Raw genomic sequence first — 125,247 nt, forward strand, 5'->3', positions numbered from 1 at the left:
AACTGCACTAATTGTTTTTGTTTTTGTCCTGTAGCAAACCAGGATAGGGAAATGTGTGTGTGTGTGTGTGTGTGTCAGGGGGTTGTTCTCTTTGATCTGTTTGCAGCTTTTGATTCCATCAAAATCAAAATCTGGAGTTCTAGACAAGATATCCGGACTTCAAGAGTCACTCCATACATTTTTCTCTCACCCAAAAGTTTTTCTCCCGAAAAAAGAAAGATATCAAATCTCTCTTCAGCCCTCTTTTAGAATATTTGTCTGTCTTTTGCAGGAAGGCATTGTGCATCTACAAAGAGCATCAAAGGAAGATCCACATCCTACTTGGCCATGGAGTTCACTGGATGATTTTTGGCCAGATGCTTTTTTCAGTGCAATGTACCTGATAAGGATAAAATGAAGGGAGGCTATTTTGAACTTTTGAGACAAAAGACAGGGTATAAATGCAATAAGGCATGAATGGATGAGCCAATGAGAAGATCTATCAACCTAATTGACTTACAGTCCTCTGCTTTATATGACATCTTAGAGCCTCCACAATGAGACGATCAGATGCAGCTTGGAATTATTTCCAGAGTAGTGTTATGTTCAGTCAGTGAAGAGAAAGAGAGTTTACTGGGATCTTCCTTCCATCAAGCAATAAAAGTGAATCATCAATCAGGATATGAGCTGTGCTGTTTTTTCCTTAATGTGTCCCAGGCAAAAATAAAGCAAAACAAAACTGGAGAGCTAAATGTCTATGGAGATTCTCAGTCATCCAGGTCATAGTTGTCCCAAAGGTGCTTTTTTCAAGACGCAACAGAACTTTCTTGTTTTTCTTTGAAGACGTTTTGCTTCTCATCCAAGAAGCTTCTTCAGCTTCTTTAAAACTGGGGAGGCTAACTAGCATGTCCTTAGACTTCTGGAACCTCATAATAATTAAATCCCTTACAACTGAATGCCTATTAGCTTTATTTCTCTTGGTGCCATAAAATAACAAAACAGCAGTGTACATATCATTCCGAGCTTCTGATGTGATGCACGGTCTGATGTGCATGATTTAAGCTGCAAAGAAGCAGCCATACAAAAAGCTGGAGATGTGCAGCATTGCCCACACAATTATTCCCACTGAGCCTGCCGTGTATTCCCACTGTTATATAGGCCCTGGGATTGAGTCTCCTGCTATTCTGAAGAGTCTTTCAAATCTCTGGAGCAGATATTAAAGAGGGTGTAGGGGACTGCAAGAGGAGAGGGATTTGATGAAGTTTACCTTCCCTAACAGGATTCTCTGGCTGTCTTCGAAGTGTCTTATTACACAGTAGAAATACATTTACCTGCAGGGGACAGATAATGACAGAATGCCATAAGAAAACACTACTGTACCTTTTCCAGTTGAATGCCCTCCAGAAGTTTCAGCCTTCATAAACTCAAACCTTTGAGGTAAAATTCCCACACATCTGGAGATTTACCTGGATGGGAAAATTCAACTAACTATTTCTCATGCGAAAGACCATTTCAAGAGGAAAATACTGTTTGTACTTTGTTACTAGACTTGCAAAGGAATTAGCAAAGGATTTGCTTTAGAAGCTGTGTTGTAGATTCAAAAGATGGAGTGCAATGCTGAGAGAAAAGATTGCACTTTATTACAAGTAACTCATCAGTTCATAAAAGAAAGAGGAACAAGAACAAAAGAAGAAGAAGGACGTTTATAGGAGTGGGACATTCTCAGGCTCCGGTTTCTATGGCCACAGAGTGTGGGTCAAATTATATTTATTTCACACCTTTTCAAAGGAGAGAGCAGTGTTTGGAAATACTCTTTGTTTCCCATGCTAACAAATGGTGGGAGATTAGATGTGTGGCTAGATTGCATCTTAAACTAGAACAAGAAAATCTGTGATTTTCCACCTAGCACATTGTTCCAATTTCCTTAGTTGGTGCTGTTACTGGGTGACTGCAGAGGCTGACTCTTCACTGTCTTTCCTTTGTTTTGTCCTGGTGAGTGATATAGGTAGTCCTCATTTACGGGCTGCTTGTTTGACCTACATTCAAAGTAATAACAGCACTGAAAAAGGAGATTTATAACCAGTCTCTGAACTTATGGCTGTCATAGCATCTGCACAGTCATGTGACCGCAATTCGGCCACTTGGCACCTGGTGCGCATTTACGACAGTCATGGCATCCCATGATCAGGTAATCACTATTTGTGACCTTCACAGCTGATAAGCAAAGTCAATGGGGAAGCTGGCAGGAAGTCACAAGTTGTGGTCACATGGTATTGTGCATAATAACCATGATGATTCTGTCAGAACTGGAAGCCATCTTTTACAGTTGGGCCTTCTGGCCTGTCACATTTTTCTACTTTGGGAAAATGGGAGGGGAGATTGCATGGAGTATAGGTGATATGTAGCCAAAATAACATTCCTTTCTCAGAGAGTCAAGGACACATTGCCCTAGTATCTGGAGTTGGATGACTGGGAGGTGTCTCCAGTTTGGACGGTGGATGATTGGACCATGTGATGAACATGTGGGTGCTGGGTAGGGACTTGAACTTTCACTTGGGTGGGGAAAACCTGGAAACTTTCAGATTCGGGTTTTTCCAGATATGCCAATATGACAACTTGAATAAACCGTAATTTTGAGGAAATTCAGGCCTTGGAGTTTTCTTTGGTTGGGGGGGTGTTACTTGGAACCCTGACAGCTTTGCTTAATGACTGCGATCAATAAGTGGGGACTACCTGTGCTTCTTTTCTCGTTTGACAGCTTTGTTTTAGGACAGAAATAGCGTCTTCAGTTCTGATGGGATTATGCAAAGCTAGGGATTGAACCTGATTTTATTTCTGAGGTTTTAGAGTTTGGCCCTGATCTTGTTTCTGAGATCCTGGGATGGATTCTCTGTTTCTGATTTGCCACAAGAGCTCTTTTGCTGCATTTAATACAAGCAAGCAGTAATCAACCTCAAAAGAATAACAATGTTTTTCTGAAACACAGTGTGACCTACAGACTTTAAAATTTGCTGTTCCCTGTCTACCTGCATTCTATATGATAAAGTGATGTCATTTTTTTAAATGGGTGGATGTATTTCTCAACTTTACCTTTCATTTGAAATGTGTGTAATTAAAGCCATGCTCTTAAGGTTGGGACTAGACTTTCTGGATCTTCTTCTGAATACACTTGGTTGTTGGTATTTTTGCTCTAGGGTAATTAGAACTATAACTTGCTCAGGAGAATGTATGTAGGACTGGAATCTTAATTAAGTACAACCAGTCAAATTGGCAGAAGAAGCTAACTACAGCTTAGCTACTGTAAATGAAGCAGAGTCAGGCAAGGTACAAGAAGCAGCTACAAGAAAATCAATTTAAGGGTTTTTCCTCCCCTTATCATTCCCATTTTCTTTTGCAATTAGAATTGAGTAACTGGAAACATTTGACAACTTACAAGGAATAAAGCATCAGCACAAAAGGAGAATAGCCATAATTGGAATTGCATTCTTAGTTGCCAATGTCTTTTTTATGCCACTAGAAGAACTGTGCTCTCTCTCTGATTTGACATCATGGTAACGACATAAAATGTCACCCAAAGCCTATTAAGCCTATTGCTTAACGCATTGTAAGCCGCCCTGAGTCTCCGGAGAAGGGCGGCATATAAATCAAATAAAAAAAAAAAAAAAAAAAGCCGCATCAGAGTTGGGCAATATTGGAGTACATTTTTTGAGAAAAACATAGGGGGCCACCCAGAGGTATCATGAGTTAGTCTAGTGAACATAGTTTGGTTTAATGGTTAAGGCACCAGGCTAGAAACCAGACGACTGTGCGTTCTAGTCCTGTCTTAGGCACGAAGAAGTTGGCTGGGAAACTTTGGACCAGTCATTCTCTCTCAGCCCATCTCACTTCACTGGGTTGTTGTGGGTGAAATTAGAGGAGGAAGGAATATTAGGTATGGTCATCTCCTTGAGTTATTTATAAATAATAATAATAATAATAATAATAATAATAATAATAATAATGATGATGATGATGATGATGATGATGATGATGATGATGATGGGATAAAAACTTGGAACTGGTTGAGATCAGGAGTACTGAAAAAAGAAACAGAAGGCTTTATTTTGGTAGCTCAAGAACAAGCCCTAGCCACAAACTGCATGAAGGCAAAAATTCAACATGTTACCACCAACAGCAAATGCCGCCTCTGTAATGAGAAAGATGAGACAGGTGACCACCTGATCAATGGGTGCAGCAAAATTTCACAAACTGACTACCTACAACGCCATGACCGCGTTGCTAAGATCATTCACTGGAAATTGTGCCAGAAGTTTGGATCTGAGTACAGCAAAAACCACTGGGAACATCAGGTTGAGAAAGTTTTAGAGAATGAGAAACTCAAGATCTTGTGGGACTTTAGGATTCAGACTGACAGGCACTTGGTCCACAACACACCTGACATAACAATAGTTGAAAAGAAAAAAGTATAGTTCATTGACATTGCAATACCTGGTGATGCACGGATTGAAGATAAGCAGCAAGAAAAAAATCACAAAGTACCATGACTTGCAAATTGAAGTTGAGTGACTGTGGAAAAAGAAATCGTGTGTTGTCCCGATTGTAATTGGAGCCCTTGGAGCAATACCCAAAGGGCTACCCCACTATTTAGAAATTCTAAATTTACCGGACTTGAATATTTTGACTCTACAAAAAACAACCCTACTCGGAACAGCTTACATCCTCCAACGATACCTTAACAGTTTCTAGGTCCTTGGTTACGACTCGAGCTGCTGAGCTATTAACCAGCCTCAAAGGTTGTGAATCTCATTAAAGATTAAATAATAATAATAATAATAATAATAATAATAATAATAATAATAATGGGATAAAAATAAATGAATGAAAATTGTCATCAATGGTACCAAAAGTCATAATGCTTTTATAAAGATTGCAGTTATAAAGATTGCAGTTATACATAATCAACACTGGAACTAGAGGTTGATTAAAAGCACATCAGCCCTTTTGAAAATGTGGAATAACTTTGTTTTCATACTTTAGCGAACATATTCTGATCTGCTTAAAATATAGCACAGTTGGGATATAATTTAATAATTAAACTTTGAAATCCCCATATTAATTGTAAGGGGAATTCTATAGGACCACTTTCCTTTATGAATTTGTGTGTGTATGTGATTATTTTTAGTTTCCATCTGCCTGTCCATTTCATCAAGTTAATACTATATTTCATTGAACTATTTTTCATCCTAGCCTTCTTGTTTTTCTTTATCTTCATTAGAAACCGATGTAGTTCTTCCCCTTATTACCAGTCAGAACCTAATTAATTAGATCTCAGCACCCAATGTATGTATCAAGATGCAGATTGTCAGGGTCTAAAATGCTTTCAGCAAGAACCATGGGGCAACTGAACTACGAGACAAACCTTGGTAGAGTAGATGTTAGTTGTGGTGCATGGCTGTATGTCAGTCTGGAGCATGTGAGGGCAAGTAAGTGCAACAAGCAAATAAGTATCCAAAGGAACCCAGATTGTAGCAATGCTTCCAAATTCTACTTTTATTTTTCTAAAAATGATGTATATATCATCATCACCAGGAGCTGTGGTGGTGTAGTGATTAGAATGACGCATTGCAGGCTAATTCTGCTGACTGCCGGCTGCCAGCAGTTTGGTAGTTCGCGTCTCACCAGGTCAAGGTTGACTCAGCCTTCTATCCTTCCGAGGTCGGTAAAAGGAGGACCCAGATTGTTGGGGGCAATATGTTGACTCTGCAAACTGCTTAGAGAGGGCTGTAAAGCACTGTGAAGCAGTATATAAGTCTAAGTCCTATTGTTATTGCTGTCACCACTATCATCACCATGACTGTGGTGAACTAGTGGGTGAACAAATAAATACGTAAATAAACTGAACTAATAAATGAATAAGGCAGTGGAAAGGATAGAGTTTTATAAATAATGTATTCATGTAGGTCTCAAGTGAGACTACACATTTGGTGACATGAAGTAACATTTTAAAATTTTGCCTGAAATTCAGAGTCAACAGCTCCATCCAAATACTTGCCCCGGGTGAAATGTAATACAAGCCTGCTCCTCCGTCCCTTCAGGATTGAAGTGAATATACTGACTGTCTGCACCTGTTTCTGCCAATACATTAGGTAGAGGGGGGAGGAGAGTAGTAGTAAGGAGAGTAGTAAGGATGTCTAACCTTGGGTCTGAATTTGAACACTGGGTTGCTTCTGCAGGGTTGAAATCCAACGTTTCTGTTCCCATCCTCTGGTCCTTTAGTTACTGGGAAATGACAAAATGTCATTCTATAATAAAATGAAAGTCAGTGTGACTGTACATAGGATCAGTTCTGGTCACCTGAAAGCAAAATAAAAATGGAAAGAAATCTCCTGAGAAATAGGGGAAAAAAAATCCCTTAGAGTGAGTGAGTTAGGAGTTAAGCATACCAGAAGTTCCTGGTGATGTATTTGAGTTGGGTTATAAATTTTAGTGGATGAATGAAGCAGGGAAAAGGCAAACCTAACCCATTTTGTCTATGGAGATTCTCAGTCATCCAAGTTATGGTTGTCCCAAAGGTGCTTTTTCAAGAGACAACTGGATTTTCTGGTTTTTCTTTGAAGACATTTCACTTCTCATCCAAGAAGCTTCTTCAGGCAGGCAAAAGCTGAAGAAGCTTCTGGGATCAGAAGCGAAACGTCTTCAAAGAAAAACCAGAAAGTCCAGTTGTCTCTTGAAAAAGCATCTTTGGGCTAACGAACCCATTCTGTTCGCATATTTCCCTTGGAAACCAATATAAAGACTCGTATCTTCTCTCTAAGTAGAAAATCTGATGGACGTGAGAAGGGTTGAGAAGGGTCAAACAAGCCAACTTCCTCCAATCTAGTGACTTCCAGCCATGTTGCCATGTGGGGTTACTGCTCCTTTAATTTGCAGCCAATACAGTCCTTGGTTGCAGTGTCTAGTAACCAGGTCCCACCACCCCCGCATCTGGAATACAAATTGGGCAAGCTGGGTTATGCAGGCTTCTACTGTTCCCCCATGTGTCCTTGGGGGACTCTGTGGCACTCTTGTCTGCCAGGCAACCTCCTAAGAACAAGACTGAACAAAGAAATGAGACATAAAGATACAAAAGTAATATTCAAATAGTTATATTGCAGTTTGCAAAGCATGCACATAAAAACAACTTAAACTAACAATCAAGACAAAAGATAAAGAGTAAAAAGAAAATAGGGATAGAAGTACGAAAAAGTATAAAGAAAAAGAAAGGAAAACAAAAATATATACAAAGAATGATGTTTATAACATTACTTAGCAGGGAAGAATACAATTTATACCATGAACACACTATTCAGTTTAGAAACAAGTGCCTCTTTGAGAAACATAATTTTTTTAAAAAAGAAAGGGGCAAAATTCATATATCTTGTGAAGCTTTTAGTTGATTAATGAAGATATCTAGAATAATATACTGGCACAGGATTTCATGACCATAGGCAACTAAGCAGGGATTGACGGGCACCTGTCTTTATAATCTGCATAGCAGACTGACTTGCCTCTAAAGATGCCAGCCACAGTTGCCAGCCCAAACACCAGGAGATCTGTTGTATAGACCACAGTCATTAAATCCTGAAGCTCACACTGCCCATTTGTAGAACAAGTTCACCTATTGGGCTGAGTCATAAGCATATATTATCCCTTAGGGTGTTGGGCTAACTAGGGAAATGTCTATATTATCTATGATTCTTGCATGTAACTGACCTTCATACTGATGTAGATTCCATCTGAATTGAGTGAAGGTGTACTGGGCACATCTGAACCTGCTCTGCAAAGACACTGAAATCTTATGAAAGCAAACCAGGCTAAAGAAAAAACCTTACCAACACTTGTGCCTTTTCAACTTGCTATTAATGTTCCAAATTGTTTCATCCCAAAGTGGACCAAGGACACAGAATAATAAATTATTTTAAATACAGGATATTTTATGTTAATTGACCTGTCTAGTATGATTCTGTGATTTTTGAACGTAAGGAAGGTGAGGTAATCATACACTCACCGAATGTATGAAATGGAATGTGTCTTTACACCTCGGGCAGGATTTTATTAAATCATCCCAAACACCTGTCATCTGAAAAACTCTACCGTTGCACTAGCCAGATGGCTTCACTGCTTAAAACTTTTTACCTACCACACCGTCTCCAGTTCACCTTCTCCATCTCTGTTGCTACATCCTGATGCTAACTACCAAACAGCTGAGGTGCATACCAGCTGCAGCAATCCAAGTCCACACCCACCATTGACCGTCTGGATAGTCTCCTCAGACATCTGTTACTACCTGCATCCAGGCAGGATGGACACTTCTACCCCTCCAATTTGCAGAACCCTTTGGAGGTGCTTGCTCAACCAGTTGCAAAACCATCTGGATGGATGTTTATTTATTTTGTCCCATAATCTTCCCAGTGTTCCTGTCAGATGCTTCCCTAAGAACAACATGCACATCATCTGCAGCATTTCATTGGTCTACTTAGTCAGTTAGTCCTTCTGTCATAAAAAAAGGATCCGGTTAGTTTGACACAACATGCTCTTGAAAGCCAGGCTGGCACCTAATAATGATAGCATTCTTTATGAAAGGCTTGCAAACGTGCTCCTTGACAATCTGTTCCTGTGCCTTGCCAAATATAGACTTTTAGCCGGCCTGCCGTTTCACTGATCCTCCTCCTTCCCCTTTTTGAATGTAGGTTGGATGTAGGATTCTGTTTTTCTTCTCCAGGCTTCCAGCACCTCACCATCTCTGCTGACATAAACTTTTATCAAGGAACAAAAAAAAACAGCTCTCAGATTGACAGAATCTTCCAAACGGTTGTGAGCATTCACCTAACAATCATTTGTATGTTTAGCCCACGATGCAAATAAGTGCCGAGAACGTGGAGTTTAGCTCTTGATGGTCAAGGATACCTCACCCTCCCAGTCTTTCCAGTTCCTGCTAGTCGGATGCGCCATGTGGGGACTCTGACAACCAGAATTGTAAAGGTAATCACAGGAGAAGCAAAGGGTACGTACATTCTCACTGAAAGGCGAACGAAGAGGAGGACACAAGCGCTTTGATTGCCTGCCTCTGCTTTCGTATATGTGGCAGCCGGTGCTTTTGGCTGGGAGCCCAGGCAGGGCTTTTGTAATCAAAACATGATCCTGTATGCTGTGCAACCAGTACTGAGAAAGGCCGACGGATGGCTCTCCTCTTTTAGCCCTGCTGTGGAATCTGCCGAGCTTCACCTCTGATGTCCAAAATGCACCATTCTGTGAGTGCCGCCTTTGTTGTAACCGGGAGGGATGTGGGGAGCCATTCTTGCGTTCGGAAAAGCCAAGGAGTGACTATATTTTCTCTGCTTTTTTTCTTTTAAAAATCGCATTGTTGTCTCAGAGTCTTTTGTTTTCAGCCAGCAGATTGTTAGCTGGATGACTGGGGAGGGCAAAAAAGGTGGTTTTCCTGCAGTAGATTGTTATGGGACTCTCCTTCCAGGCAGGCAAGTTAGATTCCCTACTCCCCCTCCCCATGGAGAGGGAAGACTGTATTTTTAGCAGAAATCAAAACAAACCAGAATTCTGGGTAACGAAAGACGCTTCCCACCCAAAGACTAGGAGGCTGGAGAGGATGCACCCATCTGTGCAAAGACTGGCAGTGTGTTACCTGAACCTGTGAAGTGCTGGGCTGAGGTCCTATCCTGTCACTTCCCATCCCCTAGCGGTCCCCCCCCCAACATCTCTCTTTCCTCCTCATACCACAAGCAGCTGATTTGGGAAGCACACCGGGAAAAACCTAGTCAGAGCCATAATATGAGAAAAACATCAGCGACTTTCGATAGTATAGAGTCAGTGGATAGGGCAAAATTTCTGTGAAACTTTCCTTTCCTACTTCATGCTTGATTTTGACTCCCTTCCAATCCCCACCAACATTGTCTGATATTAATAAAGATATCTCTGACTGATAGGTTCTCTCCCCCTCCTCATCTTCCAGTGGCCTCTAGGTTTTTGTTTATTTCCCCCAGCGAGCCAGCAAATAAGCTTTCTCATTCACAGCCACTGCACGTTTGTTCTCCTAGAGCCATTTATAACTCCCTGCCTGAATCACTGTACCATACGGCTTTCTGCCAGCGAGGGCAAAGGGGGTGTCACCTTCCATTTCCAATGCCCACCAAGCCAATGTTCTTTCCAGTAGCTTGGCAGCAAGAATATCCCCTGACTGCAACACAGCAACAAACAGCCAGAAAGAAAAAAATGCTGACTGTGTGGCAATGCCTGGATCAGTGTGCACCAATCAACGAGTAGCTGGGTTTAATACAGGGCCTCAAATTCTGGGGCATTTCATTTGAGTCCTTGTTCTCATTGTTTTGGCTCCTGCTGCTGCTATCTCTCTGTGAATCTCCATTCATTGGCCCAAGTGAATAAATAAATAAATAAATAAATAAATAAATAAATAAATGGTGGGACATGCGATCTCAGGCTGAAATACTATATATCCTTCTTTCCTGAATAGAAATACTCCTGTTCAGTGTTACAGTAATAATCAGCTAGTTATAAATGTGGCATTATATTACATATATATCCTAGCTGGTTAGATGCAAGAACAGTACTTTGCTTGCAAGGTAGTCTCTGGATTGTAGAGTCTAGTTTGGGCAGAAAACTGAGAATCCTTGAGGTAAATCTGGTTTTTAGTTGCACTTGTGGTACACTGGCTACAATAGACCAAAAGTAGCTAGTGCCGTCATCGTTATTAGTAGGAAATGTTGTCTGTGGTAGAGGTACCAATTTATCAGGTAAGGCTCATAAGCTGGGCTGCATCTTCTCCATCTTATTAAAAAGTTTTATCTGAAAGCCTCAGTTGACCAATACGATGAGCAATGGAGTCAATATCTAAAAGGCCCATTTAACTATTACCATGATATTAAAAAGTTTGGAATGCAAGAGGGATATAAATCCCTGGAATGCAAGAGGGATATAAAATATAAATCTGAATTCACCAATGAATGAAAAAATATGTTTTGTGTGTGTGTGTGTGTGTGTGTGTGTGTGTGTGTGAGAGAGAGAGAGAAAAAGCATATAAAAAACCTTGAATGTGTGTTGTCTCATCTTGAAGCGAAGGTGTAGGTTTATTTGTGAATGAAAAGGCTAATATGTGTGTCAGAAAAAATGAATTTGTTTACTCCAGGTTGTTGTGGGTGTGTATGAAAGTAGAAATCCGTAGGTTAATTATAGCTGAGTGTTACGCTTCAGTGAATAACAATAAAGGAAAAGCCAGATATGTTTTTTTGTAAATATTCTGCAATAGTCTGAATTAATGCAACCCAGAGAGAACAAGTGATTTGCAAGGGTGACATAAATAGGTAGGTGGGAGTGAGACAAAAATATGAAGAATGAGCTATTATGAGACTCAAGAATACATGAAAAAGGTGGCTGGTGAATATCTGCTTAGAAAAATGTCTAGAAAGGTAATGGGTAGGACAGTGATGGCGAACCTTTTTGGCACCAAGTGCCGAAAAGGTCGCTTGAAAACTTTGCGCATGCATGCACCAGTGCTCATTGGGGCCATGTTCTAAAAAAGCCAAACTTCCAGGTTCTAGCATCCATGCGCGCCTGACAATCAGCTGGCCGGCGTGAACGCGCAGGCTGGTTTTTGGCATTGCTGCGCGCGTGAAGCAATCATGCTCCGGAAAAGCCAAACTTCTGGGTTCTGGAGTGCAACAATCAGCTGGCCGGCATGCATGCGCACACCGGTTTTTAGCACTGCCCCGCGCGTGAAGGACAGCTGATCATCCCGGAAGACAAACAGTCGAGCCCGCGCATGCCGGGCGACACGGCTTCACGTGCCGCTTTGGGCACGCGTGTCATAGGTTCGCCATCACGGGGGTAGGAGATACAGTAGTTTGTTATGGGGAATGAATGTTGAAAGAAGTAAAAATAGTATATACTAAAGTATCCTTCGCCAATCCTGATACATAGAATGAGAGTTGGGTATCTTGGAACAACATAAGGTAAATGCAATGGGGAATGGGGTGCAGGTAATCCTCGACTTACAACCACAATTGAGCCCCAAATTTCTGTTGCTATGCAACAGAGTTAAGTGAGTTTTGCCCCATTTTATGACCTGTTTTTTTGTCAAAGTCATTAAGTGAATCGCTGCAGTTGTTAAGTGAGTAAAACAGTTGTTAAGTGAATCTGGCTTCCCCATGGACTTTGCTTGTCAGAAGGTTGCAAAAATTGATCGCATGACCCTGGGACACTGCAACCATCATACATATGAGTCAGTTGCCAAGCATCTGAATTTTGATCACGTGACTGTGGGGATGCTGCAATGATTGTCGGTGTGAAAAACAGTCTTAAATCAGTTTTTTCCATGTCGTCGTAACTTCAAACAGCCACTGAATGAACTGTTGTAAGTTGAGGACTACCTGTGCTTAAGAACTGTATGGTGAACCAAGAAGAGAGGGTCACGCACAGTGGTGGGTTTCAAATTTTTTTACTACCGGTTCTGTGGGTGTGGCTTGGTGGGTTTCAAAGATTTTTACAACCGGTTCTGTGAGTGTGGCTTGATGGGCATGGCATGGCTTGGTGGGAGTGGCTTGGTGGGCATGGCAGGGGAAGGATACTGTAAAATCTCCATTCCTTCCCCACTCCAGGAGAAGAATACTGCAAAATCCCCATTTCCTCCCAATCAGCTGGGACTCGGTAGGCAGAGAATAGATGGGGGTGGGGCCAGTCAGAGGTGCTATTTACCAGTTCTCCGAACTACTCAAAATTTCCACTCTTGGTTCTCTAGAACTGGTCAGAACCTGCTGAAACCCACCTCTGGTCACTCATGAATGAGTACTGAGTGATTATGGATAGGCTATTAAAGTAAATAATCAGTGTAGCGATGTGGCTTGACCATACAGGGAGGAAGATGGAAGATCAAATTGCAAAACAAAACCACAAAGGAAGAGCGAACAAATTTAGAGAAAAGAAAAGTCTGAGAAAATTGTCATTCAGTGGAATCAATTGTAAAACTCCTTCCGTGGCAAAATGTTATTGTTTTGATTTTTTTTTTTTAAATCTTGTTAGGATGGAAATTTGAAAGTTGGACACTAGAGGGAAACAGAAGGAACTAAAGATTACAATTAAAAGAGAAGTACACTTAAATTTGACTTACTAGAATGGAGCAAAATATATTAACATTCAACATATTGAAGTATATTTTTTGAACAGTGGATCCAGAAATTAATTTTAAAAATGTCTGGCTCTATGGATGCAGTGAATTTAAATAATGCTATGGAAGAGGAAGAAGACTGAGACAGGCTACAAGAATAATAGGGAAAAAGATGCTACACTGGATATACAAATGAAACTGGTTGATGTCTTAATAATTAAAAGGGATATATAGATAACAAACCTAAAAAGTGACCTGGATAACTTTCCTATATTAAATTAACAAAAACTACTTGTTAACATTTTGAAGAATTTTGTGAGAAGAGCCATGAAACAATGAAAATAAATCAAGTACTAGGATATTATTTGAAGGGATTAAATATCAAGATAGTTAAAAGTAAAAGGAAGGAATAAAAAGTAGATTTATTTGCTTCCAGAAGTTCTGGGTGCTCCAACACTGGAGGTTTTTAAGAAGAGATTGGACAGCCCAATCTTCTTCTCTTTTCTACATTTTCTACATTTTCTTTTATTTTTTAGTTTGCATTAATTTTTTATCTTTTCATTGTAGCCTTTAATAAAAATACTATAAAAATATTTATGAATCATTTTTATAGACCTCCAGTGCTTCCATTTCTTCTACAGTAGTGATTTCCTTGATATCTACTCTGTCCCTGAACATATCCAGCGAAGATGACCTGCTCTTTCTGGTAGTTAGTTTGTGTGTTGTATAGTCTCAAAGACCAGCAGGAATCCTATGAACAGGATTTAAGAATATAACCCAAACCAAAGCATAAGCATAGCAGCAGCCTTTTTCTTACCTTCTTCAACAAATAATATTAAAAAATATATGGTCTCCAGTACTGGAAGTAATATATATGACTTTCATAGCTAAGAATGTAAAAGAATTATGAATTCCTACACTGATCAAAGGGGTGGATTTACTAGATAAAGATAATCCCATCGATTCTATGACATTCCATGAATTTTACCATGACTTCTGCTGGAAACAAATTTGGGTATTTCCCATAGTCCAGGGGTGAAATGCTCCTGGTTTGGACCAGATCCCCCGATCCAGTAGTGATGGAGGTGAGTGGTTCGGAGAACCGGTAGCAAAATCCCTGCCCCCCTTCATGCCCAGCTGAGCCGCACAATCATCAGAGGCTTTTTTTTTAACTTTTAAAAGCATTTTTTCTACAATCTCTTTGGCCGAAAAAATGCTTTTAAAAGTTAAAAAAAAAGCCTCTGATGATTGCGCAGCTGAGCTGGGATCATCAAAGGCTTTTAAAAGGAAAAAAAAACTCTTTTTTCTTTTAAATGCCTCTGACGATCCAAGCTGAGTTGTCTGATCAGCAGAGACTTTTTTTTCTTTTAAATGCCTCTGATGATCAGGCAACTCAGCTTGGATCGTCAGAGGCATTTAAAAGAAAAAACCCCTTTTTTTCTTTTAAATGCCTCTGACGATCCAAACTGATTATACCCTGATCCAAGCTGAAAAACCCTGATCATTAGAGCCTTTTGAAGGAATTTTTTTACAACCTCTTTACCGAAGAGGTTGTAGAAAAAATGGTTTTAAAAGTTAAAAAAAAAAATTGGCCACGCCCACCCAGTCACATTACCCCCCCCACCAAGCCACGCCCACAGAACCAGTAGTAACAAATTTTAAATTTCACCACTGCCATAGTCCCATTCAGGGGGGGTTCTGCTTACCTTTACTACCAGTTCGCATCGCACCCGTGCTTCTGTGCATGCACAGATCACCTATGATGACATCCGGGTCACCGCCCTGAGCCTCCTGCCAGTTTTACTACCAGTTCTTGTGAACCGGTCCGAACTGAGGGCAATCCACCACTGATCCCATTCCCATAGTCACTTGAATGTTAGTAGGAACAAAGTTTGACTAGCATTTAAGTTTCCCCTAACAACAAAAAAAAAAGCCTAATGACTTTTGAAAAGCCTGACTCTTGGCTTTTTCTTCCTTTTTGCAGTCTAAATAACCCACACGTTCACAGCAAGGTAGATCAGGGCTGTCTATGGAGATTCTTTGTGGCATTTCCTATTGGAATGACTACTGTATAGAGACCACACAGGACCTTGCCGGTTATCTTTGCAAGGTCTAAGAGACCAAGTTCAATCACCATCCTTTCAAGTCAGGACTCAACCCCAAAGAGCCATTACTAGTCCTCATTGGTTTTTTGATAGTGGGGAGGTGGGCACCTTCAATTAGACAAATCCCCGAAGATTAGACACACAACTTCCTTGGGTGTCTAATCACACCTGGCCAATACAGTATTCTATTCAATTCAATTGTCCTCTGGCAAGATTTCAGAAATGGCTTGCTCTTGCTTTTTTCCTACGACTGAGGGGGAGTAAATGGCTTAAGATCATCCAGCTGGCTTTGTGCCTAAAGTGGAATTAGAACTCCCAACCTCCCAATTTCTAGCCAGATGCTTTTACCACCACAACTGGTTCTCAGTCATCATTAGAGATAAGGAAATCTCAGAGGTTTAATTTGCTCAATTTCTCATTTCTTGTTACATCCCATATGATCCCTAAAAAAAAAAGACCTTTTTAATTTTTTTTTTTTTTAGATTTCTATACCGCCCTTCTCCCGAAGGACTCAGGGCGGCGTACAGCCATATTAAAACACATAGATTTATAAAATTTAAAACCAATTAAAATCGAATATAAAAATTTGCCCCGCGAATTAAAACACACATACACCCATTTTAAAAATCCATACTAGGCCAGTCTTCATATTTTATGGCAATTCATGTAGATTTTCATATAAATGTCTCCTAAAAGGTGCGTTTTTCTAACATACGCATCTTTTGTAAATGATTTCCCTTAATTTAATGAATTTCATACACATTTTCTTTACAATCTTTGTTATATTTGGTCCTTATATGGTGTATACATTTCATGTAGATTTCTAATTATGAAATTGCTTTGCAAAACTTAAGGGGAAATGTTGATTTCAGGTTTTAGCTTCATCTAGGGTTGTGAATAGATTTCAAAAATTCAAATAAGGTAAGTCTGCATTAGCATGCAAATTGAACATCCTATCTACTGTAGACAAATACCAAGACCTTCCTATATATGTAAAGTTTTCTATATAACTTTAATAACTACCTCTGCGCAGAGTCACAATATTTTTCACTCTTATGGAATGTGGTTGGGCCACCCTACATTTTTGCATTATGTGGCATTAAAAAAGCATCCTTCACAATGAACATTGCTTCAGTTCCATTCTGCATATATACATTCCTAATACTTCCCATTTTATGATACATTGCCTGGAGCTTATCCACATAATGAATATACAATAGATTTTAAAAATATCTGACCAAGTAGTATTCAAATCATGTTTAAAGCAGTTGCAGAAAAATGGTCATGAAAATTCATCAGCTTGCAGAAGTGACCAATTCACTCTTCTTGCAAGCTTGATGGAAGATAATAAAGAACCTTGTATTTCATTCTCCTGCAGGGAAAATTATTCAGCAGAAATAAAATTTGCATATTAAGCTGAAACTCTGTCACCATCAATTTAGGCATCTTTTTATTAAGAGCCAGGCTTAGAATTAAATGAAAAATATGGATGTGAAATTTTCAGAACTGACCAATCATGTTCCCACAATTCTGTAAATCAGAAAGGGTCTCATTGCAGCCCCTAAGACTACCTGGCTGTAACCTATTTGGCTTCATAAATCTCCTGGCCATCTCTTATGCTTGTTTATTTCTTCACTCTAACATTTCTTTAAGGTGACTACCAGACAATGACTCTGAGATAAGATGGATTTAATAAGCAGCTTTAGAAATACAGGTGCATTTCATAGTAGGGGCTTAGCAGTTTGATGCACATTCTTTGGGCAGGTTTAAATTTTTTTTTATTCCAAACAATCCTTTACACTATTCCTTTTCTGCTAATCACTCATATTTTTAATCAGAGATTTTCTTTTTAGCAATTTTTAAGTCAACAGTACATTATGTTTCCTACCTGGTGACCACCTGATGTACGAGGAACACAAGTTCCAGATTATTTGTTTGTTTGTTTACATTTATTATAGCCACTGAACGCCAATATGTAACCTGTATAGGGTTTGGGGAACTTTTCCTTGCCCTGTTTTAGTTTTTTGGTTTTAATATGACCCTTCTCCTCCTCAATTTTTTCACCTCTCCCTATTCCCTTTTCCACCAGTGCAACTGAATTTATATTTAGATATCTTTTTTCAGATGTGGGTACCATCATGTAAATTTACATGGTGGAATAAGGGCTCAAAAATGAATAAACAAATCAGTCATTTAAAAATTGATTCACTTTTATGAGATTGCCAGAACTTGCAAGATTTCAGTCTTCTCATCCAAAATCCCCCAAAGCTTTAGTATTATTGCCCTGAAATCTTCCAAGACATTTGCCTAGAACCCCATCTCACTTGTACTTTAGCAGTTTGTAAAACTGTTGGATGAAGTCTGTTTTAATGGCCTTACTAAACATCAGGAGGGAAAGGCACATCTGGATGGCACCAGCACCATTGCTTGTGTTGTCCTGTAAGACTTTTGTGTCAGGGCTCACAGTTTTTAAGTAACCCCCAAGAAGAACCTATAACATCTCCATAATACCATTTGGCCACTGATAACATCTTCAGCAGCTAACAACTTATTCAGGTCTGTCAAAGAATTATATCTGTTGGAGTCAGGGGTGGGTTCCTACTGGTTTAACAACTGGTTTGCTGAACGGGCGCTGAGCGCATGTGCACAATTTTCAGAAAATTGAACTTCCGCGTTGCTGAGAGCAAGGAAAACAGCTGAGGAGTGGCAATCCACTCTGCTGCCGCTTTGGAAGCAGAAATATAGGTAAGTAAAACGCAGGGACAGGCGGGCCCACTTCAAAGAATGAGAGAACCGGTTCGCTCACGGCTGAAGATCAGAACTAATGGTTTACCCGAACTGGTCCGAACTGGTAGAAACCCACTACTGGTTGGAGTTAACCCTATCATTACAGGTAGTCCTCAACTTACAACAGTTTATTTAGTGTCCGTTCAAAATTACAATGGCACTGAAAAAAAAGTGACATGACCGTTTTTCAATTACAACCTTTGAAGCATCCCCAGGATCATGTGATCAAAATTCAGATGCTTTGCAACCGATTCATATTTATTACTTGTGTCCCAAGGTCATGTGATCATTTCTTGTGACCTTTTGACAAACAAAATCAATGGGGAAGCCAGATCCACCTAACTTATCAACTGCAGTGATTTACTTACCTTTAAGCCTTAAAGGTAGTAAAATGGGGCAAAATAAATGTCTCACTTAACAACAGAAATTTGGGGCTCAATTGTGGCTGTAAGTCGAGGATTACTTGTAGTTACAATGCTGCTGGGGGACAGCAATGGAAGTTTTCTTCTATAATGGTACTTTTATACATGATTTTTTTTAAAAAAAAAAACAAGGTTTAATTTTGTTTAGAATGAATTACTGAAGTACTAACACATACTTGTTATTGACATGGCCTCAGTAGAATGAAAGATATCACACTGGTCATATAATGGCAAACAGAATAAATAATATTCTGTGTTATTGGCCATTGGTGGAATGCCACTAAAGATTCTCTTTGTATTTTAGGATGTTGCTATGGATGATGCAGTGTTGCAGAAAAAAGAAGAAAAAGATGTTGAACTGGATAAAAAAATTCTGGCTCTGAGGAAGAAGAATGAAGCTCTTATGAGAAGATATCAAGTATGTATGAACTCTAGCTTCTCCTTTCTAATGGTGTTGCTTAATATACTGTAGCACTAAGCACTTAGACTTATATACCACTTCACAGTGCTTTACAGTCCTCTCTAAGCAGTTTACAAAGTCAGATTATTGCCTGCAACAATCTGGGTCCTCATTTTACCCACCTTGGAAGGATGAAAGGCTGAGTCAACCTTGAGCCAGTCAGGATCGAACTCCTAGCATTCAGCAGAATTAGCCTGCAATACTGCAGTCTAACCACTGCGCTCATAATGTGGTTTCAAATCCTTTAGTTAAACCTTTGATTCAATTTATAACAGGTTGATTTGAAAGCTGTATCTGTTTAATTACCACGAATACTTTACAGCTCAGTTGGTGGCAGCATAGTTACTACTGGGATTGGAATTTCAAATTACCTGTTTAAAACAACAGTTCTTTACAATAGAACTGAAAAAATATTAAAAGTATATAAGGATCACATTTTAAAGAACCAAAGCAAACAGATTCACAGGTTCCACTGCTACTGCCTTATCCTTCTTAACGTCAACTCTTAATTGCTGTAAAGTTATCTTCAGGAAATAGAACAATTTAGAACAATTTATCAGTGGAATAACATGCCTCCAGAAGCTGTAAATGCTCCAACACTGGAAGTTTTAAAGAAGAGATTGGATAACCATTTGCTTGAAGTGGTGTAGGATTGGTTTGTCCTGATTGGTTAGCTCTGTAGCCAATGTTCTTAAGAGGGAGCTTGAAACATGGTTAGTTTCTCTTTGCTGACCATTATTGTTTCTCTTTGCTGATCATTATTGCCCTTTGCTGAACATTACTGCTCGTTACTGCTTTTTGCTGTGTTTGCTACTGTTTGCAACTGTTTATTGTGTATGACTACGACGACTGGTAAGAAGACTTTGTTATTGGTTTATCCCTGGACTATTGTTTTACTATCTACTGCTTTATCTGTGTATGACCTGGACTGTTTATTGGACTGTGCCTTATTACTATTTCCTGAAAAGTAAACACAACTCAGTGTATCTCTGTGTTGGCTTTGTTTATTCGCAACTGCTCTCAATCGCTTTCATGTGCACACCCTTGCTGCTCAAGGGTTGCTCTGTGAATTCCTTAAAATTGGCTGTATATGGATAGCATACTTATCCATTGATATTTGGACTATGGTTTATTCATTAAGCCCTTTTTCTAGATTCAGGCAATATACTGATCCATGAACAAAAAACATGAAGTATGTCTGCACAACATGCTGATTAACTGTGATTGGCTAGGTTGTGCCATGTTGAGAAGTGAATAGTGCCGGTTTATTAATGTGGAAGGCAGAGTCTAAAAATTGGGGTAGAGAGCGGTCCTGAAGATCCAGGATATTCAACCAATGACAATATGGGGGAAATGAAACTAAATTAATGTGAGTTTTGCTGGAATCTATAAACAGTTGTGTAAAAGCAAAGCTAACAATAGTCTACTGGCCTAATCCCATTAGAAGAATATCCGGAATATATAGCTGTAAGTCTATTGTTTCAGGGCCAAGGTAGATGTTCCACTAGCCACACAAATTATGCAAATGCCATGTTATAGAGATAATAGCATGCCCAGGGCCCACAACTACAGATCACCAATACACTGAACTACAAAGTAGCTAACCACGTTTTAGCTGAGCATGGTTTTGCAAATACAGATTTTTGTGATTTTTACATCCAAGCACATGAGATAATACAGTAGCAAAGCCTTGGTGTGTATGTATATTTAATGACAGCAATAACTCTTTGTGGGGAACGTATAATTTCTTAAAGCTTCTTTATGTTTCTCCCTTGACAACGCTGTTTCTAATGTTCACTTGTTTTACTGTTGGCAGCTGACCTGGTAAAATATTTAAATGTCACTTTTTCAGGAAATAGAAGAAGACAAGAAACAAGCAGAACGAGAAGGAATGGCTGTCACTTCAAGGAAGGCTAGGCCAGATGGCCTTACCATCACCATCACCAAACCACATCATGTAAACATACTCTCCCTTTTCTGCTGAAAAAGAAATGTTGGAATAGTATAGGAGATTCTAGCTATATTAGATTATTTTAGTAACAGGCAGCCTTTGCCTTTTTCCAAACATTCTTGCACTGTTGGGATGTGGTGCTGTTTCAGAGTAGTTGCTCCTTTCCTAGTTACTGCTGGGCTCCAAGCTAGACTCCCACTAGCCTGTGATCCTGGTTGTTGAATGCAAGACTTCTTGCCAGCTTGTAAATAGCTGCCAATCTACATATGTCTCCTCCACTTCTTCATCTGTAGGTTGTTTGTTTTTACCTTTCCTGCTACACACACCCCTTTTTCTATTTTGTCTTAGCATTTGCTTTTGTAAAGTCAAAAGACTGGATGGGGTGAGGCTGCCTCTGGACATCAGTACATCCTTGAAAACATCAGGGTGTGGCTCAATTAGCCAGACAGCTGGAATACTCCTGAGAAAATGTAGGAGTGAACATCTGGATGAATGTGGGAAGTGCAAAGAATGTATTTGTGGTGGCTGCAGCTGCTTTTCCAAAGCATAGTAAACAATCCCAACTTTACTTTCTCACATTTCCCAATCTAGTGCCTGCTATGTGTGATGGATTACTATTTCTATCATACTTCATCAGTTTCCATATACTGTATGTAAAGATGGAAGAAACTGGCCTGAGAAGGTGGGAAAACCTGAATAACCATGTTGCTCTTGGGAGAGAAACAGGGTAGAAAGTAGGAAAAACATTACAGAATCAGACAATGGAAAGTTTCTCTTGTAATGCTGCCAAGAAAACTATATCGATGTGTATATGAAGCTATCAGTAGTTGAGGATGACTTGATATTTCTTTTAAATAGAGATGGAAGAATTTGTAGAACAACAGAGCACCAGGTTGTGGGCAGTTTATATTGTAGTAAGAAACATATAAAGCAGCAAGTTTTAGGTCAGTCTCTTAGGATTTTTTTTTTAATATAATAGCAATAGGAGCACATAATTCTCCTTTCTCATCTTCTGCATAAGATCATGGACCAGTATGGAGGAAAGAAGATAACTGGATATGCTTAATCTGAAGACAGATGACTGAGAAGGTCTATGATGGCACATTACAAATATCTGAAGGGGCATCATACAGATGGACATGTCTGAATTCCATAGCCCCAGAGTAACATTTTTTGTAACCTTAAATTACAAAAAGGGGGGGTGACCTATCAAAATGACCTATCAATAACAGCAGGTTGATAGGAGAATGAAATATTTAATGAGGTGGTGAGATCTTCTTTTCCAGATGTGTTCAAGCAGGAGTAGGGCCCCCATCTCTCAGGACTCTTTCAATTGGGTTCCTGCCTAACAGGAGATTGAGCTCCAAGCCTAAGTGGCTCCTTCTAACTCTGGAACTGTGATTCTAAACTATCTCCAGAACTACTGCAGTCCTGATAATTATTTATACCTTCTTCCCTAGGCTAATAGAATGTTACAGTATAAGAAAACCTGCAAAGTAAATGCAAAGACATACATATTGTCTCCACTAATTATACTTTAGACTTGTCCCCACTAGGGAAAGGCTTTCAAATTACACAGCACATTTAAATAGCAGTAGCACTTAAACTTCATAGTGCTTTACAACCCTCTCTAAGCCGTTTACAGTGTCAGCATATTGCCCCTAACAATCTGGGTCCTCATTTTACTGACTTGAAAGGATGGAAGGCTGAGTCAACCTTGAACCAGTCGGGGTCAAATTCCTAGCAGTCGGTAGAATTAGCCTGCAATACTGCATTCTAACCACTGCTCTCTTAATATGGTTTCAAATCCTCTAGTTAAACTTTATAAAACTCTATCCTTTCTACTGCCTTATTTATTTCTTCAGTTTATTTATGTATTTATTTATTCACTCACTTGCCTGGTAGTTCACCACAGTCATGGTGATGATAGCAATAGCACTTAGACTTATATACCGCTTCACAGAGCTTTAGAGCCCTCTCTAAGTGGTTTCCAGAGTCATCATATTGCCCCCAACAATCTGAGTTCTTATTTTACTGATTTCGGAAAGATGAAAGTTTGAGTCAACCTTGAGCCGGTGAGGATCGAACCCCTGGCAGTCAGCAGAATTAGCCTGCAATACTACATTCTAGCCACTGCGTTACCAAGGCTCATGGTTTTCTGAAACAACTCAATAGGCTATACAATCCATTCCACGCAATTGAATGGCCACAATTCAATTTATTTCCTCATCACACTAACACATTTAGCATCATCAGCCTTTGACTTTGCATTGATACACATGTGGTATCATTTGTAATTTGCATTGGTAAACATGTGGTATCATTTTGTTATTTCTTTTTTCAGATTTGGGGCTGTTCTTCAATCTAAACCCAACCCCACTCCCCCCACCCCAGTGTTTATATTACTGGCAAAGAGAATGTTGGGGCAGAATTTTCTTAGATAAGTTCATATTTCGGTAAAAAAAATTAAAAAAGGTGAAAAATAGTAGCGCTCCTAATTTTTGTAATCACCTCCCTTCCATTTACAGGAGAAAAGGATTGTGAATGAGAAGTGGGGAAGCAGTTGCTCTTCTGCCTCAAGCTTTGGGGTTGGTAGTGAGGAAGACGATGAAGAAAGTGATCACGTCTTCACATTCAGGATGGGGAAACGGGTTCAGTTGGCCGTGACCATGGACAACAAAGGCAAGGTGGGTCTAAAAATAAATAAATAAATAACTGTTGAATCTTTAGAGATGGCATTGCAATAAAGTAGTTGGGAAAAAATCTCTTGCTTGCTTTCCTACAAACAAAACTCTGCCCACTTGCCTTTAGTATTTTTCCCTGATTTTTCAGTTCTCTCGGATTTTGTGTTAATTTTAAAGATCTTATGTATTCAGTAAAAAAAATAGCTATTACAGATTTCTTTGTATGTGTTTCAGCAGCATCACAAATTCAAGAATAGATATTAACACATTAGATTATGCTATAAATACTTTAGCAATGCCTGCTTTTCTTTAGTAGCTATCACCTGGGAATTAATTTCCATTCATAGATATACTGTATCTGTACTTACCTCCTCAACTTTATTTAATTATTACAGTGCTTGTGACTCTGGGAATTATACAATAAAAATAAAAAATGAAAATAATAATCAACAACATGATTCCTAAACACATTGGTTATCCGTTAGCTAAATCAGTACTAAAGGCATACTGGAATACATACTTCTTTATCTACTTAATCCCCAGATCACCTCATTCATATCCACCTCCCAGTTCATGCCTCTATTTGGCCAACTCTTGGCAGCATATTGTATGGTAACCAGGACTGAGGGGAAAAGGTATGGATCTAGGCCAGTAGTGGGTTTCAATTTCGGCCACTACCAGTTTGCTCGTGGGTGTGCTTGTGCTCGTGCACGACGCTTCTGCACATGTGCAGAGATGTCCGAGTGGGTGGGCGGAACCTCTCGTCACCGCTACCGGTTCGCTCGATCCGGGGCAAACTGGTAGCAACCCACCACTGTTCTGGGCACTGTGAATCACGTGAAATATAACTGCAAATCTCATCAAACTTAGAAAAAAGGCTTTCCATCCCTGCATGACCTTTGATTAATACATTATACTTTGTTTAAACAATAGTGGTTGAGGAGGACTACACCAAGAAGACTATATTCAAGTCCTCACTCAACTATGGAGCTTATTGGGTGACTTTTAATCCACCATTATTTCTCTGCTCAACATCCTTTACTTGGGATAAAATGAAGGGAGACTCCTTGTAAATTCCATTGTACCACAAGAACGGATAAAAAGGTTCTAGGACTTGTAGTAGAGAGTCAGACTAAACCAATTCCAGTCCTGCCTTAGCACAAAACCAGCTGGCTAACCTTGTGCCATTCAGTCTGTCTCTCTCAGTCCTAGGAAGCAGGTAATGTCAAACCACTCTCAAAATCTTGCCAATCATTGACATTAACTAAAAGCCACCAAATAAAAGCAGCTGTAGTATTTTTATATTGCTCATATCCAAGTATTAATCACATATAGCACAAAATCACTTTGTTTTATTATATTTAAAATGGTTTACCCAGGTCAGCAGAGACTCCGGGTGACCTTTATAAATCTAAATTATAGATAATTTAGCTTTCTGGAAGTACATTCTGCTGCTCATAGAAAGACCTGCTTCTAAGGAAATATGCACAGGATTATGGTGGAAATATATTACCCAGTGTCAGCCTTCAGGTAAATCAGACCTGGAAATCAATTTGACAGGAAGGGTAAGACTACTTTTACTGAGATTAGTTACAATAACAGAATCTTGCAAGTTTGATTGATTGTACCAGTGGTGGGTTTCAATTTTTTTTACTACCGGTTCTGTGGGTGTGGCTTGGTGGGCATGGCATGGCTTGGTGGGCGTGGCTTGGTGGGCATGGCAGGGGAAGGATACTGTAAAATCTCCATTCCCACTCCACTCCCGGGGAAGGTCACTGCAAAATCCCCAATCAGCTGGGACTCGGGAGGCAGTGAATAAATGGGGGCGGGGCCAGTCAGAATTTTTTCTACCAGTTCTCCGAACTACTCAAAATTTCCGCTACCAGTTCTCCAGAACTGGTCAGAACCTGCTGAAACCCACCTCTGGACTGTACCTCCTCTCCCTTGTTTTGCTCCAATGAATTAAGGAGGGTGCTTCCAAATGTTATCTCATTGTTCTAACCTCACCTAATCTAACCTAGTCTAGGTAATGTTTCTTGCATAAAGTATTTCTGTCAAGATCACATTCCTTACTTTCTACATCTAAGACCTCCAATGAGTTTGATATCTAAGCAGATTTAGCATCCTTCTGTATACTTTCATTTAGTTTTTCAGCATTTCTGCTAAGAAAGATTCACCCAAGCTTCTTATTTCAACAAGTTTTAAATCTGATTTCCCAACACAATTTAGAACATGACCCAACAAACTTTATAACAATGAAATTGAGTCATAATGTATACACGATTTATTCAAATGCTTTTAATGGAATCTATATAATTATTAAGGATACTATAATTATTATTGATAATAACCTATTGGTGGTGACCTTTATGTGAGAATATTCCACTTATTCAGTGGAGGAAGGTATACTGTAGAATGAGGTGGCTGGATGGAGTCACTGAAGTAGTAGGCATCAGCTTAAATGGACTCCAGAGAATAGTAGAGGACAGGAAGGCCTGGAGGAACGTTGTCCATGGGGTCGCGATGGGTTGGACACAACTTCTCAACTAACAACAACAACAACAAAATACTGTAAATTAGGATCTATTAGTAATTTTTTCATTAGAACAAATAGGATCCAATTTGGGTAGGTCACTAGGTTCAGAGGTTTAGTCTTCTGAGCTTTCGGACTCATGCTGGAGCCCATCCTGAGGGAACTTATCTCTCACCTGAATGTAAACTTCTCTCATGCATATTCTGGTGAGACAGAAGTTCCCTCAGGATGGGCTCCAACACAAGTCCAAAAGCTCGGAAGATTAAAGCTCTTATCCTGGTGACCACTTAGATTGGATCCTGCAACATTATCCCTGGACAGTGGTGGGTTCCTCCCGGTTCAGCCCAGTTCTGCCGAGCCGGTAGCGGTGATGATATTACGTCACCAAACCGGTTCTGCCTCCCCTACCCACCCCCACCCCCAATGCATTATTCTTACCGTTTATTTGGCCCCACCCCCAATCTATTGCTGCCTCCTGAGTCCCAGCTATTGGCTAGTGGGAAAAAAACTGTTTAAACTCCTGCTGCGGGGCTTCAAGGGGCCGCCCTACAGCTGAACAGTGTTAAAAGAAAACAAATGAGTAGACCGGCGCCTGCAAAAATAAATGGGTAGACCAGTGCCTGCAAAAAATAAATGGGTAGACCAGTGCCTGCAAAAATAAATGGGTAGACTGGTGCCTGCAAAAATAAATGGGTAGACCAATGCCTGCAAAAATACCAGTGCTTGCAAAAATAAATGGGTAGACTGGTGCCTGCAAAAATAAATGGGTAGACCAATCCCTCCAAAAACAAATGAGTAGTCTGGTACAGCTCTGCAAGCAGTTAAAAGCCTGTTAGACCAGTACCTCTGCTAAATCCTAAAGAATTGTCATATGATCATCAAGTCACGCCCACAAAATAAGCCATGCCCACAGAACCGGTAGTAAAAAAATTTAGAACCCACCCCTGTCCCTGGACATGTATATTTAACTTCATTTGTGAGATCAAAAAGGGTTTCTAGCTTCTTGACTTAACAGCAAAAATGAAAGATCTGCCCTAGGCTGATTAGAGAGAATAGATTTCTGTGGAGAATTAGTTGTGGCAAACTGTGATACAGAAATCAGATTCCTGGCTTTAGCATTCTATTTTATTTTACAGCCTCATATCCATTTTCCTAAGTTATTCTTTGGCACCCAGCAGAAGTTCATAAACCTCAGAATTTTAGTAAAACAAAGTAGATGACAAACTCCCAAATCTGCCTTTCCATCTGTGCAATATACAATTTTAGCCTATTAGAGAATATTGTAACAAATATTAAATCCAAGCTACTCAATTTATTGCTGATAGGCAGCTGCCCAAAACAAAGTACCCTTAATAAAAAGTGGACCTCCCAAAATGACAATGTCCTAACACCACCACGTGTTTGTTATAGATTTATAGATAAACCTCTTGAGTTTATCAGGGATTTTTTCCCTCTCCTTGTTTATTGTGACTGAGCTTTCGATCAGAACCTCTCCAAGTGGAAAGAAAGGGTGATACTTCTACTTATGCTTGGCACCAAAGTCAAGCTCATTTTCTAAGCCACCACACTTCACATGGATTACAAGCGATGTGAATCGGAGTGCAGATTTGTCTGTCGGGAAGAATATGTAATTCTCATTCGTCCCTTTGTAGGGAAAGCGGGTTGTCCGAGAAAAATGGGGATCTGAGGATCCTGGGAATCCAGCAGAGGCCCCAGATATCAGCGAAGAAGAGAAGGATGAGCGGCTTGCTTTCTGTAGAGGAAGAATGCAGATTGCAATTACAATGGAAAACAAAGGAAGGGTGAGCACTTTCTAAATGCCTCCCAAGAGTTTCGGTTCTTGTCTAGAATTATTGTGCTAATTTTAATATATGTTGACAGGGATGCCAGTTTCTGATGCAGAGAGACAGCGGCTGTTCTCTTAACAGCTTCTGGGAAGGGAAACCTTTGGAACAGATTCTGCATCTAAACTGCAATAATCCACTTCTCCCCTGTATGGTAGGACAAAATTGATGTCCAGCTTTATAGCAGCTGTACAAGGAGAAAAGAGAGAAAGTGTTTTGCTGCCAGGGACACTTGGTGATCATTTTTAATGATGGCAACTGGTTAAATTTACAGCAATTCTCTTTGGAGTAAGAAAAACAAGGGCGCTACTAAAAACACCAGGCCATAGAGACTCCTTGCTTTTTTTCCTGGGACATTTTTGTCACTGCGTTTTTGTATTTACCAGATGAGCTCTTATTTTTGAACTCTAAGACTTACCGTAGCTTGCCAAGTTCTTATCAGTAAGCTAACTGCGCATGTCTACATTCTTTCACTTTCTTAATCTTTCTTTGTTCTCCTGCCAAGAGGTCCGGCCAGGAGAGCTGGCCGGGGAAAACGTTGCCAAGATGTAACTAATTAGCTAGTGAGATGTTTTATTTTCTTTATAACAAATAAATGAGTTTTTCTTAGAAAATATATCTTCGGGTTTTTTTTCTTAAAGTATGCTTCAAGGGAAAAGCCTCGATCCACTTCTCTAAATCAAGGTGCAATTACCCAAAAGCAGAATGGGATTAATTAGCACCCTGACAATTTTAGCAGACCTAACTTTATTCCTCTTGTTGCTGTGCTACACAATTTTGTCCCTCATTGGTTGCAATGGCTCATGCTACTTAGCCTAAAAGATCCCAGGATAAAAAAGGACAATTCATTCATCAGCCAGCTTTTATCTCTCAAGTCCTGTTGGATGAAGCTTTGTGGCTGTTCCTGGCCACTCCAGTTCTTTTCCACACCCAGTTTTCCTGAGATGGGAAATGGGCAAGATGACATGGGCTCAGCTCGTTGAAAAACTGGTCCTTCCCAATGACAATGATAATGAAAGAGATTCATTATAATCTACAGTGGCAGAAAACCAGGAGTTTGGTAGCATCTTTTATGACTAGCAAATTGTAATAAAAGGCATAAACTTTCATGAGTTGCATCTGATGAAGTCAGTTTTAATTTCAACTTTTGATAAAATATTTTAGGTGGAAAAAGGGCTACTAGATTCCTGCTTTTTTGCCCAAAACAGAATGATAGGATTAAAATCCCCAGTACAGAAATGGCAAAAAAAAAAGACATTCAATATTTATAAGCCATACAGTAATTGTGCTTTATATAATTTTAATTTTTCAATTTTATGTGAATTGAAACATTTAAATTATTTTTATAGTTTAGCATATTATATGAACTCAACTGACTGTTGATTGTTCAATAAATCACAGCTAAAACAGACCATAACTTAATATATGAAACCAATCAAGCCTACTGATTGTATTGTCTTGAAATAATAATTGCAGAATTTTTTTAGCTCCAAAGTTTCAAGCTCTTGCAGAGTTTGAGGATGGAAGACATCAAATTTGGTGCTGCAAAAAATACATACAAAGGATAAAGCCCCTTAAGAACAAATAAAAAGCTGCTAAACATTTTAATTGCTGAATTTTATAGTTTTTAGGTGATCTTGGAAAATAACAGAATTGGAAGGCACCTTGGAAATCTTCAAGTCCAACTTCCTGCTTAAGCAGGAAACCCTATAACATTTTAGACAAATGGTTGCCCAGTCTTTTCTTAAAACCTCCAGTGTTGGAGCACACACAACTTCTGGAAGCAAGTAACTCCATTGATTAATTGTTCTAGCTGTCAGGAAATTTCTCCTTAAGTTCTAGGTTGGTTTTGTCCTTGACAAGTTTCCATTCATTGCTTCTTGTCCTGCCTTCAGGTGCTTTGGAGAATAAGTTGACCCCCCTTTTCTTTGAGACAGATATTGGGAAAACTGCTATCATATCACCCGTAGGCCTTCTTTTCATTAAACTAGACATACACAATTCCTGCAACCATTCTTCATGTTTCAGCCTCCAGTCCCTAATCATCCTTGTGCTCTTCTCTGCACTCTTTCTAAAATCCCAGTCTTTTTTATATTGTGGTGACCAAAACTGGATGCAATATTCCAAGTGTGATCTTATCAAGACACTATAAAGTGGTATTAATACTTCATGCGATCTTGATTTTATCCCTCTATTAATGCAGCCTAGGACTGTGTTGGCTTATTTTTGGCAGCTGCAGCACACTACTGGCTCATATTTAAGTGATTATCCACTAGGACTTCAAGATCAGCCTCCAGTCTCCTCATCATCTTTGTTGTTGTTCTCTGCACTCTTTTTAGAATATCGTCATCTTTTTTTCTATTGTGGCAAGCAAACTGGATGCAATATTCCAAGTGTGATCTTATTTTTCATTGCCTGCAAGTGTCTACAATAAGCTGAGAACATGTTATCCTATATGAGGGAGGACCTGATTCAGAGTTGTTGTTTTTGCCATTACTTGTATGAGATGTATATGTTGTCATACTTAAAAGGCATATCACTACTGGATTGTGAGCAAGTAGACAGAATGAGTTTCTTTATACATATGTAGCTTGTGCATCTATATAGAAATGCTTCTGAGCACTTGTGATAAGAGAGAATAATATGGAACAGCAGATTTGATGTTTTTCATTACCTCCATCCTCAAGTTTGAAAACCTAAGAGCTAGAAAATATGATAATTATTTCAAAAGGAGGCAATCAGCAGGTTTGATTCCATTTTCTGAGGCTTATTATACCTAATCTCAGCAGGTAGCAGCACCTGCCTATTGAATGGGCTCAGAACCTAAACTGGGTTATATCAGGCCATGGTTTTGATCTGACATCATTGGGAAATGGGATTGCTGGCTAGCCTGGGAAATGACAACAGCAACAATAAAAACCCAGGACAAGGTACTGAACAATTATTTTGAAATTGCTCCCAAGAAAAGTGTAGAAGTGAAACTTGCATTATGGAAGATTTTACTTTACTAAGTGGTTGCTGCTACCTTTTGGTCAGCTGGAGTTTTGCATCCCAGAAATAGCTTGCATAACCAAGCAATAGGTAAACGTTCAAAAATTCTTCAAGCAGAGTTGTTCTAAATGACATTTTGTGGTTATTATCAGGAGACACAGTTCTAGTCTTATAATGATCGACTTGACTGTTTGTTACCAAATCAGTGCCGATTCTTATTGATCATATAGATAGATTTTCTCCACAACGTTTTGTGTCCGGAATTGTCCTTCAGATCAGAGTCATGATTCTAACAGTATCCCCAAATCATGGAGCTGCTTTTCAGAGTTGCTTTCCTTTCTGGAGCTGCTTTCCTTTCTGGAGTCATCACTGGAGCAACCAACCAACCAGATCTCTTCTTACAGGGATTCAGTTTTCCAACAGTGCATCCATTGCTGTTAAAATGGAATCCATGCACTTTAATCTGGTGGACCGCTTCCTCTCTTTCCTTTTACTTTTTCTGGTATTGTAGATTTCTCTAGAGAGCTTCTGTAGCTCTTTACATAATGTATCCATAGTAGGATAGTTTGAGTGTGGTCAATAGTGTCTCTGGGCTGATTTATTTGGTTATTCTTTTCATTCTTTTCTTGACCTTTGTGTTTGTTTCTTTTCATGATATTACCATGGTATCCCCAAAAGCATCAATACCCTTTTTTATCCCACTTCTTCAAATTTCAAATTTTACTTTCACTTCCATGGAAAGTCAACTTTGCAGTAGTAACAGCAACAGTCAATTTACTGTCTCAAACCGTAGTAGGTTACAACATCAGGTTCTACGCTGGAAGGTCTCCCTCTGACAGTACACGTCTTAAGAATGCTGCTTTATAAAGAGTGCATTACTTTATGCTTCCTGGGCCAAGATTTCCAAACACATTTATGACCGCCTGAAACTGATGAAGTGTAAATGATGTGCTGCTGACAGAGAAGATTAACCCAAGAACAGCACAGTTTGTGTGTGTCCTTTATGCTTCGCAGGGTGCAACGCAATGGCAGCAGGGAAGTGCCCTGGCCTCACTTTTGTCTAAAAAGGGAGAAAAAATGTTCCATGCTGGATGGGGAGGCCTGCAGAGCTGTGCAACCCTAGATGGATCCAGACTATTTTTTTTTCAGGCGAGAAGTCTGATGGACCTGCTGGGAATCAAATGGACACACTGAATCAAAGAGTGTAAATCATGCTGGGAGAGACAGATAACAGAGCTGTCTCAGGGTTCTCCGTAACGACCAGCATTTTCCCAGCAACCATGCACCATTGTCCCTGAGCCCAGGGCTCCTGGAGGGAAGAATACAAACATTTGATCCTGGTATTTAAAAGGGATATAAACAGTACATTTGGCAGCAACTGCCTTTTTATGTAAGGCTATGTGTAACCTAGTGCTGCACAGACTCTGCCAGACGATTGCAATATGTTAGATAAACAAAACAAAGCTGGCAGAGAGAAAAGTGAAGAGGCACAGAAGGCCAGGAATCCTACTCTGTTTCTAATTGGGTTTGCTGTGTCTACGGTTTACACACTAAAAGACACTTCACAAAAACTGCTATTCTCGATACCATCTAGGCCAGAATGGGACGCAGCCAACTCTCCACAGCTGACTCGCCATGGGACAACTTGCTACAGGACAACTCACTGCAGGACAATTCAATTTAATTATTTAAAATAATTTTTAAAATATTTTAATTTTTGTCATTCACATTTTATTTTGTCCCTCCTTTGTATCCTTTCTTTAAAGATTCTATTGGACTATTTCTTCAATATTAGTGTAACACTTGTCCCATGGCAAGTTGGCTGTGGCGAGTTGGTTGTTTGAATTGTTGGAACAACGTGGAACTTTTCTGATGGAATACTCTATAAGACAGAGTTAGCCAGAGGCAATAGCAATATGTCCCTGACCTGCAAGGGGAACATTGTCTTCAGAACCTGACTCTCAGACTTTTGAGATTTTGTGCCTGCATGATGCAGTGTGATTTTGCTTAAAGTAAACAGCTGTTAACTACAGCTGTTGATTAATTAGTGCCAATTTATTTATTGAATATTTTTACTGCAGTTTTCCTTAAGTGCTGAAAACATTTTATTTATCAAAATCAGAACAGTCCGACTTGTAAGATTCTGTTATAATTACCATGCTCAATAAAATCTGCTTTAGTCATCCTATGAAGTTGATTACATGGTCTAATCTATCCAATGAGATCGACATCCTCCTTTTACAACTGCTATCACTTATTCAGGAAGGAAAGAAACCACTGTAAAACAGTGTCCTTAATTTCTAATTCTCATAGGCATTCTAAAGGACACCATATTTGGTGATATGAAAGCCAAAAAAGGACCAGGAGAGGTACATTGTCCCATCAAGTTCCTGACAGAGATCATCCATAGGGTGACCATTGCAATTCTAGTTGAATATCCAGGTCTGACTGAAAGGGGTTTAAATAATTTGTTTTCTCGTCATCAGGATTCTGTAGTTATACTTCTACAATTAATTAATTAATTAAATTCTGGGCCAGCTTGCCAGAGGGCAATTCTTTCCCCTTTTTTCCAAAAAGCTTTTTCTAAATGGGGAAGGTTAAAGACTGGGCAACAGTTGCCTAATTAATTGGATACAGGAGGAAGTTCTCATTTAGAAGAGATATTCAACCATCTTCTGCAAGGTTTCTCCTATCCTGAGATGGTGTAGACCATCTCACAGATTGAGACATTCATCCCCAATTCTTGTGTTTTCCAACGGAGCCAGGTGAGACATGGATTTAGCCTACATGAGATAGACATCATTGCATTATCTTCTTCCTTGGAACCAACAAGTCAAAATGAAATCCAGATAACATTGAGGAATGTTAACCACTCATCTCCCGTAACACCATTTATACAGAATCCAAGCCATCTCATTCATATCTTCTCACTCACCCATTTTCAGCAAAAGACCATGAGATGTTTCCAACCTTTATAAAAATATTTGTTGCCTTCCGACTGATTAAACGGTTCAGTTTCACCATTTCAAAAGTTCTGCCATCTTTATAATCCCAAACTTGGTAGCTTAACAAGATTGGTTTCTTTATGGTCAAAAACTTCAGCTGATGATTCCATACTTGTTATTAAAAGAACATGACATTTCTAGTGAATTCACAACCCATTCTTCTAATCCAAAATCATGGTACTCTAAGGGAACCCCAGAATCTAGCAAACTCTGATTTTAGCACAACCATTTAGCATCTGATGCTATTACTGTGGAGAAAAAAAAAAGAAGAACTAGGTTAAAAACTAAAAACATCCTGGATGGAAACAAGCAGGGGTGAAATGCTCCCGGTTCAGACCGGATCGCCCGATCTGGCAGTGATGGCGGCAGGTGGTTCAGAGAACTGGTAGCAAAACTCCCTGTAGAAAAAATGGTTTTAAAAGTAAAAAAAAAAAGTTTTTTTTTAAAAAAGTAAAAAATTGGCCACACCCACTCAGTCACATTAACCCCCCCACCACCACCAAGTCACACCCACAGAACTGGTAGTAACAAATTTTACATTTCATCACTGAAACAAGGAGCACTTTCTCTAAACCAGAACTAATAACAATCTGAACAAGGGACTCAATTGGCATATTGGTCGCTGGAATCAGCGAAAAATATCAGCATATGCAAATCAGTGTCATCTTCTGTCTTTCTTCTTTCAAAGTTCAAAGTTGCCCTTCTAACATTATGGATATTGTAATGTAGAAAATGTAAGAAAATTGTACAATGAAAATCAAACATTATGTAAACCCATACTTTATGAAAGAGAGAGGTTGGATGTAAACCTGAAATGGAATTTCCATTGTGCAATTGCTCTGTGTGTCTATGTATGTAAGAATTTTGATATTCAGATAAAAGGTTCCCAGGCAATTAGCAGGAATAAAACTCATTCGTTCCAGCTTGCTCATCTTCTCAGTATCCTGTCTTTTTTTTTAAAAAAAACCACCCTCCAGGGAATTGAGGGTTGGGTTTTTTTTTGTATTTTAGTTTTCAAATATAAAGCTGGAGGACGGATTGATTTTGCACACATACAGCTTTCAACCAGGGTGTAAAAATTATAAGAAAGATGTAAAATTAGAAAGACTTTTATATAGGGGGCTTTGAACCAGCTTAAGATATTGATTTATTAATTTGAGGGTAGGAAGGGTGCTGATTCTTTTTGTCTCTTGCATGGCACAAAATGTACTCTCTGCTCAGCAGCTCAGCCAGTCAGGAACAGAAATTACAATCATATTGCAGCTCCATATTGTGCTGCATGTGAAATTACATGTCTTCACCAGCAGCTGACTATACAGAAACTAGATTTTACCTTGGCAAATACATACTCCCACCCTTGCCAGAGAAATCTGAGGATGGTGCAGCGGTGCAGCGAGATGTAAGGACATCCTGAGTCCACAAACCCCTTTTCCTGGCTGTTATTGTCCCACCCTGCATGTTCAACCTGTTTTTCTGGCTCAGCATCTGTAAATAAAATTGCTGCTGCCCTTTTTTCACTGCTGTTATTGCCTGCTAGCCAGTCAGTTAACACACAGAAAAAACCTTCCTTTCCTGCCATTCAGATCTCTGAAGGTGCAGCTGCAGGGGTGGGCTGCTGGGGGTTTGCAGGGGTTTGGGAGAACCTGTAGCTAAGATTATGTGCAGTTCGGAGAACCCCCAAATCCCACTCCTGGCTGGCCCCACCCAACCCGCCCCTCTCCTCCCAGGAGTCCCCACATGGCCCGTTTTGGATGCAGGTAAGTGCAGGGCGCGTACAGAGGCTCGGGGAGGGTGAAAAATGGGCCTACCAGACGTTTGGGCCTGTTTCTGGCCTCCAGAGGGCCTCCGGAGTCTGGGGAGGCCATTTTCGTCCTCCCGGAGGTTTGAGGAAAGCCTCTGGAGCCTGGGGAGGGCAAAAACGCCCCCCCCGTGGTGTAGGTGGCCAACTTGGCCACACCCATCATGGCCATGCCCACCCAGCAACTGGGCAGAGACCTCCTTGTTAAAAAAATTTAAGCCCACCCCTGTTCATCTGTGTATCCCTTTAAAATCGGTGTTTTTCTCTAGCCTAGCAATAAGATGAACTAATTAAGCATTGTGTTGGAAGGATATAGCCAATGAAGGCATTTTAACTTTCTTATTGGCTGCACAGCCTCCAAGTAGCAGTTGATTTGTTCAACTGTTTTATCAAAGAGATAAAATATTTATCTAATATTTATATTTATATAGCTGCCCGCCTCAGCACATGAATCAGGACAATGGCCATCATCAATAGCAATAATAGTTAACAAGGAATAAACAACAATATTATAACAGACTCTGAAATGGCATATGTATGTCTACAGTTTCAATTGACAAAGATAGCACAGTGCTATGATACTGTGGCCATCATTGACTATCTGGGATATATTGGGAATCTTCCAAATCCTAGAATTCCTCATTTGGCCCTGTGGTCCATACCTGGACACACCATTTGGCTTTGTGAAGAATGTAGAGAGTTACTATGTCCAGGATTTTAAAAGTGTCTTTCAATTAGTGAATCAAATCAAATGGAAATGTCTTAATGCCATGCGGAAGCTGGTTCTCTCTATGCATTTTTGAATGAACGTGCTGATACAGATAATGGCCAAGCTTTTAGTTACAGCCCTGCTCTTCCTTTGCCAGCAGACTTGAACAGAAGGGATTTGCAGGAACCTTGCTCGTTTTCTTCTTATATGATTTTCTTCTCCGTTGGATAAGTTCATGAAACAATCTGCATGGTCCCTTTTGTTCTATCCATTCCTAATTTAAAAAAAAATGCTTGTTTTTTCTTGTAAACTCTGTGGGCTTTTCCCACGTCTACGGAAGCCTCTTTGTTTCTGAAAAAATAAATGAGACCTTCCTTCTTTATTTCTTTAGACAGATGAAAGGAAAACCTCAGAGAGGAAGTGGTCTGGTGAAGACAACCATCCGAAGACTGCACACCTCAGAAAGGTGAGGGTTGAGCCCCACATTCGGTTTTGTTTACTCTCATACACATATGCATTATAAACAGGATCTTATTTTGGGTTCTTTTGCTTCCCAGCTACATAACCATGAATTTAACCAAAATGTGTCTGTTTTGATGTACTGGTGGAAGGTGAATTGAAGGTGACAATATTTCTTTTCTACACCTGAACACCTGAAAGTGAAAGTGTTCACTTGTTTTTCAGTTTGCCCATTTTATTTTACTTCTGTTGTTGTGCCACTGCATTTTTCACGTTATAGATCATGTGTAAGTGTGGCCAGTAACAGATCAGACAGTGAATAGATAAACCAGTATTTCTCAAGCTGACTTCAATTTCCAGAATTCCCTAGTCAACATATTGCCTACTGGCTGGGGAATTCTGGAAGTTGAGTTCTAAGCATCTTAAAGTTACCAAGAAACACTGAGATAGTCCATCCATTAGTTTACATCCATTTAGATTTGATTATGAGATATTGTTTTTGATGGGCAAATGCCAATTTACAGAATTCTAGAAAAATCATCATCATCATCATCATCATTCTTTGCTCAAGCATGGGATATTGTATCATTTTATCCCAACAAAACTACACTGTGAGACAGATTGGGCTGAGAATGGCTGTCCCAAAGTTACGTGATGAACTGTTATTATTGAAGGTAGACTTGAATCTGAATCTCCCCTGTCCTATTCCATTAAATTTCTTTACCCTGACAGCTTAATTGACAGGTAGTCAAGTAATGAGCTAGACAGTACTACACAGCTAGTCAAACCTAATCGATGTCAATAAGGTGAATACATTTGTCAATCTAAAGTGCTTGTGCTATGCATTACCATTTTACATGTTTAAAAAAACACCTCTTTTGAAACTCATTAGTCTAGTGATTAAGGCATTGGGCTAGAAACTGGGAGAGTTTGAATTCTAGCTCTGCTGGGTGACCTTGGGCCAGTCACTTTCTCTCAGCCCTAAGAAGGAGGCAATGGCAAACTACTTCTGAAAAATCTTGCCAAAACCCCCCGGACTTAATCAGCCAGTTTCCAAGAATTGGAACAAATGAATGGGAGGGGGGGGAGCATTTATATACTGTACATATACATACACATCCAACAAATGAAATAACCCAACAAATGATGTGTTCATTTTAGTCATATAAATATATACATGCTTGGATTAACAAAACAAATTTCTATTTTACCGTATATAAAATGCTCATCTGAACCACCTTTGTGTGTTCTATTTTCTACAAAAAAGGCACAAATAAAGCCTGTGTGTCACTAGTAGTTACCCATAATAATTATGCTAGTGAGAAATGGATGAGAAGAAAAAGCTACAGTCTAAGTGATTGTGACAGAATTCAGCCCAGACTGAGATGCTTTCTGAGCATATTTCAGGTCTGCTCGTGGTCTCTTTCACCACATCAGTCCTCAGCCCTGAGTAGCTGTTAGCTCAGGCTGTCACAATGCCATTCAGTACAAGTCCACCAGAGGGTGCAAAATGTACGGTATGGCCATTGATAAGGTATCCTTAGCTGAGTGTCACAGTTCAACTCTCATGCTTGCCAAATCAGCTCTTTAACTTAACCACGCTGCAGCTAAGATGTGCCAGGAAGGGAAGGATCCACTTCATTTGATCCATTTGCCTGAGATTTGAAATGTTTGATTCACCTTGAAGGACGATAAAAGTCTTATCTGTGAGATTTTGTACAGGCTGAGACTCTCTGTACAATCTGTACAATTTATTTATTTTATTTATTTGATCAAATTTGTATACAATCAGCAGAACAGCTTTCCTATGCCATCAAACCATGCAAACCAGGGGTGTCAAACTAGATTTCACTGAGGGCCACATCAGGGTTGTGTTTGACTTTGAGGGCTGGGGTGAGCGTGACCAGGGTGGGCGTGGCCAGCTTCACGTCACTCGTGTCAGCGCCTGTGGTGGCCCGAGGGCTCTGCCAGCGAAAATGAGCTCTCGAGCTCCATTTTCATTGCCAGAGGCACTGTGAGCTGGTCCTTCACTGTTTCCAGAGTGGCCCCGCAGGCCAGATCTAAGCACCCCATGGGCCAGATCTGGCCCATGGGCCTTGAGCTTCACACCCCGATGCAAACCATTCCTTCTCACAGCTATGATAAGTTGCTTTCTTGGATCTGAGATGCTGGGGTCGACTCAACAAAGAAAAAACTAAGCTGGATTCAGCATGCAAGGACTACGGCCTATGAACGCAGAGGGAGAGCCTGACTCCTTTGAGCCAAGCAATGCTCTTAATTAACTGAGCAGAAATTGAATCAGCCTCCCTTTCGTAGAGATGGTGACTCATTAAGACAGCACAGATGAGCTCCTTTGCCTGTCCCAGCAGAAGACAAAGGAGTACAATGAAGCCGGCTAATTTCACTCCCTTATGGCCTAGCAGGCACAGCTGTGGCCAAGCTGAGCTTGAAAGGTAAACAACTCCTTTCCTGACAGTGATACTCTCCTGTTCCCATCATTGTCAGAGACCTCTTTCCAGTAAAGTTGGAGTGCTCCTTCTCTCTCATCCAGCCATGTGTGTTCAGCTGAAAATGCGTATGCAAAAATATTTGTTTCCTATTCTAAACACCTTGAAAGTTAATGCTATGTTCTGTAAATAAATATTGTTTCACCCAATAACAACTTATTTTTCCTATCCCTTTTATACTTGGCCTTGGTAATATGCTTGCACACAGAGATGCCTCCACTTCAGTCCCTGGGGCACAGCTCTTCATTTTTCAATAGGGGGAAAAATATTACTGCAAGAGAAGGTTACAGCAATGCAGTTCAAATACAAATGCAAAGAAGGTGGAAGCCATCAGAAATGGTTGCTATTGTCACAATTTAAAGGAAACATCTCCCAATCCTTGGCTTATTCTGGGAAGGGAGCACTTTATTCTATTATCCCCAGTTCTTAGAGCAGGGGTGTCAAATTTGCGTCGTCACGGCAATATCACGTGACATATTGGGACTTTCCCCCCTTTCACTAAACCGGGCGTGGGCATGGCCAGCTCGTGACGCATCTGGCCCACAGAACATGAGTTTGACAGTCCTGACTAAGAGTGAAGTAGGAGGGTTGAGTCAGTGGTGGGTTGCCCCTGGTTCAGACTGGTTCGCAAGAACCGGTAGTAAAACCGATGGGAAGCTCCGCCCACTGACCCGGACGTTATCATAAGTGATCTGTGCACCCTTAGAAGCTTCTGCGCATGCACGTGTGAGCACGTGTGGGCACAATGTGAACCGCTAGTAAAGGTAAGTAGAACCCACCCCTGGACTGAGTGTCTTTTGTATTATTTTATTACATATTTTTATCTTGCCTTTTTAAATATGTAATTCAAGGTGACAAACGTATCTAATGTTTGCCTGCCTCCTCTCAAAGGTGCTTTTTCAAAAGGCAACTGGATTTTGTTTTTTTCCTTGAGGAAGACATTTCGCTTCTCATCCAAGCAGCTTCTTCCATTCTGAACTTTCAGAGATAAACATTCAGTCAGAATGGAAGGAGCTTTTTGAGTCTTCCTCAAGGAAGAAAAACAAAGCAAAACTAAGTCCAATTGCCTTTTGAAAAAGCACATTTGAGATAACCATGACCGGGCTGACTGAGAATCTCCAGACACTCCTGTTTTCCCCTCCTTTTGTTGGGAATCCAAAAGGGAATAACATGTGCCAAGAAATATTACCAAAGCATAAGTATAGTTCAACTATGGATTTCCCATGAAAATACCATAGTGATGGCTAGCAACGTGGTCAGTTTTTTTCTTGAAGAATGGCCATGGGTGCCTACAAAATGAACTATTTTAATCTAGCTTGATCAAGTTACCGTCTGGGTTTGTAACCATTAAGTCAGAGATGGCCCTTGGGCTGCTTCATGGTTTATTTTCAGACTTGGAATGTCCGAACTGACTCTTCCCAGGGGGGTTTTTATACAGAAAATATTCCTCTGGAACAAAAGTTTCATCCTATGCTATAAATACACCTCTTATTTCTCATGCTGCTTGCTTACACCCTAAACTCCCAGTTCTGGTAGGTAGTGTCAGCCTCCTCTGGAACCGCCTGTGCTTCGCCGGACAAACACCACACACGCACACTCAAAAGGTGAGGGTATCTGGTTTAATCATAGCTTACACGGTGGTCATACAGTAAGCGCTGAAGTTCTTCGATGAGAATTAAAGTCGGAGACGGCCGGTTCTGCCGTTTATCTGGTTTTATAGAACGCTATTCAAGCGCCCCACCTTCGCTCTATTACAGATTTAAAGTAACTGCGCTACCTATCCCATTCTGGTTCGGTGCAGGTCGCCATCTACTTCCGGATTTTCACTGTCTTCTTTCCGTCGAGATATCTATCGGCCCCCCTGTTCCCCTATACCGTCCACTACCTAATATCACCATGCCATCTTAATTGCTACAACACCCCCCTTCACCGTGTCTTTGTTCTTCTGGTCCATCTTGCTCTGGATCTATACAGTTGCTCATGTTCAGACGGTTCATATTCCCCAGGATCTTGTGTCGAGGAGTTGTCTGACACTTGACAAGTAGGGCATTGTAGATTATGAGAAACAATTAGGAAGCAGACAGAAATCAAGATGCCAGAGGGATCTTATTATAAACTTATCTTGGGGCTTGTAAAGCCAGCAGGGTTTTTCCAATAGTTCAAAAGGAGCTCTTAAACTTCTTCCTTCCCCACCTTCATCTGACTCAGTTTGTCAGGCACTGCTCTGTCTTTTGGTAGTGAAGTGAAGCCTTCTTGTTCCTTTCCCCTTGGCCCACCCACACAGGTGAGTCTCCTTGGAAACAGGTTTCCTGGTCTTTAATTTTCTTCCCATCTATTTTGATCTGCAATAAAATAGAAGGAGATTAATTCTTGTTTGGAGGAAAAGTGGGGGTGGCAAGGGGAAGGGGAAAGAGATGGGATATTGAATTACCCACAGGAAAATAATGTTGTAGGACAAGCTGTATATTTGGCTCTCTACTGGATATTCTTGACTTGATAGAGCAGAAAATTGCTGGTTGGCCCCAACCTCAAATGGATTACAGGAAACTCTTGCTGTGTTGATGGTTTTTCCTTCAGATACATTTTTTTTTTGTTTTGAGTTGCCTTTTTCACCCTTTGTGAAATGTTTAAGGTCTTTAAACATTTCAGCAAGACTAGCATTCGGCTGCTACAACAATAAATCACAAGGCTATTGGAGGCTGGCAAATAATTATCTCCTCAAGGAACATTGCCTTGGCTTGTGTACTTGTGTATTTGATGGTGTTTAGTACACAGTGTCATCTGAGATCCCTACAGTGGAAGAAGTTGGCTATGTACATTTAAGTGCAATAGAATAGTTAAAGGTGTGTGAAGTTCCTGGTTCAAATCCCACTTGCAGCCAGAATCACTGAAACTATCCGGCTGAAAGTATTTTTTCTGAAAAGTTTGGGAAATCCACTTTAATTACACCTGTCCTTGGATGTGTCATATGCAAGATCTGAAACATTTCCAAAGTAGGCCCAGCCATGTAGACTTTAAATTTACCATTTTGATATCATAAGAAGTGTTCCTAGTTTTGTACATGTCCATTTTGGAAGTGCAAGTTAACTCCCACTTATATAAGTATGAATGGTTTGAATAGTTCATGACAGATAACTCAGGCAATAAAAACCTTTTCTCATTACTTTAGGATAGGGTTTCCCAATGTGAAAATTTTCAAATATGGTGGACTACAATTCCCATCTTTACCAGCTCTTACGAGACATGGGGATTGTAATGCAATATAATTTAATGTCACCAGGATAGGAAAGGTATGCTAGGCTCCTAATTTTGAAAAATCATGACATATATTTCTCTACCTCAGAGCCTCCCTAGGCTGAATTCTCAGTGAGTTAAATAACTATTACTATTCAGTGATCCAATTTGAGAATTAAAAAGCTTTTATTTAATTCATCTAAACAGTGAATTTAATTGGGACCAGAAACTATAAAAGGGAAACTCTGTGTGTGTGTGTCTTAAAATTAATTTTTAAAATGCTTGCTTTTTAACTACTCTGTTCTTGAAGAAAGACTAGAGAATCATATAGAAAGAGGTTTCTATAGACCATCTATATTTATGGCCTTTTTGGTTTTTACCATCCTCTCACAATTATCTGGGATATAGAATCATAGATTTTCAAAGTACTACAGAGGTCATCTAATCCAACCTTCTGCTAAGTTTGTTAATAAGTTGACTACATACCTAACAAAACCCAATTGATGTATGAATATTACGGTATATGTCAATCTGAAATGATCATGCTATGTATTTTAGCACTACCATTTTGTATGTTTAAAAGGTATCTCTTTTGAAACTCATTTTTTATGTAGTGGTTAGAAACCAGGAGACTGTGGTGCTAGCCTTGCCTTTGGCATTAAAGCTGGCTGGGTGACTTTGGGCACTCTCTTTTAATCCAACTTTCCTCAAAGGGAAGAAGGAAGGAAGGCATATGAGATACACTCACCGCCTTGAATTATTTGTAAACATAATAAAGGTGAGATAAAAGTAAGTAAGTAAGTAAGTAAGTAAGTAAGTAAGTAAGTAAGTAAGTAAGTAAGTGCTGGATCTACTAGAGCATTTCCTGACAGATGAGTATCCAGCCTCAGTTTGTGAAGGACAACTCAACAAATTATGTGGCGATCTATTTCATTGGCTGAGAGCTTATGTAGTCAGGCAGTTTCTCCTGATGACCATCTTATCATCTACATCCTTGAAATTTGAACTCATTGGCTCTAATATGGATTCTCGGAGGTAGTAGAGAATAAATTCACTCTTTATTCTAGTGAAAACCTTTCAAATATTTTAAGACTGCTATATTCTGAGTTAAGGGATTACAGAGTCAAAGAAAGGGAATTATTATATCTCCTTTAGTTGTCCTTTAGTTGTAGCCTAAACACACCTGGATCCTTTAACAATTCTTCATAGAGCTTCATTTTCAGATAGTATCTTGGAAGTCCTCCTCTGAATTGTGGAGATTTTGAATTTTGAACTATGGAAATAGGTGACACATTATAATATATTAGGAAGTTTTGATACTCAGAGTCTATAAATACTGGGTTGCATGAAGCCTATGGATAGATGGATGGATAGATAGACAGGTAGGATAAAATTGCATTATTTCATATATCAAAATTTTCTACCTGTTTGTGTATTTTATAACAGCAGCAGTTCCTGAATTATATTGCCTTGGCATGTCTATGATGTATGTTTCATATTGCAATGATCTTTTTATAAAACCATTACTATTTATTTGCTGAGCACTCACTGTTCCACATTTTAAGAACTGTGTCATATTTTGAAATGGCCATGTCCTATAAAATTGAAGATAAAGGAGGAAAAGATCAGCAGAAGACAAATGAAGTGCCAGATCAGCAAACTGACTTATTTGATTAGAGAAAGGACAATGTTTACTTTTATTGGTTACTGGAAAACCCTGAGAGACTTCTTTGCATAAAAATGAACAAAATGAACTTTGAGTTGTGGTTCTGATGATTAAAGGGGTTAAATTTTAGAAAGAAGAGAGTCATGATGTAACTTTAGAGAAAGAGGTTCAAATATAATTGTAATTATAACTGCTGTGAAGACTATAACAATCTGCTTCTTTGTATCTTTCTCTTTTTGTCTACTACTACTTTTTTCCTTATTGCACTTTTAGATTTTTCTTTTCTTTCTTTTATTTTTCATTCCTTTTCTCTGTTCTGTTTTAGTTTCTATTAGTACTTATTATTGCTGTAAAAACTTTTAATATAAACTGGAATGCATTAAAGTCCACACAAGATTGGTAAGGTTGAGAAACACTGGAATATAGAAAGTCTGACTGGGGAAGACCATTCTAAATTGATATGAAATGGATCCAAATCTAGCATTGCCTATTTGTTGGCAAGCATGCCTTTTCTTTTCTTTTCTTTTCTTTTCTTTTCTTTTCTTTTCTTTTCTTTTCTTTTCTTTTCTTTTCTTTTCTTTTCTTTTCTTTTCTTTTCCTTTCCTTTCCTTTCACTTTGTATAGCTAGATTGCTATATAAATGAGTGAGTGAGTGGGTGGGTAAGTGAGGAAGGAAGGAAGGAAGGAAGGAAGGAAGGAAGGAAGGAAGGAAGGAAGGAATTACATTTCAGTCAGGGAAACTTAGTCTATGTAACATGGTGGTTAAAGGGTTGGAGTTACAGTGAGGAAGCTCAGGTTCAAGTCCTTATTCAACTATGGAGTTCATTGTGTAATGATTTCTATTTTCTCTTACCTCAGCCTATCCACAGGGCTTCTGTGATGATAAAACTAGGAAAAAATTTCCACATGCCACCTGGATGTCTCAATAGAAAGGCGTATAAATGCAATAATAAAATCAAGTAAAAGCTAAAAATGATTCTAATAAACCACTCTTAACGCGTTGTATTTGGCATACCCAGGGAATGCTTTCATATTAATTGGTCATTCTTTTTTTCTATTAGGAAAGAGAGAATTCTCTGCAGGAGAGCCCAGTAGAGAAAAACTGCACCCTGGCTGGGAGAGAACGGTCAGAGTACATGCAATGGAAGAAAGAACGGGATCAGATTGATCTTGAGCGGCTCACCCGCCACAAGAATGCAAGGGGCGAATGGCGACGGGCTTGGGATGTAGAGAAAACCAAGGGCATGTAGGTTATCTTCATGTTATCTCCCTTTATGGCATAGGACCTGGAGATCTGAGGGACCACCTATCTCCAACTGTTTCTGCCCATCTAGGATGTTCTGGCAGAGTGGGTGTGCTCCAGCTCTCCGCTATTAAGTGTTGTCATTTTATAGGACCAAGAAAGCATACCTTCTCTGTCATGGCACCAGTCCTCTGGAACAGTATACCCAGATAGAGGGACTGTGCCCCCTTTCTTGGGTTCCAAAAAGCTCTGTTTGGTTGGATGTATTATGATTTGATTGTTTTAGTACAAGCTGCCTATTTTTATTGTTTTGTATTTTTAAGTCACCCAGAATCTATGGGGGTGGGTAGCTATAATAAATTTAAAATAATAATAAAGCAGGTAACAATAAGACCTGGCAATGGCTAAGAGTAAGAAAGTTGAAGAAAGAGACAGAGAAGCTGAGTTTGGCTACATAAAACTAAGCTTTAAGAACATTCTGCGTACAGTACAAAACCAGAATTGAGAAAACAGCAACAGATAGCAATTGCAACTGAAGAGCCTAGTCAGCTGCTGCAAGAAGATCACACAGACTGACCTCAAACAAATAGCAACAATGGTGCATTGGAATATCCTCAAAAAATACCATTTGCCTCAGTGGTGGGTTTCAAATTTTTTTACTACCGGTTCTGTGGGTGTGGCTTGGTGGGCGTGGCATGGCTTGGTGGGCCTGGCTTGGTGGGCGTGGCAGGGGAAGGATACTGTAAAATCTCCATTGTTTCCCCAATCCAGGGGAAGGTTACTGCAAAATCCCAATTTCCTCCCGATCAGCTGGGACTTGGGAGGCAGAGAATAGATGGGGGCGGGGCCAGTCAGAATTTTTACTACTGGTTCTCTGAACTACTCAAAATTTCTGCTACCGGTTCTCCAGAACTGGTCAGAACCTGCTGAAACCCACCTCTGATTTGCCTGCAATCAAGAACTGGAAGGATCACAAAATAGACAAAGTAAAAGAAAAGGAAGAAACTAAACTGCTCTGAAACTTTAGAATTCAAACAGGTAGGCACTTGTCACATAACATGCCAGAGTTAACAATTATCAATAAGAAAGACAATGAAGTCTGCAAAGTCGATGTTGAAGTACTTAGTGATAGCAGAATCCAAGAGAAAGAACTGCAGAAAACCACAAAAACCAAAGACCTGAAAATAGAAATAGAACGACTGTGGCATAAGAAGGCAAAGATAGTATCAATAGTATTTGTATTTGTATTTATTGAATTTGTATACCGCCCTACTCCCGAAGGACTCAGGGCGGTGAACAGCCATAAAAATAAAACATGGAAATACAAAATTTAAAATAGAGATAAAACAAATTAAATAAATTTGGCTGAACCATATTTAAAACCCCAATAATTTAAAACCAAATTTAAAATTCCCATTTAAAAGCGGAGAAGTTTAGGTCAGGCCGGCTTGCTGGAATAGGAACGTCTTAAGCGTGCGACGGAAGGTACGCAGATCCGGAATCCTCCGTATCTCGGGGGGGAGCTCGTTCCAGATAGTAGGTGCCCCCACAGAGAAGGCTCTCCCCCTGGGGGCCGCCAGTCGACATTGTTTGGCCGACGGCACCCGGAGGAGCCCCTCTCTATGGGAGCGTACTGGTCGGTGGGAGGCTATTGGTGGTAGCAGGCGGTCCCGTAGATAACCAGGTCCTAAGCCATGGAGCGCTCTAAAGGTGATAACCAAAACCTTGAAGCGCACTCGGAAGACCACCGGGAGCCAGTGCAGCTCGCGCAGGAGGGGCGTTACATGGGAGCGCCACGTCGCTCCCATCACCACCCGCGCAGCTGCACTCTGCGCCAGTTGGAGCCTCCGAGTGCTCCTCAAGGGGAGCCCCATGTAGAGAGCGTTACAGTAGTCCAGACGGGAGGTGACGAGGGCATGAGTGACCGTGCGTAACGAGTCCCGATCCAGAAAGGGACGCAACTGGCGGATCAGGCGAACCTGATGAAAAATCCTCCCGGTCACGGCCGTCAGGTGCTCTTCTAAAGACAGCCGTGAATCCAGGAGGACACCCAAGTTGCGAGCCCTCTCCGTGGGGGCCAATGCTTCGCCCCCAATAGTCAGCGATGGCACCAGCTGACTATATCGGGACGTCGGAAACCACAGCCACTCGGTCTTGGATGGGTTGAGTCTGAGCCTGTTTCTCCCCATCCAGATCCGTACGGCCTCCAGGCACCGGGACATCACTTCAAGGGCATCGTTGGGGTGGTCTGGGGTGGAGATGTACAGCTGGGTGTCGTCAGCGTACTGATGGTACTCCACCCTGAAACCACGGATGATCTCGCCCAGCGGCTTCACATAAATGTTGAACAAAAGGGGCGAGAGGACCGATCCTTGTGGCACCCCACATATAAGGGGCCTCGGGGTCGACCTCTGCCCCCCTGTCAACACAGACTGCGACCGGTCAGAGAGAAAGGAGGAGAACCACCGTAGTACGGTGCCTCCCACCCCCAACCCTTCCAACCGGTGCAGCATGATACCATGGTCGATGGTATCAAAAGCCGCTGAGAGATCTAATAGGACCAGGACAGAGGAACAACCTCTGTCCCGAGCCCTCCAGAGATCATCCACCAACGCGACCAATGCCGTTTCCGTGCTGTACCCAGGCCTGAAGCCCGACTGGAACGGATCTAGATACGTCGTTTCATCCAGGTACCGGGGAAACTGTCGTGCCACCACACTCTCGACAACCTTCGCAACAAAGCGAAGGTTGGAGACTGGACGATAATTAGCCAATATTGCCGGATCCAGGGAAGGCTTCTTGAGGAGAGGTCTCACCACCGCCTCTTTCAAGGCGGCGGGAAAGACACCCTCACTCAATGAAGCATTTATAATCCCCTGGAGCCAGCCTCGCGTCACCTCCCGGGAAGCCAGCACTAACCAGGAGGGGCACGGGTCCAACAAACATGTGGTCGCATTCAGTCTACCCAGAATCCTGTCCACGTCCTCAGGGGTCACAGAGTCAAACTCATCCCAGATAACATTCTCAGGACCTGCCTCCGTCACCCCCACTGGATCTACCCAGTCGGAGTCCAGATCTTCCCGAATCTGAGTGATTTTGTCATACAGATACTGAACAAAGTCCTCGGCTCTTCCCTCCAAGGGGTCCTCCCTCACTTCCTGGTGGAGCAGGGAGCGGGTCACCCTAAACAGGGCGGCCGGGCGGTTATCTGATGACGCAATAAGAGCAGCAAGATGAGTACGTTTCGCTGCTTTTATCGCCACTAGGTAATTCTTAATATGAGATCTTACCAGTGTCCGGTCAGATTCAGTGCGACTGGCCCTCCAACTACTCTCTAGGTGTCTTTTCCGGCGCTTCATCTCCCTCAGCTCCTCGGTAAACCAAGGAGCCAGGTGAGATCGGCGCCGGGTCAGAGGCCGCAAAGGCACGACTCGATCCAGAGCTCCAGCGGCCGCCCTATCCCAGGCGGCCACTAAGTCTCCAGTCGAGGCGTGAGCCAGGACCTCAGGCATTGGCCCAAGCTCCATCTGGAACCTATCAGGTTCCATCAGGCGCCTGGGGCGGTACCATCTTATCGGTTCCGCCTCCCTGCGGCGGGGAGCAGCGGTTCGAAGATCAAGGCGAAGGAGAGAGTGATCCGACCATGACAAGGGCTCGATGGCTATGTCCCCTATCTCGAGATCACTCAGCCACTGTCCAGAGACAAAAATCAAGTCCAGTGTGTTTCCCCCCATGTGCGTAGGGCCATGAATTAGCTGGGTCAGATCCATAGCCATCATGGAAGCCATGAACTCCCGAGCCACCTCAGACGTCTCACCCACGGACGGCAGGTTGAAATCCCCCATGACCATAAGTCTGGGGGTATCAACCGCCACCGCGGCGATAACGTTGAGTAGCCCGGGCAGGGCTGCTGCCACGTGGCAGGGAGCCAGGTACGTGATCAGCAAACCCATCTGAACCCCATGACCCCACTTCACAAGGAGGGTCTCACAACCGGCCGTCTGAGGAACAGTGGCCTCCCTCGGCCTAAAACCTTCTCTAATAATAACCGCTACTCCCCCGCCCCTCCCCTGAGACCTCGGTTGATGGAATGCGTGGAAGCCTGGTGGGCACATTTCTACCAGAGGGACCCCTCCCTCCAGGCCCAACCAGGTCTCCGTAAGCCCTGCCAGGTCCACTCCCCCCTCCAGAACAAGATCACAAATAGTAACAGATGCTTTAAATTCAATCTCAAAACAACTGAGCATCACTTGAACACCACCAGCATTGAAAGATTCACAATCAGACAATTAAAAAAAGGCAGCTTTACCTGGAACAGCTTATATCCTTTAACACCATCAAACAACTTCTACCTAGCCCAGGTCCTTGAGAAGAACTCAAGAGGTGGATTAAAATGCCAAATCCAATCTAAACATCTAACTGACTGTGCAACCAGTCATAATAATATCAGTCTCTAAGCATTCTGCACGTTGTAGATTATACAAAGAGGTCACTGGTAGACTTTGTAATCTGGTAGAACAAGAAATCGCCAACATTTCAAGAACACTTTTACTGGCAATTGGCTTATGATTACTGGAAAAAAGTGATAGTACATCAATGTCTCTTTCTCAGTAAATGGCTTGAATTCAGCAGTCCTTAGTGGATCTATTATACTGCCAGCTATATATAATTGAAAGAGAAAAAGGATATCTCAGCATATTTAGAAACAAGGTCTTCACAATTTATTTTCTATACAGTTTGTAAATCTCTCTGTTTCTCTTATTAATGAACATCTCTCTCAAATCCTACAATGAATTTTTGGTATATAGATTATGGCAAGCTAGAAATCATAACAGTAAGGGTTTTTCCTAAGCAACTATTACTTGTGGAGGCTAAATAAAATTGATTGGAATAGTCCAGAACAGTCTGAACAGAACATTGTATTATGAAACCTGTTATAATTCAGATCATCACAGTTCTGTAATGTCATTGCCATAGATGGCTTTGAAATAGTTAGAAAAGATCAATCTTTTCTAGTTCATGAATTATAGTTTTAATTTGCAGGTTTGAGGATATAAGGGATGGAAAACCAGTTTTGGACTGTCCCCAGAATAAAAAAGGTTAGCAAAACGACTTGAGTTGAGTACTGATTTAAATATATTGAAATTATGAACATTTGACTTTTTGAGTATCTTCTTTGTTTGCTGTCTAATCTTTGGCTACTGCCTGTGCGATTCTGATTCTACTTCTTTTTTTAAAGACCTATTTTATGTGATGAGTCATATGTTTAACATTTTTATATGAGTTAAAACTCACAAAAATGTCCAAAATAAAGGGTAGAAGGCAATGATGGTACGTGTAGCTCCATGCCTCAATTCCTAATGCAGTCTTGCTTCTATGTGGTTCTGCAGAAAATAAATGTAAGATAAACTTTAATCTTAAATCAGTGTTTATTACAGCTGAAAGACCCTAATAGCTTTAATTTTGGAATTTAGTAATATATTCAAGTGTTTCAGAAAAGAGATATTTCAATTATGTATCTTGGTTGCTAGCATAAATCAGCCTGTTTTCAAAGTATAGAATTTTGCTGCTATTAAAAGTGGTTAAAGTTTGACAGAGAAGATTTGAAGACATAGTTTACAGAGCTTATACTGAATACTAAATGTGGTATCTAAAACTTAGAATACATATTTTAATTCATAAAAGAAAAGATATTCCTTCAGAAAAATTGGAGGTTTTTACCCTGTATGTATGCATATTGTACTGTCAAGGAAAAATATTTCCTTCGTTTATTCACTATTATCTCAGTTCTTTCTCAAACGTACACATTTTTATATTGTTCATGCTTTGTGCTTTCAAGGGGGAAAAAATGTCTGGAAGTCCCAGCTACGAGCTCTACCTTCTGATGGGAAAAGTGAGTAGATCAGTGGTGGGATTCAAAATTTTTTACTACTCGTTCTGTGAGCGTGGCTTTGTGGGCATGGCATGGCTTGGTGGGTGTGGCTTGGTGGGCATGGCAGGGGAAGGATACTGTAAAATCTCCATTCCCTCCCCACTCCATGGAAAGGTTACTGCAAAATTTCCTCCTGATTTCCCATTTCCTCCTGATCAGATGGGACTCAGGAGGCAGAGAATAGATGGGGGAGGGGCCAGTCAGAGGTGGTATTTACTGGTTCTCCGAACTACTCAAAATTTCTGCTTCCGGTTCTCCAGAACTGGTCAGAACCTGCTGAAACCCACCTTTGGAGTAAATCCAAGAAGCAAGTTTGAGTCCTGTTCAGATATACTACCAAAGGTAGCTGCTTTTCACAAGCTACTTATCTTGGGGGGGGGGAAGGGTGTGTGTATATGTGTCTTGAAAAAGATTTATATAGCAGAGGACATTTTATCTTAAGACCATTATTCAATCCCTGGATGATTCCAGGAAAAACTATCAACTGCTACTTGTATAAACGTCAGTAGATCTGTGATTGCTTTTCTCTTCCAATGCTATAATGCAGCTACCATTGTGGCTCTGTTTACTGCACTTTGACTTCATCATTATTGGAGGATATTTGTGCCACTGCTATAAAAAAGAGATTGATTTTTTTTCTTTCCCAGAAAGATTTATCAGTCCTGTATAGACTCTCTTTTCTCCCTGTGAAGGCATAAATGCAGTGGTGAAATGTAAAATTTGTTACTACCAGTTCTGTGGGTGTGGCTTGGTGGGGGGTAATGTGATTGGGTGGGCGTGGCCAACTTTTTTTTTTTTACTTTAAAAAGCATTTTTTCTACAACCTCTTCGGCTGAAGAGGTGGTTAAAATATGCTTTTAAAAGGCTCTGACAATCCCAGCTGAGTTGCCTGATCGTCAGAGGCTTTTAAAAGCATTTTTTCTAAAACCTCTTCGGTTGAAGAGGTTTTAGAAAAAATACTTTTAGAAGTAAAAAAAAAAAGCCTCTGCTGATCGCGCCGCTCAGCTGTGCATTGGGGGGGGGAGGGATTTTTGCTACCGGTTCTCCGAACCACCTGCTGCCATTGCTATCGGATCGGGTGATCCTGTCCGAACCAGGAGCATTTCATCCCTGCATAACTGGATAGGTAGCTGGGGGAAAGGCTGGCAAACAACAGACCAGGAATGCAGGAATTGTGATGGTAGAGCATATGCTACCATCAGAAATGTAGATAAGGATTAGAGTTACTTAGTTTGCCTCTCTTGTTTTTAAATTACCCTATATATTTTTAATTTTTTAAAAATTTATTTTTCACATTTCTGAACCATCCATCTCCCTCAGAGAAGGTTTACTGTGTCATCTGAACATAGTCACAGGGAAGATGTCCAGAAAGTATCCCACCCAGATAATGGCCAAATTTATATTTGCTTAATTGAGGGAGAATTTCTATGGCATAAGTCTTCAACCAAAGCCCTGATATCTGATGAAAGATGACATTTTTCATTTTATTCAACATGATTCTGTGTAGGCTAGTATCATAGGATAAAGCATGCCTAGTCTGCTTTCTGAACTATTTGGTTCTTAATCTGTCCATGTGGCTTATTTTTCAGGCGGAGGACAACGCAGGAAGAGTAGCACTGAATCAGTTTCCAGAACACTACTGGTAGCAAGCAGTAAAGCCAGAGGGAAGGACAGGTTGACAGGCAGAGCCAGAAGGTAAGAGAATAACATTTAAAAAGATTTCACACATGTTAATATGTGTCCTCTTTTAAAGGAATCGACACTCCATTTCAGAATGGTATATCAGTTGCAAACATTTTCATGCATGTATTTTACATTTTCAATGTTCAGCTTTGTAAATGTACATCTTACTTGCTTAGAGCAGTATAATATTTTTCCCTAACATATCCAGGTAACTTCCTTCACCATGGAAGCAGTCTGCCATTGTCTTCTTCCTGAATGGATGGGTGGATTTCCCAGTTTAGCCTACAGACCTGAAATTTCCTGTAATCTCCCATCCAAGTATTAAGCAGACTTGATACCAAATACTTTTTCATAAAAATAAATAAAGTTTTGAGTTACTTAATGCATTTCTAATTGTTTTTCACATTGCCCCTAAAGGAAGACCTATAAATGCTAAAAATCTATAAAAATTGACTAAATACATGTCCAGGTGAGTTACTTTGCTACTCCTGAAAAAGTATTTGGTATCAAATCTGCTGTTATTTAAACATAGTTAAGGTTAGTTTAAAATTAATTTTCATAAATACAAATAAAATTAAATTAATGGTTCCCAAACACAAAATTTAATTTTGAAATAATTAGAAAGTCCAGATGGATATCTATCTGATCATGTTTGCTACAACTAAAATACAATGCTGGAAATCTATATTTTGTGAACCTCAGAGTTCCTCTAGAAAAACTGAACCCTCAAATTAAACATTTTTTCCAGTTTTTAAGTGTTAGATTGATTAAAGTACTTAAGTGATTAGGTGTTGGAATAGTTTTAATTCATCCTTTTATCCATTCCTCCTTTAATACACTACTCCTTTTTTGTTAATAACTATAATTAATATTGCTTTTTAATTTGTAGGAAACTTGATAGGAATATAGATGGCAATTCACTCTCAAGACACATATTACTCCATTTTCTTTGTTTTTATTTTAGTGCTTGGAGCCTTGTTAGATTAAGCTGCACATAATCTTTATATAAAGAATTAGTAGGCATGATAGAAAGCAACAACATCTTTCTTTGTTTAATTGTACTCATAAACAAATTATTGAAATGGGGAGGGGGCATTTGATTACTGCCTATTTATTTAGAGATATCTTGGCCTAATTAGCATGCAGTTGTGGATGTTCTGATCTCCAGAAAGAGTTTAATCTTTCCATAAATAAAGAATTAATTTTTCTCAGCCACTTTATATAGGAAAATCTAATATCTTATGTCTAAGTTTGGCTGGAACAGATTGTCCATAAAAAGAAATAATTCCTGACTCAAAGGCTGAAGATTTAAAGCTAGCAGGAGATTACTGTCTAGGCAGCAATCGATTTTGAATTTGTCCAGGAAGAGTAACAAGCTAGGAGAGGCTGCTATATGGTTAATGGCAGTTCCTATCCAATGTGTAAATTCATCAGGACAGAGCCCATTGACTGCCCCATTTAGAATATCAACCTAGATCTGAATTACTAGGAGTCCTGCAAAATTATAGCATATATCTTTAGAAGAGCAAGCTGCAGGGATGGTAGTGGCATTTACCTCTGTTTTTTTATTAATACAAATGGCCATTTTATAAGGACTCATCTTATAAAAACTACCTCTTATAATTGCTGTTGCTGATGAGAAGCTGACTCTTAAATTTATTTACCATGTAAGTTAAGGACCCAGTCCATAAAATTCTGTAACAACAGCAGATTCAGTGCTGCTGCTGTTTATTTGGACCAAAGTAACACATGACATCTAAGTTTGTGGAAATAAAAATGCCAGTTCCTCTTCGTTTGTTGCAATTCCCATGTGAGCTAATGCTCCAAGTTCCAAATTACATCTACAACCTTAAAATGATTATAATATCCTCAGAGGTGACCAATAAGTGAGAAATTGCTTTTGTTAACAAAGTATTTTTAAAATCAATTTTGTTGCAAAGGAGGAATTTTCAGTGGGTTGCACAGCTGGAATCCTATTTGAAAATTATCCTCCCTTATCCCAAATTTATAAGATTGGGGGTGGGTGGGTTGGAAAACATTTTTGGATTGCCTTTAAGAATTTTAGAAAAAAATAGGTTATATGGCTTATACCTAACAGTGCTTTTGCTTTTATTAAGGGAGTATAAACGCTAATAATCCTGAGCTGCAGCTAGCTAACATTGGTATTTAAACTATTATAATAGCTCTGCATGTGTGCCTCAAGGACTGGAAGAAAAGCCAGCTGCTGGTCACACTAGAAAACATGAAAGTCAGATAGTTAGAATCTAATTGTTCTGTAACAGTTTAATCTAGTTAATAAGTGGAGGATGAACTGTATCAACTGAGTAAACAAAAAATATGCTTTTCAATGATGTAGCATGCTAAATGATGAACAAGAAGAAAAAAGCAGACAAATTTCTATCTTCCTGAAATTGGCCTGTCACCAAAGTTTGGCATCTTTTCAAAGAGCAAAATTGAGATTAGGGCTACTATCCTAACACATTTATCTGGGAATAAGTTTTAATAGAATATTCTCTAATACACTTGAGCAGTAATGTAAATATAACTCGTGATTTAGAAACCAAATACGATGCATTAGAAGATCCCTACTTTGGATCTTATCTTTGCCTATTCTAAAAGATCATACTTTCTGAAAGGAAGAACAAACTAAAACTTTCTCATTCTGTATATAAAGGCTGATGGTCAACTCAGTGTAACTCTACCCAGGTGACAATGTATTTATCTTCATCTGTGAAGGGTACAGGGAAGGCAACATGATGCCCCAACTATGTTTACTACCTTTAGTTGGCATCTTCTATCTGATAGTACCTAAAAATAATGCTGTACTGCAGGGGTCCCCAACCCACAGCCTGTGACCCAGTGCTGGACCGTAGCCAGTTTGGAACTGGACTGCAGAAGTTTATTGGCAAGTGTATGCACATTTGTGAAAGTGGTGTCTGCATGCAAAACCATTTCCTCTCCCTGCCACCCCCCCAAATGCCGCTGCCTTTGCCGGTCAATGGAGCCAGAAAGGTTTGAGACTGTTGCTATACTGAATTTCATCAAGGATACAGAATCTTTAAAAATTATGTACCATGGCTGTTATCATTACTTAAACTCTTTGCCTCAAGGAAATTTTTGAAAAGCAAAAATCTAAAAGATACCAAGAATATCTTGATCTGTCAAATTTCTGCTCTGCCAGGTCTCTGTCTTATAATTAGACGACAGAATATGACCCACCCAAACAACACCTCTTCTGCCCCTTTGAATGAATGCAGTCTAAAGTGAATTTCACAGTAGGACTTCATAGGATTTTGTACTTTGTTCTACTTTAAATTGAGCAGATTTTATATTTATTACATCCTTGCTTTAATCGATCTCAGTTTATTTATTTATTTATTTATTTATTTATTTATTTATTTATTTATTTATTTGTCAAACATGTATGAGATAACAGAAACATGAATATGAACACAGGAAATGGATACAAATAAATGGGGACAGTAGGCCAGGGACGGTAGACACTGGGGTGAGATCAACAGTAGACAGTCTAAGGTTAAAGTTATGGGGATTTGGGGATGCAACAACAGAGTCAGGTAGTGTATTCCAGGCATTGACCACTCTGTTGCTGAAGTCATATTTTCGGAGCAGTTTACCTTGTATCTATTGTGTGCTCGTGTATTATTGCGGTTGAAGCTGAAGTAGTCATTGACAGGTAGGACGTTGTAGCAGATAATTTTGTGTACTATGCTTAGGTCAGACCATAGGCAACATAATTCTAAGTTGTCCAAGCCCAAAATTTCAAGCCTGGTGGCATAAAGTATTCTATTGTGAGCAGAGGAGTGGAGGACTTTTCTCGTGAAATACCTCTGGACTCGCTCAATTGTATTAATGTCCGATATACAGTGTGGATTCCAGTTTAGTAAAGTTTAGTCAACTTTGGCTACTATGGATAGACTTTTCATCCAGGCAGCTTTTCTGGAAACAGTGACTCTTCTATTATTGGGAAAAGCAGACAAGATAGTAGACAATGCTTAAAAACCAGTTATGATTCTACATTCTCTTCATGTTTGAGTTCTTGCCAAGAGAAGAAGATCCAATGGAGGCAAGACTAGGTCAAAAAAGTAGCCTTGGAAGATGCTGAGAAGAATAGGGAGGCAACAGAGCTCCTGCTTTGACCAACATTTTATTCCTGGCAGCATTTGAAGAAAGAGGACTCTTTCCACAATTTGCTAAGACAAATCACCCATAGAAGGGAAGGAAAAAGAGGCAAAGCAGTGGCCACTGCCAGATCTCATTGCTTTTGTCAGAACAATGAAAGCAACATTGTGCCACTGTGGTGCAAACTCTGCTCTTTTTGTGTGGATCACAATGCAATACATATTTATTTATTTCAATGTATAAATTGCCAACCTAGCAGTTCAAAAGCACATAAAAAATGCAAGTAGAAAACTAGGGACCAGCTTTGGTGGGAAAGTAACAGCGTTCCATGCGCCTTTGGTGTTTAGTCATGCTGGCCACATGACCACGGAGACGTCTTTGGAGCACTGGCTCTTTGGCTTTGAAATGGAGATGAGCACCACCCCCTAGAGTCAGGAACGACTAGCACATACTGTATGTGTGAGGGGAACCTTTACCTTACTTTTACCTTATAAACTGCTCAACTCTAATGACCTCGGACATAGAAAAGGAGCAGGGCCCCAGTCATCCTGCTTCAATGTTGCTTTAGTTACCTACTTATCTTCTGCAATACCACTGAGGAAAGGGAAACTTTGGATTTAACACTTGGTTTAGTGAACACCTGCTTCTCCTGTTCTGTTAAATTGAGGTTTTACTTTTTCCTAGTTTATCTTATGTACCATGTAAGAGGAAACATAGCTGATGTTTCCATAACAATTACATAACTGTACATAATGATACATAACAATATTGACGGTTATCTGCCAGGACAGGAAGTGTGAATTCAGTTGCCAATTTTGTCTCGCTATACATTGACACATGAATGAATATAAACAATAGAAAATGTTCTGTATCACATTCCTTTTCTTCAGCTTGGTTATGATGTCTGGGTTGCAAAAATCTGAGCTACCCCTAGATGGCAACAAAGAGAAACAGAACAGTCTAACTCCCTGCTGCCATCCTGTGATTTTTGCAACCCACTTAGCATAATCCTAATGCATGAGATAAATCAGATGACTAAAATCCGGAAAAACTAAATTCTATACACTATAGAATTTGCAGCCAGTTTAAGGTTAATGAATACAGATGAGCTTCTGGAATTTAGAGGTCTTTAAATTCCACTTTAGAACTTTAAAAGAGGATTTAGCTGGTCTGAGTCTGCAAATTCTTATAGCTGCCTTCTCCCTATTGCGATACTCCAAGGAAAGGGAGAGGAGATAAGTGTTCACCCAGCTGCTGCATCTTTTGTTGCTGTTGTTGTGCCTTGTAGATGGGGAGGTTTTCTAGCTTTATTCCTCTCCTTCCTTTGGCATGAACTCTGGAATTTTTGTAGTTCCTGGACAGTTGGCTTTTTTACATTCCCTTCACAGGCAACCTTCCTTCTGTCCATAGGCCTTGTTTGTAAGCATTGTTTAGCATATATATTTCACTTCCCTTCATTCTAGCAATGTGCAGCCATGGTTACACCTATTAGAAAAGGCACTTAGATGCAAAATTGTTGGCATGCTATCCTTTCATTAGCAACAGGATTTTCAATAAAACTGTGGAGGTTCCACCTCTGACATTTTATCAATAGCTCTGATATTTCTATAGGCAAATGAATGCACTGTGTTCTAGAAATATGGAAGGAGCACATTCCTCCCCTCCTCTCCCCTTCCCTTCCCCATGGGAGGAATTGTGTTAATCCAGGAATTGCAGTTACTTGGGCAACCCAATTGATTGAATTATTGGTCAGATGCTGGGAGAATATTGATTGGCACATAATGTTCCCTGTTCTCTGCTTTCTAATATCTGCAGGGGGACGACAACCAAACAGGACAATTTGAGGAAGAAGAAAGGGACCTTATATTTAAGTGTTCATTTACTCTTTTTCTGTATGCTTTTAGACTATAGTATAAATGCTTTTATTTTGAGTAACAGGTATCATTACCCTCTTTGCATGTGGGAACTTAGAGTGCTTAATTTCTCTTTTTGTGCGTCCATAAGTCACCTGGCTTTTTAAGAAGTAGCTCAGTGAAAGAACACACGCAATGATGGAAGACTTTCATTGCAAAATAATGACTCACTGGCAGTCTGAGGTGAGATGGGTTTAGGAATAGTTTCAGCAACTCTTCATGTTTGAATTCATGTTTGAATGAATGCAGTCTAAGGTGAATTTCACAGTAAGACTCTGCGGGACTTTGAAGCAAAGACAAAAAGATGCCTTGGATCATGCAAGGCATTCACATGATACGGACTGAAAATCCTTCAAATAGTTAATTCCCCCCACACCCACACCTCCATGATTATTCATCTGGCTTCTGCACAATCTCAAGAAAAAATGTGTTTTGTTTATGCTGGATTTGTTTCATTTTCTGAAAACAATGTTTCTCTAGAACTCAGAGTGCAAATGCAGAGTGCATAGGAGGGTAGGATATAGAGCTATCTAGTCAATAAATAATAAATAATATTTGCTCTAGATGATGTTTGCTCAGGCTTTTTTCATTTAATGTAAACAATTATTCAGTTTTTAGTCCGTGCACAACTGGTTTAAATATATGTTGAGTAGCTTGATTAACCAGCTTGATTTATTCCAGATGAGTTAATTTCAAATCTTATAATTCACAGATTTACTGTGGCTTGATGTGTGTGTGTAAGTGCATAGGTATACATGTACACACACACACACACATACACACACACACACAATCATACACATATGTATACACAACTATATATTTGTGTAAGAGAGTTTATAATTCAGTCAATTTGAGCCCAAATGTTAAAAGCAATTCAGCTGTTTTTGTTCTGGACAGTTTCAAGTTCATGTTTTTAAATATGAATAGTTGGTTTTACCTAATTAAATAGGTAAATAGGAGCTGCCCAGAGTCACTTTGCAGAGTAAAATGGGTGGCATATAAGTTTAATAATTTTTTTAAATAAAATTGTCATTATTCTCCTACAAGAGTGATCTATCCCAGGGTTTCTCTCCTGTTATTTTGACTTCCTTATCAATCATGGATTAGATAAAATGAAGGCAAGCTAGAACTTTATATAGATGAGTGGCTGACTACTGATCAAGTAAAGAGAGTCAACTTGCAAGGTTTCAGCTATGCTACAATGCACATTTTTTTCATTTAGGGACAATCCAGTTAAGATAAGCAAAACTTTCTAACAAAGACCAGAATTTGTATTCTACTTTGTGAAAACTGAACAGCATCCCCTGCTTTATTTTGCTCTTTTACAGATGGGATGTTAAGGAAGGTGATGAAATGCCCTTTTTAAAAGATGAACTTGATAATCAGGTGAGTTAATGAAATATTTGCCCAGACAATATATATATAATACCTGAACTGGATTCATAATTGAATTAGGACATGGCTTGTTTTGAGTCATATTGTAATGAATAAACTGGAGTAGCTGGATTCATACAAAACATAATTAAACCAACAGGTTATGAACCCAAGATACTGAATCTTAGTGTAGTTTGACTCCATCAAAGAAAACTTATTTTAAAGGTTATCTAGGCAAAATTCAGGATAAAGACAGTTGCTGGGGCTATGATGTTTTTGTCAATAAAATTAGCAATCATAAGAATACTTGGTCCTGATCTTAGTCACTAAGGTACAATGCATTACATTTCAATTTAAATTATAAAAATATGTCCAAACATACATGGAGATATATTAGCAAATGCATAATTTGTGAAAATATCGGCATTCATCCTTTTCTCTCTTTTTTGTTTGAACAGCCCATAATAGCTTGTTCACATATAATGCTAACCCATAAATATTGGTTTCGTGTCTGGGTTCATATATCTCATTGACATAATCACATTGTTTCTTTATCCCAATGTTTTTGTGGAAATATATTGCATAGGTGGTACAATACAACATGGGGTTTTTAGCATAAAGTTGGCATATAAACGGAATGAATAAATAATGAAATGAATGAGAGAAAACAGAACACTGGGAAATGTCAGGACTAGTATGGAAATAGATCAATCAAAGACTTGTCTGGTAAAACTTGTTCCTCTTCTATAACATCTTTTAGACAGTCTCTTTAGCGGCAGACCACTCGTAAAATTAACTTCTGGGTCCATTGTTCAAAAATATCTTCCAGGTGTTCATCTCCTTTAAATGTCTAAGTTTTTTTTTAGCTCCCTCCAGTATCCAATCATCAAAGTCCCATCCTATCATGATTTTAAAAATAAAACCTTCATTAAGGATTGAATGAAACTCACCTAGTGTTTTCCGATTTGTTGATCCAAAAGTTTCTAATAGATGAAAAGAGTTAACAAGTTACCCAGTATCTATTCCCTTGTCTCTCAAAGCTTTAAACCTGCTGGAGACTGCTGTCTTGTGGTCTCCTCACAAGAAGCTCCTGTTTGGAGTCTTGTGGGTGATCTCAAGTCCTCCCCTTGTCCAGAGAGAAGCTCTTCTACTCACCAGCTCTTCATTCTGCCACAGTCATCGGGTTCACCTTTAGTGGAGCCATCTACATTTCTCCATTTCTTTCTTGGAAGCAATGTCTATGCTGGTTGTGATGAAGAAGGAAGTAATTTCTTTGTATATATTTTTTTCTTTTTCTTTACTATATTCTTTTCTATTTTCCTTTTCTTTTTGCACTTCATACTTTTTCTTTTTATTCTTTTTTTAGTTTGTATTTGTTTTTTCATAAGTGAAATTTTTAATAAAATTACAATTTAAAAAAGGAATTACAGGATGGCTATTTCTGCTGCTGCTATAAAATTAGTTAGCCGGTCTCTCTTGATTTTATGATTTTATGGTTGATTTTAAATTTTGATATGGATTTTAAATTGATAAATTTTAAACTATGGGCCAAATTTAATTATTTTAAATCTATTTTTAATCGCACTTTATGTATAAATGTTTTATTTTGGCTGTTCACCGCCCTGAGTCCGAAAGGAGAAGGGTGGTATAGAAATTTGAATAATAAATAAATAATAAATAAATAAATTACATCCACCTTTTTTAAGCTACAAGGCAGATAATAAAATATTAGTAAAAATATATAAAGCACATATTACACATTATTAAAAATGGATAAAGTCATAAATATTATATCAATCTAAAAAGCCCCAGTAAAAGTGAAAAGTCCCTAGGGAATTTCACAGTTTGAAAGCAATACAGTAGAAGATTTCACTCTCTAAATCTGAAAAACAGGTCTCAAAAACCAAGACATCTTTAAGATTCCTGCTAACCTTAACATCTGGACTTCAATGTGTCAAGGCAATCGTTTAGGCAGTTAGGTTTTAAACTGTTGATTGTTTTAAGAATAATAACAACTTCTAAAATAGGGCCTGGAAATCAGGGTAGATAAGTGTGTGTAACATGGTTCTGAATTCATATATTAGTTAGCAGTTAGTTGTCTTTTGCAAAAAATTAAAATTTCTGGACTCCCCTCAAGGATAGCTCCATATAGTGTACAATACAGCAATTAAGACATTAAAGCATGGGACATTATTGCCAACTTTACCACTGAGGAGGTGATGACAAATTAGGGAAATTTGCTGCCACAGCTACCTGCTCTAGTGGATCAGAAAAAGTGGCAGGTACCTGATGTAAAACAAATAATATTATCATTCTTTCTAAATAACTTGACCACATCTGTTGTAACTGGTGAAGTCATGGGACACCAGTGTCTACTCTGCCATAGTGCTATGGAATAGTGCCAGTAATTGCAGCTGATGTGAAGATAGGATTAAACCATATTAGTTAATTCTGCATATGCATTTTGAGGTAAGTTGCTATGAATGTATGATCACTGCTCTTTTCCATATGTACTGTTCACCATCCAGTTATATGCTTAACATGGGCAGCTATATTTATTTTTATTTCTAAATAAATTTTAAAAATAAAATTCCCAAATAAATTATTACACTGTGTTGGAGAATAAGGCGATTCAATATGATAATGATCATCACTTGCACTTTGATATAAGGAAATTTGGGTGCTCTACTTGAGTTTTTCACATCAGTAATAATGGCGAACTTCACTTCTGGTAGATCATTACAGCTGACACCAATAGTTTTGAGTGGATTACTTTAAACGAATAATACAATAAGACTTAATTCAAATTATTTATTTTTTCTCCTGTGATTTTAGCAATCAATTAACATGGAAGAACAAAAGAATCTAACTCTGGTTGGTGAAGTAGAGAAAGAGCACCATTGTCTACCCAGTCTAGAGAATTGTATAAAGCTAAAAGAATCGAATGTTCCTATGCCACAGACCAAAAGAAGCGAAATGGACCCAACTTCAAGGGAAGCCCAAAGCCCAAATGAAAAAACCGGAAGGGGCCTTACCCAGGATGTCAGTAGAGATGAGACTGAGGTAAATCTCAAACTCAATAAGGCAATATCCGGCCCTGATCTGTCTCCTAAGACTAACTATAAGAATAGCTGTCAGGAAATTTCCAGAGTAAAGGCTTCTAGGAACGCAATTCAAGAAATCCATGAAAGTTTCTTAGATAAAAACACATGTTCTGAAAGGCACCCTGAGCAGAATTCTGCTGACAATTTTAACAAGCTGCCAGATGTGATGGGAACAGTCACCAGAGGCCAGGAATTGTCAATAATGAGTCAAACAGGAGAAATCCATATTGGAAGCCTGAAGAAGCAGGTGGCTCTTGGGACAGAAAAGAATAACACAGCCTGCCTTGCAAATGGGGAGGAAAACAAGGCTTCCATTGGAGAAATTCAAGGGAAAAGGAATGAATGTGCACCAGAAGGAACAAAAATGTGCAACTTGAAGCAAGAAAACCCTGAGTCATGCAATAAGGAAGCACATAATTAATCTAAGGATGAATTGAGCGCCTAGCAGGCTGAAGTTTAGCATATGGCATTTTGTTCATTTATATAGATTTTATAGTGTATACTATCTTAAGGCTCAGGGAAGGCAACCTATTGACACCTAAAAGATATGGGTTGCAGTCCCCCACAATGTTCTTTCTAAAGCCCTATTGATATGAACCATCAAAATGCAAGATCTGAGTAAATATGCCTATTGTAAGAGCACTGAGATTTGAGGGATGAGGAAGTATGCTATTACTTAGTTTAAACTGAGGTGATATGGTTTACAGATTCAGAATATTCAAGGATATGTCAAGTTTGATGAAGACCATGCCTACAAGAAGGCAGCAACAATGATGAAGACTTAGAGATCAAAGCTTAGGGGGAACATCTGAAAAAGATGTATATGCTTATCCTAGAGAACATATCATCAAGAGGTGATAGGATAATTACTTCAAGTTATGGAAGCCTGGGAGATAGCTGATAGAAGAATCATTATTCTGCAGAGCAAGATGCAAATCAGTAGGGCAAATATTAGGAAGATCTTCCTGATGGAAGTGGAAATGAAAACTAAGAGATTTTTCAGCAGAGGATGGCTGCCTTTCCGTCAGAGTTCTTGTTACAATACTTTTTGCTTTGGTGAAGTTTGCACTTAGTTAATTTTTGAGTTTTCTTTCAAACCTGGGATTGTTTAAATAAATGATTTTTTAAAAAGCTTTAAGCTTTATATTTGGCCTGTTCTGCTTATTTGCAGAGGGAAAATATTCCATGAAAAAGAATCAGATGGGAGAATCAAAAGAAAAATGCTTTCCCTTAATTTTTTTAAAACCTAGATTATATTAGTATTTCTTTGACTGCTTAGAAATTACTTAGTATTTTATTATTAATATTTTATGACTAGATAGAATGTCTAGCTTATTTTTAATTTTACATGTTTCCACATAAGATGGCCATTTCTCTTCAAACTGATACCGATCAGTAGAGTTCTTGCATAAGATTTCATATGCAGAACTATTAATAGTAGTTTGTTTTTAAAGTAGAAAAATGTAATGCTTTCATTCTTGAGCCTAATTCATTAGTTTAATTTTTTTGCAGAAAATTATGAAGTCTAGTGAGTTGCCTAGCTGGCATGTTGCATCCCTGGTCTCATAAAGTTACAGCCCCAACTTCATTTCCTAGCAGACTAAATGCACATTTGCTTAACTTTCAGTTCTTCCATCCACAAGAGGTCATAGGTAGGCCTTACCAAATATTGTTTAATATCTCATGAGTCTCCATATAGCATTCTCACTTATACTTATTTATTTATTTAAATGTTTAAACTGCCCAGTAGACAAAAGAACACAAAGAGTTTCTTTTAAAAGAAAAATATATACAATAAAGTCAATAATTTTTTTAAAAAAAATTAGAGGAAAAGCGTATATGTTTTGGAGTCAAACATTTTTGTGTAGCCTTAGAAAAATCTCAAATTCAACAAAAATTCATATATTTGTAAAAACAAGGAATCGAGACAAGCTTAAATTGACAGATTAATAAGAAGTAACCAAGAAAAAATGAAACTGATTGATTTACTTATATCTAGTTAAGTTTTCTCTATTGATTTTGTATCAGTAAGTACCATAACAGTGATAACGTCAACATAATGATGTGATGTGATTATATACTGTATCTGTGTCATGAGATCTGATACATATTCAAAAGTTGAAGCATATGGGAGATGATATCGTGATATATGTGTAATCATTTGCTCCCACCCATGGGGACAAAAATGTCTCTCCTACATTATAGCCCAAACAATCTTTCCCCATGTTGTGTGGAAGAGAAAGCTTCTTAGAAGAGTGGCATACAAAAAAGAGACTGTCTCATATTCCAGAGAATAATGGCAATGGCATGGCAGGCAAACAGAGGAAATAGAGTATTCTCCTTCACATAGCCCAGTGGTAGGCAAACTTGGCTCTTTCACACCCTGTGGACTTCAACTCCCAGAATTCCTAAAACAGCCAAGCTGTCTTAGGAATTCTGGGAGTTGAGGTCCACAGGGTGTGAAAGAGCCAAGTTTGCCTACCACTGACATAGCCCATAAACTATGACACAGTAGTGACTTATAGTTTTAACTGTTGATTTGTTCAGCATTTTAACATGATTTAGGGACCAGTGAAGAGAAAGTCATTCATAATTAAGTCATTAAATTTAATTTTACAATTGCATGTAGACTTATATACCACTTCACAGTGCTTTACAGCACTCTCTAAGTGGTTTACAGAGTCAGCATAATGCCCCCAACAATCTGGGTCCTCATTTTACCAACCTCGGAAGGACGGAAGGCTGAGTCAACCTTGAACTGATCAGGATCGAACTCCTGGCAGTGGAATGCAGAGTTAGCCTGCAATACTGCATTCCAACCACTGCACCACCACAGCTCTTTTCCTAAGCCACGATGGTCAACTTAAAACCAAAAGCTCTTCTTTGTGGCCCCCACAAACCAAAATGGTTTCCACCACTGTAGGGCACGAATTACAAAGGCAATCTGTGTTTGAATCCTAAAGTAGGTTTAATGAAATGAAGGGGTGATGGGAATCAGACATAGAATATTGTCAGGCAAGCAACCAGAACCATTCATGGTTAGGCCCAAGTAGATATTTTGTTGTTGATCTTCTTTATTACAAGAATCTGACCAGACTGCCTGCCTTTCATTGGTAAATGGCAGAGATAGAACTATGGGTTTGATCTCAGATGCTTCTTCCCTGAACAGACTAAGCTGAAGACTCTTTACTACCTCTGATGGGGCCCCCTCTCCTTCAGCCAGTGGTTCCACCACAGGTACCTTGGCTTGCTGAATTTGCATCACTATGTGACTCATTAAGGCCTTAATTCTTCCCAAACAATGATTTAATAAGTATGGCCTCTGGAACCCAAAAGCTAACATTCTTGACCTAATCAAAATGCAGTGTTTCACAATATCACGCTAACACTTTAAAAACTTACCAAGAAGTCAAAGAACACAATTTTATACATGATAACCGGACATTACATTTCACAATGTAAATTTTACTGAAGCCAAAGCCTGCAGAAAAATATCTTCTTTCTTCGTATCTAGATGATTGCTTGGGAAGATTACTATATTATTACCCATCATTCTTAATTATTCTGTAAATTGTAGCTTCATGATCTGTGGAGAACTCTCAGAGAAAAGGTGAGTCTAAGGAATCTGCTTCTCCTGAGGCACTGGGTGAATTCCTTGCTCAGGAACACACAATGTCACTATCTCCAGTTTTTCTCCCAGGAATGTTGTTATCCTCATTGTTCTCCTCATCTTCTGCTTCAGATTGACAAAAAAAAAAAAAAAAAATGCTTTTATCCAAAATGGAAACCTAGAATCTTTTTCAAGAACTCCAAAGGACTGCTGAGAATTTATAAAGGGAAAAAAACCCACAGAGGTTTTGTCATTCGTTTTTCTCAAAATGATTAATTTCAAGAACCAGGCAACACAGCTGGGGAAATATCCAAATACCCTGGAACTGACTTCAGCCTTCTCTCCTGGTGTAAGCAAGAATGAGAAGCCAAAGCCTTGCACAGAGTAGATCTGAGGATAAATGTACAAGATTTAGCTTTAGAATAAGAGAGAATATAAAAGGTTAGCGTGATTGAGCAACACAAATTATTTGTATCAATAAATACAAGAATTTGTTGTTTTGCCTCTCCCCAACGAGCTTTCCTTTTAGTTTTGGAGAATGTGAGTAACAACATAATCCCTTGCAGAATTTAGCTGGAGAAACAAGTGTGATTTGATTTGACCAACGAATGTTTGAAAATGACTGAATAATTCAAAGAAAAAAGCTCTGAAACAAGAAACACAGCTCCAACTGTGCTTCTCCAAATGTTCTGCTGATTTTTCATCATAGTTAGTTGGAAATTTATATATATATATATACACACACACACAAAACAAAGACATGATTGTTAAATTTTGTATTGATTTCTATTAACGAATGCTGATTTTGACCCATCTGGCATTTCATCTAGCTTTGCTTTGTGATTACTGAGCATTAAACATCTGTCAGCAAGATGCAAGCTCTTGCATTTGAAACATAAATACTTCTAAGTGCTAATTCAGCAATTCTGAAAAGGCACTGTGCAATATCCTGAAGAGAAATCCATTTTCCTACCCTCTCTCTCCCTTTCTGGCATTCCGCCAAACAGCCAAACAGCTCTTGCATGCACATAAACATCAAAACAGAGTGAGTTGATGTTCCCTCCTTATTTAAAAAAAAAAAACACCTTAGAAGCTGCTGGTAACTTTATAGCTTGAAATAAATAATTATTCTCGGGATTACAATTTCCAAGTTAACTTGAAATACATTTGCACAGTTGTGGCATAATGTTCTAAATAAATATGTACTGTAACTCTCTGGTTCTAGCTGTGCAAATGTAGGAACAGAGAACAAGAGAAAACTGGTCATTATTTATAACAGGCATGTCCAACCCACGGACCACATGCTATATGCGGCCCTGGACAGCTAATAATGCAACCCCACAAGATCCTAAACTTTTAACATTATTACGTGATTTATATACATTGACTATATATTTTATATGCAGCCCAAGACAATTTCTCTTCACTCAATGCAGTTCACGCAAGCCAAAAGGTTGGATACCCATGATTTATAACTAAAGTTCTTCCAACAATCGGGGTCTTTTTCCACCTTGATTCTGAGCTTGAATAGAAACAAATCCTGTACGATTATGGAAACCGAGTCACAAAATGATGCTTTTGGCCTGTCTTACATGAACATTCTCCTATGATCCATAATGCAAATCAAGATCTATTAGTGAAAGCTCAGAAGCCAAGAAGCAGCTTATAGGGGGAAAGAAAGTCAAGAAATTGAGGGGAATGAGAGCAAAGAACAATATAGGCTCAACACTGGTTCACAGACAATTACATTCATAGAACAACTGGCAACACAATCACTTGGAGGGTCTGAGTCTTAAAGGCTGTTTTGGACTTAAGGGCTCTATTCTCTGTATCTAGGAGATAGAATACAGGGTGATCTACTTGCAGAACAGATGTCAAATAGATTTATATTGATCTTGCATCCTGTTTAATGGTACAAAGCTCATGAGATGACTCTTCTCAAGAGATATTTTTAAGGTCTATTCTTCCCTCAAACATGATACATGTTCCTTCCTCTTAAGAACAAGATCCATCTGTGATAGGGAAGAAGGGGAAGTCAGTAAAATGGAATAGATGATTATTCAAGGAATATATGTTTCAGGTTAGTGGTTTCCCTTTCTTTAGTATTGTTGCATGCATGGGTATCATTTAGTTCATCATTTAATCAATGCCAAGATGATATTCACATAACTAACAATTGTATTAATGGTTCATATAACTAAATAGGAAATGTGGTGGGCTTGATCTTGATTGGAATCCTAGTTTACATAAGATTTCATATTTAAATAATCTATTTAATCACCCCTTTACTTTTCAATGCTATTTAGTTGGGAATAAGAAATTTTATTCCAATAAATATAATTAAAAACTCATATTTTTGATAAGGACTGTTGCAGGGGTCAACCTTCCCTGTCCTGTTCTCTAGACTCCTAATCTTCATTGGACTTTTATGACTGCAATTTACTTTTCAAACGCTACTTATGCCAATGCTAATTGTGTAAGCACCTTCTCATCTACTTCAAAGGAGACTACTATATGTATATCTGAAATTGCCAACACTTCAAAGTTGTGTAGGTCAGGAAATAGATTCCATAGGGAGACAAGAGCTATACTTTATCAAGATACTATACTGAGACTATATTAACAGAATATTGCTAGTCTGTATTTTTTATTCCTGCTCTCTGTACACCTCACTGAATCAGGGAGGAGTCAGTCTAGGTCTCTTCCTAATACTATCTTCTTTCTCAGAGGTCAAAACATGGCTTCTGTCCTTCTTCTCCCGCCCCCCCCAACTCTCACAGAAATAAAGCCAAAAATAATCTGTGAGGGACATAGGAAAGTGGCTTTCAGTTTATTTGATTAAGCACATTCTATTTTGATCTGGAAAAAAACAAACCTTGTGATTTATTTATTTATTTATTTATTTATTTATTTATTTATTTATTTATTTATTTATCGTATTTATATGCCGCCCTTCTCCCGTAGGACTCGGTGCGGCTCACAAGATAAAACAACACAACAATAAAATGATATTAAAATAATCCAATTTAAAATCCCCAAGCAATTAAAACTCCCGGCAGATCAGGGAATTTGCTGAAAAAGCCATGTCTTCAGATCGCCGCGGAAAGTGTGGAGGTCGGGGGCCATCCGGAGCCCAGTGGGTAACTCATTCCAGAGGGTCGGTGCGACCACAGAGAAGTTTGGGTCAAGCAGGCATAAAAGATAAAGGTAAAGGTTCCCCTCGCACATATGTGCTAGTTGTTCCTAACTCTAGGGGGCGGTGCTCATCTCTGTTTCAAAGCTGAAGAGCCAGCACTGTCCGAAGACATCTCCGTGGTCATGTGGCTGGCATGACTCAATGCCAAAAGTGCACAGAACGCTGTTACCTTCCCACCAAAGGTGGTCCCTATTTTTCTACTTACATTTTTTACGTGCTTTTAAACTGCTAGGTTGGCAGAAGCTGGGACAAGTAACGGGAGCTCACCCTGTTATGCGGCATTAGGGATTTGAACCACTGACCTTTTGATCAGCAAGCTCAGTGTCTTAGCCGCTGTGTTCCCTCAAGCAGGCATATTTACCTCAAAATCAAGTGAAAGTTTGAAGAAGCAATAAAGTTTTTATAAAGGCTTTGGGTGAATGAAAAAGAAGTCAAAAGACAAGAATCATCTTTGTCCTCTCATTCCAGTCCTTAGAAACAGAGCCTTTGGAACCAAATTGAAAGATTTGGAAATGGGAATTGTCTCCCTTTCTCTGAAATACCAGCATCTAGTTGGGAAATTCTGGGAAGTGAAGTCCATACATTTACAGGCTGAGTTGAGAAGCACTGATGGGCTCTTTAAACAAATTCTCCTTGTGATGCTCCAGTTTATTGAATGTTTTGCAGTACAAGCATGGGCCTGCAAGATTCAGTTTTGTTGACTGGGGACCTGTCAAGGGACATACTCCTGCAGTGAAATGCTCTGCCAAATCTGAGAAAAAGTATCTTTTGTTATTTTACTTTCTGGTAGTTGTATGAACAACTCTTATAGACAGACTGCTTCAGTGACTCCATCCAGCCCAGGGCTGGGCTTCAAAAATTTTAGCAAGGGGTTCTCTGCCTAGTTGCTGGGTGGGTGTGGCCATGGTGGGCGTGGCCTAGTCGGCCTCCTGCCTCCTCCTTTCTTCAAGCCTCCGGGAGAGCGAAAACGGCCTCCCCAGGCTCCGGAGGCTCTCTGAATCCATTTCTGGCCTTCCTGAACTTCCCGAACTTCCCGAACTTCCGGTAGGCCCATTTTTCGTTTACCTGCATCCAAAACAGGCCACGTGGGGACTCCTGGGAGGGGCGGAGTGGGGTGGGTGGGGCCAGCCAGGAGTGGAATTTGGGGGTCCTTTGAACAGAATTTTAGCTAGAGGTTCTCCCGAACTCCTGCGAACCCCCAGCAGCCCACCCCTGATCCACGCACATCATTCTCTGTTGTCCCCTTCTTTTTTTGCCCTCAATTGTTCAATTATACAGTAGGTTACCCTAATTACTTTTATTTTATTTACCAGTTTTTAGATATAGGAAAAGAAAGATTGCCACAGTAGTTGGCTTATTTATTTATTGTTTATTTATTGGTTTGATTTATATGCCGCCCTTTTCCAGAGACTCAGGGCGGCTTACAATGCATTAAGCAATAGCCTTCATACTTTTGTATATACCTGCTTAGTAGGGCTTCCCCCCCCCAAAGCGGTGTTCTTTTTTATACAAAGTCAGCTTATTGCCCCCACAAACCGGATCCTCATTTTACCTACCTCGAAAGGATGGAAGGCTGAGTCAACCTTGAGCCTGGTGAGATTTGAACTTGCAGTAATTGCAGGCAGCTGGTGTTACTTAACAGTGCTTTAGTCTGCTGCGCCACCAAGGCTCTTACATAACTCTTGGACAACCAGGGATAGTATAAAGGTCTCCAAGACCTCGGAGGTCCCTTCCAGCCCTATGATTCTGTGTCTATTGTTTCAGAGTGTAGATTAACAATAATAATTTTCACCAGCTTGTAATTTATGTCACTTGGAACCAATCCAGCAAGGTTTGATCTCCTCTCATTTAGAATAATCTCCAGACTTGGCTGCTGCAATTTCTGTTACATAGGATTGCCTTTAAAGGTAGTTCAGAATGTTCAGCAAGAATAGAATGTCACTGCCTACATCTTGATGGAAGCCAGACAGCCGGTTCTTGTATCACGGACGGTATGCAACCTTTAAAAACCTTTCACTTAAAATTTTGGAACTTTGAAGAACTTTGTGCTCCCATTCCAGCCTGCCTAACTTTTAAATCAGCAACACAGACTCATCTCACTTTGTCTGTTACCAAAGCAATGGCATTGGTAACAAATACAAGTGAAGAGGTCCTTTGCTTTGAAGGTCCCATTTGTTTTCCTTTTCGTTCTCCTGAATTATGGTTTAGCTATTCCAGTGACATTTTGTGCTGGAAAATGGTTAGCGATATTTCTGGCTTGTACTAATTGGGACGCGGTAGCTCAGTGACTAAGATGCTGAGCTTGTCGATCGAAAGGTCGGCAGTTCAGCGGTTCGAATCCCTAGTCCCACGTAACAGGGTGAGTTCCCGTTACTTGTCCCAGCTTCTGCCAACCTAGCAGTTCGAAAGCACATAAAAAATGCAAGTAGAAAAATAGGGACCACCTTTGGTGGGAAGGTAACAGCGTTCTGTGCGCCTTTGGCATTTAGTCATGCCGGCCACATGACTACAGAGACATCTTCAGACAGCGCTGGCCCTTTGGCTTTGAAACTGAGATGAACACCGCCCCCTAGAATCAGGAACAACTAGCACATATGCATGAGGGCAGGGGTGGGTTCCACTTACCTTTACTACCGGTTCGCAATGGGAGCGCACGCGCGCACTTCTGTGCATGTGCAGATCATCAGTGATGATGTCGGGGCAGGTGGGCGGAGCCTCCCGCCGCCATTACTACCGGTTCACAAGAACCGGACTGAACCGGGAGCAAGTCACCACTGTATGAGGGGAACCTTTATCTTTACCTCACTAATTTCGGCCGTTTCCTTATTATTTTGCTTGTTTTTTTTAATTTGATTTATATGCCGCCCTTCTCCGGGCACTCAGGGCGGCTTACAATGTGTTAAGCAATAGCCTTCATACTTTTGTATATTTATACAAAGTCAGTTTATTGCCCCCACAAACTGGGTCCTCAATTTACCTACCTTAGAAAGGATGGAAGGCTGAGTCAACCTTGAGCCTGGTGAGATTCGAACTTACAGTAATTGCAGACAGCTGGTGTTAATCACAATGCTATCAGTCTGCTGAGCCACCCAGCCCTTGACTATCTAAGATGCCAATTCATAAGAGAGAATAAATGCCCATCGTCAGGTCATGGTTATGAGTCTGGGGTGAGATTATAACAACAATAATAGAGTTTCTCTATCGTGGCACCTGCCCCCTGGAATAACATCCTCCAGAGAACCGTATGGCTCCCATTCTGACAATATTCTTAAGTCCTGGCTATTCTCCCTAGCCTTGGGGTAGGATGAGTGATAAACCCTGCCAATTGCTTCTTCGGGATGCTATGGATGTTTTTTCCCCCTCTGGAAGTCTATGATTCCTTTCACTATTTTATTTTTTTTTAAGTGTAAGCCATCCAGAATCATTAGGAGTTGGACAGTCTCTAAATTTAATTATTTAAATAATTAAGTAATTTAATAGAGAAGGTATCACTAGGCCCTGAACCTATTTGATCACTGAGCCTTCTACTAGACAGCTAATAGGCAGCTGACCCTGGAGCCTATAGTGCATTAGCCTTCTGGTTAATATAGCTTTGAAATGTTTCTCTTCTTATAATGGTACTTTTAAAAGTCATTAAATGATAGGCCTGGAAAACTAAATTTTCTTTGAAAGCACACAAAGCAAAAGCTAGCCAAGTGCCCTTCAGTTTTAAATAATTTTTATTTACTTCAAGAGATACAAGTAGTAAAATAAAGGGGGGGAAATATAAATAGGAAGAAAGAAATGAATGTCTGTTAGACATGAAGGGGGAAAAGTTCAGTCTATAATATAGCATCAAACTTTGGCTATGTGGAATAATATTGCCTGCTCTTTTCTTGATGTTGATAGAGAACCAATTCGTAAGACAGAGCAAACATATCATCATGTCACATTTATGAGTCCAGGGTGACCTTATCTACTGTAGCAAAATGAGTTTCCTTGTAATGTCTCAGACTTGGTAAATTCAAAATTATCAGGATACAATTCATCATCACATTGACACCTTATCCCCTTATGCCTTTCCCCAGTACCATGTTAAGAAATTTTACAGCTCTTGCAGTCCAGTCCAGTTTTTCAAGACTGTAACTCCACAGTCGTGTTTGTGGTTATACTAACTGGGCAGTTATGAAGTTGCAGAATTCTCTTAGGGAGGAATAGCACAGGGTAAACGTGTAAGAGAGGTAAAGGTAAATATTAGAAAAGAAAATCCTTCTTGTTTGAAAAGAACATAAGACTGCATGGATCATGTTAGTCAGAAGGGAACTTCACCAAGGTCACTAGTAATTTTTGGAGACCAAAAATCTCCATTCTAGTGATTAGCACACCCAGACTTTCAAAGTCAGAATCAGGGCAATGAAACCTGGTTCTGGACAACTGTTTCATTCTGTCAGCATTTGGCAAGTAACTGGTTTTGTTTTGGGTGGATGGGTGGTAAGAGGAATATAAAAAGTTGCAGACCCTCTTCTAGTAAGGGCCATTTACATCATATTTATCATAACACTGGGGAAAGCTGACTTAGAAATTCCAGTGTTGTGATAAATATGCTGTAAATGGCCCCTACTAGAAGAAGGTCTGAAACTGGTCCTCTACCAGTGGTGGGTTGCCCCCAGTTCGCACCGGTTCTATAGAACGGATAGTAAAACTGGCGGGAGGCTCCGCCCACCAACCCCGACATCATCAAAATGCTTCTGTGCATGCGCAGAAGAGCACGCACGAGCAAAGCGAGTGTGCACGCGCGGCCCTGTTGCGAACCAGTAGTAAAGGTAAGTAGAACCCATCCCTGTCCTCTACCCATATGGTAATCCATTGCACTAGCTGAACATGATGGGAGTTGAAGTCCAAGCCATCTGAAGGCCAGCAAGATAGCGAATAGCAGTGATAATAATAGTTCTGGATTCTGGATGGGGAAAAACCCCATCTATTCTTTTCATTTATCATTCATCAGTCTTTTATAGACAGATCATTCTGATGGACTCTTTTGATTTCTAGAACAAAGAATTGATAAAGCAAGTCTTTTTACAAAAGGCCAAGAACACAATCTCCCTCTTTGCCACTGTAGGCAATGTCCATCTGCCAAGTTGGACATACATGTCCTGAAATTGTTTGTTCAATTTTAGCAGCATTCCCTAGCACACATCTCTGGGGGCAGGATGGAGGGGGGGCAGCAGGGGCTTCCAAGAAAGAGAGGAAACCCTGTCACAGTGGTGGGTTGCCCCGGTTCTGTCTGGTTCTTGTGAACTGATAGTAAAGGTAAGTAGAACCCACCCCTGCCCTGACAGATGTACGGTATGTCAGAATGATCTTGAAAGATGAAGGAGGGGAGGAAGGGATGCTACCCAAGATAAGATAAGAGGCGGCAAATCCCACAGCTGTATAACAGGCAGAGAAAGAAAGTCATAAAGGAACTTCCTTTACTTACAAAACTGTAAGGGCAGTTACAAATTACCAACAGAGATGGGAGGAGATTTCTACTATCAGTTTTGTAAGATTCCATTAATGTATCCTTACAATAAAATAGAATTAGCTCATTGTCTAGTCTGCCTGGGAAGGCTGACACACTTTTATGCTATCCCAAACTTGGATTTCCCACCTCATATCCATATTGCAGGCATATTACCTGCTGTATGCACTTTATTTTAATTCATAATTAAATTTTAGTTAAAAAGTAGGGACAATGGATAAACTGTCATTTCTGAAATGAATCAATGTTTCTACTGAGTGTGTTTCTGCTTGAGTTTTATAAATAGTGGACAAGTTCAGGATAATTAGGAAGAAATAACTATCAGCTTAGTAATAAAATGACTAAGGTAAGTCTGGGAGGCAGAGAGTTATACTGGAGCTTTGAAGAACTGTGACAGTACAGTGGGAGTGGACAGCAGTGGGCAGAGCAAATTTAGGAGTATAGTTCATTAAGGTTTTCCCATAATACTTAATTCTCTTTAACCTCCCTGGTCTTATGCTTGTGATTTATAATTAAACTTCCTAATTTAATGAGGGAAGCAATACTATTCGTTTACGTGAATAGATGTTCCTTGCCTGGCATCTCATCAAAGCAAATTGATGGTTGGGTACATGCCCAGGGGACAGACAGCTTAGTACAGTTCTTGTCCATATCATATGATTGATAGATAAATCAGATATGTTTTATATTTACTTTATGGGTGGCTTTGATATTGATGCAAAGACATGTGCATTCCAAACAAGCAGTGTCAGCATTTCTGGGAAACACTAAAGTTGCCAAGTTTGAAAAACACACTGATCTAGACTTTTTCAAGAATTGCAAACAAATGTATTATGAGGGTCACATAGGTTTTGGCACAGTCTTGGGCAGTTTAAAAAAGTTCAAATGATCAATTCCCCTAAAGCAGGGGTCAGCAACCTGTGGTTCTGGAGCCGCATGTGGCTCTTTGGGCCCTCTGCTGTGGCTCCGTCAGGTGATCCCACCATTGGCTGGCCCCGCCCCTTGCCCTCCCCTTCCGGTCACTCCTCGGCTTGCCTGAGAAGGTAAGGGCGACAGCGGGGAATGGAGAAGCGGTCATGGCAGAGAAGAGAGATACAGAGAGAGGGAGAGAGGGGAAAGAGAGATATGGCAAAAAGATTGTGTGATTCCTGGTGTTTTTTAACAACTGGTTCTCTGCCCTAATGACCGGCTGGGTAGGCATGGCTGGGGGGGGGCATGTGACTGTGGAAGTGAGTGACATCGAGTTGGCCATGCCCACCCAAGTTTTGTGGCTCCCAGTGTTTTCTTTTCTGTGGGAAACGGGTCCAAATGGCTCTTTGAATATTTAAGGTTGCAGACCCCTGCCCTAAAGGAAGATCCTGGCTTCAATGATGTGTGTGACATGACTTTGCCCCCTTTGCACCATTGTCTGAATTGCCCTGTCCTCCCCCCTCCCCCCAAAAGCCAGAACTATCTGCAAGGAGAGGGAAGTGAAGAGGATGGTTAAGGGAGGTGCTTACCCTATGAGCTGTATATTATATTATTTATTAGAAACAATAAGTTATTTATTAAAGTTCAGTTAAAAACTGATGAAGCAAGTCTGGTTACAGAAGACCATATCCCTCCTTAACGCTAGCCTTCTGCATTTGACTGCACCTTCCTGATATCAGTCAGTCCACTTTCTACAGGGAAGTCCACCAGGGAATATCCTGAAATTCTCTATTCAACTTGGGCAACATTCCCCAGAACATATTTCTGTGCCTGGAAGAGGCACAAGCAGTGACAATTTATTGCAATCCTAAACATAATTCCCATCCTTTGCTCTTCCAACAATACATTAAAGTATATTAATTATGTTGTATAGAAGGCTTGAACCAGCCAAATTGCTTCATTAGATTAGGCTGTTGGAGAATATCCCAAGAGCCTTGGAATATAGCAAGTCATCTTCCTTCAAGTTTGATTTTACTCTAAATGGAGAGAATTTTTAATTGTTTCTCATGGCTTTTCTAGAAGCCTATAAAATGGTTCTAGGCAGTGGTGAAATTTAATTTTTTTTACTACTGGTTCTGTGGGTGTGGCTTGGAGGGCATGGTGTGGCTTGGTGGGCGTGGCTTGGTGGGCATGGCAGGGGAAGGATACTGCAAAATCTCCATTCCCATCCCACTCCAGGGGAAGGATACTGCAAAATCCCCATTCCCTCCCCACTCCTGGGGGAAGGATATTGCAAAATCTCCATTCCCACCCCACTCTGGGACCAGCCAGAGGTGGTATTTGCCGGTTCTCTGAATTATTCAAAATTTCCGTTACTGGTTCTTCGAACTACTCAAAATGTCTGCCACCGATTCTCTGAACTACTCAAAATTTCTGCTACGGTTCTTCAGAACCTGTCAGAACCTGCTGGATTTCACTCCTGGTTCTAGGTAATATCTCAGTTTCAGAAAGGGAAAAAAGGAAGTCTGGTGTAAAAAATGTATTGGGCATGAATCTGGTCTTGCTCTCAAAGAAGTGCTGTGGGTTTCAGTCTAGAGATGTTATCCATTAATTCCACATTATTGGTTAAAAATGTCTTCTTCTTTGCTTCTATCCTGCCAGGATCCTGGCAGTATTCTTCATTTGTTGAAATGACTGTAGACATGCCCTTCGACTTTCTAAAGGCTCCATTAAGTTCCAAGTGAAACATATTTTTGGAAAAGAAAATTATATTCAGCCTTTTGTCCCCAGAGATTCAATGGTAGAATATAAAAATAAGATCACCAGCAGGTGAGATTTAAAGACACAGGGTGCAATATAAGATATTGCCTACAAGACTCCCGATGGTTGCTATGTATTTGTTCTCCTTTGATTTCTGCATCACTACATTACAAAATTGTATCGTTTTACTGCAGTTAAGTTGTTATAACCTTTCTTGAATACTGTAGTTGGGACACAGGTACCGATGATTATGTGTCAAGATCTTGACCTCTATTCCGTCCTACTGTTCATAAACTATAGCTTCCTGTGGAGAAGCAAGTACTATAAAATCAATTTTAAGTTACAAGGTTAAATTGAACTGAAGAGCCTGCATTAACCTGATGTGATGCTTTTATCTTTAGAAAAATACGATGCTGGCTAGTTTGTTTTCCAGTGTTTAATTGAGATTGTTGACGGGCAGCGAATGAACCTTTCCAGAAATATGGGAAATGTTTTTATAGAATAAATGTTGTTTGACAAATGAAGTGTTATGGCTTTTTTAAAAGGAAAAAAAGTGCAGAAATTTGAGTTTAGCAAAGTTTACCACGTTCAATTAATGGATAAATATAAAGTTCCATGAAATTAACAGGAAGCTTAACTTGTTGATGTTTACAGAGTGACGTTCTTTTTTTTTATTATTTGATTTATATGCTGCCCTTCTCCGGAGATTCAGGGTGGCTTTCAATGAGTTAAGCAATAGCCTTCATACTTTTGTATATTTTATACAAAGTCAGTTTATTGCCCCCACAATCTGAGTCCTCATTTTACCTACCTTAGAAAGGATGGAAGGGAGTCAACCTTGAGCCTGGTGAGATTTGAACTTGTAGTAATTGCAGGCAGCTGATGTTAATAACAGTGCTTTAGTCTGCTGCGCTACCAGGGCTCTCTTTGTCTCCTTCATGTTCCCAGATACAGAAATACTGCAGTGGCCCTGCAGTTCATCATCCAGAAATCCTTTCTTTGTCCTTGAAAACAAATGTGTGGCCCCAGTTGGGGGTTTTCTCTGAAGTATCGGAGGCAATTCAGGTGATCATGTGGTTGTGTTGGCCTCAGAAGTTCAAAACACACCGTTCTTTTTAGCAGTCGATAGAAGCAGTTGGGTCAAGAAAAAGACTGCCCTATTTTCTTAACATCTTTTGATGAATCCAGATACAATATGACAAGTGACTGCTGCAACTGCTCTCTATTAAGTTCCTTATTTATTTTATTTATTATTCATATTTCTATGCTGCCCACTCTCCGAGGACTCTGGGCGGCTTACACCAAAGACAGTATACTAAATAGCATATTACCCCCAACAATCTGGGTCCTCATTTTACCCACCTCGGAAGGATGGAAGGCTGAGTCAACCTTGAGCTGGTGAGATTTGATCCGCTGATCTGCTGAACTAGCAGTCAGCTGAAGTAGCTGCAGTACTGCACTCTAACCACTGCGCCACCTCGGCTCCCTTATAATTGCTGAGCTATAGGCTTATTCGTTTTTCAGTGACACCACGTGTTCCAAAGTCTGCTTGGGAAAGCACAGACCCTTCCAGATGGGTTCCAAAAGGGAAGAGCAGATCTGTTTGTGGATATCTATGGATATTTTCAATCATCCAGGCCATGGTTGTTCCAAAGCAGTGGTGAAATGTAAAATTTGTTACTACCAGTTCTGTAGATGTGGCTTGATGGGGGGTAATGTGACTGAGTGGGCATGGCCAACTTTTGTTTTTTTTTACTTTTAAAACCATTTTTTCTACAACCTCTTCGGCCGAAGAGGTTGTAGAAAAAATGCTTTTAAAAGCCTTTGACGATCCCAGCTGAGCCGTGCGATCATCAGAGGCTTTTTTTTTTTACTTTTAAAAGCATTTTTTCGGCCGAAGAGGTTGTAGAAAAAATGCTTTTAAAAATAAAAAAAAAAGCCTCTGATGATCGCTCGGCTCAGCTGGGCATGGTGGGGGGGGCAGGGATTTTTGCTACTGGTTCTCGCTATCAGTACTGGTCATCTCTACCGGATTGGGTGATCTGGTCCGAACCGGGAGCATTTCACTCCTGTTCTAAAGGTGCTTTTTCTAAGAGGCAGCTGGACTTTCTTAGGGGGTTCCCCTTTTTTTTCAAAGAAAAAAACCCCCAGTTGCCTTTTAGAAAAAGCATGGTCTGACTGTGGACTCCTACTCATTTAACATCTCAGGGGAAGGAATTTATAGCTTGTTTTCTTGTCCTGCTTCTTGTGGGTGAGCAGATTATATTTGGAATAGAGGGTTTTTGTAAGAATTCCATGTACAAGTAGTCCTCAGCTTACAACAGTTCATTGGTATTGAAAAAAAGTGACTCATGATCACGTTTCACACTTACGACCCTTGCAGTATCCCCATAGTCACATGATCAAAATTTGGATACTTGGCAACTGACTCATATTTATCACGGCCCGGGATCATGTGTTCACCTTTTTATGACCTTCTTACAAGCAACAAGCAAAGTCAATGGGGAAGCCAGATTCACTTAATAACCATGTTACTAACTTAACAACTGCAGCGATTCACTTAACAACTGGGGCACAAAGGTTGTAAAATTGGGCAAAATACCTGTATTTACTGGCCACCCATTGGTCAAGGATTGGCTGGTAACTAAGTAAAATTCAAGTCATGAAGAACCGTGTTCTCCAGCAGCCTTCCAAACAGCATCGCAGTAGGGTGCTCTCAAAGAAAGCAGAATCCGATAAGTTTACGCAGACAACCAAGAGCCTTGGTAGTACAAGGGTTTAAGGCACCCTGTTATTAAGCTGCTTAAGACCAGCTGCCTGCAATTACTGCAGGGTTCGAATCTCGCCAAGGCTCAAGGTTGACTCAGCCTTCCATCCTTTCTAAGGTAGGTGAAATGAGGACCCAGTTTGTGGGGGCAATAAGCTGACTTTGTATAAATATACAAAAGGATGAAGGCTATTGCTGAGCACATTGTAAGCCGCCCTGAGTCTTCGGAGAAGGGCGGCATATAAATCAAATTAAAACAAAAAAACAAACAAAAAACAACCGCAGGTGCTACTCTATGCTTTCCCAAGTCCTGGACCCTATGTAAATTTTATAGCCATATAGCTGTGGCATCATTTTTGTAGCCAACCAATGTACACCCAGCCTGAAAGTGAGATACGCAGCCATAGGAACTCATTCAGTAACTCTCAGCCAGTGGTGAAATCCAAATTCCTTTACTGTCGGTTCTATGGGCGTGGCTTGGTGGGTGTGGTGTGGTGTGGCTTGGTGGGCGTGGCAGGGGAAGGATATTGCAAAATCCCCATTCCCTTCCCACTCCTGGGGGAAGGATATTGCAAAATTCCCATTCCCTCCCCATATTACATAAGCACAGAAAGCTATGCAATTAATCGGTTTCCCCCTATTTGCTGTCCTTCTTATATGTTGGACTACAGTTTCTGTATGTTCTACTTATCCTCTGACCCAGGATTGGAATTGTAGTCCAATTCCTTTGGGAAGGGTGTTATAAATCATGCAGTGCAATGCTACTTGCTCTTTATAACTGAGCAGTTGGCCAGCGTGCCTTGAGGAAAGGAGTTAAAGTTGCCAAAAGAACAAATGAGTGCAAATGCACAAGCCACATCGCGTACCTCTTTCCATGTTCCAACCAGCCATTCCTTATGATTGCTACCAGGTTCCCTTAAGAGAAACTCGATTCACTTCAAGCCTGATAGGAACCATCAACACTAGAATAGTTAGTGTCAAAATAACTGTTAATCCTCTACATTCCTTTACCCTGATTTTGACCTTTTCATTTTGGTAAAAAAAATAAAATAAAATATTAACCGGTGGAACAGCTTGCCTTTTGTGGGTGCTTCATCACTGGAGGTTTTAAAGAAGAAACTGGACAATCACTTGTCTGAAATGGTATAGGATCTCTTGCTTGAGCATGGGGCTGGATTAGAAGACCTCCAAGGTCCCTCCCAGCTCTATTTTAATTCTGATTCAAGTTAACCACAACTCCTGCTTGCTTCATGTTCATTTAGTTTTTCTAATGACAGTATGAAAGAGATTTCTTCCGCCAGCTAGAATAGCAAAGATGTTCCCTGGTAGTTCACCGAAATGTTGGAATTGCAAGAATAACTATAGAACATATTATCACCTCTGGTGGACTTGTCCGGTGGCAAAACAATCTTGGGCCAAAGTTAAAAAACTTTTAGAGGAGATAATACAGAAACCAGTAAAGGGAGAGCCAGAGCAATTTCTACTAGGGATTCCAATAGAAAATTATACAAAAGAAATACAATATTTAACACTACATATATTAACAGCAGCTCGCATAATATATGCGCAAAACTGGAAGAAGGAATGTCCACCAATAGAAGAGGATTTAATTAAAAAAATCCTCGAATGCGCAGAGATGGACAAGCTTACGAAGGAATTTAAGGAAAGAGAGGACACAGATTACTATAGAATATGGTACAGATGGTATGATTGGTGGGAGAAAATGAAAAATGAAAAAAAGGAATAAAGGAAAAAAGGGGGAACTGAAATAATACTTTATTGTTTATTTTTGTGATAATATTGCTTGAATGTGCTGAAGATCAAAGAAAAGAGAAGTCGACATAAAGGCAATTAGATTATTTAAGTAGATTAAGATAAAGTTAGAATATATGTAAATAATAAGAAAGGATCACCTTAAATGAGCTGAACGGAAAAATGATATATACAGTATATATGTGTTGTTTGTTTTGTGTTTGTTTTAATGTGTTTAAAATAAAAAACTTTTTTAAAAAAGAGATTTCTTGTTGCCTTTTGGCAGGTTGATGATGATGATGATGATGATGATGATGATGATGATGATGATGACTTTACTTTCTAATTCAGCTAAATAAGGTGATCTGCCATCCGAACGTTAACCAACCCATTCCTGCTTATTTTCCAGGCTAAGACAAGATGAAGGAAGGGTTACTACATGCTTTAGTTATTCAGCAGAGTCTTTCTCCATCTTCTTTTTCCAAATATTCCAGCAGATCAAAATCTAATACAAGAATAAAAAGCTGAGCTGAATCTCAAAGACAACCATGCACTAGAACAAAGACTGAAAGAACGCAGTTATAAAATACAGGTTACCTTCTTTGAAATCTCCAAAGAGAGAAGAGGGATTTTATTGCCTTACATGAGAAATATTGCTCCATCTAATGTGTAATAAAAGAAGTATCATCCCCAGTAATAAACAATTGTACATCAGTCATGAGAAATGCAGTTTCTAGAAATCTACCTCTCCCTAGCCTGCACACTCCCACCCTCTACTCATGAACTGTGATTAGGTCTATCTGAGTTGGCCTCTTTTAGAACAAAAGTGACTCCAGAAATTAACAGATGAGAGGGAAATCCAATTCTGATGCACCAGCTAAAAAGAAGATACGATGCTAGGCTTAATTTCATTATTTCACCAAGGGATAGTTCAAAAAGCATGCAGATCAATACTGTTTCAATTACAGTTACACAGTTGGAGCACATTGGCAAAATCTTGCTTTGAAACTCTTGGCTGCTGTGCTTTACGTTCAATTTATCTAAATGTGAACTACTGTAGAATTAGATATTTCATTACATCAGTAAAAGATAGCTCTTTTAGGGCACTTTTACAGCATGATACCTTAGTAGAGTTATGTTGTAAAATTGCAATTTCGTTGCACCAATTTCACTGCAACTGTGATATTAAATCATTTTTTTTCCACATCAATTCCTCCTTGGATAAACTGACACTAATTGGTTTGCTAGCCTGAAGAAACCCATAAAACCTTTAATTAAGGAACACTTCAGTATTTAAATGCCAAAATGCAAACCTTAAGTAAAAGACAGGGAAGACTATTGAAAGCTGACAAAGCAGCACAATGCTCGGGTAAGGCATAGCTACTCTATTTGTTCAGGAAAGTAGGCAGCAACTCAGAGTGGAAGTGGTTTTATCCAAATCTAAAAGGCATGTAGTACTCAGGGCTGATTCCATTTTTTGCAATTTAATATAATCTGTAGAATATAAAAATGCAAATATGCAGTAAGTATTGTATATTTCTTTCTGCATTCTCCCCCTTGCCCATCCCAAAAAATAGATGCAGGCAACAGGAAAGGATGAAATCTGGAATTTTCACCACAGTTGATAGAGACTACCTGTATTCTGCATTTGGAGTCCTGAGTAAACCCAGGACATCAGAGCCTCACCATCATCTTAAAGGAATGTTAGTGCTGCTTTATGGTTACTTCATAAAGCCAACCCTGTGTCGAAATCATAAGAAAAATAAGAATTAAAAATATTTTTAAATACTTTGAGGGATGAAAGATTAGGAGCAATGGTGGTCCAACAGTTGCCATAAGTAAGAATTCATTATAATGGTTCCATGCTGGCTGGGAAATTCTGAGAGTTGAAACCCACACATCTTAAAGTTGCCAAGGTTGAGAAACACTGATTTAGAACATCTAAAGTCAGCTTGATACCTGAGAATTCCTTTTAAAAAACCAATTTGGAAGATAGTCCCCTAGCCTTTTCACCTTACATAACAGATGATTGTGTGAAAATTAACTCAACAGTTATCAGTAATATCTGAAGAGCGAAGTTGTCCTTTGAAGTGGGATCCTTTTGTAGACAAAATATCATTTGGAACTTGGACAAAATATTTTCAGGAATGCCTGGCTGTAAGGGTAGGAGTAAATGCAAAATTACCAAACCAAAGGAAAACATTCATTTTGGAGAAAAAAAATATTTTGGAAAAGGACAGACAAAATGTTTGATTAAACAATGTAATTAGCATTTCATGGCCTTTGTTTTTTCTTTAAACAATCATTATACTATCGCTACTACATGTCACCTGGTTACAAATTGGGTTTTTTTTTTCCTAAATCATCATGCTTGGAATTGATACAATTTCCCAGGCAAAATCAAAATCACAACTGATGACTTCTTTCGGTGCCAGTCTTTGTAACCCAGATGATGCCTCCCTTTAAAAATCAGCTTTCCAATTAACAGTTTTGGTCAGATTTATATTCCCAATTTAGCAACTGACACTGACTAGATAAGTTTATAGGCTGAATTATAAATGGCAGTTTCTAGCTGGAGACTGCTTTCATATGTCACTGTCACCATGTAGGAACCGCTTGATTGATTTTTCTTCACGCCATCACAATTTCTCCTCCTTGAATGTTTCCAGCAGTAGAACTCCTAGCATCCTACACCACTGATTTTCCCTTCTAGGGATGCTGAGAAGGTCCATCTGGAAAGCTACAGGTTATTCCTGTAGGTCTGAAACATCTGGAACACTATAGGTTACACTTACAGTTATTTGTTGGTTAGACAACAATAGCCCATAATTAGATCAATAACTTGGTGTGCATATTGCACCTGCCACCTTAATTTTCCCTACAACCCTGTGTAGTAGGTTGGGTTGAGAGTAACAGAAAACCATCTACTGAGCTTCTGTGGTTGAAAATGGACCAGACCCTGGTTTTCTCTGGTGCCTATGGCACTGTGGCACTAAGTGCTGCACAATGGTACATTAAGCACTATGCCGCACAGTGAACCAGTTCTGAACAATTCAAAGAGATTAATGTATCCCTGAAGATGAAAAGGTACTATTTCTATTTTGAGCTATTTTATTTTTGATCCAAAGCTGAGCTATTTCAAAAGCAACTCACCAAAATCCCGATCTTTTTTGTTCTTTGCTCTCCCTAGTCAGTTGTTTCTCTTGATTGATTGAGCAAGGGCCAGAACATATGTCTCACAGGATATCAAAATACATCACTTATAAGCCTTTGTATTACAGAATCTTTACATCAGACCTGCAGGTTTTTGATGGATTCTGAAACTAAGACTTCTAGGCAATGTGGCCATCCCTATTACAAGCGCATTTCAGTTTCTACAATCACCTTCTGAAGTTCTGGGGAGGTAATTTCACAAATTTGCATTCAGGCTCAATCAAACTAAATAGCAACTAAAAACTACACATAGCTAACTATATAATTGGGAATCTCGCATCACACAATTTTCCGCATCACACAATCTTATTCCTCACTTGTGCACAACATCATCTAATTATCTCTGTTGAAAGCTGCTCTTCTGTTGCTGGAAATCTCACGATTTCCCACACTGGGTACCTGAGAAAATACAATTTTTCTCCTGGAATTGCCTTATGAATAGGGTACACAGTCAGGTAAAAGTTCTTTACACATAAGGCACACTAGCATTTACTGGACATTACTTTTGATATTATTAGCAACGAGCAGCACGACTCCCTTGAATATACTTCTGCACAATTTTTGGCTTTTTTAATTTAAAAAAGCAGTATTATAATTTTACTAGAAACATAGATTCCAGTATTTATCCACAGAGTATACGTACATTAGTGCAGGATAAATGCCATGTTGTGTTTCACTGATGTGCCATATTCATTTGAAGCTAGGAAAAGGGGTGGGTGAGTAGGTGGAGAAAAGCATTGCTTACAAATTCAAATTCAATTTTCCAAACTACATCTAGTCCTTATTTGTTTACTGATAGTCTGGAATTATGATGCATCATCACCATTGTGATATGGATATTTGGCTACCTGTTTGCACTTACGACCGGTTAACAAGTGGTCATGTGTTTGCCATTTGCAATCTTCTCCTGCAGGCTTCCCCAGAAAGCCAATGAGGAAGCTGGCAGGGAAGATTGCAAGCTGCTGCTGCCTGCCATGAGGACTTCCTCTCATTTTGGGGGTCTGGCTGAAAGAGATGCCTCCTGACAGAAAGTGAACTCCTTTGGCTAGGGTGCAGAAATGGAGCTGAAATCCTGAAGATTTTGGCTCTGTTCCTGTAGCCCACCAAAGAAGTTCCTTTCTGTGCATGGATGGGAACTGTACTACTTTGGCAGGCAGCTTTTTCAGCCAGCCCATTGACTGAGATGAGATGAGAGGAAGATGAAATCCAAGCAGAGAGGCAGTGCTGTAAGGTAAGGAGGGTGGGTTGCCTCAAGCAGATGGGGGAGGCCCTGGGAAGCCTGGTGCAGACCTTGTGTATCTCTTTGCTCAGGGGCAAGGGGCTTAGATTTCAACAGAGGATTTTCAGCTGCCAAGCAGAGTGCCCCCCAAGGTCCCCCCTACCCGCCATCCCCCACCCTCTCCCAAGATACTTCACATTTGCTCTGTCTGGTTGATGACCAGCATGATCACTTAATGATCATAACTGGGAGTGCTGGGATTGTGATCACTGAGCGAAGTAGCCACATAGGCAGTCATCTGATCACTTTGTTCAACAACCGAGATTCCAGTCCCGAGTGTGGTCATAAGTCAAGGACTACCTGTATAGGCTACATCTTAAGAAGAAATTTTTAAATTTTTTTAAATGTTTTAATTGGTTTGTGATTTTTAAATTTCTGGGCCAAATTTATATATATATATTAATTGTTCTTAATATTTGTAGTTCATGTTCTTAATTCTGGCTGTGCACCGCCCTGAGTCCTTAGGGAGAAGGGCGGTATATAAATTGAAAAATAAAATAAAATAAATAAAATAAAATCTCCCAGGAAAAAAAAAGTAGGCAAGTCCAGGTGAAAGAAGAGTGGGGCTAAGGAAAAATACAACTTCAGATTTGATTAAATTATATTTGATTACATTTAATTTATATGCCATTAAACCAATAAGTGATTTGATTAGTCACATATATTTAAATGTTGTCTCCTTATGGCATAGTAAAGTGAAATATTTAAGGCTTTTTGGCTTGGGGTCTCAGACTACTCACCTTGCACAAGAGAATTACAAAATTATTTGGGATTTTGGCTATAATTGTAACAACCCAAGCTGGAAGATACTGTGGTGCACGGTTATCTCTAATTCTGTATTGTTTACAAGTGAAAAAAATGGGGAGTTGTTATCATTAACAGAAAGGATTCTTATAAGCATCAACAGAGTAATGTGCAATCGGATCACTGGGTCCAGGATCACAGGAAGCGTTGCACAGGTCCCATCCTTTCTCTGATCTCAACAGGCCATTCACGGTTTCTTGAGCAACCAGAATTCTCCATTCAGCTTTTACAATTTACAGTTAGCTCATCTCCTATGAACTAAAACATTTGGATGTGTTAAAGAATTAATAAGCAGACAGGCTATTTCAGTCACATGAATTGTTATAACATGCCCCTGGCTGCTTGAAACAGCTGGGACCATAACAATGAACACTTCATTTGCTAAAAAAGGTGAGGCATAATCCAGATGTCTGCACAACAGCACTGTTTGGGGAGAGACTGGGGGGAAGGGTCAGAAAAGTTGGTTCTAGCATTAGGTTTTAATAGGCTTCATAATTTTAAGAAGTCATGAATTGCACCGTGACAGTCTTGGATATCTAACACAACATACCTCAACCTCTGATTTAACCTGTTTAGCATAAAAGTAGCCAAACTCATAAAACATCATTCACATAATTGCATCATTAGTAACAACCTGGAAAATTTACCTACATGGCTACAATTCAGTGGAATGTTTGTCATTCAGACATCTTTGACATTCCATCCCTGCTTAGTGTCATGTTGTTATATTAGATATGGTGTTTCACAGGGTAAAAAAATCAGGGTACAGCTGATTTTTTAGAGATATTTCAAAATGGATCGTACTGTGGTTGTGAACAAAGTACTTTATCAGGATTTTGGTACTTGAGATACAACCAGTAAATATTGTTGAAATAGTTCAACAGTCTAAATGGGATGAAATAAAGGCCATTCAACTGCTAAGAATAAAATGAAGGGAGGAAGGGAAGAAAGGCACGGGAATCAAGAATGATTACTTCTACCAGTATGTGCCAGCAAAATGTAAAATTTTCAAAAAAAGACATGATGATCACAATGAATTCCACTTCTGAAGACAACTATTTCCCATCTTCTTAACATGTAATTTTAACCATTTTGCTATGATACAATAATCCATTCCAATTTGAACTGCATTCTAAAAATAATTCGCATAACTCTACTTCCATCATCAGCATTGCCATTAATTGTAGTTCCATCATGAAGCAATGCAAAATTATGGGAACAGACTTCCCTTTTTATATTTAGAAAATAGCTTGGGGGTATATTTGGAATGTATTGAGCTCAGGAATGTCTGGAATGCTCTTCGTTTCTGGTTTAAAACATGCAATTGTTGTTTATAGTTGGTCAATGGGTTTGACCCAGTTTATAGTGGGTCAAATTGCTCTTCTCTAGCAAACAGCCTTTCTGGAAGTCTCTCAGAGTGAACATATTCCATGATGTTATCTACTTGGCAATAAAACTTCTGCAAGAAAACAACCAATCTCAGGGAGCACCAAGGACTCCTAAATTCAACCCTGAGCTACAAATATTCACTTCTAATTGATTCCATCTATCTTGCTTAAGAGTCATTTTTAAAATGGAATGTGTATATGGGTAATCCTTGTCATATGACCACAAATTGAGCGTAACATTTCCATTGCTAAGTGAGACATTTATTAAGTGAGTTTTGCCCCATTTTACAACCCTCCCTGTCACAGTTGTTAAGTGAATCATTGCAGTTGTTAAGTTAGTAAAACGGTTGTTAAGCGAATCCATGGCCATGAACTTTGCTTGTCAGTAGATTACAAAAGATGATTACATGATCCCAGGACACTGCAACCGTCATAAATATGAGTCAGTTGCCAAGCATCTAAATCTAATCACGTGACCATAGGGATGCTGCAACAGCTGTATGAAAAACAGTCAGTCATAAATTACTTTTTTCAGTGCTGTCACTAAACGAACCATTGTAAGTCAAGAACTACCGGTAGTAAATGGCATTTAATTGATTGCATTTAATTCTCTTTTTCTGTCATTAACTGCTTTGTTGACAACTCTTCAGAAAGTAAGTTGTTATCTATTAAGAAGAAATACGCTTATCAGCTCCCACTGCCCAGAATATCTACTCCCTCTTGGACTCCCGGACGCAATGGTCACAGTTTTAGCAGACTCTTCATAAAACATATTGGAAGAGCACAAAGCAAGCTGTAACTTGGGAAGGCTGATTTCTCCCACGGGATCTTGGGAACATACATTTCCTGTAAACTGATGCTCCAATGGGGATGACCCGTATGGCTCCTAATGAGTCTATTTCCTTTCTTTCCCACTCAAATCTCTTTTGAGAGCAAGAGGATACGTACTCCAGATCATTTAGGCAAAATTTCCCAAGAACGGATTCTTGTCTGAAATGTACAAAGATCTAATCCCTCTTAGAACATAAGTATACGTAATAAGGCTCCATTTGTGTACAACATAACTTTTTTTTGCAGAGGAAATAATGTTTTTACAGTTATCTTTCTGCTCCTCCTTTCCTCAAAAGTGCCTGGGATAGCAAACTGTTTTCCTTCTCTTCCATTTTATCTTCATTACAATCCTAAGAGGGAAGCTGGACCAAGAGACAGAAACCGGCACAAGATCCCCCAGCAATCTTCTCATGTGTTCTCTTCAGACACGTGTTGGGAAAGAGCAATGTGCTCTTACATAAATTCTACAGGTTATTGTATTGTGTGAAAACATCGGCATTTTTCAGATGGGAAACAGAATTAAGTGGCAATGTCTTTATTATTCTTTTGGTCATGGCTTGCAACGTAAGGCACACTAAATCTTGTGGCCACAACCTACACGTCAGGTGTAGGTTTATTCCAGCTACAAAAATGTAGCTTCTTCTTTTCAAGTGCAACTTTTTTTTGACTCCAGCATTGTTTGTTGTCAGGACAAAAGAGGACCTCCCTCCTTGCCATGTGTGTCCTCTCCATAATAACAGAAACACCCTTTTGTTTAGAGTTATATACAATATTAAAGTGAGTACAGTACGATATGTGTGTTTTTTCAGGTTCAAAAATTGAAAGAGCAAGCAATTTGCTCCTTGTGAAGAAATGTGCTCCCATTTACTGTAGCTGCGAACAGACATGACATGCCTAACATTCTCTGAATGAATGAGTTTAGAAAAAGAAAACTAAAATCATATGATTTTTTTTTTTAGGCAGAAATCTCTCAATGTATTTTTTAACCTTAAAAATATTTTTTTAAAAAATATACAGAACTTCTGAATGCAGACATAGTTTACATGGCTGAATTAGATATAGACAATATTAGAGCATGTTTACAACCTTAAACTTAAATCTGATGTTCAGTGATAACAATACAAAGTAAAGTGGCTGGATGGCTTAGACATTATAGCAATTTTCTCAACATTTTGCTTTGTTCTTTCCAAGAATGTAATCATTCCCAAAATCACATCAAGTGTCTTTGCTTGTTTAAAATACATGACCAACAGTTTTAAATATACAACATATAAAAAAATATAGTGGAAATTCCTCTAAGGGCACATATTTTTATTTACTAGAATAAAGATAGCATTTTTGTCTTTTATTTTCCCTTAAAGGCCTCTGCCCTTCTTTTGTAACACCTACTAGCATATTCTTCATTGCAAAACATTGGCTTTTGGGATTTCCTAGTTCAGTTACTAGCTATGGAATAACATGCTGAATTCAAGAAACCAACCCCCGACATATATCCAGACAGGATCCCTGGTTTCATCGGGCAACAAACTGCAATGAAAGCAGCCAAACTAAGTTTATAAGCTTGTGCCAGTAAAGTCCCAGGCTTGCTTCTAAATAAACACGTATAGAATTGCACAATGTGTTTTCACTGTCTTACTTACTGGTGCCCAGTGAACTAAGGGTTACTTCATAGGTTGTATTTTTCTAGGAATATTTTTTTCTGCTTAAATTCCACAGATTAGTAGCTGACATTCAGAGTTGCTATCTGACTTGAACACTTGCACCAGTAAAACATATCTGTGACACATTAAAAGTGTATACATTCCAGAGGGGCAGCCATATTAGTTGGCTTGATCCAAAATAACAAAGAGCCTTTAATTGGTCACAAGATTCATTCTGCAAGTGTATTTGTGTGTGTGTGTGTTTGATGCGAAGACTGATCTGCCTATAGAACATTGCAGAAAGTAGCCTTTAGAAGGACTTCCCACTTTCCCATGGCAAGAAAATTAATCTAGCAAAATGTACACTATGAGATTTGTAAGAAAAAGATTTATTTGTAAATAAGCCTGAATATCAGTCATGCCTGAATGGTGGGCTTTAGCCTTTCAGCATCATTAAATCCTTCAGCTATATCATGAAAGGTGTCAGCTCATACTGTAAGTTAAATTTCTAATATATAAGATAAAAATATAAAAAACAAGGCTTCTAAAGCTAGTCCAAAGGAAACAGTAGGCTAGCCTTATTCAACCTATTACCTCTAGTTGTCCAGGACCACAAAGCTCATCATTCCAGCCAACCCAGTCAATTGACTGGGGATGACAAGAATTTTTATCCAACACATCTGAAGGCGCCAGGTTGAGAAAGGCTGAATTACTTATGAAGGAGGTTGCATAGCTGCTTTACTATTGATGTAATGCTGGAACTACTAATAGGGCTGGCTTTCCCCACTTCTGGTCTGCAGACCCAACAGATATACCAGCATAGTATTAAATATCCAATTTACTTGTTCCAAGAAGCTCCAGTAGTTGTCCCAAACATCCAGGTGAATGAAAAAGAAAGATGTGGGGATTCAGAAGAGATATCTTTTAACTCTTTTTTACTCACTGCTGGAAGAATGATCCAAATAGAAAATGGTGATATCGGAAGGTCTAAAACCTTAGGGTTAACCCCATTTAAAGTCTCAAGATTTGAGGCTGAACAGGAGTAACTATCACACAACAGAAATAGCACAGAATTAATTAAACGAGCATCAAATCCAATGTAGCTTTGCTAAGAACGGTCAGGAACAGATTTACTCTCCCCTGTCTTCAGACGTAAGATTGGGGTGTAAGGGAGAACATTAACACTTCTGAAATAAATTATTTTCTGACCATGTTTACAGCAGATGACATCCAGTGTTCATTCTGGTTTAAAATCAAGAAACCCATGTCTAAGAAAATACATGTGAAGCGAACAAGAATAAAACTTTGGGTCAAGTCAGAATGACTGGCCTTGTGTCTTACAGAAGCGGCCTCAACTTCTGCCCCAGGTTGGATGTGAATTTCATAGTAGGTTCCCCCCCCCCATAGCCCTTTGAATACCATTTACATCTGCTCTGCCAATATATGTGTGTACAGAATATAGACTCTATAGCTCTTTTCTATGCATTAATTAAGTGCATCTGTATACAAAGAATTTATACACAAGAATACAAAGGAAATGCATCGGGTACATTTCAGAGAGGCTGACATACCTGAGCTCCATTTCACGTGGCTCCCCCAGTATTTATTGATTAATAAACCATATTTGGAAAAGGGGAAGAAAAAAAAAAAAAGCTAACACCGTTCCAGTCTTCCCTGCCCGAGTCTTGCCAAGAGGGCGAGGTAAAACGAAAGGCGTCTCTGACCTCCAGGCCCTCGGAGTCCACAACAGCGGCTGCGGGGTCGTGTGGCGGGGGCCGGCCGGGCGGTTGCAAGGGAACAAGTCCAGTCGAGTCCAGGGTCCCGTTTCCCGCGGCGGCTGCGCGATTCTCCCACTGGCGGCCTCCTGCCTTCCGTGATCAGGGGCTCCGACGCCGCCGGTGCCGTCCGATGAGTTGGGGGGAGTTGTGCCTCCGGCCTCCCGGGCCGGAACGAGTCCTTACGGATTCGAGGTGTCGCCGGGATTGACCGGAGCAGACGAGTCGCCACCTTCGCCTTCGATCGGCGCCGCCGGACGCTCTCCGTTGCTGGTTCCCGGGTCGACGGGGCTGGGGGGCGCTTCGGGCGGCTGGGGCTGGGTGTGCGGCTGACCGCCGCCTCTCACCGGCTGCCAGATGAGGCTGTAGTAGACGGCCAGCACGATGGCGGCCAAGGAGACGGACAGTACGTAGGCCAGCACGGTGGCCAAGCGCACCCACTTCTTGTTGGTCTTGGCCGCCATGCGCGCCTTCTTGTCCCCGGTGTAAGTGGCCGGCTTGCCCCGCTCCCCGGCCGCCCCCGCCTCCTTCTCCTTCATGGGGGCGCGGCCCTTGGCCCGCTGCTCCACCACCCTCTCCGTCGTGCTGAGACTCCCGCTGGGGATGGGCCTCCCCAAGGGACGGGCCGCCGATCACATCACAACCTGCCCGAGGCTGCTGGAGGAGGAGGAGGAAGAGGAGGCGGCGGAGCAGATGCGCAGCTGGAGGGCCTCGTGGGAAGAGAACGGCGGTGGCGGCGGCGGCAGCTCCCAAAGGCGGCCGGAACAGCGGGGCCGAGAGCTGGAAGCAGCTGCGGCTGAGATCGTCAACCGGCCCCGGCAGGATCCCTCGCTAACCTTCCTTCCTTCCTCCTCCTCCTGCTGGTTCTTTCCCGGGGACGTCGCTCTCTGCCCGCGCCTTTCCGTCTCGCGGCTGCAGGCGCGAGGAGAGAAGGGACCAGCGAGCGCGAGGCTATTAAAGGGGCGATGCAGCGGGAGCTGATAAAGGGGGGGGGACGCGGAGTGGGGGGTGTTAAGAGGGAGAATGCACAGGAGCTCCCCTCTGCGCCTTAAAAAGGCAACAGAGAGCGGACCGCCAGCCGGCAGAGTCGGGGTGGGTGGGTGGGAGGGACAAGAGGCCGCTTGGTCTCCGGCTTTCACGAGCGCGCTTTTTGCAACGCGCCCCCCCCCCCCCGCCTTTCCCTTCGCTCCCTGGCTTCGCTACGTGCAGCCTTCCGTTCCCAGCTCTGCGGCGAAAGATGGGGAGGGAAGGGAAGCATCTGAGGACGAGGGGAGAGCAGATCCACCAGCCGCCAGTTACTCTTCGTTGGAGTGTCCTGGAATACAAGATACTGTTTAAAAACACCCCCCCCCGGTGCATCAGCGTATCCGGGATCAGAGCAGTCCGGTTTAGATTCCTAGGGATTTCAATGGGTAGCCCCCGGCCGGAGAAAGTAGGGAGAAGGAGGGTTTGACCACTTCCCTGTCTGGAAGTGCAAAATAGGTAGCCGCGAATTATTGCTTCGTTTCTCGGGTTCTCCTGTCATAAATCCAGCTCTGGTTGGGAAGGATGAAAAAGTTGGGAGATGTTTGGCTGCAATGTGGCTGGCGCAGGTGGGTCCCTACAAGCTAAACCTTCTAAGGGGAGGGGGTTATCCCTGAAGATACTAGCTTTGAATTGGTGTGTCTGGAAATAAATTGCCCTTGTCCTTTTTTATTTGAATGCTTCAGCTATTTCCTGACAAGCAGCTCCTATTGAGTATAATATTATTTCCAGGTAAGGATTAATGAGATTGCAGTTGGAATGAGGAATAGCATATATTTAGCTCATTTATCTTTATCCACACTTCCTATGGATGCTCAAAACTATTATACATTTGACTAGTAAGGATATGAATGGTGGGAAAGTTCAGAGTAAAACTTTATTAGTTAGTTTCATTTATCTCCTGTACCAGTGGTGGGATTCAGGTAATTTAACAACCGGTTCTCTGCCCTAATGATTTCTTCCAACAACCAGTGTGCCCAACTGCTCAGAAAGTTAACAACCGGTTCTCCCGAAGTGGTGCAAACTGGCTGAATCCCACCACTGTCCTGTACTATTGTATGAATAGTACAGAACTTGAATAGTGCCTTTGAGCCAGTGTTGATTCCTGATGACTGTTTTGACAAGTTCCTGGTCATCTTTCTTGGAAATGGCTTGCTGCTGCTTGCTTCCTAGGACTGAGACAAAGGGACTGACCCAAGCTGGTTTAGTGCCTAAACTGGGATTTCCAGTTTCTAGCCTGATGCTTTAAAACAAAGTGATTTATACCAAAGTGGCTCTCTCAAGAGCTTGTAGTCTAGAGCTTGTAGTAGATCGTAGTCGGCAATCCAAATTTTTGTATTTTATATTTGTGCTCCATGACAGCAAAGGATTCAGGTGGAGAATACTAGAATAACCTCACCAGTTCCTATCCAAATTATGCTTCCCAATTTGAGAAAGGTTTTTGATTTGTACTATACCTGGGATTTGATCCTTAATAAAACAAGTTGTACAAAAATAAGAAGAATAAACACTCCATTGCAAATGTTAACATATAAGTACTGAAATGATCATTTATCCTACGGATAAAATGGGGATTGAAAGCATTTGACCAGTCAATCTCAGGCTTTCTTGCTGTTGTGGACTACTAGAAGAACACCTGGCAACAGGATAACAGTGGTTTTTGTTTTTTTAGTTGCAGTCGCCCAGACTCTACCCTGAATTAAGGGATTAGAGGGTCATAAAAAGAGAGTTGCTACGGTACTTCTAGAATCTCTATGGAGATTCTCAGTCATCCAGGTCTTAGTTGTCTCAAAGGGGCTTTTTCAAGAGGCAAATGGACTTTCTTCTTCTTGTTGTTTTGAAGACATTTTGGTTCTCATCCAAGAAGCTTCTTCATCTCTGGATGGTGGGGAATGGAAGGATTTATATTCCTTGCAGACAGCTGGTCATTGGCATTCTTTTAGAAAGTCCTTGAGGCCACTTGAGTCCTGAGTAGTGCAAATGGGTGTGGAGCTTTTTTGGAACTGCTGAAAGGACTGTGTTATAGACTGGAGATAGATGATGTCATATCCCTCTCCCTCTGTTGAGAGAGGGCTGTTCAAAATTGAAAGTTCAGTTGCCTCTTGAAAATGCACCTTTGAGACATATTTCTAGAATCTGGAATTCCTGGTCAACTTTAACTTGAATGTCCTGTCACCTAGTGGAGTTGTCCTGTTGTCCAGTTACTCATTCTCTTCCCCTTTTTTGTTTTAACCAATGGTCATAATTTTGCCAGGAAACAGTGTTTTCTTGAATTCTTGCTCTTGCTTTCATTCTTTCACTACTTCAGATAGAAGCGAGCTTCTACCACTATGAAAAAAAAAATACAATCAATTGTCCAAAAACAATGGTGGTTCCATCTGTCAACATGAATGTTAAATTAATGGAACTCAGATAGAGAAAAACATTTGTTTTAAATTCCATTTGCCCTCCATGCAAAAGCGCAAAGCAACAGACTGGCATCTCGCACATTGAGGTCTTAAAAAGTGGTAATGATTGCATCCCAATGGAAATTAATTTGTTTAGGTTTAAGGCGATATCAGTTTTACTTTATGGTATGCAGTTCTGCCATTCTAAACATATAATTCTCTAGAAATAGTAGGCTATCTTCCTTGATTTTATTCTATTTTGCCTGTTAATGTTCCCTCTTTTAATCAATTTATCACTTTCACAAATAGGCATTTATCTCTTTTAATTTTGGCTCTTGAATTGGACATATGTATAAATAAGAGCTTTTTAATGTGTTGGTTCTAGTTTTATATTTTACTGTACATTTTCTTGGTGATAGTTGCCCCAAGCATCATTTATTGCAGAAAAAATACAATTAAATAAATAAGCATATGGCATATACAGATTCTTGGTCATATATTTAATTATTACAAATGAACATAATGTTGAATTCTGAACAGTTGATTGCTAAAAGTGATTAAAAAGTGGTGTTAAACAGTTATCTTTTAATATATGGATTTTACACATGTAAAGTGTCCCACAAGGTCTACCAAGAACTACCTCCAGATCATTTATGGTAAGTTTCTGCAATGAAATTTAACTGATTTGAAATATCAGTTCTTCAAAGAAATTAGAAAATTAGCTAGTGAAAACAGATGTGATTGCACCACTGCTCATTTTAAAATCTAAATAAATAAATGTATGTAGGAAAAGAAGGTAAGCAAATACGGAGGTCTACCCACAGACACGGGAAATGCAATATAATCACAGATAATAAAGAATGAATGTTGGGAATTTGTATTGTTTCCTGTAATTTGCTTAAGAAAACAAACACAATCGGCACAAATGCTTCCTGGGAAAAGAAACTCTTAAATGAACTGTAATTTGTCTTCCGGTTTTCAGGAGCACCATCAAATCTCTCTTAAGTGGGCAATGTTGCTGCAAATAAGAGCGAGAGAGGGGCAGGCAGATGCTTTACTGTAGGATTTTATTCCCCAATAGCACCACCCTTACAAGGCTTCACTGTTGCTAAGCAGCAGCTAGGAAACCTGACAAAATGAGATGAACTTGTACTTGGGGTGTAGGATAGAACAACAGAATAATAGAGTTGGAAGAGTTTTTATGGGGTCTTCTAGTCCAACCTCCTGCTAAAGAAGGAGATCCTATTTTAGACAAATGGTTGTCCAATTTCTTCATAAAAACCTCCAGCTTTGGAGCATCCACAACTTCTGGAGGCAAGTTGTTCCGCTGATTAATTGTTGTAACTGTCAGGATTTTTTTTTTAAATTTCTAGATTGGTTTGCTCTCCTTGATTAGATGAGAATTGTTGAAGAAAGAGTCCATTAGGTTTAGGTAGCCTTGTGCTTTCCAGATGTTGTGAATAATAATACCCATAATTCTGGAATTTGGCCTGTGGTGGCTGGAGTTTTGAAAGATGTAATCTAAAATTAGTGCAAAACAACAAGTTACACATTTATTTTGGCTGTACCTATTATTTCCCAACATTTGTAGGCAGCATAGTCAGAGAACTTTAATTTTTGTGTTATTGTGTAATTGGCAGAATCAGAATTCAGGAATCAGAATTCTTGAATGATCAGAAAATCCCCTATTAAATATAAATATTTCATTTATATTAGAATAAAGGGGAGGAGGCATAGCCTTATATTCATAGATTTTTTTAAAAAATCAAATACCATCAGTGAAGTTTTATAAAATGATCTAACTGTAAAGTATAAGGTAACATTTCCTTAATGTTGAGATGATCTGGTAACTTCATGGACTTCAATTATTTGCCATTGCAGTTTTTGAAACTTTCCAGTCCATCCTACAGCCTTGGCATTAATGTTTAAGAAGAGATGTGGTGTGTTAACAGAATCCCAAGAGAAAATAAGGGAACAGGTAATTCTTGTTTAGCGATTATTTAGTGACCAATTGCAGTTACGATGGTGATAAAAAGGAACTGTATGACCAGTCCTTGCATTTATGACCTTTGCAGATCTATAAAGCAAAGGAAAGCTGAAATAAAATCATAAGCACAGTCTTGATTTCACTTAGAAATAACTTCACCACATGAAGTTGCTGGTTCCAACTATAGTCGCTAAGTAGGGACTTCCTGTAGCGCCGAGGTGGCGCAGTGGTTAGAGTGCAATACTGCAGCTACTTCAGCTGACTGCTAGTTCAGCAGATCAGCGGATCAAATCTCACTGGCTCAAGGTTGCCTCAGCCTTCCATCCTTCCGAGGTGGGTAAAATGAGGACCCAGATTGTTGGGGGCAATATGCTATTTAGTATACTGTCTTTGGTGTAAGCCGTCCAGAGTCCTCGGAGAGTGGGCGGCATAGAAATATGACTAATAATAATAATAATAATAATAATAATAATAATAATAATAATAGATTCAATGATGCAATTCCTAAAGCCTACAGGTGAACTTCATTTTACAAGCATAATCGTAACCACATCGCTTAGCGGTGGCAATCCCAGCACTTCCCATTGCTGTTGTCAACCAAATTCCACCAGTCATTAGCTGAGGATCCACTCCACTCCAAGCCATTCTGGGCTTGGTCCCTTCCACCCACAAGCCTTGGTAAGGTGCCTCCAACTCTTTCAACCCCCATCACTGCCTTTTTGGCTACCCTGCACCCTGCCTTGTGAAGCGGCAAGCAGCCCCGAATTATGCAGTGCTGTGGTTCAGAGCCATTTTGATGCACTGCAGCTCTGAGGGCTACAAGAAGTCCCTGAGCTGAAATAGAGTCACTATCTTTTTGCTTCTGCTATTGATCAGATGTGCCTGGCCTGGCCCATTGTGAGGCCAATTTCCCCAGGTCTCATGAGGAAACTGCCACGCGTGAGCTGGGGAAAAAAGCCTCATATGGCCAGAAGTTGCCTCACAAAGAACCAGGTTGGGCATGATTAGTCAGCAGCAGGAGCAAGAAGATGGCGAAAGTTATGTAGGTCAGCAGGGGCTGTGGAGGGCAAGAGGCCAAAGGGACGTCGATGGAATGGGAGATAAGGAGTTGAAGCATCCTTGTAGACTTAATTGCAGATAGGCTTCCAAGTGTCTGGATTTTGATCATGTGACCGTGTGGGCACTGCAGTGGCCAAAACTTTGGCGACAAGTTGTAGGTCCCTTTGTAACTTCAAATGGTCACTGAGCAAATGATTGTAGGTTGACAATTACCTATATATTTTGGATTTCTTTTAGGGCCTTTTCGTTGAGATAGTGATGTATATTTATTAAGGATATGAAAAGACAACTGATGTATTTTGGAGCCTCCTTTTCTTCTTTAGTTAGGAGGTAATCTTGATATCTTCCCTAAAGTTTATTATTTAAAAAATTATAAAGGAACAACATGAAGTGTTTTTTTAAAAAAAGATTACAGAAGCTAGTTTAGCTGAACCTTGGCTTCACAATGAAGCTTTGATTCCAGGTGCCACTAGCCAAGGCACAGTGGTTACCATGACATAAGGTTTTACAAGTCTCTAGTCAAACAAGATTTCATATCTGCCAGAAAGAAATTTCCTGTCTCTGCAGACAGTTTAGATATGGTAAATTAGCAAATCCAATCAAAGACAAAACATTTAAATCAGAGACTGATGTTACAGCACCATATAAAGAAAAGAAATATTGACAATATTTTTGTGAGCTTTCCTGTATCCCTTAAAATTCAGAGGGAATTAACAATTTCTTTTGAATTATTACTCTTATTATGTTGTCATTATTTTTGAAGAAATTTTAAAAAATGCTAAATAGGCATGAAAAACTGAAGCTACTAACATTTGACACACAAAGAGAAACAATTTAGGGCCAACATAAATTATTCTAGCTAAAAAGAATCAATATTTTTAAAGGACTGAATTGCTAAGTATTTATACATAAAGAAGAAATGGACTAAGAATGAAGATGGAGGGGATCATTAATCTGCATATTTGTAACTGCAAAAACTATACACATTTATAAACATAGAAATACAATGGATTTCCAGAAAGAAAGGCCTATGTGCCTGCTTGGATCAATGCCCCTTCTTCTTTATCATTAATTGTGATTTAGAATGGCTACTTGCCAGCCCTTCAAATAACAAACATTTGTCCTAATCTCGCACACACATATTATCACTGACCATAGACTTCGACTAATTTCTATTTATGTTGGCATTATAGTGCCAAAATGGACAGAATAGAAGAATGTGTCTACTACAATTAGAACAATTAATCAGTGGAACAACTTGGCTCCAGAAGTTGTAAATACTCCAACACTGGAAGTTTTTAAGAAGAGATTGGATCAGCATTTCTCTGAAATGGTATAGGGTTTCCTGCCTAAGTAGGGGGTTGGACTAGAAGACCTCCAAGGTCCCTTCCAACTTTGTTATTCTATTCTCTGCTATTCTATTCTATGATGCAGCATACCTAAGAGAAACCATACAGGAATCAGTCAAAAAGTCTATCTAGTCTAGAATCCTCTTTCCCCTGGAATTAACCACATGCCTGCAGGAAATGCATAACTGTAGCAGGTTGCAACTGTCTTCTTCCCACTGCAGTTCATTCTGATTTATTAATGTAGGTAGTTTATAGTCTTCATTACTACCAGCCATTGATCCTTGTTTGGGTATCTGTATAATTATTTGATCTAAATATCTAGGGCATCTGAATAATTATAAGACCATTATGTGTCCTCAGTATTATGGGACCTGGATCTCTATTTGACTAGAAGACTATTTTATGGCTTGGATATTTAGGTTCCTACCTTCTGTCAATACTTTCTGGCCATCTGATTAAATCAGGAAGAGCTTTCTCCTTCCTGGTTCCCACTCTTAAAGAATGTCAGCTGGATTCTTGGTTGCATTGCAGGCCTTCTTGATCCTCATCCCCCTTCTCTGGAACATGGTCTCCATCAGACATTTCATTTGCAATAAAAACATGGTTATTTCAGCAAGCCTTTAAGGGGGAGATTATTTGAGATTCCTCGTGTTTTGGGTTAGGAATATTTTACCAAATAAATGTTTAATGATTTGTCTATTTTTTTATTTAGAATAGAATAGAATAGAATAGAATAGAATAGAATAGAATAGAATAGAATAGAATAGAATAGAATAGAATAGAATAGAATAGAATTTTTTATTGGCCAAGTGTGATTGGACATAGAAGGAATTTGTCTTGGTGCATACACTCTCAGTGTACATAAAAGAAAAGATACGTTCATCAAGAATCATAAGGTACAACACTTAATGATAGTCATAAGGTACAAATAAGCAATCAGGAAACAATATCAATATAAATTGTAAGGATCCAAGCAACAAAGTTACGGTCATACAGTCATAAGTGGAAGGAGTTGGGTGGTGGGAACAATGAGAAGATTAATAGTAGTGCAGACTTAGTCAATAGTTTGACAGTGTTGAGGGAATTATTTGTTTAGCAGAGTGAAAAAAATGTTCTGGTGTGCAGTGCTCTATAGCGTCGTTTTGAGATTAGGAGTTGAAACAGTTTATGTCCAGGATGCAAGGGGTCTGTAAATAATTCCTTTACCATATGGTAGGATTGTAAAATATTGTAAGATTATAACGGTATGTAAGCTTAATTAAAATATTATATTGCCTTACATGCATATTCTAAAGTCTAAAGAACTAAAGCTTTAGTTCTTCTTCATAGAATGATAGCTGATCGCCTAAAAAAGTTTTATTATGGGAGATATATGCACTCTGTTGACTTTTTAAAAAAATATATAGTTTCCACCTAGAACACAGATGTTGTACTGTCATGTCCTTTCTAATGTCAAAATAAGGGAAAGATTATTAGGAGGGGAACTTTGGAGAACATAGTTAATACTCACCAGTGAATATTTTAGAAAGGAATTCTAGGCACTGTCTTATTAAATGTTCTACATCTATGCTGCCCTTTGCTGGAAATAAAAGGAGAAGCAGTCAGGGTCCTCTGAATCAGGACTTAAGGCATTCTTAACTTTTGTCCCCTTATAATTCATCAAACTAAGCACGGAATTGATCGGCCATGCACTAATTAAAGAGTTTTAGGTGAAATAAAGACATCAGACCAGTGGTGGGTTGCTACCAGTTTGTTCCGGATCGGGGAAACTGGTAGCGGCAGCGGTGGGAGTCTTCGTCCACCCGCCCAGATGTCTCTGTGCATGCGCAGAAGTGTCGTGCGCATGCACGCGCATCCACAAGCAAACCGGTAGCAACGGGATTTGAAACCCACTACTGCATCAGACCTTCACAATGAACCTTTACTTGGCTTTGATAATTTTGTCTGAAGAGGCTACCATTTCAATAGATCATAAGTTGTCAAGGTTTGTTTTTGCATATCCCATGTCATTTTGTATACTGGAAGGCAAAATTACAAAACTGTGTCTCACTTACTTTGGCCATGTCATGGGGGAGAATTCACTGGAAAAAGCAATTATGTTTGGAAGCGTTAAGAGGAAACCAGGCCATCACAGAACACGGTGGCTGGACACCATCAAAGCTGACAACAACCAGAACAATAGAAAAACTCAAAGGAGCACTGGAGAGACCTGGCCCATAGAATTGCCAAGATTCGGACATGGATATGGATATTCATAGATAACATCGTCCAATGGATAACATCACCATCACCCCATATCAGGACAGGTTGGATCTTATTGTTCTCATCTAAGTATGACTGATAAGTGTTGTTTACAATAATGGACCTACAGTTTCCATAAAATCTAGTTAGCATTGTCAGCTTGAGATGTATCAGTAAGGAAGAATGTAGTTATACAATATACACAGCAAGAATATTTTACTGCAGCAACTTGCCAGCTGTACTTACCTTGTGCTTTTAAATCCATCCTGGGCATTGTTTGTAATAGCCATGTACAGATGTAATCTCAAGAAGAAAAATGGTGTATATGGAAGTCTTTGATTATTCATTCAGTCTCCTAAAATAGTCGCCTTTTTATATGATGAGTATTAGGGATTTCTGGATCCAAGCTACTGATTATGTCAGTGTTCATTTCTGAACTGTTGGTAAAATACACTTTTTTACCACACTGTATTAGCAGCCACATATGTGTGTGATATTGAGGCATAAATAGATAGGAATTAATAATTTCCACTCAACTTTGTCTGTGGTGGCACCAATCTCAGTTGTTCTATATATTTTTTCTTTTACTACAGGAAGAAAAATGAGAGAAATAATGGACTCTCAACCTCTATTACAGCAGCAAGGAAGATTATAAACAGACTATTAGGCACTTGATCAGTACCTCACAAATTATGTGGTGATTATGGCCCATATAACATTTGGGCAATTATTCTCCATCAAACTTACTCCATAGGGGTTTTGTGGGGATACAATTAGGCACTAAGTATACTTCCTTGAGCTTGTTGGAGAACCTGTCCTTCAAAAAGAACAATTTCTATGATCAATGTGACTGTAGGCTTAATTTTATGTTTCTGCTTCGCTTCTGCTTCTGTTCAATTATATATAGTATAGTTCTACCTGTGGCATTTGGGAATTTGAAACACAAGGCAGTTCTCTGGGAGTGAACTCCAGTTTTGTTATTTATGGGCAAATCTGAGCACATAGAAGATTACACTTCACTGAATTAGTGAACCATTTCCCAACTCTGAACTGCTACCCACATATCTTCTTGTTAGAATGAACCCCAAATTAATGTATTGCTGAATACTGGCAGCCATTGGGCCAAAGCAGCTGGTCAATTTGCTTGAAACCTCAAAAGCTGAAATTGACTTATTTTTATAAGCTGCAAAGGATACAGGTTGGGATAAAAATTATTCAAATTTATAGGAGCTCAGGCCTAGAATTCATGGTACTGCCTTCTGGTAGCAATGTACCTTCCAAAGAATAATTATAATGTGGAACAGCTATTTTTTTCCCAAGGATATAAAAGTGCTATCTTTTCATTTTGCAGAATTGCTTCTCTCTTTAAATCACACTGATTTAATCAAATCTCCTAGTTCTGAGTTCTTTATGTTCCTCAAAGATCAGCCCCTTTCTAAACTGCCAAACTGGAGGCAAGATATAAATGCCTAATTTCAAGGGGGTTGCATTGTTGGCACTGAATTATAGGTCAATAAAAACATTCATCTCCTGTGGTTTTATATATTATTTTGCTTCTTAAAGCATTTATATGTTGCTATTTGATTTGCCATCATTATGCTTTTAAGGTGGTCCAGGCAGTTCTAAATTGTTTCTAGAAGGAAATTTCGCTAACTGCAACAACCAATATTACATATGAAAAAAACACAACTTTGTATCAGCAAACTTGTGGCTTCAATTTGATTCTGCACATTTCCTGTGGGACCACCTATTTTCTCACTTTTCAATTTTTTTCGGTTCTGAGGTTCATTAGAAGCCAGTTTCCACAGTCACTTGTGGTTCCCACCCCCGTTTTTTTAAAGCTATGTTGGCCAATGGATTGACCAAGAGCTAAGAAGTTCTGAAATTGACTAGCTTATCTCTGATTTAAGGAAGTACTTAGCAGTGTACAGGTAGTCCTCTGCTTACAACAGTTTGTTTAGTGACCATCCAAAATTATAACAGCACTGAAAAAAGTGACTTATGATGGTATTTCAACTGTTGCAGCATCTCCATGGTCACATGATCACAATTCGGATGCTTGACAAATGGCATGTATTTATGAAGGTTGCAGTGTTCCAGGATCATGTGATCACTATTTGTGACCTTCTGACAAGCAAAGTCAATGGGGAAGCCAGATTCACTTAATAACTATGTTATTAACTTAATAACTGCAGTGATTCACTTAACAACTATAGCAAGAAAGTCTGCAGAGATTCTCAGTCATCCAGGTTCATGGTTCTCCCAAAGATGCTTTTTTCAGGAGGCAACTGGACTTTCTTGGGGGTTTTTTTTTTTGAAGACTTTTTGCTTCTCATCCAAGAAGCTTCTTCAGCTCTGACAGGACAGTGGGGAATGGAATGGACACTATCCTGTCAGAGCTGAAGAAGCTTCTTGGATGAAAAGCGAAATGTCTTCAAAGAAAAAACAAGGAAGTCCAGTTGCCTCCTGAAAAAAGCACCTTTGAGATATAGCAAGAAAGGTTGTAAAATGGGGCAAAACTCACTTAACAACTGTCTCGCTTAGGAACGGAAATTTTGGGCTCAATTGTGGTTGCAAGTAGAGGACTCATAATCAGGAGGACTCCTCTCTTGAATTTCAATAGCCTGTCAGCATGAACCTCCCTTCCTAATGACTGCTACTCCCAGGAGCTCTAGCTATTCACTTCTACCTGTTGTGGCTCCGTTATCTGAGCCTGTGTCATCGGCAGGAGAGGACTCTGAGAGTGAAGGAGAGGAGTTGGCAAGGCCTCCCTCTCCAGGACCCTCCTCTCTGGCAATGCCTTTGGTGTCCGCCGAAGGGCAAGAGATAGGGCCGGGGCCAAGCACATCCACGCAGCCACAGATGGACAATGATGAGGGTAATGAGTCTTGGCTGGATCCATGCCAGCATCGCAGAGATAAGCGCACGCAACAGAAGAAAAGACGTGTCCGAGATTAGGCTGAGTCACTGGACCACACCCCACAGGATATAAAAGGGAGTGTGGTGGCCAGTCAAACCTTGTGACGAACAAAGCTGAAAGCTTCCCCACCATTCTGCATTGCCGGACTTTTTGCTATAGACTTTGCTGGATTATCTCTGGACTTGATTGACTCTGTAATTATTGAGCTGTTTCTTTTGATGTACCAGGAGTGGGGAAAAGTTATCTCTCCTCTTCGTAAATAATAAACTCTTGGCAGGCAGCCACTAGGTTGTTGCCAAGTTCCGTTATCATAAGGAAAAGGATTTTGCCGGCTGGTTTGGTCTTTAACTCTTGAACGTCTGTTGGTGTGTGTGCGTGTGGTTGGGGACAGAACACTACCCGCTTTCATATAATATTCTTTGGATAATTTATAGCTCCCACACAAAGCCTCACACCTGCTCCTTCAAATTCCATCTCTCCAATAGAGAGATTGTTGCTTATTCAACAACTGCAAACAGCTGTGGTGGCACAGTGGTTCGAATGCAGTCCTGCAGGGCTAACCCACTGCTCACTGTCAGGAGTTCGATTCCGAGTGGCTCAAGATTGACTCAGCCTTCCATCCTTCTGAGATCAGTAAAATGAGGACCCAGATTGTTGGGGGCAATATGCAGAGCTGACTCTGTAAACTGTTTAGAGGGGGCTGTAAAGCACTGTGAAGCGGTATATAAGTCTAAGTGCTATTGCTATTGCTATTATCTGTCCAAACACTAGATGGCAGCCAAAAGATGCACAAACCCCTCCACTTGTTTGCTGCCCCTAGTGTTAAATAGGATTACTGGTCAACCCATAGTTGTAAGGAATAATAAAAGTTTTTAAAAAATCAATCAGTTGATCCCACAACAGGAAAGAATAACAAAAAATATAGTGCATGAGGTAATTAGGGCACTGAGTTTGCCAAATGAAGCAGGCTTTCCATCAGTGGTGGGTTGCCCCCGGTTTGGACCGGTTTGCAAGAACCGGTAGTAAAACGAGTGGGAGGCTCCGCCCACTGACTCAGACGTCATCATAGGTGATTTACACATGCGCAGAAGTGGGCACAATGCGAACTGGTAGTAAAGGTAAGTAGAACCCACCCCTGCTTTTCATGTAGTGTTGAGTTTGGGCAGAACCAGAGAGCAGTGCTGCAAAATCCTCTTCCATGTATATGGTGTAGGCATTCTGTGGGGCAGGAAGATTTAGGGGAGCAGGATTCCCACTGGCTCTGCGAAGGGAGGGAACGCAAAAAAACAGTTACATGGATTCTTCCCCCCACCACCACCAAAGAGGTGAGAAAAGAAAAGTCACAATTCAGTGTGATAGTTAAAAAGCTTTTTGTGATCCCTTTGGCATTCAATACTTTTAACAGTTGTGTACTCCACACATCAGTGTATAACAAGTTGCTCAGCGCACTCATTTTGCAAAGTGCTTATATTGGAAAAGCACAACATATAATGCAACATCTTTTTATACTTTGATCCTGGGCAATTTCTAAACGGTATATTCCAGTCTTCTGAATACCCCAGTGCCTGGAAGCTGCTGAGGCCTGGATGGAGAGAACAGGCTCAAACTCAACTCTAAGAAGACCAAATAGCTGTAGGGCCTGGGACCACTCCATTCTTTTTTGCTTTGCTTTTTAATTTATATGCCGCCCTTCTCCGGAGACTCAGGGAAGCTTACAATGTGTTAAGCAATAGCCTTCATACTTTTGAATATTTATACAAAGTCAGCTTATTGTCCCCACAATCTGGGTCCTCATTTCACCTACCTTTGAAAGGATGGAAGGCTGAGTCAACCTTGAGCCTGGTGGAATTCTAGGGAACCTCTGTCTCTGGTCCTGAGTGGGATTGCACTGCTTCTTTCAAGACTGGTACACAATCTAGGGATATCAGTTTCTGCTTGAGGAGCAAGTGGCAGCTATTCCTGAGAGGCATTTTTTTAATTTGATTTATATGCCGCCCTTCTCCGGAGACTCAGGGCGGCTTACAATGCGTTAAGCAATAGCCTTCATACTTTTGAATATTTATACAAAGTCAGTTTATTGCCCCCACAATCTGGGTCCTCATTTTACCTACCTTAGAAAGGATGGAAGGCTGAGTCAACCTTGAGCCTGGTGAGATTTGAACTTGCAGTAATTGCAGGCAGCTGATGTTAATAACAGTGCTTTTGTCTGCTGCGCTACCAGGGCTCTGTTTTGCAAGAGAACCTCCTTACAATCATCCATGTCCTTCCCATCTTGCAAGTCAGGGCAACTATTGCAATGTGCTCTACATGGGGCTGCCCTTGAAGACCATATGGAAACTGCAGCTGGTCCAAAATGTAGTAGCATAACTAATGATGGGTAAGCCTGAGATGCCTATGTTACATCTCTGCTCTATGAGCTTCATTGGCTACCAATAAAATTATGGGTGCGATTCAATGCCGATTATCACCTTTAAAGTCCTAATATGACAGGACCTAGCTTCCCCATTGACTTTGCTGGTGAGAAGCTAGCAGGGATCATTGGAAATCATCTAATTCAGGGGTGTCAAACTTGCAACACCTCGTCAAAGATGTATCACAACTTTTTTTCCCTTTGCTAAAATGGGAGTGGGCGTGGCCAGTGTGTGACACATCCAGCCCATGGGCCGCACGTTTGACACCCCTGACCTAATTCATGTGGCTGCACATGTGCCAGTGGTGGCACACAGCCCTCTCTGATCCGCAGTCACCCCGGTTCAGTTCTGCTGCGCATGCGTGCATGCCTCTCACTGGTCAGCTGGTCTTCAGCTCTCTGCCGTGCATGCATAAGGGCCGGGGCACATGCGGGAGGCGCGTGCACCAGTGGTGGGTTGCCCCCAGTTCGGACCGGTTTGCAAGAGGCTCCGCTCATCGACCCTGACGTCATCAGATGTACACGGCCCCATTGTGAATCAGTAGTAAAAGTAAGTAGAACCCACCCCTGGTGTGCACATGTATTGGGGTGGGATGCATGCGGGGGTGTACATGCATGCACGGGGTGGGACGTGCAGGAGGCCACACGTGCATGCATGAGGGGTGGGCGCATGTGCATTGCATTTTGGGGGTTCAGGCACACGCATTCGCTTGGGCATGTGTGTACACTGTGGGCACTTGGTCTGGAAAAGGTTAGTCCTCACTGATCTATAACATAAAAGTGACATACAGTTACTTTTCTTCAAATGTTGATTTATTGTTAATGTCTTTTATAGTGTTTATTTTTAGTTTAAACCATATAATTAACTGCTGTTAATTATTAACTTAACATTAAGTTAATATTAACTTAATATTAATATTAATATTAACAGAATAACAAATATTCTGTTTGTTTTATATATGCATAAAGGATTCTGCCAAAATAGAGATGAAAATGGCAAAAGAAATGTGCTGGCATTTTTCAGCTAGAAAATTAAAACTTTTGTCTACTTTGAGAAAACAGAAGCAAATCATTGTGTATATGCAGTAGTGGGATTCACGTAATTTAACAACCGGTTCTCTGCCCTAATGATTTCTTCCAACAACCAGTTTGCCAAACTGCTCAGAAAGTTAACAACCGATTCTCCCAAAGTGGTGCGAACTGCCTGAATCCCACCACTGTGTATATGGAACAATTTGTACAAAGGAAATAATTATATCTAGCTATGTTTAATAAAGCCTATTTTTGAGAAAATTGCATATTAATTATTTTTGCATACAAACACTACAGAAATTATAAGTAGTTACACAGGTTGCATACAAAAACCATGCAAAATTTCACTTACTGTGGAAACATATTTAAAATCTATGCAGCTGCAGATTTGGGGATACTTTGAAACATGCTATAAACGTTGATTATCACCCAAATACATTTCATCCTGATGTGGCCATATTAACTTTCTTCCCTAGATTTCTACTCCAGATTAACACCTGGCAACTCTGCTTTGTAAGAGGTTTAGTCACATGTTTACTATACCATGAAATAGCGAATACACAATTCCAAATCCCCTTGAATTTCTCAAATTGTTCTGGAGAAAATCTATCTATGAGATCTCTAAGAGTTGAAAATGACTTGATGTCACATAATCAATCAATCAATCAATCAATCAATCAATCAATCAATCAATCACTGTTTCTTTAGAGACAGATTGGGATAGAGGGTGACGGTTTTGAGCAGCATGCAGAAGAGGCAGGAAGGCAGGATAAAAAGCATTGACAATAAGAAAACAATGTTGCCTAGGGAATTCTGGAAGTTGAAGTCCACACTTTTAAAAGTTGCCAAGTTTGAAAAACACTGTGTTATATGAACAGGATAAATCTTTCTGCCATCCTTCTTTGGGGAATGGATGGTTTGAAGGCATCAGCAACTGTTTTCAAACTAAACTCCATCCCCCGCCCCCAATCACTCACTGGCCCAGTTTCCCACGACACAAACAACTCAGCCGGAATGGGACTTTTCGCCTCCTACTCTTGACCGTGTCTGCTTCTCCGCCAGGCTTCTGCCTCAGGGGATTCTCCTCTAGCTTTTCTCCTCAGTTATTCGCCACAGCCAATCCACCATGGTCCCTCCGTCCCACACGCTTCGGCACAGCCCATTTGATGCCACACTGTTAGTCCCGGCCTTTTCACCTCCTGGGACAGTTAGCCGCCAGCCAATCGGCTAGTTGCCAATGCTGGCAGCCAGAAGCCAGCTTCATCCAAAGGAGTTTTTGTTTTGGGTGGGTATCCTAGCCTTAGAAAGAGAGAGGGAAGGAGGAAGGAATTGGCATCAGCTAGTTGCATTGGCAACTAGCTGATTAGCTGGCGGCTAACTATCCCAGGAGGTGAAAAGCCCAGACTAACAGTGTGGCATCAAATGGGCCGTGCTGAAGTGTGTGGGATGGAGTGACCATGGTTGACTGGTCATGGCAAATGGGCAGGGACATGTCAGCCATGGAGAAAAGCTAGAGGAGAATCCCCTGAGGCGAAAGCCTGGCGGAGAAGCAGGCATGGCCAAGGGTAGGAGGCGAAAAGTCCTAAACCCCAACTCAGCCATCCCAATCAGGAGACTCATCATCCTGCACCAACAACACTGGATGGCTAGGTACACAGAATGGCAGCCATTTTTATCCTTAATAAAGAAACAATTTGGAAGGTGTCACCTCATATCTTTCTTTTGCTGAGACAGTTGTTAAGTGAATTTTACCCGATTTTAATGACCTTTCTTTGCCACAGTTGTTAAGTGATTCACTGCAGTTATTAAGTTAGTAACACAGTTGTTAAGTGAATCTGGCTTCCTCATTGACTTTGCCTGTCAGAAGATCATAAATGGCAATCACATCAGTGGTGGGATTCAGCCGGTTCTCTCCGGATCATGGCAACTGCGGAGGCTCCGCCCACCCACCTGGATGTACTGCGCGAGCACTGCGCATGTGCAGAAGGTTGTATGTATGTGCAGAGGTGGCGTGCGGGACCGAAGCGAGTGTGCACGCACACTCATTTGCGAGCCAGTAGGAAAGGTAAGTGAATCCCACCTCTGAATCACATGATTCTAGGTCATAAATACATACCAGTTGCCAAGCATCCGAAGTAAGTCGAGCATTACCTGTAGTTAGAGGGAAGATTCCTTCTGCTCTCCCCTCAGTGGTGAAATCTGAACTGGTTTGCTACTGGTTTGCTGGCCGTGCATGCGTGCTGCACGTATGAACAGTTTACACCAGGTGCACACTGCGCGTGCATGCCCACTACATACCAAAAGGAGGCTTGGGAAGGTAAGTAGAACAGTGGGAGGGGGGGAATCAACTGTGGCGCACAATCTTGGGAACCTTTTTAAAAAACTTTTTAAAGCATTTTTTACTACCGGTTCGGGCGAATAGTAAAAAATGTTTTTTAAAAGTTTTTTAAAAAGTTCTGATGATCGTGTGGCACAGCTGTGATCTTGGAAACCTTTTTTTTTTTAACTTTTTAAAGCATTTTTTAAAAAATGCTTAAAAAGTAAAAAAAAAAAGTTCTGACAATCACACGTCACTCAGCTGATCATCGGAACTTTTTTTTGGTATTTTTTTACTACCAGTTCGGCAAACCAGTAGCATTTTTTACTACCAATTCGGGCAAACCAGCCCGAACAGGTAGCATTTCACCCCTGCCTCCCCCCCCTACCCCAAAAGTGGTAGCTAGGAGACTTCAGAAGCACCTGCTGGGACTTGTAACTGTCATAAATACATGCCAGTTGCCAAGCATCTGAGTTTGGATCATGCTGCAACAGTCATAAGTTGAAATATGGTCATAAATCAGTTTTTTCAATGCTGTTGTAACTTTGAATGGTCACTAAATGTACTGTTGTAAGTCAAGGACTACCTGTATAGCAGAAATGGTCCTCTGTTTGCTTTTCTCTTCTTCCCTTGCAGTTTTCTGTATCCTCTTCCTGAGTCTGGTCTGAAGTTAATAGAGAAATGATAGTTACTAAAACAGACAGAGGAGAAGACAATTAAAATCAACCCTCCAAGGTTAGGTCCCTTAATTATGGCATAGTAATTTTTTGAGAGCAGTCATTTCCCCATATGCACATGATCTGCCTTCACCTCTTCTTTAATTCTTGGGTGAGACCATGTTTAATTCTTATTAACTCTACCAGCTATTCTGATGTCATCCATTGGGAGCCTCCAATATGTTTAAAGTGTGCCACATTTCACCAGTCCTGACCCTGGAAGCAAAGTTGGGGGACAAATAGTGTGAAGGATCTAAGACAGAGGTGGGTTTCAGCAGGTTCTGACCAGTTCTGGTAGTGGAAATTTTGAGTAGTTCGGAGAACTGTTAGTAAAAATTCTGACTGGCCCTGCCCCCATCTATTCTCTGCCTCCCAAGTCCCAGCTGATCAGGAGGAAATGGGGATTTTGCAGTATCCTTCCCCCAGAGTGGGGTGGGAATGGAGATTTTACAGTATCCTTTCCCTGCCACGCCCACCAAGCCATGCCACGTCCACCAAGGCACACCCACAGAACCGGTAGTAAAAATTTTTGAAACCCACCACTGATCTAAGAGGTGTCTTTTGAGTGCTTCAGGCTGATGAGGGCACGGCTACAGTACTTCCCTCTTGTCCCCAGCCACTCTCTCCTCTTGCTATTCTTCTTGTTCCCTACAGAGCTGGATAAATTGCTTTAATTACTGTCTTGCTTTCCTCTGTTGCAAAGAAAACTCTGCAGAGGTGTGTTCTCTGTCACCGGTGTTTGAACTCAACCGGTAGGTTACTTCTTGTTACTTTTGAAATATGTTTGGGAACGGTGTTGGACTAGTGGCTGGATTAGGGTTAGAGTGCTAGACTACTCCATGGTGTATGTGAGTATTTTTATTTATTGCCCTTCCACTTTTGTGCGAGATTGTAATAGTGTAACTGCGAAATTATCGAACCCTCTCAGGAAATGCTGCAGGTGACTCAACTCCCTTTATAATCCCTATTTGTGCTGTTGTTCTTTATAAATGCATGATTAAGCTTATGCTATGACAGTAGGGGAAGTGGAATCACACAAAGCAGCCTAAAAATACACGAGGATTGGTGTCAGACCCTCCTTACAGCTCCCTGACTGGTAGATGAAATGACGAAGAGGCTGGGAAGCAAAGAGGGATGATTCAGCCAGTCAGTTTGCCCAACGCATGCTCCACATGTTATTCAGACGAACCCATTCTGCAGTGTTTAGAGAGAGATGCAGCGGAGATGGGCAGATGATTAATAGGGGCAGCAGCTTTCATACAGGGGTATTTTTTTTCTGCCAACTGAAGAACTGTAGTAGAAGGAAGGAATTTAATCTTTTCTTTTCTGTAATAGAAGACCAATGGTGGTGATGCAGTTTAGAGCAATTTGAGCAACTTTAAGATGTGCAGACTGAGACATATTGCTGGCTGTGGAATTCTGGGAGTTGAAACGTTAAAAGTTACCGCCATGTGTTAAATAAATAAAAGTTACCAAGTGTGAAAAACATTAGTTTAGAGCAGGAGGTGAAATGCTCCCGGTTCGGACCAGATCGCCTGATCCGGTAGCGATGGAGGCGGGTGGTTTGGAGAACCGGTAGCAAAAATCCCTGCCCCCCCCCATTCCCAGATGAGCCACACAATCATCAGAGGCTTTTTTTTTTTTACTTTTAAAAGCATTTTTTTCTACAACCTCTTCGGCCGAAAAAATGCTTTTAAAAGTAAAAAAAAAAAAAAAGCCTCTGATGATCGCACGGCTCAGCCGGGATCCTCAAAGGCTTTTAAAAGAAAAAAAACCCCTTTTTTTCTTTTAAATGCCTCTGACGGTCCAAGCTGAGTTGCCTGATCGTCAGAAGCATTTAAAAGAAAAAAAAGTCTCTGCCGATCAGGCAACTCAGCTGGGATCGTCAGAGCCTTTTGAAAGCATTTTTTTACAACCTCTTCGCCAAAGAGGTTGTAGAAAAAATGGTTTTAAAAGTAAAAAAAAAAAATTTGGCCACGCCCACCCAGTCACATTGCCCCCCCCACCAAGCCACACCCACAGAACCAGTAGTAGCAAATTTTAGATTTCACCACTGGTTTAGAGCAATGCTGCACAGCACAGCAAGAGTTCCATTTTTTATTACATCTGTGCATATCTTGACATTTAATGCTTGCGATATTTAGGTTTGGGAAAACTGTGTTTATGTGGAAAAGGTGTGAGAAAAATCACTTCGGTTCAGTGTCTACATTTGTTCATCCAAAAGCTATTTGGCCATAGGAGAACACTGCAAAACATACAACAGAATTTCTGGAACCGTCAAAGGCAAATGAAAGTCTAATGTGGGATTGATGTAAGTTTTCCAAATCAACAAATTAATGTATTGGCAGAGTCCAGAAACGACTTAAGGTATTTGTGTTGCTGGAATGGAATGAATGCCTGTGTTACACATTTGCAGCTGCTTGTGCAATTTTGCAGGCTAGCCACTAGAGGTCAATATTTTATACAAATTTAAATTTTAATTCCTTAAATCAAAATGCAGAGGGGCCGTTTGCTTGAATTTATGGCTAAGTTCCACCAGCTACTCTCAAACTGTAAGAAAAAAATCCTCTTCTAGCAACATGATATGATTCAGCACTTTGTTTTCACCCTCGCTGAATGCTACTGGATGCTGATATGGCTGAAAGAGGATATAGGGAGTAAACCTATGATACGAGGCAGGAGGTAAGATTGCAACAGGTCCCTTTCCTTTTTCTTCCTCCATGCTCTTCTGTGTTTCATACTCCCAGACTTACAGCAGCATGCAGGATTCAGGCTGCACTACTCAATAGGCCAAAGACGGACAGAGGGACAGACAGAGGGAACAACTATGGCCGTCTTATCTCTTGTCATACTGTTACAAGCATTCCCCACACAATCAAAGGGCTTCCAAATATCTAGGGCTGATTTAGGGGAGTGGAGGCACGAGGATGTGCTGAGTGGCCAATGCTTCACTCTGCTCTGATCTATTCAAAAAAGGAACATTCATCGTTGACTTCAACATATCCACACCGTCCACTTTCTCTTTCTTTCTTGGTGGACATACAGAAAGGGAACAAGAAACAGAATTGATTTATGTAAGAAGGAACTATGTCTGAGTTTCGATCACCTTCAAACACAGGGAGATTTAAGCAAAGTACAGACTGGCCAATATGACTCAAAGCACAAGTATTGGCTTGAGAAAAGTAATTGCACACTCAGTCCTTTTTTTTTTCAGCAGCTGGGAAAAACACCTAGTTGAGTTTATTTGGTCACTCTTTGTCCAACAGGCAAATGAATAACATTCCCCCGTACATTGCACATTTCTTGCCACCAAAGCATGTTGTTGTAAATCATTGCACTTGTTAAGTTAGTAACACGATTGTTAAGTGAATCTGGCCTCCCCATTGATTTTGTTTGTCAGAAGGTCACAAAAAATAACCACATGACTGGGATGCTCTGGGATGCATCATAAATATGAGTCAGATGCCAAGCATCTGGGTTTTGATCATGTGACCATGGGGATGCTGCAGTGGCCGTATATGTAAAAAACGATAAGTCACTTTTTTCAGTGACGTTGTAACTTTGAACAATCACTAAATGAACTATTGTAAGTCGAGGACTACCTGTAGTTAGAGGGAAGATTCCTTTTGCCCACCCCCACCCCCAAAAGTGGTAGCTATGAGACTTCAGAAGCACATGCACTACTGTCTCAGTGTCAAAGTACGAGCAATGCTTTTGATAAAAAAACAGCATTATATCTACTCAACAGCATCACTGTGAGGAAGGCATCCAATGGGCCAATGTGAAGGGCCCCCTGTGAGACGGGACTAGTAAATGATAGAGGTATTGGGAAATGATGAAAACAGAGAATGTGAGTGTCAGACCTGGAAGCCATCTTTTCACCTTTGAGCCTTCAGGCCTGCCACAAGTTCTACTGTGGGAAAATGGGAGGGGGGAATTGTATGGAGTGAAGATGATATGTAGCCAAAATAACATTCTTTCTAGAAAGTCAAGGCTGTGGGGCCCTGCAGCTGTGCTGAGAAGAATGAGGAGGTATCTTCTGTTTCGGAGGGTACCTGATTGGTTCATGTGATGGACATGTGGGTGAAAGGCAAGGACTTGAACTTTCTTTTGGGTGAGGAAAACCCAGAAGGTTTCAGATTCGGGTTTTCCCAGATGTGCCAATATGACATCTCTAATAAAAATCAGCTTTGAGGAAACTCAAGCCTCAGAGTTTGATTTTGTTGGGGGTGTTACTTGGAACCCTGACAGTGAGTTCCTTGTAGCAGAGATGAGAAGTGTTGTTCCCTCTCTTTGTAAATAAAGGCCTGAAATTATCTGTTCAAGCTCTCTCCAGGCTTCATCAGGGAACAAATGCAGAGGAGATACACTCTAGTTTCTCTTCAGTCATGCAGTCACAAACACTATCTTCATTTATTTTTTCCAATTCCCTCCTACAGATGCCCTCAGCTTCTTCACAGACTCATTAAACTCTCTTTATTCCAAACACATGCAAGATCTCTCAGATTTATCTCTTCTGGCCAACAGAGATTCATCAAGTTTTCATTGAGGGCTTTGAAATCCTGAAATCTGGAACTTCCAACCAAGGCAAGCGATTGCCAAATGATGGTGTCCTGATTCTTGCATGTGCTGCGCAAGATAGGCAAATGATTAGCTTTCTGTGGATTCTGTTGCTTTCCCTCTTCAGCACATCGCTATTTGGAGGGGGAAGCATTTACCAGACACGGTGCCCCAGAAGGAATAGGGTGGGTCTGCCTTCAGATCTCTGTTTCTCTTCCCTACTTTGCTTTCTCTGCCCTTCCTCCTACCCCCCCCTCCACCATTCTGACAAACACTTGTTAAAAAAAAAGGAAGGAAGCTGAGTCACCGACAGCAGTTCTTCAGAAGGAGCACTTTTCTTGAGGATTTCTTGCTTTTTCCTATATTTCACTGTGGTGTGATTTTAATCTTGCATAAAACGGAGAAAAACCATAAACTTCCTGTAGTGGTATAGAGCTGCTGCACTAATTAGCTCAACTGACCATCAGGGATGATTTCTGCTCTGAAATTTCGTTGATATTTTTGAGTCAACTATGAATCCTGGTGATTACAGGAACATATCCATATAGTTTTCCTGGAAACAGGATTCAATATCAGTTATTTTCATAGCAAGATTTTCCTGAAATTCCATGCACTAAGTATGGCCAGAGAAGAATGAAGTGTTGTTTTCTGTTACTCTTGCAGAAAACTGTGACCTACCAATACAGGGCAGCCCTGACTCTAATCTACTGAAATGGGTTCTCCAGATTGATAAAGTAAATTGAGTTTTAATTTTAATCTATCCATAGAGTCCTCTTTTTCAGCAATCTATACCAAATAATTTCCCTAACACTTTATACACAATTATACCCACCTCTAGATTAGAAGCAAGAACAGCCAACCTTTAAAGAGAAGTGGCTACATTTTCCCATCCTACTCAATATGTATTCTCTGATCGATTCACAATTGGTCATCTGATTTTGCTTCCTAGGTATTGGGAGATGAAATATATTTAATTCTATACACCTTGAGGCCATCATTGGTTAGCATTCGAGTAATGGGGAAAACAGTTCTTCAGTATAGAACAGCTAATGATAATTTCACATAGTGTCACTCATAGGTTATGGAAGAGGTGAGTACAATGCCATTAAGACAAAGATAGAAAATGCAGTGGGCAAGGAGCTGTGGATAAATGTAAATGCAGATATGACCACCAACAACAGTAGAAATACTGATCCAGAAATGTAAGAGATGTTTTTCTTACATATCATCATTTTAGCCATTGTCTATCAACTGCAGGGTGAAGGCCTCTTCCGCATGTTTCCAATCAATATGATCCTGAGCTTTCTTTTGCCAACTGGGCCTATAATACTTACTGATGTCATCAATCTATCTTGTTTTAGGTCTCTTTCATGGATGCTTTTTATCAAGTGGGATCCATTCTATGACTGCCTTGGTCCACCTGCTATCACTTCTTCTTGCTATGTGACTGGCCCATTTCCTTACATATAATGTAATTATATTTAAACATATATTTAACAATTTAAAATATAACAAGGCCACAAACCTCTGTCCCCAAACTACCCTTCCTCTACCCTTAAAACAGAATAATTCTTCCTCTTAAACTTGATTGTCCTCTCCTCTCACTATGCAACCCAGCAATGTGTTAAAACCAGCAACTTCATTTCATCACAAGAATCTTTCCACATATATCCACCCAACTATTAGGTATTCAGAAAAAAGTCACAAAAGCTGCCTTAAAACAGTATAAGTTTTGTCATCATGCCATTTAATAATGGCCAAAGCTACAGAGGAAAAAAACAGAATTATTAATATCAGAAAAGCCTAGGGACTTGCTTAGAATATATCATGCCTAGTGATAAAGCAGGGGTACACAATAATATTGAGTCCAGAGGTTGTCTTTAAGTCAAAAATTGTGTCTGCAGTCAAAAATGTAGATGGGGGCAATGCACAATCTAAATTTGATAAAATTTAAATGTAACAGATTGATCAACATTAACACAATGACTTCAGTGTATTTACCATGCCATCCTTCAATCCCATCAACAAGTTGTTCACCACCATGCAACAGCTCTGGAGGTTACAACTAAAGCTCTGAGAAGTTCCTTTTAAGTGAGGTGCCACAGGTCATGATAAAGTTCATCATATCCTTTTCCTATTCCAGTTAACTTGTAGAAATCAGTAGTTAACAGTTCTTGTATGAAATAGTTCTGATAATAGTAGGAGAACAGGTTACAGGCAGATTCTTTCCATAATATCTTCTGGGAGAAATTTAATTCAGGATGCTCCTAGATGAGCTGCCCTTCAAGCTATTCAAGCACTGTCCTTTTTGCGATAAGCCACAACTGCAATAGCAAATGACATTTCATTTATGCTTTGGGTATGTATAACTTCCTTGTATGATCTGTGCATACAAGAGGATGCTCTGGGGATGGCAAATACAATTCACCAAACATACACTTCTTTATTTGTGTAGATTCTCTTCCAGGCTAAAAACCTCAGATAATGAAAGCATGGATAACTAGACCTTGAAAATAAGTACTTTTTATTTATTAGTCGCATTTATTTATTTATTTATTAGTCACATTTCTATGCCGCCCAACTCCCTAGGGACTCTGGGCGACTTACAGCAAAAAAACAATGCGAACAATATCCTGTAAACATTTTTTAAAAGAACATTAAAAACCCATACACTCCACTTTATGGCCGGGTCTTGCAAGATCGCCGTAGCGAGATCAACGGCCCCAGACCTGCCGGAAAAGCCAGGTCTTCACTGCTTTCCAGAAACCAATAGGGTTGGGGCGGTCCGGACCTCAGGAGGTAATTGGTTCCAGAGAGCTGGGGCAGCCACAGAGAAGGCCCTCCCCACGGGCCCACCAACCAACATTGTTTAGCTGACAGGACCCGGAGGAGACCAACTCTATAGGATCTTACCAGTCGATGGGAGCTGTGCGGTAGAAGGCAGTCTCGAAGATAGCCTGGCCCTGAGCCCTGTAGGGCTTTAAAGGTAATAACCAACATCTTGAATTGCGTCCAGAAACTGATAGAGAGCCAGTGCAGCTTGTGGAGAATTGGTGTAATGTGGGTGTATCTAGGTGCACCCACAGTAGCTCGCGCGGCTGCATTCTGTGCATTATATGTGCAAAAATCTATCTGCAATTTGCATGTGCATAAAATAACTTCCCCAAGCCACCCTCTAAAAATCTACTCCAAACAGAAACGTGCACCCCAAATCACATGTATATTAAACTTTTTACCATTGATAATAAAGCCTGGTTGGTTTTATCCATCACAAACACCCCTAAACACGAATAATGGAACTGTGAATAATGAGGACATTTGCATAATGATAGGAACAAAGATTATTATAAGATCTCTAGTGGATTCCTCAAATTGGCCTTTTCCTCCTTCACGGATTTTATCATGAAAACATAAGAATGGGTGGGAGACAATAAGAAGGTTGCATATAATGCCATCTCAGTCCCTGTAAATTGAATCAAAAATTTAAAGACCCTTTTCCTTTTAATTGAAGCTGCCCCTTGCTTGTTCAATGTTATTGCTGCATATCTTGCAAAGATATAATATTTAGGCTAATTAAAAGACCAAGTCTATCTCTCCATGTGTATATATGTATATACTGGATGGATGGGGGGTGTGTGTGGGGGGGGTGGAGAGAGAGAGAAAGAGAGAGATATATGATAGATATATGATAGATTTATTTATTTATTTATTTATTTATTTATTTATTTATTTATTTATTTATTTATTTATTTATTTATTTATATGCCACCCTTCTCCAGAGACTCAGGGCGGCTTACAATGTGTTAAACAATAGCCGTCATACTTTTGTATATACCTGCTTAGTAGGGCTTTTGGCCCCCCCTAAGTGGTGTTCTTTTTTATACTAAGTCAGCTTATTACCTCCACAATCTGGGTCCTCATTTTACCTACCTCGGAAGGATGGAAGGCTAAGTCAACCTTGAGCCTGGTGAGATTTGAACTCGCAGTAATTGCAGGCAGCTGGCAGCTAAGAGCTACTTAACAGCACTTTAGTCTGCTGTACCACCAAGGCTCCTTAAGATAGATAAATAGATAGATAGATAGATAGATAGATAGATAGATAGATGGACGGACGGACGGACAGACAGACAGACAGACAGACAGACAGACAGACAATGCCATTTACCTGAAATGATAAATAGTGAAGGTTTTTTTCCAGGCTGCAATTAAATTCATACATGCATAATACTGTATGTATGACTTCGTCAGTAGGGTAGGAATTTCTGGTGAGAGATAGAGAAGTAGAAATAAGCCTATTTATACACAGAGACAGATGTGCTAAGCTTTCATTCTTTTTTTAAAAAAATTGTCATTAAAGTCTGACAAACCACAGGTCAAAACCTATAAGGGAAGGATTTATTGGTGCCAGGACTAGGATGCAAAAATCTGGGTGGCGTGGCCACTATATAGCTTTGCTGCCATCTGTTGAGTTCTGAATTTTTGCAATTCAGATCTGGCAACCCTAGACATGATCCCACAAAATGGGAGGAAGTTAGTGAAATGTTTGTTCTCAAGGGTAAGCACCCTCCATTTCCTCCCTTCCTTTTCAAAGCATCTGATACGTTTGAGGATTTGCATAGTGTGTAGATCACAACCACAGGTAGTCAAATAGCAACTGTTTTCCATAGGAGGAAATGATTCTTAAATCTCACTTTATGTACATGGAAATATTTTGACAGCAAGTTGGCTTCTAGAGCAAGCCTTCTGTCTGATGTATTCAAAGTAGGCTCAGTGATTGCCATTTTTACAAGCTCATTCCAATTTAGTTTGTAACTTTCTTATGAATATTCTCTCTCTCTCTTTCATATTTTCATTGCTAAAAATGTTAACTTCATAGATTTTGAAGAAATACTCAAATCATCTCTGCTTCATGCCACTTCTATCCAATTTTCTATTTTAAAACTTTTAATGTAAATGAGAGAGAGATTTCCCACTGCTCAATCATCTTCTAAAGTAAAAGTATTTTTTTTTCTTTTGCTGCATGAAAAACTCCCTAGAATTAATTCGAGCTGTGTGCAGATTTCAGACAGCCATTGCAGAATAATCCAGGGAGATTTCAGAGCTAAAGGCTTCAAAGCATAACTGGTAAACTACATTAAACCATTGTTTAGTTAACCATGATATACTAAGTAGACCATATCTGGTCCACTTTACATAATGTACTAAAGCATAAACTCAGTTTACCAACTATATTGGGGATCTCTTTGCATGGCTAACCCTGTCTACTTCTCCCATTGGCAAGCAGTCCCAGCTCCGGGCATGAAATGGAGATCAGCTATCTTCAACAAGCTTTCAACTGCAACAAAGGAATTGCTGGTTTATGATTTTATTTTATTGTATTTCAGAATAACCAAATAACGGAACGACGTTGGAAGGGACCTTTGAGGTCTTCTAGTCCAACTCCTGCTCAGGCAGGAAGCCCTATGCCCGTGATGGCGAACCTATGGCACGTGTGCCAGAGGTGACACGCAGCATCCTCTCTGTGGGCACACGAGCTGTTGTCCCAGCTCAGCTCTGCCACGCATGCGCCCGTGCTTCCTGCTGGCCAGCTGATCTTTGGATCTCTGCCGCGCATGCGTGGAGGGGCAGGGTGCATGTGGGGTCCACACATGCATTCGGGGGCGCATACGCATGGGGCAGGGCGCACATGGGGGACCGCATGCACATTGCATTTTGGAGGTTCAGGCACACATGTGCACATTCGTGAGTGCACACACGCACTTTGGGCACTCGGTCCGGAAAAGGTTAGCCATCACTGCCCTATTCCATTTCAGACAAATGGTTGTCCAATCTCTTTTTTAAAACTTCCAGTATTGGAGAACCCACAACTTCTGGAGGCAAGTTGTTCCACTGATTAATTGTTCTAACTGTCAGGAAATTTCTCCATAGTTCTCTCCTTGATTAGCTTCTCTCCTTGATTAGTTTCCATCCATTGCTTTTTGTCCTGCCTTCAGGTGCCTCTTCTTTGTGGCAACCTCTTAGATCAGTGATGGCTAACCTTTTTGCTGTCGTGTGCCAAAAGTGGGGGGAGCATGGGGGGGTCATGCACACATGTGCCTACACCCATAATGCAATGCCCCCCCGTGTGTCCTGCCCACCATGCATGCATGCACCCCCCACACACTCCCCCTCCCTTGCACATGCATGCGTGACCCCCCACTCCCCCACCCCCCTGCTCATGCACATGTGCCCCCCCACGCATGCGTCACGTCCTCACGTGAGAGACCCAAACATCAGATGGCCAGCAGGAGGCATGCACACATGCGCGGTGGAGCTGAGCTAGGCAATGGCTCACATGCCAGCAGAGAGGGCTCCATGTGCCATCTGTGGCACGCGTGCCATAGGTTCGCCATCACGGGAATAGGGCTTCCTGCCTGAGCAGGATTGAGCCAGGGTTGGGTTGGACTAGAAGACCTCCAAGGTCTCTTCAAACTCTGTTATTCTGTTAAATTAAATATATGAAGGTTCAAGACCCTGTTATGAGATGTAAGCTAACATTTTAAAATAGCTCACCCTATCCTTCTGTGCTTGAATGATACAGGACAAGTAGAACTAGCTTCTAAAGAAATAACAACAATAGTATATTTTATGGGGAAATTGTGTTAGGGATATGGAGTATAGGGATTTGGGAAGTTCTTCTCTTCCATCTAATATAGTGAGGAGCCATGGTGACACAGTTGTTAGAATACAGTATTGCATTCTGCCCACAGCCTGGAATTTGATCCTAAGGGGCTCAAAGTTGACTCAGCCTTCCATCCTTCCAAAGTCAGTAAAATGAGGACCCAGATTATTGGGGGCAATATGCTGACACTGTAAACCACTGTAAATAATCTGGGAGTGCTGTAAAGCACTATGGAGTGGTATATAAGTCTAAGTACTATTGCTATAATGTTTCTCAAACTTAGCAACTTTAAAAATATGTTGACTTTCAACACTCAGAATTCTTCAGCCAGTCCATACATCTTAAAGTTGCCAAGTTTGAGAAGCATTGAATAGGCAAGCAGTAGCCACACTTTGTGAAGAGGCCACAGTTAATAAAGGAAGGGAACAATGATGACTCAGTTTCTCAAAGAAAAACAGAGCAG

General features: G+C 40.2%; 2 protein-coding genes across 2 annotated transcripts; one reads left to right on the top strand and one right to left on the bottom strand.

Annotated features, from left to right (window-relative positions):
* The first annotated feature begins 8,780 nt into the window (after positions 1-8,780).
* Positions 8,781-65,074, top strand: CCDC9B (coiled-coil domain containing 9B). The gene is made up of 12 exons (XM_070940132.1): positions 8,781-9,269; positions 18,769-18,882; positions 20,777-20,881; positions 23,404-23,562; positions 27,745-27,894; positions 36,831-36,905; positions 45,367-45,551; positions 50,592-50,647; positions 51,388-51,441; positions 53,070-53,175; positions 60,548-60,605; positions 63,429-65,074. Exons 1-12 carry the CDS (start codon positions 9,249-9,251, stop codon positions 64,116-64,118), a joined length of 1,773 nt encoding a protein of 590 aa, XP_070796233.1. The 5' UTR covers positions 8,781-9,248; the 3' UTR covers positions 64,119-65,074.
* Positions 41,715-94,688, bottom strand: INAFM2 (InaF motif containing 2). The gene is made up of 2 exons (XM_070940146.1): positions 93,919-94,688; positions 41,715-41,747 (listed from the first exon to the last, which is right to left on the bottom strand). Exon 1 carries the CDS (start codon positions 94,659-94,661, stop codon positions 94,305-94,307), a length of 357 nt encoding a protein of 118 aa, XP_070796247.1. The 5' UTR covers positions 94,662-94,688; the 3' UTR covers positions 41,715-41,747; positions 93,919-94,304.
* Between the last annotated feature and the right edge of the window lie 30,559 nt (positions 94,689-125,247).

Source organism: Pituophis catenifer, unplaced genomic scaffold, assembly GCF_029215685.1.
Source record: "Pituophis catenifer annectens isolate HBS135680 unplaced genomic scaffold, rPitCat1.0.hap2 SCAF_1, whole genome shotgun sequence".
NCBI lineage: Eukaryota > Metazoa > Chordata > Lepidosauria > Squamata > Colubridae > Pituophis > Pituophis catenifer.

Excerpts from the sequence above, each read along its gene's own strand:
- CCDC9B (XM_070940132.1), top strand. The coding sequence starts at position 9,249 with ATGTCCAAAATGCACCATTCT. Across the intron at positions 20,882-23,403 it reads CCATCACCAAACCACATCAT|GAGAAAAGGATTGTGAATGA; the intron begins GTAAACATACTC and ends TTCCATTTACAG. Across the intron at positions 45,552-50,591 it reads GTAGAGAAAACCAAGGGCAT|GTTTGAGGATATAAGGGATG; the intron begins GTAGGTTATCTT and ends TTTAATTTGCAG.
- INAFM2 (XM_070940146.1), bottom strand. The coding sequence starts at position 94,661 with ATGAAGGAGAAGGAGGCGGGGGCGGCCGGGGAGCGGGGCAAGCCGGCC.